The sequence below is a fragment of the Myotis daubentonii genome, chromosome 9 (genome assembly GCF_963259705.1).
Source record: "Myotis daubentonii chromosome 9, mMyoDau2.1, whole genome shotgun sequence".
Classification (NCBI taxonomy): Eukaryota; Metazoa; Chordata; class Mammalia; order Chiroptera; family Vespertilionidae; genus Myotis; species Myotis daubentonii.
This window is the reverse complement of record NC_081848.1, coordinates 2,718,848-2,839,007: the sequence shown is the minus strand read 5'-3', so window position 1 is coordinate 2,839,007 and position 120,160 is coordinate 2,718,848. Positions and strand designations below refer to the sequence as shown.

The window sequence follows — 120,160 nt, the reverse complement described above, 5'->3', positions numbered from 1 at the left end:
GGCACATGCCCAGACTGCAGGCTCAATCCCCAGTGTGAGGTGTGCAGGAGGCAGCTGATCCATGATTCTCTCTCATCCTTGATGTCTCTCCCTCTCCCTCTCTGAAATCAATAAAATTATTAAAATAAAAAAATATGAGCAACAAGGCCATTTCTCAAACAGGATGCTTGTCATAAGGAAGGGTACACCCCATGTATGCGGATCAGTCTCCTGTTACATACATAACAAGCTAGATGGCTTGTCCTGATCCGAGGGCACAAGGCCCAGTTCCTAGTGGGCTCACAGCACAATGTCAGTGGGGTAATAGCTGGGTTGCAAGGGGCATCTGAAATGTGGTCCACTGTCAGTTCAGTGGATTCGGCGTGTCCTGTGGGGCAGCCGCGTAGAGCGCTCCCCAGGCGGGGGCTGTGACTCACTCCCCCGCGTGGGCACTAGGCCGGGGTGTGGAGCTGAGCTTGGGGCAGCCACAAGTTCTGGGTGGGGACCCTGGGGCGCGGGAGGAGAGGTGGGAGAGGCCGCGGCCCGCGGATGGAACGCGCGGCTCCCCCTACCGGCCGACTCGGGAACCACCGCGTTCCTGGGCATCTGAGTCACAGGTGTCAGCGCCCGAGGTGGTGGTGGTGGTGGAAGTGCCGTGCGGGCGGTGGTGGTGTGTGCGGACGCCTGTTTGCGGGGGTGCGGGGAGGGGTGCCAGCGCCACGAGGCCTGTCTCTGGAATCCCAGGGTGTGCACATGCAACCACATGTTGTCAGACGATTTACTTTGGGGCTGGGAGAGGGAGGGGCGGCGCTGGGGCTGCTGACGACCTGGGCTGACTTCCTGCGGGGGCCTGGAGCAAGGACCTTCCCGCCGGGCCCCCCTGGCCTCGCGAAGGGGTGGGACTCGGGGCTGGAAGGGATTCGGTTCGTAGGAAGCGCCTCTATTCCTTAACGGAACTAGGGCCCAAGAAAGGGTTAACTGTGCGCCCCGCCGTGACTTGCATCATTGGCTCGGGGCACTGTCAGTCAGAGTTCGGGGGCAGGGTTTGCGGGGCGTCTGCGGAATGCCTGGGGCCCCGCACTTGCCCCTCAGCCCCCACTTCGCTTCGCTCGGGGATGCACCCACCGCCCCATCGGGATGCAGACCATTTTCCGGGCCTGGAGGAGGACCTTGGGGCGTCCTGGGCCCCGCGCACGCCAGCGACGGATGGTGATGATTATATAACAGCTTCTGGGCAGGGCCGTGCCCGCTCGGAACACTCGCTCCTCCTCGACGCTGCCCAGGGCCTGGCATCCACCGCACAGAGCCCGCTGCCCGGCTCTCCCACCTCCCTCCAGGGCGGGGGACTCCGGGGCCGCCTCCCCCGGCGGCCCTGGGGCCAAGTCCTGGGATGGGGCGGCCCCGGGCGGGGAGCCCGGCTGGCACCCGGCGGGTCTCGGGGTCAGCCTGCAGAGGGTGGCTTTACCAGCGTCTCCAGGACTGCGAGGCCCACCGGGCCTTCCAACCTGTCCTTGGCGTTAGGAGCCCACAGAGGTGGGGGCAGGGGGTGCAGGGGACGGGGTCGCCCAGGGACCGAAGTTGGGAAAGGTCCTGGGGCCGGCGCGGGGAGGCCGGCGAGGGGCAGGGGGAGGGACTCTTATCCTGACAGGGCTCCCGCCTTCCCCACTGAAGGTTTGGAAAAACTGAGCAGGCGGCTGGGGCTCGGCTGCAAAGCCCGCAGCCCACCCTCCCGGGACACAAAGCTGGGGAGCGCGGGGGAGGGGGGCGGGGAGAGCGCGACCCCGGGGGGCGGGGCCTCTGGGGGCCTGGGGGCCTGGAGGCCAGGTCCCCGGGGAGGGGGTTCGCGGCGCTGTCTCCCCGCAGTGTGTCCCCGCCTCCGCCGCCCGCCCTCCGCTTCCTCCTCCCGGCTCAGCCCCGCCGGCTCGGGCCGCCTTCACCCCTTCCGCGCGGCCGGGACGCCGAGGTGGAGACGCCTGGGGGCGGGAGGGGCGGCCCACCCCACGCCCTCCGCAGTGTAACGCCTCGCGGCCCGGACGCGAGCTCAGAATGTGGGGGTTCCGAGCCCTGGAAGGTCGTCTGGGGCCCGATGAGCGACCCACAACACCGGGCGCCTGAGAGCCGCCTCACCCAGTCCTTTCTCCGGCCAACTCGTACCTGTCTGCCCGCCCCGCTCGCGGTCCTTCCCGCTCCCTCTCGGCCACCCTCCCTCTTACGCCCCCTTCCCCGCCCCGCCCCGCCCCCGCATTACGGGGTCCTGGGAGTTAGAGGCAGAGGGGAACCCCGAAGCGTGGGCTCGGTAGCCGCCTCCGCATCCTGCCTGCGAGGCCGGCGCTGGGAAACCACGCCTCTCTCACCTCCGGGGCCTCCTGCACCCACGGGGGGGGCGGGGGGGGCTGGGGGCCGCTACCCTCGGAGGCAGGTATGCCGGCCTCCCCCAGCTCCAGCCCGGACGAGGGCCGCAGTGATCGGAAAGGCTAACTTCTCCACGGCACCCCTCCTCCATCAGGTGCTTTTAATGTTGTACTTTTATTGATTTCAGAGAGGAAAGGAGAGGGAGAGAGAGAGAAACATCAATGATGAGAGAGAACCAGCAATCAGCTGCCTCCTGCACGCCCCACACTGGGGATCAAGCCCGCGACGGAAATCCAACCGCGACCTCCTGGTTCGTAGGCGGATGCTCACCCCTGAGCCACACGGCCGGGCTCCGCCATCAGAGTTGCCCCCCCATGATGCTGTGAATGGCCTCCGCCCCGGCAGGAACGGGTTAACGGAGCTGCCGGCTGCAGGGCCAGGTGAGGCGCCGCCTTTCTGGGTGCCCCGCGCGTGGGTGGGGAACTGGAGGGAGAGTGACCCTCAAGCTGCTTGTTGCCCCCTGGTGGCCAGGCGTGGCTCAGCCGCCTCTGCAGGAGCCAGCTTCTGTGGAGCTGGGAAGGGCTGGCGGACAGCTTCCCGCCTCCCGCGGCCCCTGTCCCTGTCCGGGAGAGTCGCCTCTGGGTGGGCTGATGGATGAGGGAGCCCCAGGCAGCAGGCCGCCTCGGCCACGCCCAGATCCTGGCCTGGCGGACTCACGGGGGTCCCAGGTGCCCAGACCCCTGCAGGCGGGAAGGGAAGAAAGAAGACAGGCCAAACAGAAGTCCTCCCAAGATTTAGACCTAACAGAGGGCTCCATAGAAGGAGGCCGCCCTCACCTCTTCTTTCTGTGCCCTTCCGGCCTCCGCAGCAAACTCACCCCTCTGGCCAGGCTTTCCAGCTCCTGTGGAGACAGGCCCGTCAGCCAGGACAAGTGACATAGGGAAATTGAGACAAATAGGTAAATGGCCAAGCAGTGTACCACCATCCGGTAAATCGAAAAATCCTATCTTCCCTAACCAAGGACCCTTGGGAGTAAATGGTTTTCACTAGTCCCCACCCAGAGGACAAATAGCTTAAATCACCCTATTCAGGGAGACAGAGGGAACTCCAATCAGTGCCACACCAAGGAAAGATGAAGTTCAGGGAATAAATCTCATTTTGTCACATCAGTATAAAACTCATAAATATCCTATTGAGACCTTCCTATAAGGTCTTCCCTAAACTCCCAGCCTTTAAAACCTTTGAGAGCCCTGACTGGTTTGGCTCTGGATAGAGCATCAGCCTGCAGACTGAAGGGCCCCAAGTTCAATTCTGGTCAAGGGCACATGCCTGGGTTTTGGGCTTGACCCCTAGTAGGGGGAGTGCAGGGGGCAACCCATCAATGATTCTCTCTCATCATTGATGTTTCTATCTCTCTCCCCCTACCTTCCTCTCTGAAATCAATAAAGAAAAAATATATATATTTTTAAAAAACACCTCCGAGAGCCAGGCTTGCTCTCCCTCCGCCTATGTCTTTCTTTCCTCTCTGGCCTGAATCTTCTAAACTCTCAGGGTCCCCAGGAGACTTGCAACAAGGGGAGCAATGGGCAGCGGCCCCTGGTCCCCAGCTCCCCCTGAACCTGTCCCCAACGTCCCCTTTCTCTGACTTTCCAAAGAACCAAAGCAGCCGTCCCAGCTCCCTCCTGTTGCCTCTCCTACCCTAAGCCCTTGGTTCACTGGCCCAGCTTTAATGAACACACTCGCACCACCACCTGGACATGTGTTGTGTGAAGTCTTTCCTGCACCGAGTCCCACATCCTCCAGGCTGGCAGAGCAGACCCACTCTAGGCCTGGTTCTTGCTAACCGCCAGCTTCCTCCCCTCCACCCAGACACCCTCTGAGCTTCTCCCCATAACAGGACCCTCCTGAGAGATTCTAGGTGCTTCCAACCACTTCCTCTCACCTGCTCGAGGCTGCGTCCCTTCTCCCTCTGTCCAGAAGCCCTCCTAAGTTAGTGAAGGGTGCCCCGTTTTTAGTGAACTGCCTTACTTTCCTCCATCTCCCCAATTCCCATGATCCTCTCCCTCAGGCTGTCTGTTGCACAGGCAATTCTGGCTCCTTGTGGACTGTGATGTCTGATCTACATGTACCATTTCCTCCAGGAATTCTTCCTCACCAACCCTACCTACTTGTTTATTCAATGACTACTGAATGTGCTGGGCACGGGAGGAGGCAAAGGTGCATGCTGGTAAACAAGACAGACGTGGTCCCTGCCCTCAGAGAGCCCACAGTCTAGTTGGGGACAAACGACACGTGAATGGACACTTTTGGTTCCGTGTCACGGAGGCGTGGGGAGACCTTAGAGAGACGTCTGTCCAGGCTTGGGGGTCTGAGAGAGTTTCCTGCAGGAAACAGCATCTAAGCTGAGGCTGATTCCAGCCTAGGATGAGGTCTGACTGGGCTCAGTGCCTCTCACCTACAGGACCTACAGAACAAGACCCCAGCAAGGGATCTTCTCCAGATGTTATGAGATATCTCTAAGGATGCATTCTCAAACAACCCATTAAAAATTTATTTTAGCCCTAGCCAGTTTGGCTCAGTGGATACAGCGTTGGCCTGCGAACTGAAAGGTCCCAGGTTCGATTCCCGTCAAGGGCACGTGCCCAGGTTGTGGGCTCAATTCCCAGTGGGGTACTTGCAGGAGGCAGCCAATCCATGATTCTCTTTCATCATGGATGTTTCTATCTCTCTGCCCCTCTTCCTTCCTCTCTGAAATCAATAAAAGTATACTTAAAAATTTTTTTAATATATTTTTTTTATTTCAGAGAGAAAAGGAGAGGGGGAGAGAGATAGAAACATCCATGATGAGAGAGAATCATGGATCGGTTGCCTTCTGCATGCACTTTGGAAATGGTACATGGAGATCAGACATCACAGTCCACAAGGAGCCAGAATTGCCTGTGCAACAGACAGCCTGAGGGAGAGGATCATGGGAATTGGGGAGATGGAGGAAAGTAAGGAAGTTCACTAAAAACGGGGAACCCTTCACTAACTTAGGAGGGCTTCTGGACAGAGGGAGAAGGGACGCAGCCTCGAGCAGGTGAGAGGAAGTGGTTGGAAGCACCTGCATCCACACTGGGGATCGAGCCCACAACCCGGGCATGTGCCTTGACAGGGAATTGAGCTGTGACCTGGTTCATAGGTCGATGCTCAACCACAGCCATGCCAGCTGGGCTCAAATAACAACCACCCTCTTTTTTTTTAATCCTCACCTGACGATATTTTCCCATTGATTTTTAGAGAAAGTGGAAGAGACAGGGAAAGACAGAGAGAAATATCAATGTGAGAGAAACACATCGACTGGTTGCCTTCTGCATGCACTTTGACCAGGGGTTGGGCCAGGAAGGAGCCTGCAAATGAGGTATGTGCCCTTGACCAGAATCGAACCCGGACCCTTCGGTCCACAGGCTGGCGCTCTATCCACTGAGCCAAACCGGCCAGGGCAAATAACCCATTTTTAATAAACTCTGAGTCCCAGAAGAAAGAAGACTGGCCTGAGAGTCACAAGTGTGTAACCGTGGCCTATGCACTCCCTGCCTTCGGGTCTTCACAGTTAAGACAAGAGGGTTGGATGAGTTTATCTCCTCTTCTTTCTCAGGAAGATATTAAATAGATGGAGTAAATGGCAGGCTTGATCTGTTGAGAGAACAACGCCCTTAGCTCGGGTCTGCGTGGGGAGGGAGGGCAGAGTTCAGAGGCCAGGAGAGGCTGTCAGAGCATCACCTGCACTGCCTTCCCGCCGTCATGCTGAGGCAGCGCTCACAGGGTCGATGTAGCCACTGCATGACTGTCTTGTATGGAGCACTCTAGGGCAAGCATGTCAAACTCAAAGGCTAACAACAGGCCCAATAAACAAGATTTATGTGGCCGCAAAAATAACAAAAGCTTCCATTTTCATAGAAACGTAGGTTTATTTTGATAGAGACATACTGAATACAAAGGGCTGAAATAAATGAGTGATCGTTAACATAAAATAATAGAACATTTTAATAACAATTAATATTTTTTCTTGAACATTCACTTACCAGACACTGAATAACTGCACAAATTAATAAGCGTAACACAAATAAACCTGTTTTTCTTGTTCTCCGAAAGCGAAATATTTCCTGTTGTGCACACCAAACAAGTCAGTCCAAGGCTAATGACGTGGCCATCGGCTGCTAAAATACTCGCTGCTGGTGTTCGTGGAGAGACATGGTGCGCCTGCGCGTAAGGTGCGTAAGGGAAATGGATGCAGCACAATTGTAGTCATCGGTCATTAGCGAATGTATAACAGGATATTGTAAAAATTAAGTTACAAAATTTTTATTAAAACATTTCTTACACACCGTTATACTGGCTGGGCTGCAGACGTATTCCTTGTGGGCTGCATGCGGCCCACGGGCCACGAGTTTGACATGCTTGCTCGAGGGATTTTATCTTAAGAGATGGATGTTCACAGGTGAGGGCACTGAGGCCGCAGTGGTGGAAGGACTTGCCTGAAATCACCTGGCTGGTGAGTGACAGCTACAAGCGGCGCCAGGGTCTCCTGACTCTGGGTCCGGACTCCAGGACACGCAGCACTTACTTCCGACTTTCCGCTGGCTTTCTCCCTCCCTCTGGCTCCCTTCCCCGTGCAGCCCCGTGACCTGGGCAGGCAGGCCTGGCCTCCTTATCCGAGCAGAGCCGGATGCTCGGACGCCCCCCTGCCCCTGCCCTCTCTCATCCTGACGCTGTCAGGCCCGAACTCAAAAGGCATCCCTGGATGGTGGACAAGGCCCTGGGCCAGACGTCTCCCCAGCCCCGTGGCGGGAAGCGGCTCTGTGACTCGGAGCAGCTGAGGAGCTTCCCGGCCCCCGTGTCTCCATCTGCTCAGACCTGTAACCGGTTCTACTCTCAGGGTATTTATAACTTGAGGTCCCCGATGACCAACTGGTTCTCAGAGGTAGAACCCTGAGGTAAGGAGGAAAGCTCAGTGTTTGGGTCTTTTTGCAGGATCCTACCGCCTCGGCCGCATCTGCTCCATCCCCAGAGACTGGGGTGCTGCTTAATGGGTCACCCACACCCTGGCACCACGATGTATTCTGTGAAAACTACAGGACACGGCCCTGGCTAGTGCTCAGTGGTTAGAGCACCAGCCCACACACCGAGGGGTTGTGGGTCCCTCAGGACAAGTGCAGGAGGCAACCAACCTCTCTCTCTTTCTCTCTCCCTTGCATCGATGTTTCTTTCTCTCTCTCAGAGCCTCCCCCCCTCCGTCCCTCCCTTCCACTCTCTCTGAAAAACAATGGAAAAAATACCCTTGGGTGAGGGTAACCACAACAACAACTTACAGGATCTGTAACCTGAAAATATTCTGGGCCCCACAACCCAAATACCAAATATCGAAATAATTTCAAGAAGGAATCCCAATTTTCGCTGGTATCCCTTGAAGGCAATCCAACTTGTAACCTCCAGCACCACTCCTTCCGATTCCCCTTCCCTCTCCCATCTGCTACACCTTGGGCACGGGAGGTACCCTGCCAGCCCCCACCAGCGGCTCGCCTCTGTCCTGTCACCCGCAGAGCCTTGCCCTGTCCCTGCGCAGTCACCTCCTCGCTCTGTAACTGGCTCATCATTTTCCTTTTCCTTCACTCACTACCCAGACGCTTCCCAACACACAGCACAGCTGCCTCAGCAGCCCGGCTCTCCCCTTCTGTTCCCCCAGTGCTCATTGCGGGAGCCCTGGCACTGAGTCGCCAGACCAGATTTCCAACAACAGGTGAAGGATAAAATTATCTGGGGGTGAGAGGAGGCGGGGCAGAGGGAGGCCTGGAACAGCCCCTGCCCAGTAAGTTTTTATCCTGTAACATCACACGGGTGCCTGCCCTGAAGGCGCTCATGGGTGGGGACCACTGAAGACCAGTAAGAGATGATAAATGATTAAAGGATGTGGGCTTCAGGCGACCAGTGCAGGCTGCGTCCTCAGAGAGCCCTGGTGGAGGACAAAGACACTGACCTCCGTTTGGGGAGCATAGCAGGCTCGGTGAAGGCACAGAGGGAGCAAGAGCAGGAGGAATCTCAGGTTTTGGTGGGAAAGGGTCTCAGAGACCAACGGCCTAGTCCAGCGGTCGGCAAACTCAGCTGGCGAGCCACATGCGGCTCTTTGGCCCCTTGAGTGTGGCTCTTCCACAAAATACCACGTGCGGGTACAGTGCGATGGAAACTTCGTGGCCCAAGCGCAGAAATCGCTATTTTGTGGAAGAGCCACACTCAAGGGGCCAAAGAGCCGCATGTGGCTCGTGAGCCGCAGTTTGCTGACCACTGGCCTAGTCCAAACCCTTTCTGATGCTCCACTCGCTGCCAACATCCCTGTGTGCAAGCGGTGTGCCCACGTCTGAGGCCTCCAGTCACGGGGCAGCAGCTGCCCCCCAGGCAGCACCGCCATTTACGAACACCTGTTTTCCCTTCCCTTAGGCGGAAGTCCGCCTTCCAGTGGTGCCCGCTCATTGTGGACTTGAAAAGGGAGAGCTAGGCCCTGGCTGGTGTGGCTCAGTAAATAGAGCGTCGGCCTGCGGACTGACGGGTCCGGGGTTCTTTTCTGATCAAGGGCACGTGCCTGGGTTGTGGGCTCGATCCCCAGTGGGGCGGGGGGGGGGGGGGTGTGCAGGAGGCAGCCAATCAATGATTCCCTCTCATCATTGATGTTTCTATCTCTCTTCCTCTCCCTTTCTCTCTCTGAAATATATATATATATATATATATATATATATATATATATATATATATTTTTTTTTTTTTTTTTTTTTTTTTTAAGAAAAGAGAGGACAGGAGGAAAGCTGCAGAGAGGTTTGAATGTAAGTGCAGGGACCAATGCGAAGCAAGAAAGAGATGCCGAGAGACGAGTAGAAAGCTGAGCGCAAGGAGTATGTGCGGATGCAGGAGAGAGATGGGGGGGGGTGCAGAAAAAAGATTTGCAGGAGAAACTGATGAAGTGCAACTGAGAAAACTGTTGCCATGGTGATGGGTCCAGAGGAGGGAGGAGAACTAGAAATCCGCTTATGAGCTAGGGAAAAGGGGAAGGGGGTGTGCAAGACCCAGAAGCAGTGCCCCCACACCAGGCCCTCCCCACCAGGCCCTCCCACCAGACCCCCTTCTACCCTCGAGGAATAGCTTTCCCAGAGGCCCCCAAGGCCAGACCAGGGGTGCTGCAGCCTCTGGAACCCCTCCCTCCTCTCCTGGGTGAGAGCAGATCTGCTCCCCACCCCCAACATGCCTCATGGCCCTGGGAGCACTCTCTGCATCAACCCTCTTCCTCTCCTACTTCTTCATCAGAAGCTCAAAGCGAGGAAGGGGAGGGAACTTGTTTTAAGCACCTACTATGTGCCAAACGCTGCACTGGGCCCTTCCTGCCTGCTTTCATTCCGTCCTCACCACAGCCCTGAGGTAGGTTTACCACCTCCACGAATAGACAGGAAACAGATCAAGCTCCCAGGCTGGACAGGAGCAGGCAGAGCTGGGTGTGGCCCTGGCTCACCTGCTCCAGCCGTCCCCCTCCTGGCCCTGCCTCCTGGACAGCCGTGCCCCACCCCTGCTGCCTCCGCGCCCTGCACGGGGGGCGGAGGGGGGCGGGGGGCGCGGGGGACGTGAGCTGCTGGCGATGGGCCAGCTCAAGGCTCTCACTCCACTCCCAGAGATAATCCAGGGCCTTGAGGCAAATATGCCGCAGACAGTGAGACTGGGCTCAATAGGAAGCAGGGGCAGCTCAGGGCTCAGGGCTGGGGTGGGGAGGACCCTGGGGGTGGGAGGCGCAGAGCCCTGGGCATTTCTGGCTGAGCTGAAGGAGCAGGTCCCTGAGCCCTGCGGGCAGCACTCGCTGAGCCTGTGAGCCCAGTGGCTGCAGGGGGAGGCGGCTCCCCCACGCCGCCTGGGGCTTCGGTACAAACAGCGGTTCTGTAAAGGGCACTGCCCCTGATGTGCAGATCAAGCAGGGCCTGGGAGGTGGGAGAAGGCAGGGTTCAAGGGCATGCGTGGTCTTTTTTTTTTTTTTTTTATTGATTTTTTACAGAGAGGAAGGGAGAGAGATAGAGAGTTAGAAACATTGATGGGAGAGAAACATCGATCAGCCGCCTCCTGCACATCTCCCATTGGGGATATGCCCGCAACCCAGGTACATGCCCTTGACCGGAATCGAACCTGGGACCCCTCAGTCCGCAGGCCGACGCCCCATCCACTGAGCCAAACCGGTTTCGGCGGCATGCGTGGTCTTGACTAGCTGTGCCAAGACCACCCCCCGCTGCCCCCCGAGTTTGAGGGAGGGCTCTGAAGGGTCTGGCCCTGGCCCATCATAACCTGCCCTGCTCCCCCTCCTGGTAGAGACCTGTTCTCCCCAGGAACCGGCTAGAACCCCTCCTAACCTGGAAGTTCTGGGGGCGGGGGTCAGAAATGGCTGGACCCCAAGGCTAAAGGTCACAGTTCTATTGGGTCCCTTTTCACTGGACTCCAGAGGTTCTGGGTCCCTGCCCCACGGCCCATAGACGTTAGAGGGGATAGAGCTCCTACAGGGACAGGCCAATCAGCCAGGACAGGGAGACAGGGAGACAGGCAAATAGACAGCAGTTGGCAGCCATCTAGAAAACCCTCTTCTCTAAACCAGGCACACTGAGGAGTAATTGGTTTGGCCCTGGCTGGTGTGGCTCAGTGGATAGAGCTTCAGCCTGTGGACTGAAGGGTCCCAGGTTGGCTTCTGGTCAAAGGGGCATGCAGGAAGCAGCTGATCAGTGATTCTCTCTCATCATTGATGTTTCTTTCTCTCTCTCTCCCTCTCCCTTCCTCTCTGAAATAAATAAAAATATATATTTTTTAAAAAGAGTAAATGGTTTTCACTTCTCCTCCCAGCCAGAGGGTAAAGAGCTTTAATTGCCCTCTTCAGGGAGAGACAGCAGAAACCCAGCTAGTGCCATTTGCCACCTACACCGGGGACAGATGAAGTTAAGAGAATAAACCTCATTCTGGTAAATCTGCATAAAGCTGATGAAGATTCTATTGCACCTCCCCTAAGACCTCCCCTAAACACCCGCCTTTAAAAACCCCTCGAAAGCAAGGTCTAGTTCCAGCACTCCCTCCCAGAGCACCCCACGCCTCCCTCCCTTCTCCCCCGACAGGCATCATCTCCTAGACCAGGGACCCCGCAAGGCTTGCCACCAGGGCAGCAGTGGCACAGCAGCTGGTCCCAGGCAAACCCCCTGAGCCTGCCCCCAGCCCCCTTTCCCTGACTTCTCAGTGCGCCGAAGCAGCCCACCTGGCCCGCTGCCCAGTGGAGCTTTCCTGCCCCAAGTCAAGAACCCACAGACTCGCGGCCGCCGCCGGGGCAGACCCCCAAGGCCAGGCGCCCTTCCCGGGAGACTTCCTCCAGGGCCTGAAGGAAGCGATCCAGACACACTCACTCCTGTTGCCTCCCTTCACATCTCATCACCCCACCAACACCCAGGATGCCTTCCTGGTGCCCAGAGTAGTTCCCACAGACAAGGCAGGAGGGGCCCAGCCCCAGCCCCAAGCCTCCAAAGGACTACAGGGAGGGGGAGAAAGGACACCCCTCCCTCCTCATCCCTCTCACCTGCTGCTTTCAGTGCCTGGGGTGCCACTCCCTGTGGGCTCTTTCCTATTTTCTTTTCTTTTTTAAAACATAGTTTTATTGATTTCAAGGAGGAAGGGAGAGAGAGAGAGAGAGAGAGAGAGAGAGAGAGAGAGAGAGAGAGAGAGAGAGAGAGAAGCATCAATGATGAGAGAGAATCATGGATTGGCTGCCTCCTGCACGCCCCACACTGGGGATCGAGCCCGGGACCTGGGCATGTGCCCTGACCAGGAATCAAAATGTGACCTCCCCCCCAGTGAGGTTGAAATGGCCCCGGTGAGGTCGAAACGACCCCGGTGAGGTCAAGACAGCCCCTGTGAGGTTGGGACGGCCCCTGTGAGGCTGTGACGGTCCCTGGGAAGCTGAGAAAAATACCACATGATCTCACTTATTTGTGGATAATAAAGACCATTATAAACTGATGAACAAAAATAGATACAGAGGCAGAGCAGCATTGAACAGACTGTCAAACTACAGTGGGAAGCCTGGGGAGGGTTGTGGGGGGGCTGGGGGAGGTAAGAGATCAACCGAAGGACTTGTATGCATGCATATAAGCATAACCAATGGACACAAGACACTGGGGGGTAGGAGAGGATGGGGGGATGTCAAGGGGGGGAAAGGGAGACATGCGTAATACTCTTTGTAACAGTTTTAGAAATAAAACAAAATTTTAAAAAAAATGTGACCTCCTGGTTCATAGGTCAACGCTCAGCCCCTGAGCCACGCTGGCCAGGCTCCTATTTCCTTTTAGGGAAGTTTCTCGGCCCCCCTTTGGGCTCCTCCTCTGCGGTGAATGTTGGCGCTCCAGGCTCTGTCTGGGCCTGTCTTGCCCCTGGCATGCCCTCCTCTGCCGGGCTGCAGCCCTCACACCTTCTGAGCCTCAGACCACACCTCCCCTCGGTGTCCTCCAGGCACCAACTCCACACCGTTCCACACCGAGATTTCCTCCTTCGGCCCATCTGCTCCCCCACGCCCCTGCGGCTTCAGCCAGGGAAGGGCGGCTCAAGCCAGGCCCCCAGACATCCTTAACTCCGCTCCACCCTCCACAGCCCGCCCCACAACCACCGCCCAGAGTCTCCTCTGTGACCATCTTTTGCCTAGAATCTCATCTCGGCAGCATGTCAGGAGACACCCAAGATGGCTCTCAGACCCAGCCGGTGTGGCTCCGTGGTTCAGCATGGAGGCAGCGATCAATGATTCTCTCTCATTGATGTTTCTATCTCTTCCTCTCTGAAATCAATAAAAATATATTTTAAAATAAAAAAACAACAACCCAGCGGTCGAGTGGCAACCCATGAACCAAGCGGTCACTGGTTCGATTCCTGGTCAGGGCACATGCCCGGGTTGCGGGCTCGATCCAGTAGGGGCGTGCAGCCCATTCACCAGTGTTTCTATCTATCCCTCTCCCTTCCTCTCTCTAAAATCAATTTTAGAAAAAATATTTTTTAAAAATGTCTCTCAGCTGTTCATCAAACACATTGCAGCAAAAATCATCTTTATAAGACACAAATTTGATCATCACACTCTCCTGTTTAAAACTCTTAAAGAGTTTCTTTTATCCTCAGGATAAAAATTAGAATCCTTGCCTGGCCAGTATGGCTCAGTGGATAGAGCGTTTGCCTGCAGATCAAAGGGTCCCGGTTCAGTTCCAGTCAAAGGCATGTACCTCGGTTGCAGGCCCCTCTCTGGCCGCAGCCCTGATCGGAACTCATGCAGGAGGCAATCAATGGATGTGTTTCTCTCACATCGATGTTTCTCTCTGTCTTCCACTCTCTTTAAAAATCAGTGGGAAAATATCCTTGGGTGAGGATTAACAAACAAATTAGAATTCTTCAAGGGGCTTACAAAGTTCTTCATTGTGCCTCGCCAGCACAGCCAAGGGTGATCCTGTGGGGGCCGGGGCGGGGGGGGGTGGCGGTGGTGAAAGGATTGAGAAAAGACAGACAAGAGAATAATAGCTGGGTCTACTGGGTCTCGGTGGGGGTGGGACGCTGCTCCCTGATGAGGAGACAGCGCCAGCCCCCACAAGCCGTGTCTTTATTTTGTAGCAGATGCCACGAGGCAAAGCAGGGGCGTGATCACGTTGTTTGCAGCATTCTCGTGAGTCTCAACCTCACTCCACTACATGCACCCGAGCTCTATCACAAGGCACGTGGGGCCACGTGTTCGGACCATAGGTTCACGCTCACTACCACAGCTGTTGGCTCTGATTGTGCTGGGAGGCCCTGCCCTCCAGCTGGGACTTGCACGTGGCAATGAGAGGACCCTGTCCTTTCATTAGTCCGAGGCTTGAACCTGGCCAAAACATTGTACCCGCGCCCCACACTTCATCTGGTCCAGTGACTTCCCCCAATACTCCTCTACACCCTCAATGTGTCCATTTTCTAACCTTGAGCCTTTGCCGTTCTCTCAGCCTAGAACAGTCTCCACCCCCTTCTTCTGCCTTCACCCTGCTAACTGCTACTCAACTGTCAGGTCTTCACTTACCACTTCTTCCAGGAAGCCCTCGGGACTCCCCAAGCTCAGGTAAGTGGCCCCTTTGGTGAGGAGCCTCTTTGACAAGTCCTTTAACTTCTCTAACCTAAATTCCGCATTTTATCAATGACAGTCCCCACCCTACAGAGTAGTTATGAGGATTAATCAAGAAAACACATGGAGGACTTAGCACAGTGCATGGCATGGGGTTAGCACTCCATAAATGGCAGCTGTTATTAATTCTACTAAAAACCTGGTGCAGGGTAGTGGCGGATTCTTCAGTACCTCCCACTGGACCATGGTTTCAGGGAGAGCATTTCATTCACCTCTGAATACCCAGCACTTAGTAGTAATTAGTGGAAAGGCATTTAATAAACATTGATTGAATAAAATAATTCATGCTAATTCCGGCCATCATTACTTCTTGTGTGGATTAGCTCTCCTTCAGGTATTAAGAGCCTTAATTATCACACAACCCAGGCCCTACCTCTCTTACCACAATCTTTCTACAACCAAACTGAATTAGGCCCCTCCCCTGCTTAAACCCCGTCATAGGCTCCTCTCTCGATGGGAAACACGATGGGCCAGGTCTTTGCAGGGTAATTGCTCCTTCACATCCACACCCCACTCCCCCCATCCCAATCCCTCCTTCCCAGGGCTCTGCCCCGCTGCGCGACCCCAGGCCGCTTCTACAAACCTCCAGCCCCTTAACCTCAAATATCCTTCCTCTTTGCTCATCTGGCAGAAAAAACATCAGCTCCCAACATCCTGTGCCAGACGGCACAGCCTGAGGTCCCAATGTCAAAGCTGGCCTTGGGGACAGATGTTGTTTGGCTCACAAGCTGCATTTTTATCATGTATATCCATTTAAATTTGAAAATAAGAACATTTTACCTAAAAATTCCGATTTCTGGCTTCTCTAGGAAAAGCAAGAAGGCATGACTCACAAGGTGCCCCTTCGGCAAGGCTATCCCCGGGGCCGCAGGGGGCCCTGACAGAGCCCGGCTGCTGCCTCTCTCCAGCGGCCCCACTGTCACCTGCCCAGTCCTTCAAGACACCAGGGCTGGTCCTGGCCGAGTGTCTCAGTGGTTAGAGCGTCAGCCCTCGGACCGAAGGGTCCCAGGTTCAATTCCAGTCAAGGGCACGGGACCTCAATTGCAGGCTGGATCCCCAGCCCTAGTCGGGGCACAGGTGAAGGCAACCAATCAATGTGTCTCTCTCACATCGATGTTTCTCTGTGTTTCTCTGCCTCCCTTCCACTCTCTCTAAAAATCAATGGAAAAATATATCCTCAGGTGAGGATTAACAACAACAAAAGAAACAAAAAAGAAACATATCCTTGGGTGAGGATTTAAAAAACAAAAGCAAACAAAAAACTATAAGCCAATATCCCTCATAAAGAGAGATGCAAAAATCCTCAACAAAATATTAGCAAACCAACGTTAGCAATATAATTAAAAAATCATACACTCTGATCAAATAGGATTTATTCCTGGTTTAATATCCACAATCAATCAAGGTGATGCACCACATAAGTGAAATGAAGAATAAAAAATAAATAATTAGTTAATTTAAAAAACAACAACCACAACAACAAAACGCCCTAGCCGGTTTTGCTCAGTAGATAGAGCATCGGCCTGCGGATCAAAGGGTCCCCGGTTCGATTCAGGTCAAGGGCCCTGGTTGGGGCTCGTGCAGGAGGCAACCAATCAATCAATGTGTCTCTCTCACATCGATGTTTCTCTCTGTCTTTCCGTCTCTCCTCCACGCTCTCTAAAAATCAATGGAAACTATCCTCGGGTGAGGATTAGCAACAAGACACCAGGGGCTGCCCCCTGTCTGCCCTTCTGTGGAGCACCCAGCTGCCATGACGAGCCTGGCTCTCTCCTCAGCAGCCGTGTAGACACCACCGCTCCCCCTCCTGGCGCCCACAGGCCCCTGCTCTTCCAGGTCTCACCTTTATCCCACCTGACGCCCCTGAGCACCCCTAGTGCTCCCCCATCACCGCTGTCACTCCTCTTCATAACTAGCCTCAATCGCATTTCCATCCACTCTCGCCAATCCCTCAACTTGCAAGCCTTGAAAACCCTAACTCTGAGTCAATACAACCTGACAAAATTATAATTTCTCTATCCAAACTATTGAGTAATTGGAAAAAACTCCCAAATAGCAAGATCAGTTAATCTTATGTGTCAACTGACGGCCACGGTGCCAAGATACTTGGTCAAACATTCTGGGTGTATCTGGAAGGTGTGTTTTGGGTGAGGTTCACCTTAAGTCAGTGGACTTTGAGTAAAGCAGATTGCCCCGTAATGTGGGTGGGTCTCGTCCAATCAGCTGAAGACCCTACTAGAACGCATCCTTCCAGCAGCTTTTGGACGTGAACTGCAACTCCTTGTCACCTGAGGATATTTTTTCCATTGCTTTTTTTTTTAAATATATTTTATTGATTTTTTACAGAGAGAAAGGGAGATAGAGAGTTAGAAACATCGATGAGAGAGAAACATCGATCAGCCGCCTCCTGCACACCTCCTACTGGGGATGTGACCGCAACCCAGGTACATACCCTTGACCAGAATCAAACCTAGGACCTTTCAGTCCGCAGGCCGACGCTCTATCCACTGAGCCAAACCGGTTTCGGCTCCATTGCTTTTTAGAGCGAGTGAAAAGGAGGGAGAGAGACAGAGAGAAACATCGATGTGAGAGAAACACATCAGTCGGTTGCCTCTCCCACACACCCTGACCGGGGTCAGGGATCGAGCCCACAGCCAAGCTATGCGCCCTTGACCGGAATTGAACACTCGACCCTTGAGTCCACAGGCTGATGCTCTAAACATGGAGCCAACACAGACAGGGCCAAACTGCAGCTCTTTCCCTGGGTCTCCAGGCTGCTAGCCTCCCCCATCAGATTTCGGATTTGCCAAGCGGCCACGAGTGCAGGAGCCAATTCCTTAAAATAAATCTCTATAAATACACATCCTGTTGGTCCCAGTTCTCTGGAGAACCCTGACTGATGCAGGAGGGCCCTGAGGACCAGTGATAGTCAAGGCTCCCGGTAGCTGAATCTTCCTCTCCTGCCACAGAGGCTCCAAACTCTTCTCTCACCCGTTTTCAAGCCCCAAACCTTTCTCCCCTGGAGTTTCTGCTTCCCAGAGAAGGCAAAGGCCTTCCAGGGGGAGCGCCATGCACTTACTCCTGCACCCCAGCCTTCCTCCCCCCCCCCAGAAACTGTGCCCTTCTCTGCATCATTGCCCCCTCTTTCTCTGCTAGAAAGTGTTGTTCCTGCCCGGCCGGCGAGGCCCAGTGGTTGAGCATCGACCTAGGAACCAGTAGGTCACGGTTTGAATCCTGGTGATTCCTGGTCAGGGCACATACCCGGGTTTGGGGCTCAGTCCCCAGTGGGGGGCGTGTAGAGGCAGCAGATCAATGACTCTCTCTCATCATTGATATTTCTCTCTCTCTCTCTCTCTCTTTCTCTCTCTCTCCCTCTCCCTTCCTCTCTGAAATAAATACACACACACACACACACACACACACACACTCTGAGTGCAGATTATTATGACCACCTGACATTTGTAGGCAAATTAGCTATAATTTCTCGCTGAAGTTGTAGAGGGCCAGACCATTATAAATAGGGAAGCAGGTTGTTTACCACGACAGTAGAAATGATTTTTTTCTGAAGATATGGGTAAACAACGCGATTTAACAGCCTTTGAACATGGGATATACATATATACACTGAGTGGCCAGATTATTATGACCACCCCCTCAGACTTCCTTTTGCCTTCAATACTGCGGTGATTCTTCTTGGCATTGACTCCACGAGATGTTGAAAGGTGATGCGAGGAATCTGACACCATGCCTGATGAATAGCACTGTCCAGTTCTGTGAGATCTGATGGTTGTGGAACCAGCTGCCTGATGGCTCTTTTAACTTTGTCCCACAAATGCTCAATTGGATTGAGATCTGGTGATTGTGGGGGCCACCTAAGCAAGGTAAAGTCTCCCTCATGTTCTTGAAACCACTCCTGCACAATACGAGCACCGTGGCATGGCGCATTGTCTTGTTGGAAGAAGCCATCTCCATTGGGATACGCCATCAACATGATAGGATGAACTTGATCAGCAATTATACTTAGGTATGTTGTGCTATTCAGACATTGTTCCACACAAATTAAAGGGCCCAAATCATGCCAGGAAAACATGCCCCAAACCATAACACTGCCCCCACCAGCTTGAAGGGTTGTACTCATGCATGTGGGGTGCATGCTTTCATGCTGTTTCCGCCAAATTCTCACTCTGCCATCTGCATGATGCAACTGGAAATGTGATTCATCAGACCACGTGACTTTTCTCCAGTGCTCGACTGTCCAATCCTTGTGTTCCTGTGCGAATTGGAGACGTTTTATCTTGGTAACTGCAGACAGCAAAGGTGTTCGAACAGGCCTTCGGCTTCCATATCCCATATGATGCAGAGTACAGCTAATGTGCCTACAAACATCAGGTGGTCATCATAATCTGGCCACTCCGTGTATAATTTAAAGCGGGTGTGGTTCTTAAGGCAAAGGCTAATGCCTCCACCTCTGATCTGAACCCCATTTTCTTCCTCCTCCAAAAGCCTCTCCATCATTACACACCCCTCTCTCCTGCATCTTTGACTTTGAAAACAGAATGGAGGAGCCTTTCCTGGACCCCCGTTCCTCTCCAGGCATCTCCTTCGCTTCCTGCCCAAGCTTCCTGAAAGCTGCACGGCTCTCCTGGGGCATCCTCACAGGTGGCTCTGGCCTCTGCCTTCCTCCCCAGCAGGGAGCTGCTCCGAAGGCGCTGCATGACCCTCAAGATGCTCAGCCCAGTGGACAGTGCTTAGTCCTTATTTCACGTCACGTGACACTTCCTTTGGGAAACCCTCCATCCACTCCCTCCGTTTTCCTCCTCAGTCTCATCCTCCTTCATCAGCTCCCCTCCCTCCACCCGTCCCACAGACACTGTCCCTGGGGCCCCTGTCCTGCTGTCTCCTCTCCCGCTCTCTGCCAGGACTCGTCCGCACTCAGGGTTCCAGCCGTTGCTCACCTTTCCTCTCTCTTAAAAAACAACAACGCAACTTTATTGATGTCCGAGAGGAAAGGAGAGGGCGAGAGAGGAACATCAGTGATGGCAGAGTCATTGACCGGCTGCCTCCTGCACGCCCCACATCGGGAATGGAACCCACAACCCCGGACCAGAAATCGAACTCGTGACCTCCTGGTTCATAGGTCAACGCTCAACCACTGAGCCACGCTGGCCGGGCTCACCTTTCCTCTCTTCATCCCACACCTCTCTCTGCCCCAGACTCACATATTCAATCATGAGAATGTCCAGAGGATGTGAACAATTCACCCCCAAATGTGGTGGCTTATAAAACAGACACTATTCTGGGCGTCAGGAATCGGGAAGAGGCTTGGCCGGTGCTTCTGGCTCAGGGCGTCTCAGGGAGTTGCAGCAAAGCTGACCACCTGGACCACAGCCGGGAAGGCTTGCAGGGCCTGAAGATACGCTCTGAGCTTGTCCATGCACGTGGCTCCTCTGGGGCGAGACCTCCACCCCTTGCCATGTGGTCCTCCCCGGAGAGGTGCTCCCAGGTCTTCCAGAGGGAGGCATCCAAGCGAGAGCCAGGAGCAAGGTGCAGTGCTTCTTGTGGCCTCGCCGTGACCTCGGCTGTGTGCTCCTGGCCACAGACCAACCCTGGTACCATGTGCCAATCCATCCCTGGCTGCCGTTCCGTTCTCTCCAGCTCCCATAGGGTCTTCACACAATTAAAACGCCTTAAAAGCTTTCTGTTTTGTTTTGTTTTTTGTTTTTCAAGGTGAAAACCAAGCTCCTCGGCACAGCCTGCAAAGCCACCAGCAACCCTGCCACTGGCTGAGCTCTCTCCGGGCCCATCTTTTTATTATCATTACTGGAGGCCCGCTAACGGCTTTGTACACATTGAAAGGAAATTAATTAAAAGAGGTATTTTAGAGGCCGGGGAGGGACCGTGGGAGGGCTCCAGGGTGTGTCCGGCCCTTCTCGCCCAGCCCCTATCAGCTGGACCCCAGCAGCAGGCTAACCTACTGGTTGGAGCGTCTGCCCCCTGGTGGTCAGTGTGCATCATAGCGACTGACCAAACAGTCAAATGAACAGTTGGACACTTAGCATATTAGGCTTTTATTATATAGGATTATTTTTTATTATTATTGATTTCAGAGAGGAAGGGAGGGGGAGAGAGATAGAAACACCATGATGAGAGAGAATCATTGATCAGCTGCCTCCTGCACGACCCACACTGGAAATTGAACTGTGACCTCCTGATTCATAGGTCCACGCTCAAGCCCTCAGCTAAGCCAGCCGGGCCACCATGCCCATCTTTGAATGCTTCTTTTTCACCAAGATGTACAGTTCACAGTTCCAGAAGGTGTCAACATAATTTACATTTCTAAGTCTTATGTTGGCCCCTCTAGGTTCCACCCCCAGGGGAGGTTTTGGGGTGGTTTTTTTTGTTGTTGTTGTTTTTATAGAGAGGAAGGGAGAGGGATAGAGAGTTAGAAACATCAATGAAAGAGAAAAATCGAACAGCCACCTCCTGCACACCCCTGCTGGGGATGTGCCCGCAACCAAGGTACATGCCCTTGACTGGAATCAAACCTGGGACCCTTCAGTCCGCAGGCTGATGCTCTATCCACTGAGCCAAACCGATCAGGGCCCCAGGGTAGTTTTTAAAATGTATTTTTATTGATTTCAGAGAGGAAGGGTGAGGGAGAGAGAAATAGAAACATCAATGATGAGAGAGAATCATTGATCAGCTGCCTCCTGCACGCCCCCACTGGGGACTGAGCCCACAACCCAGGCATGTGCCCCTGACGGGAATCAAACCCAGGACCTTTCAGTCCACAGGCCAACACTCTATCCACTGAGCCAAACCAGCCAGGGCGTGTCCCCAGGGTATTGAGAGAGAAAGAGAGAGAGAGAGAGAGAGAGAGAGAGAGAGAGAGAGAGAGAGAATGAATCATCGGTTTGTTGTTCCACTCATTCCAGCGTTTATTGGTTGCTTCTTGTATGTGCCCTGACTGGGGATCAAACCTGCAACCTTCGTGCATCAGGATGACCTTCTAACCCACTGAGCCACCCGACCAGGGCTGCTCCGCCTTTTCAGACTCTCTTCTTCCATTTTTCAACCAGGCTAACTCTGGTTCACTTTTTAAGACTCAGCAACTTGAAAGCAGCAATGGTGTCTTATCATCTCTGTACCTTACCACCGGCAACCCCACCACAGAGTTACTGTTCAGCAGACGCTCACTGAGCAAGATGTTTCCTGTGCGCCCAGACCCGCGGTGCGCTTGCTGTACAGGGAACCGCACGGCCCATCCCTGGCACCCCTCCAAACCCACTGCCTTTTCTACCCACCCACCTCCCTCTGTACCAGTGACACAGCTGGAGACACAAATTCTAATTTCTTTTTTTCCCCAAAAAATATATTTTTATTGGTTTCAGAGAGCAAGGGAGAGGGAGAGAGAAATAGAAACGTAAATGGTGAGAATCACTGATGGGCTGCCTCCTGCACACCCCACACTGTGCCCTGACCGGGGATTGAATCCTGACCTCCTGGTTCATAGGTCGACGCTCAGTCACTGAGCCACGCGGATTCTAACTTCTATGCCATCTCCTTCCCTACTCACTCTATAACTTTGGGAAAATAATGAGTTGCCTCTGTGTCTTACCTGCACGAAGGGTTAATAAAAAGGAAAGGAGATTAATTATTCAAATTAATATTTATTGAACCAGATCCTGTGCTAGACACTCTCATAAATTAACTGAGTGACAGATGCAGTATCCGAGCAAGACAGACTGTCTACCCTTCCCACAGATGAGGAAACTGCCGCTCAGGCTAGCTACGTGGGTAAATTGGCCAAAGCTGTGAAGCTGGAAGCAGATGTGGGTAACATTAGAAAGAAAATGGAGCATCCGTGTCTTTTCCAACTGAGTGACGGAGATTTGTCATTCTCATGGCCTCTTCCAGCCTCAGGTCTCTAGGACAGAGGCCTTGCCATGTCCCATGGGACCAACTTCTGGTGAGCACTGCGTCTCACCTCCAGGCTCAGCCCAGGGTCTCTCCCAGTGCGTCCTACAGATCAGGGCAATGATCTCCTGCACTTCTCCTGCACCTGTGCGTGTGCGTGTGCGTGTGCGTGTGCGTGTGCGTGTGCGTGTGCGTGTGTGTGTGCGTGTGTGTGTTAACCCTCACCCAAGGATATTTTTTCCTATTGACTTTTAGAGAGAGTGGAAGGGAGAAAGGAGGGCGAGGGAGAAAGAGAGAGAGAGACACATCGACATGAGAGAGAGGCATCGATTGGTTGCCTCCCGCACGTGCCCTGACCAGGCCTGGGGATCAAACCGGAAACTGAGGTACATGCCCTTGAATGGGAATCAAACCCATGACCCTTTAGTCTGGTCTGCAGGCTGACACTCTAACCACTGAGCAACCAGCCAGGGCCTTCACCTTTATTTTTTACACCTGTCATATGTTGCTAGAGGAATGGGAAGGAATGAGTCTTCCCATTTTAGGTGAGAAAATGGAGTTCAGAGTGACTTACCTAAAGCCTATGGCACCACTCATCAGCAAGAGGCCCCTAGGAGAAGCTGACAGGCCCCGGGAGCCCATGGGCCCACTTTCCTAAGGTCCTGGGGGCAGAGGGTGGCTTTAGGGGGAGAAAACCGCAGAGCAGCCCACAGACCTGGGCTCTCAGCTGAGGTCTTACAGCCGCAAAACGACCAGAGTCAAGAAAAAAAAAGTGCTATCCTTCAGAAAGAGCGGGTCTGTGCTGGGAGGAAGCCAGTCCAAGCAGCAGAGGGAGATTGGGCGCTCCCTGGGGGCAGAACTTCTCTGACCTGCCCATTCCTGGTGCCTCGCACAGGGCCAGGGACATATCGGATACTCAGTACATTTTGTTCACTTGAATATGGAACTTCGAAGGAAAGAGGCAGGGAGGGAACTTGAGGGAGTTTAGGATTGAGAACCCGGCGCAGGGAGTCAGCTGAGAGAGCGTGGGTCCAGGCCTGAGACACCAGCCCTTGTGCTTCTAGTTGGCTGACTCCAAGCCCAGAGAAAATTCTCCGGAGAGGCGGGGGGCTGTGGCTTCCGGGGGCCTCCATGTAGCCAAGGAGTCTGCTCAGCTAAGAGGCTAAGAGAGTTATCCTCTCACTCCTGAGCTTGGCCTCCCCTCCTCTCAGCTCCCCAAACCCTTCTCCTCTGCTGTGATGGGATAATTAGATGTGAGAGCTCAGCACAGATGATGCTCCAGTTGCTTAGCAACTAATGGTTTCCATGGAGACCACAAAGCACAGCCTCCAGAGCCACCAGTGAGCAGCTTGGCAGGGCAGGGAGAAGACACAACTCTCAGCTCCTCCAGGAACCTGGGGAAGGCCAGGGTTGGGGGGGGGGGGGCGCGGGGGTTGGAAGGAAAAGGGCGGGTTTAAAGCTACAGGGCCCTCTTATCCCTTTAAATGCTGGTCCAAGCTCTGGCCTCCCCTACCCCACTCTGTCCCACTCATAGTTTCAGATGGGGCTGGGGCTTTGGAGTGGGCCCAACACAGCCCACCCTGCAATAAACCCAACTTCCTCCCCTTTCTGCTCCCTGGTTTGTGACTGACATGGAGACAGACACTTCCCAAGCCTTAGAGTAAGCGTCCTCCTGGCTCAGGGACACCCCGATTTGAAGAGCCCCAGGAAGGTCCCTTCCCCCCTGGAGTCCCGCCTTCTAGTCCAGTGGTTCTCAACCTTCTGGCCCTTTAAATACAGCTCCTCATGTGGTGACCCAACCATAAAGTTATTTTTGTTGCTACTTCATAACTGTCATGTTGCTACTGTTATGAATCATCATGTAAATATCTGAAATGCAGGGTGGTCTTAGACGACCCCTGTGAAAGGGTCGTTCGACTGCCAAAGGGGTCGCGACCCACAGGTTGAGAACTAGTAAGTTCTAGTCGGTTTCCTCACTCTGAAGTTCTACTCGGTACAAAGATCCTCCTTCCGTTTGTATAACGATGGTAGAATCTGATCTAAAAGAGGACAAAGGCCAAGGTGTGAGAAAAACAATTCCATTCCTCAGGAAGGCAGCCTGTCCCAGGAGACGGGGAACTTGCCCTGGTCTCCATCAGAGAGGCCCGGGGCGGGGTGGGGGGTGGGGGGTGGGGGGTGGGGGAGGTGGGTGCCGGGACATAAGCCAACAGAGAGTCTAGCAACTCCGAGGGGGAGCCGCCCAGACCGGCATCACCAGTGTCACCTGGACGCACATTAGAAGTGCAGGACTTCAGGCCGCACCTCAGACCCCTGAGCCAGAGCCTGCATTTTAACAACAGGCCTGCCTGGCCAGTGCGGCTCAGTGGTTGAGCATCGACCTATGAGCCAGGAGGTCACGGTTCGATTCCCAGCCAGAGCACAGGCCCGGGTTGCGGGCTCCATCCCCAGTGTGGGGTGTGTAGGAGGCAGCCGATCAATGATTCTCTCTCATCATTGATGTTTCTCTCTCCCTCCCTCTCCCTTCCTCTGTGAAATCAATAAAAAAAATATATATTTTTTTTAAATGCCTGGAGCAGATGCACATTAAATTTGGAGGAGCACTGGTCTGAGGTCCCCCGACCCACTCTTCACTGTCACCCTTGCTTGCACCCCAGGCTGTGCCCCTCCCCTCCCCACCACAGGAGTAAGGGCACAGCCCACCGTCTCGCTTTCCTGCCAGGATCCTGACCCGTGCTGGGACTGGGAGAGACAGAAGGGTTCATGCAGCAAAAGGACATACAGAAAGCCCTGGCTCCATGGGTTGCAGTGTTGTCCCATAGACCAAAAGGTTGCCGGTTTGATTCCCAGTCAGGACACATGCCCCGGTGGCAGGTTCCATCCCTGGTCAGGGCTAGCAGGGGAGGCAACTGCTCAATGTTTCTCTCTGGCATCGATGTTTCTCCTCCTCTCCCTCTCCCTTTCTCTCTCTAAAACCAATAAGAACATACCCTCAGGCGAGGATAGACAGACACATCAGCGTCTGTGGGTGTCTCCGTCCCCCCGACAGTGTCCACAGTTTCCACATCTACAAAGGGGAGCTAGTGCCCCCCACCGTCCAGGACGCAGGAGGACAAATGTTGGAGCCTGCAGCCCTGCGTCCCCGATGCTCCCCTCTGCTCACCATTCTGTCCCCCTCAGCATCGACCTATGAGCCAGAAGGTCACGGTTTGATTCCCAGCCAGGGCGCATGCCCAAGTTGCGGGCTCCATCCTCAGGGGTCCGGGTGCAGCCAGAGGGGCGACTTGTCATCATTTTCTCTTACCAGGTCCCTTTGTCTTGTTTCTTCTCAAACAGTTCAACAAAGGCTGCTGAGCATGGCTGCCCATGTCCACGCCACCCGTGGGACTGGTCCATGCCCGCCTCCCTGGTCTCTCCGAAGCCTTCCCTGGCACCCCCTGCTCCCCTCCCCGTACACTCCCAGCACCACCTCCCTATACGCTCCCACAGCAGGACCTGGGCGGCAGGGAACACTCAGAATTAGAGCCCCCTGCTTTAGAATATGCTTTTATTGATTTCAGAGAGGAAGGGAGAGGGAGAGGGAGATAGAAACATCAATGATGAGAGAGAATCATGGATCGGTTACCTCCTGCACGCCCCCCACTGGGGATCCAGCCTGCAACCCGGGCCTGTGTCCGACCGGGAGTCCAACTGTGACCTGGTTCATAGGTTGACGCTCAACCCCTGGGCCAGGCTGGCCGGGCCAGAATTAGAGCCCTCGGCGCTGCGGCCCACGACCAGCCTCCATTCTTGCCCAGCCAAGGCCTGCCAGGAGCCCTGGGAGCTGCTCCCCTCTTCCTGAGCCCAGGGCACCCGCAGGGCTCGCTGCCCTCGGGGGCCTCCCACGATGAGGGGAGCCGTCCTCCGCAGGCTGGGCTCCAGACGCACAGGCAGCAAAACCACGGGCGCCCTTCCAGGTGTGGGTCCCAGAAGAAGGGGGGATTTCCACCCCTCCCCCCACCTTAGTTACCACCACCACCCCCTCTGCAGCTGACTAAGCCACCAAGATGCTTACTCTGGGCCTGAGGGCCACTCCCCATCCTGAAAAACCTGTCTGCCCCCCCCCCCGCCCCCCGCACCGCCCCCCAGGCTGGAAAGCCCGAGGGGCAGGTTGGACAAGATTCCTGTCCAGCCCCTCCCGCCCCAGGACAAAACGGCAGCCCCAGGAGCAAGGCATCACTCGCCTCCGGAAGGGAAGCCCCAGCCGCCAGCATCCATTCCAGCTCCCAGCCCAGCTATGGCATCCCTGCTACCCAGCCGGACCTTGCCCTTGACCCTGGTCCTGATGGTTGTCCTGGCCCCGGGGGCTGCAGGTCTCTGCCATTTGGGGGGAGGGGGGCTGGGCCTGGACGGGGTGGTGCCCCCCTGTGCCTTCCAGACTCAGAAAGAGGGGCTCATCTGGCCAGTCGGGGGTGGGGACTGGCGATGGCAGTGACTGGTCATCGGTCATTGAAGCCATCGGCCACTGAGCCCAGTGCACACTCCTGTCCCTGTCCTGGCCCAGGAGGCAGAGCGGCCTCGGGAAGGGTCCGAGCCCGGTAGGGGTGAGGCTGGGCCCGCTGGACCTGCAGGTTTGTAGGGTACCCAGCTTCTGCAGCCCACGCCTGCCACCTGGCGGTCGGACCAGCAAAGGTCCGTGTTCTGCCAATGCCCGCAGGGTGGGAGAGGCAACTGAGGGGGGGGGCAGGTCTGACAGTGGGGGGCCAACTAACTTCCTCCTGGCACCCCAGCAGTCTTCAACATCTCAAGCCTCTCCGGCCTGCTGTCCCCGGCGCTAGCGGAGAGCCTGCTGGTTGCCCTGCCCCCCTGCCACCTCACAGCGGGGAATGCCACCCTGATGGTCCGGAGAGCCAATGACAGCACAGGTCTGCCCCCTGTCCCGGGCGCCCCCGCATGCCTGCTCCCGCGCGCGCCTTCCCTCGACCCACCCGCTGCTGGGCCCACACTGTCACCTGCCCCTTCTCCTCGGGGCCTCCAGAAGCCTGACGCCTTTCACCCCGGTTCCCCCGCAGTGGTGACATCCGGCTTTGTGGTGCCCCCCTGCCGTGGGCGAAGGGAGCTGGTGAGTGTGGTGGACAGCGGGGCTGGCTTCACGGTCACCCGGCTCAGGGCATACCAGGTGACAAACCTGGCGCCAGGAACCAAATACTAGTAGGTGCCAGGTCCAGGCCTGGGCCCTCAGGGGAGTGAGGGGGTGCCGGGTCTGGCAGGTGGCGGTCGTGGTGGGATGTGGTCACCCTGGGGATGTGGTTCATAGCTAAAGGCTCAGGAACGGGCCTCTCCAGCCAATCAGTGATTCTCTCTTATGGATGTTTCTCTCTCCCTCTGCCTTCCTCTCTGAAATCAATAAAAACATATTTAAAGAATAAAAAAGAACAGGCCTCTCCCAGAGGGGGCACCGTGGAGGCAAATGGGGAGACCTGGCTGATGCCCCTCTTCTCCCAAGTCCCAGCCGCTCCCTGAGGATCCTCTCTCCTTTCTCTCCTAACCCTCCCCCCCAAAAGCGTGTCCTACCGGGTGCAGAAGGGGACAGCCACTGAGTCCAGCCGAGAGGTCCCCATGTCCACCCTTCCACGTGAGTAACCCACTCCCTCTCAGCTCCAGCCGCAGACCCCCCTGGGGCTCCCCTAGTGCCTTTGCTCCCCTCTATCCTAGCACCGAGCCCTGGGCATTTTATTTTATTTATTTATTTATTAATTTTTAATTGATTGATGAGAGAGAGAGAGAGAGAGGCATTGATCTGTTGTTCCACTGATTTATGCACTCATTGGTTGCTTCTTGTATGTGCCCTGCCTGGGGATCAAACCCGCACCCTTGGCGTATTGGGGCAGCGCTCTAACCAGCTGAGCCACCCAGCCAGGGCCAGCCCTGGACATTTTCACTGTGTTGACTCATCCTCCTGCTGAACTGAAGGTTCTCTGTGGGGGAGCCGGGTGCGATTGATTTCTGTAGCCTCCCTGAGTGACGTGAGTGACCAGGAGTTGCTCCCTAGACGGTTACTGGGTGGATGTCTGGATCCCTGGGATGGCCGTTGGACGCTGGCTGACCAGGCAGATGAAAGGGCGCCTGGCGGAATGGCTGGAGGAGGCAGCAAGCTGAGTGCCCTCAGACCTCCCGGCTTCCCCCCACAGGACGCAAGGGGGCCTCCATTGGGCTGGGGATGGCCCGCACGGGGGGCATGGTGGTCATCACGGTGCTGCTGTCCGTCGCCATGTTCCTGCTGGTCGTGGGCTTCATCGTGGCCCTGGCCCTGGGCGCCCGGAAGTGAGGAGGCCGTGGGCACAGGGGGCTCGGCCAGTAGGTCAGCACTGGCCAGCTCTCCAGTCCAGAGCTGGGCCTTTGCTCCTGACAAGCCGGCCTGTTCCCGTCCTCATCGCTGGTCTGGCTCCTTGGTGTCTTAGCTCCCCTCGCCCTCCTCCCTTTGCTCCACCCCTTGTCTCCAGGCCTCCCTTTCCCAGCTCTCCCTGTCCTCTTCCTCACCCTGCTCCTGTCAGAATGGAGTTTCCTCCCCTTTCACTTCCTTAATTGCCTCCAACAATTCCGCCCCCACCCAGTGCACTGAGCTCCGACAATAACGTCGCTCAGTTGGTGGGGCATCCTGTGCCCCAAAGTCCCAGTCAGGGCACATGCCCAAGTTACCGGCTTGATCCCCAACAGGGGGTGGACATGAGGCAGCTGATCTGTATTTTGCTCTCACCTCTCTCTCTCTTCCTTTCCCTTTCTCTCTGAAAATCAATAAAAAATATTTTTTTAAAAATAAAGCCCAGCCGGTGTCACTCAGTGGTTGAGCATCGACCTATGAACCAGGAGGTCCTGGTTTGATTCCAGGTCAGGGGCACATGCCTGGGTTGTGGGCTCGATCCCCAGGAGGGCACCTGCAGGAGGCAGCCGATCAATGATTCTCTCTCATCATTGAGTTTTCTATCTCTCTCTCCCTCTCCCTTCCTCTCTGAAATCAATAAAAAATATGTTTAAAAAATAAATTAATTAAGTTGGCTGCTGCCTCTGCTGCACGTGTTTCCCGTCTGCGGCCCCCACTTTGGCCTGAGGCGACAGATTCTGCGTCCAGGCTGCCCCGTCGCTCAGCTCCTGAGGAGACAGGACGGGGCCAGAGGAGGGAACTCAGGAGTCAGAGTCCTCAGACCCACACCTAGCTGTGGGGCTGTGCACCCTCCGCAGCGAGCCCCCAGCCAGGGGCTGGTGCGCCATGAGGGGACCTGTGGGTGGGTGGCACGGGTGCCAGCTGGCAGGGACAGGGGAAGCGATTGGAGGCTCTTACTAGGGAGAGACAGAGGGCCACCAGGAGACCAGTCCTGGAAGTGGGGGAATGGAGAAGAGGCTGGAGTGGCTCTAGAGCAGTGATGGCGAACCTATGACACGTGTGTTAGAGGTGACACGCGAACTCATTTTTTTGGTTGATTTTTCTTTGTTAAATGGCATTTAAATATATAAAATAAATATCAAAAATATCTTTGTTTTACTATGGTTGCAAATATCAAAAAATTTCTATATGTGACACGGCACCAGGGTTAAGTTAGGGTTTTTCAAAATGCTGACACGCCGAGCTCAAAAGGTTCGCCATCACTGCTCGAGAAGGAGGGAGCAGACGTATAACCTGGGGACAGAGACAAGAGCAGGACAGTGTGGTAACTGAGGGAAAAGAGCAGTTGCCTCATTCACTTAAAAACATGTGTTTAATCCTCTCCGGAGGATATTTTCCCATTGATGTTAGAGAGAGTGGAAGAGAGAGGGAGAGACAGAGAGAAACATCGATGTGAGAGAAACACATCCATGGGTTGCCCCCTGTACGCTTGTCGACCAGCGCCAGGGCCGGGGAGGAGCCTACAGCAGAGGTACCTGCCCTTGATCAGAATGGAACCTAACCCTTTGGTCTGCAGGCCAACGCTCTATCCAGTGAGCCACACCTGAAAAGGAAAATGGGGTGGGGGTGGGGGGTGTACCCTAGTTCAGCATCTGGTTAAAACTGTAGCCTTACTCCCCCACTCTGACTGACCTGGGTGGAACTATAGAGCCTAACCCCAGGGCCCGCCACAGCTGACGTGGGTGGAGCTTCGGGGATCCTCAGGGGCCGCCACAGGAGGCGATATATAGCTCAGAGCCTCCCAACGAGTTCAGTTCAGGCTGTGGATCCAGAATTCCCCTGGACCTGCAAAGTAAAGGTTAAACTTTCCTCCCTCAGAGCTGGCTCATCATTGTCCTGTGCATTCTGCCACCACACCCTGACCAGGAATCGAACTGTGGCTTCCTGGTTCATAGGTGAATGCTCAACCACTGAGCTACACCGGCCAGGCCAGAAAACAAATTTCTCAATTGATTTTTATAGAAATAGAGGGAGGGAAGGAAGATGGGAGGGAAGACATAGATTTGTTCATTTATTTATGCAATCAATGGTTGCATTACTGTATGTGCCCTGACCTGGGCTGGAACCTGCAACCTTGGTGCATTGGGAGGACAGTTCAACCAACTGAGCTGCTCGGCCAGAGTCAAAACCAAATTTATATAAAGGATATTATTGGGCCCTGGCTGGCTTGCTCAATGGATAGAGTGTTGGCCTTCGGACCAAAGGGTCCTGGGTTCGATTCCACTCAGGGGCACGTACCTTGGTTGCAAACTCCTCCCTGGCCCGGGCGCTGATCGGGCTCACACAGGAGGCAACCAATTGGTGTGTTTCTCTCACACTGAGTTTTTCTCTCTGTCTTTCCCTCTCTTCCACTCTCTCTAAAAACGAATGGGAAACACCCTCGGGGGGAGGGGGGGGGGCGGGAGGGGGTGGGTAAGAGATCAACCAAAGGGCTTGTATGCATCATACAAGCATAACCAATGGACATAGGACACTGGGGGGTAGGGGAGGCCCGGGGACTGTCAAGGGCGGGGGGGGGGGGGGAGGAGACATATGTAATACTCTTTGTAATACTTTAAGCAATAAAAAAAAATGTAAACAGTAAACTCGTCATTTCAGAGCTGTTTGTACGTTTTTTCAGTGTATTTATGTTGCCCGTTTTGTATTAAGGTTCTATTTACTTGTAATTCAAGTGTTCCATATACATCACAGAACAATTACTGTGTTTATTATTGTGAATTCTTAGAACAAGAACCACATTTACAGAGTGTTCTGAGCTCTATTAACTTATATTCTTAAGTATTCTAAGTAGTTTCTTTAAAAACGCCATCGGATAGATGGGAATTGAGAACATAAACAGTAAACTTGTCATTTCAAAAAACACACACCCTCGGGTGAGGATTAACAACAACAAGAAAAGGATATTGTTGCGACAATGTTCTCATTTCTGATTTCCTAGTTATGTAAGCCAATATCCTTGTTTTTAGGAAATACACACTGAAGTCTTTAATGGCAAAGAGGCATGATATCTACAAATACTCTTTTTTAAAAAAATATATTTTACAGAGAGGAAGGGAGAGAGATAGAGAGCCAGAAACATCAACGAGACAGAAACATCGATCAGCTGCCTCCTGCACACTCCCCGCTGGGGATGTGCCCGCAACCCAGGTACATGCCCTTGACCAGAATCGAACCTGGGACCCTTGAGTCCGCACACCGATGCTCTATCCACTGAGCCAAACCGGTCAGGGCTACAAATACTCTTAAACAGCTCAGAAAAAATACTATATATATATGGAAAGAAAATTAAATGTGAGTAAATGTCAGTAGTGTAATTGCTAAATTACAATATTTAGGTATACAGGAGTTTTTATAGTATTCTTAGGATTTTTCTATAAATTTTAAGTTATTAAAAACAAAATTTAAGCCTGGCCAGCGTGGCTCAGTGGTTGAGTGTGGACCTATGAACCAGGAGGTCAGGGTTCGATTCCGGACAGGGCACAGCCTGGGTTGTGGGCTGGATCCCCAGTGTGGGGCCTGCAGGAGGCAGGCGATCCCTGATTCGCTCTCATCATTGATGTTTCTCTCTCTCTCTCCCTCTCCCTTCCTCTCTGAAATCCATAAATTTAAAAAAGCACCATTTAATCCCATCTCCACGATGTTCTACAGACTCGATCTCGGATAAGCCTTAAAACCAACCGGAACTCGTAGGAAGTTAATACTGTCTCGGAGTCATTCTTAGACGAACTCAGCAGAGGGAGGTTCGTGCGAGCGCAGCGGGAAGGGGCGAGCGCAGAGCCGGAGCGCAGGTGCCGTGGGTCCGGGGGCGCGGGCCGAGGCCGCCGACCCAATCACGCGGGATTGGAGGCAGCTGCGCGGGCCTCGGCCTCTTCCCGCCCACGGCCGGGCTGCTCCGAAGGTGGACCTGCGGCTGCAGCGCCTGGACCTCTGGGCCGGCCTCCACGGCCAGGTCCCGGGGCTGCGGGACTGGGACATGGGCAACGAGTGCTTCCTGGCCGGCACCACCGCGCACCTGCCCCCCGCCGAGCAGAACCGTGAGCCTGGGGGGTCCGGGCGTGGGCGGGGGTGGGGCAGGCCAGGGGGCCCGCTGTGGGTCCGTCGGGCGAGCCCACCACAGCCTGGCGTGGGGGCCGCGCCCTTAGCTGGAGGCCCCCTGCCCGGAGCCGCCCCGGGCGCCTGCGCTCGGCCGCCCGACGGGACCTTCCGGGCCGCCCCCGCCCTGCCCCCGGGCGCACAGGGTTGGCCACCTTCTCCCGTGAGAGACGGTGAGGACGGTCCCGCCGTGGCTGTGTCCCGCCTGGGCCCACGGTCTGGCGCTTAGAGGGCTCCCCACTGGCCGAGGGCAGGCCGGCGTCGGGGTGCAGGGAGTTGAGGCGACCACCTCCCGTCCCGGTGCGCCCTGGCCACCTGTTGGGGACAAGGACTGGGACTCACCGGCTCCCCTCGGTCACCGCCCCACCTGCCCTGCCCGCCCTGTGTTTGCCCAGCCCAGGTGATGGTTTTAGGCCAGCGTCTCTGTAACAGCTGTTTAGCATTCCTTTGTTACCTTCATTTACGTAATGCTCGTCGTCCCCCTTACCACCTTGTGTTCTTGTTTTCTGTGAAGACTCGTCCTGGTCCTCTTCTTGCTGTGTCCTCATGTGGTAGAGAGAGGGGTTTCTTTTTTTTCTTTTTTTTTAATCTATTATGGAGCCCACAACCCGGGCCTGTGCCCTGACGGGGAATTGAACCGTGACCTCCTGGCTCATAGCTGAGCCACGCCAGCCGGGTGATACCACATTTCTTTGGAGAGCTATTCAGGTTGCTAACTAGACCGGGTCCCCTGTGTGTGACTGTTGTGCAGTAGCCTACCCTCTGCAGATGCTCACTCTGCACTTGAGGAAGGAGACCGGATCGCCTCCAACTCTTCGCCACCGTATAGCAGTGCTGACGGCCGTCCCCGTGGTCACTGATTCGAGGAATATTCAGCGAGCGCCTCCGATGTGCTAGGCACAGCTCCTGATCCATAATGAAAGAAACGGACCCGCTGCCGTGGAGCTTCTGTTCCCCTGGAACAGACAAAAAGTTTGCCCACCCCTGGCCTACAGACTGAAGGTTCTGGGTTCAATTCTGGTCAAGGACACATACCTCAGTTACAGGCTAGAGTCCCAGCTCTGGTAGCAACCATTCAATGTGTCTCTCTCACATGATGTTTCTCTCTATCTCTCCCCCTCCTTTCCACTCTCTAAAAATCACTGGAGCCCAGCTGGTGTGGCTCAGTGGTTGACTTTCTACCTATGAACCAGGAGGTAAGGGTTCAATTCTCGGGCAGGGCACATGCCCTGGTTGCAGGCTCTATCCCCAGTGTGGGGCATGCAGGAGGCAGCCAATCAATGATCCTCTCACCATTAATGTTTCTCTCTCCCCCTCTCCCTTCTTTGAAATCATTAAAAATACTTTAAAAAAAAAAACTAAATGGGAACATACCCTCAGGTGAGGATTAACACACACAAAAAGAAAACAAATTATAGGATCGTGGAAACCAGGAGACTAGTTACTGGAAAGCTATTATAGTTATTCAAACAATAGATGGTGCTAGACTGGGCCACCAGGATGGTGGTAGAGGATGTGGTGAGAAGGTAGACCAGCTAGGTCCATGGTAGAGGGGATGTGTGGTGTAAGAGGTTAGAGGGTGATTCCTCCCAGGTGTTTGGCTAAATAAGTGGAAGAATGGAGTTGCTTTCTACTGAGAGAAGCTTCGGTAGAACAGGTTAACTAGGAATTCTGTTCTGGACAGGCTGAGCTGAAATGCTTTTTCCATATCCAAGTAGAAATGTTGAGTAGGCAGGTAACTATATGTCTGGAGTTCTGGAGGCGTGGACGGCAGGTATGGATTTTGAAAGTCTGGTATAGAGGTGAGAAGAGAGAAGGAACAAGGATGAGGCCTGGGGCCATCACATTGTAAAGAGATTGGAGAGAAGAGAGATAACCAGCAAACCCCGAGGAAAGGATCATGGAAAATCCAAACCGGGACTGACCTTGGGAAACCGCCCACACCGGAAGTGAGTGTTCCGAGGAAGGCGTGGCTAGCTGAGAGGAATGCTGCTGGGGCCTGGTGAGCGGTGGGCTGACGATTGGATCTAGCACAACAGAGCCCGGCCCATGTGGTTCGGGGAAGCCCTGGAGAAGCCCGATGGTGTCAACCTGAAAACATTCCAACATGGAAAAAATTTTGTGAGTTTATTTGAGCCAAACTGTCGACAACTGCCAGGAAGCAGGATCAGGCTCCGGAGAAGGCGGGTTACACCGGTATTTACACATTGCAATCCAAGGAGGGAGGAAGGTGGGTGACATGAAATCCATTGGCAATAGACTAGGGAGGCGGGAGAAAGGAAAGTGGGAAACCTCTGTGATTGAATAAAAAGTAAAGGATAGCTAACAGTCAACAATTAACATGATAACAGTGCTGGGCGCCCAGCACATTAGGTTGTGCCCCAAGGGGTCCGGAAAAAGGGAAGTTACAAGTTACCCAGACACTTCAAGGGTATGTTATCATAGAGGCAAAAAGACAGACAGGCTCAGTGAAGGGAAAGGTTGGCCTGGTCAGTGAAGATACTGGCCTAGGAGGTGACGACCCACCATCACTGCTTTTAGTTCAAGTGTAATTTCAGACCATCCTTTGTGGTGACTTTAGGTCTCTGAGTTTTCAAGCCCGCCATGCAGGCCTCCCCTGAGCTGTCAGCTTAGCACGTGGCTCCTTTCGTCCACAATGGCAATGAACCGTGTAAACAGGAAGAAGGAAGAGTGTTTCTGGTTGAAGAAACAGCTTGTAGGAAGGCCTGGGATCGAGAGTGTGGTCTGTGGGAGACGGTGGAGGACCTGGGAAGAATGTTGGACATTCTCAAGGAGTATCTTTAGACTTGGCCCGAAGGCAATGGAAAGCCATTTCAAAGCTTTACCGCAGGCTGACAAGATGGGTTCCCATGTTCGGGCAATCATTCAAACTGTCATACGATCCGTTAAAGAAAAGAGGATAAACTGATAGACGGGCCCTTTGGGTTATGGCCTGGACTAGGATGCTCAGACTTGGCCGTTGATTTGCTGTGGCCGTCCGGGACAGAGAAGAGTCAGAGCGATTTCCAAGTGCCTGGCCTGAAAGGCTGGGTAAGAGGTGGGGGCCACGTGCTGAAACAGGAACCCAGGAGGAAGATGGAGTTTAGTTTTATTTATTTATTTTTAAATTGGAGTTTAGCCCTCACCGGTTTGGCTCAGTGGATAGAGCATTGGCCTGCGGACGGAAGGTCCCAGGTTCGATTCTGGTTAAGGGCATGTACCTTGGTTGTGGGCACATCCCCAGTAGGGAGTGTGCAGGAGGCAGCTGATCGATGTTTCTAACTCTCTATCCCTCTCCCTTCCTCTCTGTAAAATATCAATAAAAAAATTTTTTTTAAAGAAAAACAGCTTCTAAAAAATAAATAAATAAAAAATAAATTGGAGTTTAGTTTTAGAAATGATGTCAGACCTAGCAGCTTTGGCTCAGTGGATTGAGCGTCCACCTGCAGACTGAAGGGTCCTGGGTTTGATTCCAGTCAGGGCATATGCTGGGGTTACGGGGCGGGCTCCATCCCCAGGGGGGCGTGCAGGAGGCAGCCAATCAGTGATTCTCTCTCATCATTGATGTTTCTATCTCTCTCCCTCTCCCTTCCTCTCTGAAATCAATTTTAAAATATTTTTTTAAAACAAAGAGCTAGTAGAGAAGTCTGGATAAAGATTTGAGTTTATAGAAGGTGACTAAAGCCACAGGCGCTCATCAGATCCTTCAGGGACAGTGTACGCGGGGTGAGAAGAGAGGAGCGCAAAGGTGCATGAGGTCCGAGAGGAAAGGAAAAACTAGTAGAATACGGGGTCACATCTCCCCACACAGGGCTACGGCCGCTCCCACAAGCCCCAGCCCAGGGCCCTGGGACCACAGTGGACGTCCTGGGACATTTTGACCCTCTTCTGTCTGTCTTTTGCCAGTTGCCAGATACAGACTCCGTGTGGTTGAGCCACCACGACTGCCTGTGAGGAAAAGCCCCTCCCCTGATGAAGATGGTGAGTGTGGAAGTGAGTGCTCTGGCGTGGTGGCTCCAAGGCCTGGGGTGGACCCCCAACGCCGTGAGCTAAGGCGCCCAAACTGCTTTCTCTCTGCACAGGTCCAGACGCTGAGCCCAACCTGTGGATGTGGGTGAACCCCAACATCGTGTTTCCCCCTGGAAAGCTGGAGGTCTCACAGCCCAGGAAGGGGGAGGGCTTGACCAGCATACTCCCCTCCCCTCCGCCACCCCGGAAAGAGGAAGACTGTGCCCACTGCTCAAAGGTGGATGCCGTGGTGCTGCTGCCTGCGTCCTCCAGGGATCAGTCTCCCCCTCTGCAGCAACTCCCTTCTTCCCCCAGCAGCTCGGAGGTGGGGGTCTCTGGGGTTGCAGGCGGGATGGGCAAAGGGATGATGCATCGCAGAGTTCTGGTGTTCAGGGGCCCCAGGGTTCATGGGCTCAGAAACCAGCTGTGCCCTTGGGTTGGGGACCAGTCCAGATGATGGCCTGCACCACGGCCCCTTCCCGCCAGTGCACCCGAGGACAGGCCATGGAGTCAGGACCAGTTCCTGCTCTGTACTCCTCTAGGTCACAGAAGAGGAGGCTAAGGACCAGCACGACCGCTCCTCTGTGGCTCTCCTGTCCCCGCACAAAAGGGCCCCCCTCCAGAGTCGGAGGCTCCGGCAAGCCACCAGCCAGGAGGGGAGGCCCTGGCCCCGGCCCCCCCTCAATTACTTCCACCTCATAGCACTGGCACTAAGGAACAGTCCCCCCTGCGGCCTCAACGTGCAGCAGATCTACAGTTTCACCCGGTATGTGCCGTGCGGGGCCGTGAGGAGGGGTAGGGGTGGGGCCCCTGGTCTGCAACCTTCCAGTCCACCCAGCCCTTGGCTGCTGCAGACCCAAGAGGACAGGTGTGTTCTCAGCTCCTCCCCCAGGCACTGGTTCTGGGTTGTCCCTAGATGTGTGTCCACATATCACATGTAGGGAAGACATCCACCTCCATCCGCTCTCACATTCGAAAACTCGATTCTTTTTACATCTTAGTTCTTTTTTTTAAAATATATTTTTATTGATTCCCCCTCCGAGCTGCTGGGGGAGAAAGGGAGAGAGAGAGAGAGATAGAAACATCAATGATGAGAGAGAATCATTGACTGGCTGCCTCCTGCACGCCCCACACTGGGGATCGAGCCCACAACCCGGACCTGTACCCTGACCAGGAATCGAACCCTGACCTCCTGGTCGATGCTCAACCACTGAGCCACACTGGCCGGGTTTCATCTTAGTTCTTTAAAACATAAATTCCCCTGGGTGACAAATTCTCCCACCTCCCTCTAAAGATCATCTAGTATAAAGTCTGGGTTCCCCAACAGTCTCCCCCATGCTTTCGCTGTGGACAGTACTGCTGGGACAGCTCCCCGTACCCTGGGGCACATCACTGAGAAGGGACTCACCTAGAGCTTTGGTGGTCATGTACACACGCGTGTGGGGTCTCTCAGACCCCTTCCTAGAGCAGAAGAGCCTCAGAATATTCATCCTCGAGTGGCATCCCTCCTTGACCAGGCTGCCTCCTCCAGGAGTTGGTTGGCCAGTTTACACTCGGTTGCTGTTGCAAGTCAAGGTCCCCAGTTCTCAGAGGGAGGGAGGCTAGGGAGCCTAGGGTCGGGGCAGGAAAAGGCCTCATTGAAAAGACGAGGGTCTGTACCCACCATATACCAGGTGGAGGTTTTGCCACGGGCACAGCCAGCCAAGAGCCTTCCCCTGGAGGGAGGGCTGAGGGTCCTGGCCCCTGGGGAGACATGCTCATGGACAGGGCGGGCCTAGCAAACCGCGCCTGTCCTCACGGGCCCTGTCCTCAGACAGCATTTCCCCTTCTTCCGGACGGCACCTGAGGGCTGGAAGAACACCATCCGCCACAACCTCTGCTTCCGAGCCAGCTTTGAGAAAGTGCGGGCCAGCACGCCGGCCGGGGCCTGCCTCTGGAAGCTGACGGAGGAGGGCCGCCGCCGCTTCCAGGAGGAGGCCGGGGCCCTGTCCTCCGCGCAGCTGGAAAGGATCCAGCAGTGCATGAGCCAGCCAGGTGCGCGGCCCCGCCTCACGGTGTGTGTGGGTGGGGGGGGGGTGGCTGAAGATCCTGGCCCAGGCTGCATGTGCAAGGAAGGAAACACGCCACGGCAGGAAGGGGAGAGGAGAGCAGGTCTGAGATGGGGCGGGGGGCGGGTGCTGCCTTAGGTGGGACCACCCACAAGTGTGGGACTTGGGTCCAGGGGGTTGATGGGGAAACAGCTCAGATGCCATTGGTGCTACTCACAGGCCAGCAGCCTGGGGACATGGTGGCCACAGTGTCAGGGCCTGGCATGAGCAATGGTGTGCAAAAGGGGCTTTTTCTCTGCTGGACACCAGGATGCAGATTCTGAGGCTCTTCTGCTCTAGGAAAAGGTCTGAGGAGCTCCTCACTCAGAGAGAGGCCACCTGTGGGGCGCCGGGCTCGGGGCAGCACCCGCAGGGCGCCGGGCTCCTCTGACTCTTCTCTTACAGGTGTGATGCCCTTCCTCTTTGACCTGTGAGTCCAAGGCGGAGAGGCAGCGTGTGCCGTATTAAAGTTCCCTGCAGCAGCCGTGTGTGTGTGGTCTCTGAGGAGGCGGGAGGGGAAGGGGAGGTGAGCTCTGAGGTTGGGAATGGGGTGTCCTCAGAGCTGATGGATGCCCCAGAGGCAATGGGCCAGTGGTCTGGTGTGCAGCAAAGGGGTCCCATACTCTTCCTCTCCTCAAAGGAAGAAAATACTTACCGTCTTTGGGATCCTGGTGCAATTCCCACTTTTCCTTTCTAAATATATTTTATTAACTTCAGAGAGGAAGGAAAAGGGAGAAATGGAAACATCAGTTATGAGAGTCACTGATCAGCTGCCTCCTGCATGCTCACCACTGGGGATCAAGCTCACAGGGCCCTGAGCGGGTTCATCGGTCGTCACTCAACCACGGAGCCATGCCGGTCGGGCACAATTCCCACGTTTCTGGGGGATGACGGTCGTCGTGGGAGATGCTAGCTCGTAGCAGGCCGCCCCGTAAAAGACCCCCAAAGGCACCACCCCCTCAGGAGCAGCGAGAAAGATGAGAGGAAACACTTTCTTGGAAAAGGGGGTAGTCAGGCTCCTTTCCCCCTTAAACACTGAGGGTCCTCACCACACCCTCAGCAAAAGCCAGAGCACGCGTGGGTTCCAGTCCTTAGCGGCTGCAGACCCAGCCAAGTGTGACTTTCCTGGGCACGGGAGGCCATGCTCAGGGCTGGGCCAGCTACCGGCCTCAGGTCTGAGGGGAATAAGGGGCAAGTAAGACAGGAACGTGGTCAGCCCAGCCACGTGGCTCAGGGGTTGAGTGTCAACCTATGAACCAGGAGGTCACAGTTCCATTCCCGGTCAGGGCACAGGCCCGGGTTGCAGGGTCGACCCCCAGTGTGGGGCGTGCAGGAGGCGGCCGATCCATGACTCGCTCTCATCATTGATGTTTCTGTTCTCTCTTCCTCTCCCTTCTCTGAAATCAATAAAAAATATTTTTAAAAAAGAAAGAAAGGAAAGAGGCTCAGAGCTGTATCTGGACATTAGCACGGTGCCTGAAGGTAATGGGTTTCCCCAGGGCTGAGCTGACCGGTCCCATTCCCTCCTGCTTTCCCCTCGTTGCTGATAGGCCTGCACAGAAACACGGCTCTCCCTCAGACACCCATCCAGGGGCCTGGGCATCTCACCTCCTAGAGGTAGCAGGGGTGGTGCTTGAATTGAGAGAATGGCTCCCCTGGTCAAGGGCCTCCCCGGACCTGCAGGCAGCTGGGGCTGAGGCCGTCTCCCCCTAGTCCCTGTGTGCCGGCCACAGCTCTGGGTCTGTTCGGAAGGACCCACCTCAGGCAGGCACTCCCTCAGTGGGCGACATACCAAGTCCCGCCCTGGCCACCTCTCCTCTACCACCTCCAGCTCCGGTCAGGCAGATGAGCTCACGATGCCTCTTTCTTCGTGCCAGAGTGGAAAACCAGGGGATGGAGCACAGCTTCATGCTGAGCCTGGCTCACAGTGGAAGCGAAAAAAACGGTCCCTACTCTCCGTTTATTGTGTCATCTCGTCAGGACCCTCCCTGTTCCAGGAGGCTGGTGGGCTGATCATGGCCTGGATCGACTCTGAGCATTTGACAGCTCTCAGTGGCCACCTGCACCTCAACATGCTGGCCTCCTACCTGTGACTCCCGGCTCAGCAGGTGGCTGGCCTCCTGCACGGTATCTTCTTCACGTTTTCTCAGTTTTTCTGAACTTTGTATCTGTTTTTAAAAAGAATATATATACTTCGGAAAGAAATGGAAAGGGAGAGAGAGAAACATCCATGATGAGATCCCTACTGGGATGGAGCCTGCAACCCAGGCATGTGCCTGACTGGGAATCGAACTGTGACCTCCTGATTCATAGGTCGATGCTCAAGCCCTGAGCCACGCGGGCCAGACTGAACTTTGGTATCTTTTGTATGCAAAATGAGGATCCTGAAAATGCAGATTTGATTTAAGATCTAAATAGAATAAGGGAAAGTGGAAGTCCTATGTCCAGCATATTAACATCGAGGACTTACAACACACTAGACATCATTGACATACATTTGCAGGTTTAATCCGTAAAGCCGCCTTCAGGAGTATATACAATTTTTCTTGTCATGTCTGTGAGTGTGATAGTCATTATAATCCTATTTAAGGAGTAACCTTCATTTCCTGTCCACTAATTCCCCCCTAATCCTTTGCAGTCTGCCTCACTGTGAAACCTGACTGCCACTCCCTGGTCTCTGAAACGTGGGGTTCCTGGAAAGGCAGGGCCGTGCCCTCCCAGACCAGCATCCCTGCCTTTGAAGAAAGGCCGTTTGCTGGATTTGCACAGTCTGGCGACATACCAAGTCCCACCCTGGCCACCTCCGCCTCTGCGCCAAGCTCCTGTGTTAACTCCCAAACACATACCAGAAGTGGACACGTGCTGGGCCAGGGGCACTTGCTGACTGGGCGGGGGTGGGAGTGGGGGATATGGCTGCCCAGAGGGTTTGGGGGTGTTGTGGACATTGGAAGTTAGACCCAGGAATGTCAGATGGCCTCAGGTAGGAGGCAATTTCTCACCCTGAAGAACTGACCCCCATAACTCAGGCCATTTATACTGACCTGAGCCAAGCACCTAAGCAGAAAGGATTGCATCGTTTTAATATACACGGGATTTCCCGGGAATGCAACTATTGTGTAAAATGAAGACTGTACTGTTTGGTTTGGAATTTTACCAAGAGTTGTCTGCCATGTTGGAAAAATCGCTGATAGCAAAGCTGCCCTCGCATTTAGGTCACAAGCACCACAGGCCTGTGTTGGTGAAGCTGTTTGGGTCTGTGGTACTCAGGGATTCTACATGTATTGTTGAGTGTTTCCCTCCATGTCCCGCGTGGTTCAGGGTTCAGGATCTGGAAGAGGTCCGCACGCAAATGAAAGAGACAAGACAAGAAATACTAATTTGGGAATACTGGGGGGCCAGGCGGGCAGGTCCAACTCAAGGGGAAGGACTTCCCCCGGTGCTCAGGCCTCACCAGCCTTTTATTGATCTGGGATACACCTATAGCCCTTAGGCAGGCAATTTCCAGTAACAGGCAGACTAGCCCATCAGCAAGGATTTCCATAATAATAAATGGGGAAGTTGCTTCAGCTCCCATCATCTGGACTCACAGTGGGTGCACAGCTCTGACCTTTGCCAGGGCTTCAAGGGTCACCAGCCTTCCGGGTTCCTTGTCCACACCTCTCTGGTAGAGAAGACAATGGATGACTTCCCACAATGTATGGATAAAAACATAGTTATTATTTCAAGGTAGCCAGTATAAAGAAAAAGTATTTTCAATAGCCATTTAAAAAAATACCTCTTAAATCTAAGCTATCACTAGAAGTATGTGCCAATTTCCAACTCATGCTTTCAAATCTAGTTTATCCATTGGATATTGTAAGTTTTTCTCCCTTCATTTTTCTGTTCTATTACAATGAGAGCATTATACTGCTCCATTTATTTTACTTTTAAAAAGAATCATCATATTTTCCATTATTTTTTATTTTAAATATATTTTTATTGATTTCAGAGAGGGAGAGGAAGAGGGAGATAAAAACATTAATGCTGCCCTGGCCGGTTTGGCTCACTGGATAGAGCGTCGGCCTGGGTGGGGACTGAAGAGTCTCAGGTTCGGTTCCGGTCAAGGGCATGTACCTTGGTTGCGGGCACATCCCCAGTGGGGGTGTGCAGGAGGCAGCTGATCGCTGCTTCTCTCTCATCGATGTTTCTAACTCTCTATCCCTCTCCCTTCCTCTCTGTAAAAAATAATAAAATATATTAAAAAACACACACACATTAATGCTAACCAAGAATCATTAATTGGCTGCCTCTTCAGGCCCCATGGCATGTGCCCTGATCTGGAATCCAACTGTGACCTCCTGGTTCATAGGTCGAGGCTCAACCACTGAGCCATGCCAGCCAGACTATATTGCTCTTTTTTAAAAATATGTATTTTATTGATTTTTTACAGAGAGGAAGGGAGAGGGATAGAGAGAAACATTGATGAGAGAGAAACATTGATCAGCTGCCTCCTGCACACCCCCTACTGGGGATGTGCCCGCAACCAAGGCACATGCTCTTCACCGGAATCGAACCTGGTACCCCTCAGTCCACAGGCTGACGCTCTATCCACTGAGCCAAACCGGTCAGGGCTATATTGCTCTTGTTAAAATGATATGTGGCCTGGCTGGCATGGCTCAGTGGTTTAGCATCAACCTATGAACCAGGAGGTCACAGTTCAATTCCCGATCAGGGCACATGCCTGGGTTGTAGGCTCAATCCCCAGTGTGGGGTGTGCAGGAGGCAGCAGATTAATGATTCTCTCTCATCATTGATGTTCCTTTCTCTCTCTCCCTTCCTCTCTGAAATCAATAAAAACATATTTAAAATAATAATAAATAAATAAATAAAATAATATGTGTAGGTAGGTTATTTTATCAGTAAGATTCATTTCAGGGGCCGGAACCGGTTTAGCTCAGTGGATAGAGCGTCGGCCTGCGGACTGAGGGGTCCCAGGTTCGATTCCGGTCAAGGGCATGTACCTGGGTTGCGGGCACATCCCCAGTGGGGAGTGTGCAGGAGGCAGCTGATCGATGTTTCTCTCTCATCGATGTTTCTAACTCTCTATCTCTCTCCCTTCCTCTCTGTAAAAAATCAATAAAATATATTTAAAAAAAAAAAAAAAAAAAAAAAAAGATTCATTTCAGGGTGGTAAAGATGGTCTTACAAAATATTGGCTCAGCCTGGCCAGCATGGCTCAGTGATTGAATGTCAACCTATGAACTAGGAGGTCAGGGTTCAATTCCTAATCAGGGCACATGCCTGGATTGCAGGCTTGATCCCCAGTGGGGATGTGCAAGAGGCAGCTGATCAATGATTTTTTTTAAATTTTTTAAAATATATTTTATTGATTTTTTACAGAGAGGAAGGGAGAGGGATAGAGTTAGAAACATCGATGAGAGAAGCATTGATCAGCTGCCTCCCGCACACCTCCCACTGGGGATATGCCTGCAACCAAGATACACGCCCTCGACCGGAATCGAACCCGGGACCCTTCAGTCCCCAAGACAACGCTCTAACCAGTGAGCCAAACCAACTAGGGCTGATCAATGATTCTTATCATTGATGTTTCTCTTTCTCTCTTCCTCTCTGAAATTAATGAGTTTCATGCTAAGTGAAATAAGCCAATCAGAGAAAGACATGTATCACATGATCTCATTCATATGTGGAATCTAAGTAACAAAATAAACTGATGAACAGAGGGGACCCAGAGACATGGGAGCAGGGAACAGAGTGCGGAATTTCAGAGGGAAGGTGGGGGAAGGTGGGTGGGTGGGAGGTGATCAACCAAAGACCTTGTATTAATATATGCATAACCCATGGACACAGACAGTGGGGTGGTGAGGGCCTGGGGTGTGGGTGTGGGTGGATAAAAGAGGACATGTGTAATAATTTCAACACTAAAGTTTTTTTTTTAATATATTTTATTGATTTTTTACAGAGAGGAAGGGAGAGAGATAGAGAGTTAGAAACATCGATGAGAGAGAAACATTGATCAGCCACCTCCTGCACACCTCCTACTGGGGATGTGCCCGCAACCCAGGTACATGCCCTTGGCCGGAATCGAACCTGGGACCTTTCAGTCCGCAGGCCGACGCTCTATCCACTGAGCCAAACCGGTTTCGGCATGTTTTTATTATTTTAGAGAAAGGAAGGGAGAGGGAGAGAGTGATGGAAACATCAACATCCATTGGCTGCCTCCTGCATGCCTCCCCGCCCCCAGGGGGAAATCAAGCCCGTAACCCAATCGTGTGCCCTGACTGGGAATCAAACCAGTGGCCTCCGGGTGCAAGGATCAAACACTGAACGACACTGGCCAGGCAAGACTCAGATTTTTGGTTTGAGTAATGGGGTGAATGATGAGAGAAAACCTGTAAGAGCAGCAGGTTTTTAAGCAGTTTTGTTTAGAATCTGAGAAATCGGGGTGGTTATGTCAAGTAGGTAATTGTTACTAGTATAAGTCAGAGTTGAGACGATACAGCTGAGCTGAAGGTATAAATACATTTGAGAGTCATCAGGATATAGATAGTATTTATAGAAAGATATCCACAATACATTTTTGGAGTAAAAAAACAAACAGCAAACAGTATGCTCGATATGGTTTTAAATGTGACAGAAATTACTGTTCATAGCAACTTAATTCAACAAACATGTACCGAAGACCACTTTATGTTAGTTCTAGGGATTCAGACATGAACAAGGCAGGTTCCCACACTTGAAAAGCTTTTCTCTTTGTTTTAAAGAACTTCTATTGCCCTGGCCAGTTTGGCTCAGTGGAGAGCATTGGACTTTCAGTTCCCGGGTTTGATTCCAGTCAAGGACAGGTACCTTGGTTGCAGGCTCCTCCCTGGCCCAGGCCCTGGTCAGGGCGCGTGCAGGAGGCAAACCAATCTACATGTTTCTCTCACATCGATGTTCCTCTCTGTCTTTCCCTCTCTTCCACTCTCTCTAAAAGATCAATGGAAAAATATCCTCAGGTGAGGATTAACAAAAAAAGAAAGAAAAAGAACTCTTACTGATTTTACTAATAGAAAGGGAGGAAGGGAGAGAGAGACACAGACACATCTATGTGAGAGAGATACATCCATGGGCTGCCTCCTGTATGAGCTGCAGGGATAGAACCCACATTCTAGGTATGTGCCCTGGTTGTTCTAGCACATGGGATGATGCTCGAACCAAACCACACTGGCCAGGGCTAAACAACTTATCGATTTGAAGTGTATAATTCAATATTCTTAGTATATTCACTGGGTTGTACAATCTTCAACTTAAGTTTATTGGATTTTTTCATTTATACTATTTATTATAGAAAACCTAAAAGCCTTGGCGGGATTGCTCAGTTGGTTAGAGCCTCACCCCGATACACCAAGGTTAAGGGTTCCATCTCCAGTCAGGGCACATACAAGAAGCAAGCAATGAAAAGCATAAATAAGTGGAACAACAAGCTGATGATTTTCTCTCTCTCTTTTTCTCTCCCACCACTCTCTAAAATCAATTTAAAAATTTTTAGAAAACACAGAAAGTCTTATTAGAAAAAAATTACAGACAACTATATTAATAAGTTGGTGTATTTTTCCCAATATTTTTTCTTTTGCACAGTCTTTTAAATGAATATTGTTTTTCTGTATACCTTTTTTCTAATACCATAGTTTTATATCCTATTTTCACATTATAAATACTTACCTACATTGCTATAAACATTTTTTATAACTGTTAAAATTTACTGAACACTTTACCAGTCAATGATCTATTACCTAAGTTATACTCTGAATAACCTAAGAGATTATTCTCATTACCAACAAAAATATTGATGCACTAAAAGCTTAAGTAACATGCCCTAGCTGGTGTTGCTCAGTGGATAAAGCATCGGCCTGTGGACTAAAGAGTCCTGAGTTCAATTCTGGTCAAGGGCACATGCCCAGGTTGTGGGCTTGGTCCCCGGTCGGGGGGTGTGCAGGAGGCAACCGATCAATGATTCTCTCTCATCACTGATGTTTCTGTCTCTCTCTCCCCTCTACCTTCCTCTTTGAAATCAATAAAAATATATTTTTAAAAAAAGCTTAAGTAACAGGTCCATGTTCATACAGGTAGTAAGTGGTAGGACAATAAACATTACAGAACCAATTGCATAATATTCCAATATTATGACCCAGTTTTCTCAACCATGTTGCTATTGTTGGACATTCAAGCTATTTCTAATGTTTTGCTATTGTAAATAAAGTTTGATATCTTTTCTCTTTTCTGTCATTTTCTCTTTTAGTATTTTATCCTTAAAATAAATTTCTGAGAATGAGAATCACTCTGTCAAGTGCTGTGAAGCTTTTTAAGGCTCTTGAGGCAACGCTTTCCCCAGAGGCTGAGCTGAGTCTCGGTCATCAGTACTGAGAGTGCCAATTTCACAGCAGCCTCGTGAGCATCATATTTTGTTTTTAAAGTCTTTGTTAACTGTTGCTTTAACTTTACATTTCTCTTATTTCCAGCAATGTTGGGCATTTTGTTATATTTGTGCATCAGTTTTGTTTCTTCTTCTGGGCATAGTCTGACGTCATTAATAGGGGTTTTCTAAAAACAAAGAACCCATTCCAGCTTCTTTTTTTTAAAAAAAAAATTGAATTATGTAAAGTTGACTGCGTATATACCTGCAGACACTGTAGCCCACCAGGTGAGTACTCCGTACTCCTAACAAATCTGAGGGACTTGTGACTCTGGGCCACTTCTGCCTGCTCATCCTTTAAGTCAGGTCTGCGCTAGGCCCCAGGCTTCTGTGGAGGAACTCTGGAGTGGAGGTCAGGACCTGAGGACGTCAGCCTTGAAAAGAAGCAACTCACCTTCGGCCCACCCTAGGGCTTAGGAGCAGGACAGACAGGATGGCTGCTGATGCTAAGAGAAGGGTTTGCAAAGAATGAATAAGAATTTCACTGGACTGACACATGTACAGCTTGAAAATTCTGCTCACCCTCAGGAATGATTTTGTACCCTCTACAGTTTCCCCTTTTCCGCTTCCCAGAGTGATGCTCACAATGCCCTCTGGGCATGGCTGTGATCAAGTCTTAGATCAGCCGTGGGCAAACTATGGCCCGCAGGCCAGATACGCCCGTTTGAAATGAATAAAACTAAAAAAAAAAAGACCGTACCCTTTTATGTAATGATGTTGACTTTGAATTTATATTAGTTCACACAGACACTCCATCCATTGTGGCCCTCGAATCAAAAAGTTTGCCCACCCCTGGCTTAGATGATGGCTGCCCTTAGCTTGTGCTCGGGCTCAAGGTGCTGCCTCCCCTGCTTAGCACCCCTGCAACCTTACTCAGCTCCTTCCTTGCCCGGCCTCAGTTCTCCTGCCTGTAAAATGCCCATAACAATAGTACACTGCAACCCTGGCCCGTAGCTCAGTTGGTTGCGTGTTGATCCCCAGTCAGGGTACACACAGGAAACAACCAATTTCAGTCTCTCTCTCTCTCTCTCTCTAAAATCCTATATTACAAAACCCTAATATGCAAATCAACTGACCAGCTGATGACACGCACTGACCACCAGGGGGCAGACGCTCAAGCAGGAGTTGCCCCTAACCAGCTTGAGTGCCCCCACAATCCCCAGAGGGAGATGACCCTATGGCTGGGATGGGTGTGTGTGTGTGTGTGTGGGGGGGGGGGGGGTCATGGGAGGGAAGGGCCAGCCAGCAGGCGGTGCCAGGCCACCAGGCTGCCAGCCAAGGCGGGTGCCAGCGGGACACCCCCCACCCCATTGCCCTGCCTGCCGGTCACCCCAAAGATGGCCCTGATCACCAGCCAGGCCTAGGGACCCTATCCTATATATTGGAAACAGTCGCTTAGATTTAAAAATCAAACCCTGGTAAGGCTACTCTAACACTGAGAGAAACAGGATGATGCGGCAATGCCATGCATGGACTCTGGCTTGCACATGTTGTGGTCAGCCCTGATTCTGTCGTTTATAACTGTGAGACAAAGCCAGTTACTTAACTTCTCTCTGCTTCAGTCTTTCCACCCATAAGATGGGGGAAATGGTACCACTGCCTCAGAAGGATCATGTTATGTACTACTTTTTATAATCAGGGCAAAAAAATGTAGCTGCCCGTACAACAGCAAGATGTTTCACCTGTATGAAAAGTGTGGTCACGGGTGCGTGCAGCGTCCCGGATTGCGCGAGGGGGACTGCGAGAGGGACGTCCCAGGCCGGTTTAGGCCCCACATCCCCCAGGGGTCCGGGACTGCGAGGGCCTGGCCAGGCTGAGCATCCCACGCACCGGGCCTCTAGTAAGTAAATAGAGCATTCTAAGAAACAGCGGCAGCCACATAGGGTTCCGCGAGGATCACTGAGGCAGTTCGGGCGGAGCGCTGGACCCACGTGAGCACCCTGCGTTACTAGGTCAGGTCTGCTGCCTCGCCCAATAGGGGTGTCAACACCCCGACGCGTGTGTGTGGTTTTCGGCCCGCAGTGCCGCCTGCTGGCGAGCTCCTCCCCGCACCTGCACGCCATCCCCTCTCCCCGCCTTTTGTGGCTCCCTTTTCTGGCGGCTTCCGGGCTGGGCGGCACCAGGGGCTATTGACGGCCACAGCGCATGAGCGGAGGGGAGCCGGGGGGAGGGGCCGCGCAGTCGCAGACGGGCCCGCCCGCCCCTCCCCGCCCCGCCCCCAGGGGTGAGGGGTCACGGGTTGCGTAGGACCCTCAGCGCCTCGCTTTCCCACGCCCCGGGCCGATGGCGCCCGCGCAGCGCTGCCCTCTGTGCCGCCAGACCTTCTTCTGCGGCCGCGGGCACGTCTACAGCCGCAAGCACCGGCGGCAGCTGCAGGCGGCTTTGGACCGGCTCCTGCCCCAGGTGCGGGCGGGCGGGCGGCTTGGGGACGGGCGGGCAGACCAGTGAGGACCCGATGGGATTGGGGGCGTCTCGCTCGGGGGCCCCACTCGGGCTCCCACTTGGCCTCCTCCGGTCATCCCGCCTCTCCCGCAGGTGGAGGCCGCCCGCAAGGCCGTCCGCTCGGCGCAGGTGGAGCGGTACGTGCCCGAGCACGAGCGGCGCTGCTGGTGCCTGTGCTGCGGCTGTGAGGTGCGCACACACCTCAGCCACGGGAGCCTGACGGTGCTGCACGGGGGGCTGCTGGAGCACCTGGCCAGGTGAGGTCCGCCTGCACACGTGGGAGGAGGATCCGACCCCGGGGATGGATGGCCACCCTTAGAGGTAGCCTCCCCTAGGCTAGGGCTGCAGGGTCCCAGCGGTGTGGGGGTCTCGCTGGGAAAGCCAGCAGGGCGCCAGCTCGAAGTCACCCCACCCCACCCCCCGTCACTCACCTCCTCAGGTTCTCGCATTGTTATTTGAGGACGGAGATCGGACATCTAGAAGATGTGACTTTCCCTGCCAGCCTTGCCAGATGTCAGCTGGCATTACTTACCTAGCGCCTGGCTAATATCTGAGCAATAGTCTATAATCTATCATTGAGATTATCCATATTCTCTATTCCCAGCCCAGAGCATAAGAAAGCAACAAACCGATTCTGGTGGGAGAACAAGGCTGAGTTTCAGATGAAAGAGAAGTTTCTCATCTCCCCTCAAGAGTATGCACAGTAAGTCGCTGCTTATGAAGGATGAAGTGGCAGAATGTGAATTCTCTGGGTCTGTGCCAAGTACTAGAGCTTCCTCTTAGTAGGAAAGTTTAGTAAAGAATGTCTAAGTGTCTGTTGTCTTCAAAGGACTCATTACTCTAGGTACTATATTGGACACAGAAGAAATAAGACACGTCTTTGAGAGGTGTATAATCTAGTTGGGGATGGGATTTAGCAAATAGAGAACAATAGGTAGTAAAGGTTGCCTCTAATCAATTACTTAAGTGTGGCACAGTGAATACAAGTGCCCACCCAGTACCCACTCTTTTTTTTTTTTATATTTTCTTATTGATTTCAGACCCAGTACCCACTCTTAATAGTTTTAGACTCTCTCGGCCTCTGGAGGGCCCTTAGAAACGGAGGTGTGGGAAACTGGTCAGCCCAGAGGGAGCGTGAGTGCTGGCTGCCTCCAGGAAAGGTCACAGGCAGCCGCACCACACCACTTGTATTGGGACCATATTGAGATTATGGATATGGAGTCCTTACAGAAAAACTCATGATATCTCTTGGTATCTATTATTCTTTTCTACTCAGTGTGGAGGATAATGAGGGAATGATCAGAAATGCTTAAATCCACCCTAGCTGGTTTGGCTCTGTGGATAGAGCATCTGCCTGAAGGGTCCTGGGTTCAATTCCAGTCAGGGGCACATGCCCAGGTTTTGGGCAGGATGCCCAGTAGGGGATGTGCAGGAGACAGCCAATCAATGATTCTGTCTAATCATTGATGTTTCTCTCTCTCTCCCTCTCCCTTCCTCTCTGAAATCAATTAAAAATATATATTAAATAAATAAATAAATAAAGACCCAACACTTAAAAAAAAAAAAGAAATGCTTAAATCCCACTACCTGCTTTCACACCTGTGGTTCGGACTAGGCGATGGGAATCTGAGGCCAAAAAGCACTCACGTCTCATTACCCAGCCACATAGGGTTTTTGAAGGATAGTTAAGCAGAAAAGTTTATGATTGAGAATTATGAGGACAGACTCTTGGAATTTATTTAAATACTAGAGGCCTGGTGTGCCGGGGTCCAACCCCAGCGGGTCCAGGGGTCCCCAAAGGCGTGGACGGAGTCGGCGAAGAAGGAATGACATGGAGACAGCGTTCAGTTGATCAGCAACCTAGCCAGGATCTCTAGCCCGGATCTCCAGAGAGGTTCTGTAGCCATGTTCCCTCGCTAGGTTCTCCAGCCAGGTTCTGTCCAGGCTTTCCAGTCAGGTTCAGTGTCCAGGTTCCAGTCAGGTTCTCCTGCCAATCTCTGTAGTCAGGTTCAGTCCAGGATCCCTTGCCATGTTCTCCCGCTAGGCTCTGTCTCTAGGCTCCATGTAGGTTTTGTCTTCTTGATTCTGTTCTAAGTTCTGAGTGTTTCTGTCTTGTTACAACTGTATTTATACCAGTTGATTCAATCCTATCAATCTCTATTACAAAGGTTAGGGCGTTTCTTATCTCCATTCCAGGGAGAAAAGATTATGTAGTTTAAGCATGATTGTTCGTAGTTAAAGGGATTAATTACCCGCCTGGCACTTAGTTGAGGGGTTTTATTCCCTCCCTAACTTCAGGGGAAAATCCCTACCTGGGGATTCAACCTTTCTCGGAGAGGTGACTTTGGTTAAAACACAGCGCCAAGAAGGTGAGCAAACATATTAAGAACCGTATGCCATATATGCCAGGTCCCTTGAAACAGCAAGGATGGACCGGCTCCCGGCAAATTCCCCCTTTTTTATTTTTTAAAAGCAAGCATTAAAAAGAAAAACCGGAAACGCTCTCTTGTATCCATTTTAAGAGTAGGATTGGCGCTTTCTGCTATTACCTGAGTCCTGATCTATCACCCCAGGGAGAGCTTGCCAATCCTGCACTTTCCCGGGGTGGAAAGGCTGCAGTGGGGTTAAGGATAAGGCTCCTTGGGCCTACCTTCTCCCATGCCTCTACATTTACCTTTCCGGCACCTTTCCTTCCTCAGAAAAGCATGGACGTATTTCTTGTATAAAATGTTCTGTCTGACTGGGAGTAACCTTAATTCCTCTGCTAACAAGGAGTCTTTTTTCTTTAGACTCAGTATGGCACATCTTCTTAATCTAAAGATCAATACAGAGTCTTCTTTCTTTGGACTCAGTATGGCACATCTTCTCAATCTAAGAATCAATACAGAGTCTTCTTTCTTTGGACTCAGTATGGCACATCTTCTCAATCTAAGTTCTGTACTATCCACCTTCTTACCCTACTTATCCTCTATAGGGGGGTCTGTAGCACCCTGGTGGAGTCCTATCCGTCCCGAGTGTGGGGTTCTCAATGGGGGGGGGCTTACCTAAGGGAATCCTGTTCCAGGGGTTCCCAAAGGTGTGGACGGATTCGGCGAAGACTATCCACCTTCTTCCTACGGTGGAGTCCGATCCGTCCCGAGTGCGGGGCGCTTACCTAGGGGTCCCTGTTCGGGCGCCATATGCCGGGGTCCAACCCCAGCAGGTCCAGGGGTCCCCAAAGGTGTGGACGGAGTCGGCGAAGAAGGAATGACACGGAGACAGCGTTCAGTTGATCAGCAGCCTAGCCAGGATCTCCAGCCAAGTTCTGGTCTCGATCTCCAGAGAGGTTCAGCTTAGGATCTCCAGCCAGGTTCTGTCCAGGTTCTCCAGGCAGGTCCAGTCACCAGGTTCTAGTCAGGCTCTCCTGCCAATCTCCGCAGTCAGGTTCAGTCCAGGATCCCCTGCCATGCTCTCTCGCTAGGCTCTGTCTCTAGGCTCCGAGGCCAGTCCCTCTCCAGGATCCTCTGGCATGTTCTCTCCAGCAAAGTTCTTCTGTCTCTAGGCTCCGTGTAGATTCTGTCTTCTTGATTCTGTTCTAAGTTCTGAGTGTTTCTGTCTTGTTACAACTGTATTTATACCAGTTGATTCAATCCTATCAATCTCTATTACAAAGGTTAGGGCGTTTCTTATCTCCATTCCAGGGAGAAAAGATTATGTAGTTTAAGCATGATTGTTCGTAGTTAAAGGGATTAATTACCCGCCTGGCACTTAGTTGAGGGGTTTTATTCCCTCCCTAACTTCAGGGGAAAATCCCTACCTGGGGATTCAACCTTTCTCGGAGAGGTGACCTTGGTTAAAACACAGCGCCAAGAAGGTGAGCAAACATATTAAGAAAAGTATGCCATATATGCCAGGTCCCTTGAAACAGCAAGGATGGACCGGCTCCCGGCACTGGTGCACAGGATTCATGCACTGGTGAGGGGCATGGCCTGCAGGGATTGGGCACTGTGGGAGCACACTGACCTCCAGGAGGCAGCCCCTGCATTAAGCGCCTGCCCACTGGTGGTCAGTGCATCATAGCAACTGGTCAACTGGTCATTCTGCCATTCAGTAGCTGGGCTTTTATTATATAGGAGGATAGTTTTGACTTTTAACTGTATAAATTTTGTTGTTAATCCTCACTTGATATTTTTTGCATTGCTTTTCAAAGAGGGTGGGAGGGAGGGAGAGAGAAACATGGATGGCATATCAACTGTTGCCTCCCGCACGTGCTCCACCAGAGGGCAGGGCGTGAACCCCCAACCCAGACACATGCCCTTGACTGGGAATACAACCTGCAACTCCAGTGCATGGGCCGATGCTTCAACACTGTACCACACCAGCCAGGGCTAATCTTATACATTTTAAGACCACACAAGACTAGACAAGGCCGAGCCTGACTGACCAGTAATGATAAAATGAGCCACTTTTAGGTTTAGACAGTTTATTACTTACATAGAGAGCAAAGGGAGTAAGCCCAAAGTGCCAGCCTCCCAGGTCCTTGTCCAGCTTGCCAGAAAGGACCACGCTGAAACAGAAAGGGCTGGGGGACCTCAGCATGAATGTGGGGAGTGGCTGGGAGCCAGGTGTCAGCTGAAGCTGCAGCTGCATGGCTCTCAGGTTGCAGCTCTGCTCTGAGAGGGCAGGGCAGAAAGCCTGGATCTCATCAGAACCTCATCGGAACCTGGGGGTTGGTGAGAAACTGTCTCATGGCAGCCTCCCAGGGAAGAGAGGCTGGAGATGGCCTCAGTGCCTTCCAGGCCTCCTGAACTCTTGTGTTCTGGGATCACACAGGCATTCAGTCAAGGCTGACAAACTGCAGTTCAAGGCTTTGCCTATGCGGCTACATGCAGAGCTGCTAGGGCCCCGTGGGAGAGCTGTTCCCCCACAAATTAAAATTTCATTTAGAGCCCTGGCCTGTTTTCTCAGTGGTTAGAGCGTTGGCCCGCACACCAAAGAGTCACAGGTTCGATTTTTGGTCAAGGGCACGTACCTTGGTTGCATGTTCCTGAGCCCCAGTGGGATATGTTGCGGGGGAGGCAGTCTGTTAATGTGTCTCTCTCATGTTGATGTTTTTGTCTCCCTCCTCCCTCCCTTCCACTCTCTAGAAATCAATGGAAAAAATATACTTGGGTGAGGATTTAAAATTTTTTTTTCCAGTTAGAAAACAGATCCTAAAATTGATTGCAAAGACAAATTTCCCTAATTATAAATCAAATTGATATCACAAAAGAATAAGAATTCAAGTAACTTTTTAAAAAAATACATATTTTTATTGATTTCAGAGAGAAAGGGAGAGGGATAGATAGAAACATTAATGATGAGAATCATTGATTGGCTCCTCCTGCACACCCCCTACTGAGGATTGAGCCCACAACCTGGGCATATGCCCTTGCTCGGAATCGAACCTGGGACCCTTCAGTCCACAGGTGGGACTATCCACTGAAACAAACTGACGAGTGCTCAAGTAACTTTTGTACACAACTTTCTGACTGTACATCTTAGAAGGATATTTTCTAAGGACTAAAGAACTGAAAAGAAATCTTGAGCTGTGCTTAGTAGTTTCACTGTTAATAGTAATGTTGGTGTTCTGATACTTTTGTTTGTGTGTTGTAGGATAAAGTAACTTTAAATACAGTTTACCCTTGAACATGGGTTTAGACTGCATGGGTCCACTTAACACACGTTTTCAGTGGACCAGTGCAGATCAAACCCATGTTGTTCAAGAGCCAGCTCCCCAGTTGCGAGTGCGTATGCTGAGGGCCAACTGTAGTCAGACCTGGATTTCAACTGTGCAGGAGTTGGTGCCCTAACCCCCATGTTGTTCAATAGTAAACTGTCCATTGATGTTGTTGGGAGAGGGATTTCAGTATGGCAGAAGGAAGAGACCAGTAGGATGGAGGGATTTGGTTGGGAGGTATCAGTATGAATTTTTATTTAAGGAAATCGGAGCTCTGCCCTCTGAAAGAGCTGACACCTGTGGAGCAGTAAGAACTTGACTAACACTCAGCTCTTTGTTTCTAAATACGACTTTCCACTGCAAGAAACCAGCTCCCATTGGAGAACAGCTGATTTCAGGCTGGAGCAGGGAAAGTACACGGTGAGCCATGGCGTGGTCCAGAGGACAAGAGCTGGATTGAAGAGGGTCTCAATAGCCACATATGGGATAATTTCAATATCAAAGAGTAATTGATTTTCATGAATGTGGGAATGGTTTCATGGTTCCATAGGTGCCCTCAGGAGATGAATGCTGAAGTATGTAGAGTTGTCTCATGATGTCTAAAATCCGTTTTTGCTTTGGCAAAAAAGAAATGTGTGTATAAAAGAGAAGTGGAGCCAGTATGAAAAAATGTTAACAGTGAGTCTGGATGAGAAGTGCATAGGTGTTCATTGTACTATTTTCTTTCTGTGAGTTTGAAATTACTAAAAATTTAAAGAAAACATTATCTACTGAGGATCTTTTCACAATTGGCAGGGCCTGAGGTTCTGGGCTGACTTGCCCTTTTTCCTTTTAGATTCAAGAAATCCATGGTAAAAAGTCTGGATTCCTATGAGGAAAAAGAGGACGAGGTGATCAAAGAGGTAAGTTAAAGGGACCCAGCCCCATGGTCTTGTACCCATCTAAGCAACCTTTCTCCCACAGATGGCAGCTCATATTCGAGAGGTGGAGCACAGCCGGCAGGAGGTGGTTCGGTCCATCTTAGAGGTTGGTTTCCCTTGGAGAAGCCAGAGCAGTATCCAAATCCACTGATTCCTGGTTCTCCCAGGTCCAGCATTTCACCTATCAGCTCTAAAACTCATGGACTCCATGCTTCACCTGCTCTGGTTGAATTCCCTTACCTGGGGGGCAGGCCTTATCAGTGGAGAAGATGTGGGCAGGGCTGGGAGATGGAGGGGGAGTTTGCAAGATGGGCAGTACCCTCCATATGCCAATTTGTTTCCTGCTGGAGGGTGGGAGCATGGCCTAGGTAGACTCTTAAGCATCCTAGACACATTTATTTTTCCTGAATCAAACTCAGTCTCAGGCAGTGCCAGACCCAGAAGAGGGCTCTTCGGCACCTGGAAGCTGGAAAGGGACAACCAGGTAAGACTGGAGGGGAATCTTGTTGAGAGTTTGACCTGTTAGACTCTCTATACTTTTGTATATATACACGTACGAAATTCGTGTGGGGGGTTGGGGGGGCAAGGGGGGAGATTGGGGGGGGGCAGATCACTCAGCCCAACCTGCACCCTCTGTCATGTTCCGGGACCTCGGCTGCTCCAGGCCTAGGCGCAGGCCTACAGGCTTGGGGTGGCCTGGCTCCTGAGGCCCCATTTTTATCAAGAGAATAAAATTGGCGTTAGTTACAGCCCTCACCGAACCCAGTACAGTGCGTCTGTGCGTACAACTGCCTTGTTCATGTGCCTGCTTCGCCCTACTGAATCACTAACATCTTGAGGACATAGCTCTGTCTTATCCTGTTTTACCTTCAGTGCCTGGCCTGGTGCCAGGGACCTGGGAGTGTTTGCTGAATGAGTGAATAAATAAGTGAATGAGTGAATGAATGAGCGAGTAAGTGAATGAGCAAGCGGCTATGGAGTGGAAACTTCTGGCAGTTCCTGCCCCGCTCCCTGTGATCCAGGCCACCAACCACTCCTTAAGCAGAGGCCAGGGCAGGCAGGAAGCTTGGCTTCCTCCGTCGGTCACCTGGGGCAACCCAAGCCTCCAGCTCCATGGCCGCCACCATCATTGTCGGGTTAATTTGCATATTGCTCCAATTGGCTGGTGGGCATGGCTTGAGTGTAGCGAAGAGATGACTAATTTGCATGTTTCTCTTTTATTATATAGGATTATTGATTTCAGAGAGGGAGAGGGAGAAAGAGGTAGAAACATCAATGATGAGAGAATCAGTGATTGGTTGCCTCCTGCACGATCCCTTCTGCGGATCAAGCCTGCAACCTGGGCATGTGCCCTTGATTTGGATCAAACCTGGGACCCTTCAGCCCACAAGCTGATGCTCTATCATCGAGCCAAACCAGCTAGGGCAGCATTCTGTAACTTCTGGCTGGGATATGGGAACAAATTGCATCTTTGCTGTCCTCATGATCAAGGACCTCATTTGCCAGCCTGGCTCCTGTTTGTCTTTTTCAGTCAAATAACCTCCACCTCACAGTGGCCCTCATACTTGGACCTGCCACCTGCCCCAGAACTTGACTGGATGGAGACAGGACAACCTCTGACATTCATTGGTCATCAGGTACAATGGACAAGCAAGCCAGGAAAGCACAGATCCCCTCAGCTCCCAAGACACCCATCTCTCCCAGGTTTCCTACCCAGTCTGCACTGCAGGGTTTTCTTGCCGCATTGTTTTCTAGTAGTGTTTCTCACCCTCCATCCACACCTGTTGTCCCCACCACCACTTAGGCGTACCAACACCCAACTTATATCATCTGGAGAAGCCACTGGTCCAGTTTATTACCTTCCCAGGTGTCCCACAGGCATCTGTAATTAACCCCCTCCTGCATTTCCAATAGGCTTAGATGCAGATCCTCTCCCCTCCATCTTCCAATCCTATCAAGTATGTCCATTTGACCTCAGTACATTGGTCTCCTGAAATAGTTCCTAGCCCTCCCCCCTGCATTCCTGTTCCGGACACACAAAAAATCATCGCATCACCTGCTGTCTTGTCTTTTATTCTAATTTCAGAGAGGAAGGGAGAGGCACAGAGATAGAAACATCAATGATGAGAGGGAATCATGGATCGGCTGCCTCCTGCACACCCCACACTGGGGATGGAGCCCACAACCCAAGCATGTGCCCTGACTGGGAATCAAACCAGTGACCTGGTCAATGCTCAACCTCTGAGCCACACCAGCCAGGCCTGTCTTTAGTCTTACTCCAGCTGTACTGTGCTCTTCCTTTTGTGCACATGCAGTTGCTGTTGCCTTAAACATGCTTTCTTTTCCTCATTACCTAGTTACCTCCAGGTTTTAGCTCAAATGTCACACTTCCTGGAAGGCTTATCTGAAATCATCTCTTATAAATGGATGTAGTACCATGTAAAAGTCTGTGAATGTAACTTGTGCTTATTCTCTTTCCCAACATGTATGTTGTGAGAAAAGGGTTTTGTTTACCTGGCATATAGCAGGCACATCTTCTCTACGAAGACCATGAGTCTCTTGTGGACTGGGCTTGCAACAGTTTACTGTGCTCTTAGGAATTAGCATCAGCAGGGCACAGAATTAGCATTGTGGCACTGGTTCCACCCACCCACCCACCTCCTACAAAGTTTGCCCTTTCTCTAGCTGTGAGTATCCTATTATCTCTTGGCTTTCTATATCTAGGGTGTGTTTTTTTTCCCACTTCCAACTACAGGACACACCAGGACTTGGTAACATCCACTCAGGTAAGTTTCTCAAACTGTAAGAGGTAATTTTTAAAAAAAGCAAAGTTGAGTGGCTTCTTGGCCTTCTGGCTAAGATCAAGTTCATTTGTTGATTCTTATATGTGCCCCAACCGGGATGGAATCCGCAACCTAACCAACTGAGCTACCCTGCCAGGGCATAGTATCTATTGTCGACCAGTTTAATAGAGATACATCCTTTATCCTCTATCCGAGGACAATATATCAGATGGACTTTTGGAGCAGGGAGATGGAATAGGAACTTGCTCCATCCACTCCATGCATCAGCCTGGTATTGCACCAGAAACGGTCCACCAGGAGAAATAAAGTTGATTAAGATAAAGGACTAACTGCAATCTAGCTCTCCATCAATAGATAAAGGGAGAAAGATGTAATGTGTGTAGCAGCAATAAAAAAACCCGAAAGCTTGCCATTTGGACCTAGAGAATATTATGCTGAGTGAAGTAAATCAGAAAATGACAAAGACCATACAATCTCATTTATATGTGGAACCTGAAAAAAAACAAGACAGAAGCAGACCCACATAGAAAACAAGCTGATGATTTCCAAAGGGTAGGGGGTCAGGATAGGAATGAAAAGAAAAAGAAAACCATCTGCTGAAGGGCTTGGATCCTGAATATATCTAGAACTCAAAACTCAGTAAAGGCATAGAAAAAGGCGTTCTTCAGAATGGCTACATGAAAGACTGGGCATGTACTGGAAGAACTTACTCATTGCTGGTGCAATGTAAAATGGCACAGCCACTTTGGAAAACAGTCAAGTAATTTCTTAAACATACGTTATGATCCAGCCATTCCAAAAGTAAAGAAAGGCTTATACACAAATGGTCATAGTAGCCCCAAATTGAAAACAATATGCCTCAACAACAACAAAAGGAACTGTTGGTACATGCAGCACAGGTCATTCTCAAAGTAACTAACAGGTCTTTTCCAGGTGCCACACCGCCCTGGATGGCCCAAGATGAGGAACACAGCTCTGGGAACCAACAAATAGGGCCTTCCTATGAAGAATTTCTTAAAGAAAGTGAGCAAACTAACTCAAGAATGGCAGTGGGGGCTCTTTAAATCTTCCTACTCAAATAAAATCATGTCCTTATCATTGTAGAGGAAAAACAGAAATTGAAGAAACTCCCTCCAGACAGAGTTGGGGCCAACTTTGACCACAGCTCCAGCACCAGTGCAGGCTGGCTGCCCTCTTTTGGCAGGGTCTGGAACAATGGACGCCGCTGGCAATCCAGGTATGGGTCCAGGGTCAGGACCCCAACCCACCACCGCCCCTTTGGAAATGTCATCCTTTTGCCCTGTTAACCCTTCATTTCCTTTCAGGCATCAATTCAAAACTGAAGCTGCAACAAGGAACAAACAGCAGTCAAAGAAAATGGTTTCATAAGGCTTAGAAGCCATGTCAGCAAGTCCAGCCCCCCTACTACCTTTTGTGACTGCCTCGCTTAGGAAAAAGACATACCCACTTACTGATTTAATAAAGGTTTATTTTTCAAAATGTACAGCCGGTGAGATCTGTAAAAAAAATAAAATAAAAAAATAAAAAGCATCAGTCTACAGCCTTATAAAGAGGATACGTACTTCCTGTACCGTGAGCCCCTGGATTCTTGCTCACCTGTTGTTCATGCATCTTCTCCAGCAGCCGGGGCGTCCCCACCTTTGGTGTTTCTGGTGTAAATCACTTGAGCTCTGTGCTTTGAGACTAGTTTAATAAGCCCTAAGGAGAAAGAACAAGACTTTCATATAGCGGTGCTGTTATACCCCTTCCTAAAACAGAATTGCTGAATTTGAGCATGAATTTAGTAACAGACATGCCTACATTCTGGGTGATAACCTAATTAGGGACCCACCATCTGCTCAAGATGGCCACCCTCACAGCACTTCTTCCACATTAGGCACTACACATAGTGCCACCAAACTGCCTCGAGGGCCAGAGCACAAAAATGACATGTCAGAATCATACTACCACCACTGCTTAGCCTAAGCCTTTTTTTTTTTTTTTTTTTTAACAAATTCCAGTTGGAAGATTTAAGGTGGCTAATATGGTCATGACAATTTACTGCGCAACCCAGCTGCTATGGTTGAGCATCGACCTATAAACCAGGTCACGTTTTAATTCTGGTCAGGGCACCTACCTGGGTTGTGGGCTCCATCCCTAGTGTGGGGTGTGCAGGAGGCAGCCCACCAATGATTATCATTGACGTTTCTATCTCTCCTCTCAAATCAATAAAAATATATTTTAAAATAATGTGCAAAACCACTCCAGTGCAGTATTCCCCTCTCACCTTTACTAAGGAGCTCCTGAAGGGCTGCCCTGGCCAAGGAGCCGCGAATCTTCAGCCTCTCGGAGACCACAGCTGGGGTTATGAGCTTGTAGTTGGGAACCTCCTTACAGAGCTTGTCGTATGTGGCTTTGTCAAACAAGACCAGGTTATTGAGCTTGTCCCGAACTTTGCCTTTGGACCACTTCTGCTCACAAAAACAAAAAGGAAGGAAGGGTAAGTGCTCCTCATAGAATCCCCCTCGCTTTCCCAGACAACCCCATCAGAAGTCTCTGTACTGGCAGGGCTGAGCGGGTGACAGGACTGAGGTTCCTGGGCCTGGAAATTCACAACATGCAGAAACTCTACAAAGTAAGATTCAAATAATTAGCCAGGATATAAGGTAAAAGAGACCCTGGTAACCTTTAATGGCATCACATAAATTAGACTTTGGGGTATAGGTTGAGTCCCACCGGACTCTTCAGAATGTTACACGGGAGGCACCAGAACAAATGCCTTTAAGCACATTTGTTGAATTTCCAAGTAGCATGCACCACACCCCGTTCTTCAAATGAGGAGGAAAAGCGAGGATGGCGGCAGGCGCCTCAGCTCCAGCAGTCTGACTCTCCACCCCACAATGCTAAAATCCATCTGGGACGGGCGCCTGCTTCCCTTACTCTTAAGAGGGCTCACTCCTACCTTCTTTTTGGCCTTGCCCCCCGACTTGTTCACGGGGTCCTTGTCTTTCTTGGCCGACTTTCCAGCATCTTTCTTCTTCTTGTCGTCCTTGGGCGGCTGTTGAAAAAAAATGGGGATACCGCCGGCTCCTAGCGCGGCCCAGACCCCCACTACCGCACCCGATCCGGCCCGGCCCGGTCCCCAGCGGAGCACGTGGTGAGCGGGGCCGCCCGCCCCAGGCTGCAGACCGCAGTCCCAGGGGTCCCTCCCGCGGAGCCTCCACCGCGCGGACACAGCGCCGCCGGCGTCCGGGCCGCAGCGCCGGACTCACCATCGCGGGACTCGGAGAGCAGGGATGCGCTGCTGCCTCGCCAAGATGTCGGCCCGAGAGGAAGCGCCGCTCCCCACCAGGCGCAGAAGCCGTCCCCGCCGGCGAGCGCTTCCGGGGCAAGGGGCAAGGGGCGGGGCCCACGGAGGGCGCCGGAGGCCCCGCCCCTCAGTGGAGCCGGAAGCAGAAGCGGGCTGAGCCGCTGGGCTCTGATTCCCGTGCGTGAACCCGGCCAGCCTCGTCGAGCTGTGCCGCTGGCTAGGAAGCAGCCGCTGCTCAGCCCTGGCACTAAGAGCCGGAAGGAGCCGGGAAAGCCGCTAATTTGCGGGCAACTAATTTCCAGGCAACTAATTTCCGGCGTCGCGCCCCCGCGCGTAGCCTTAAGTGCGCAAGCGCAGCCGGCGGGGCGGGGACGTGAGGGCGGGCGGGTCCAGTGACTGCGGTCCCGCCAGGCCGCCCATTGCCCGGCTTGCCGCCGCGGCCCAGCGATGGCCATTTTCAGTGTGTACGTGGTGAACAAAGCCGGCGGCCTGATTTACCATCTGGACAGTTACGCGCCACGAGCCGAGGCTGAGAAAACGTTCAGTTACCCGCTTGATCTGCTGCTCAAGCTACACGACGAGCGAGTGCTAGTTGCCTTCGGCCAGCGCGACGGCATCCGGGGTGATCTGGGCTCAGGAGGGTGGGAGGGTCCCGCGGCGGTGGCCTGGGCTTGGGAGGGGTCCCGCGGCGGTGGCCTGGGCTTGGGAGGGGTCCCGCGGCGGTGGCCTGGGGCTGGGCTCGGGAGGGGTCCCGCGGCGGTGGCCTGAGGCTGGGCTCGGGAGGGGTCCCGCGGCGGTGGCCTGGGGCTGGGCTCGGGAGGGGTCCCGCGGCGGTGGCCTGGGGCTGGGCTTGGGAGGGGTCCCGCGGCGGTGGCCTGGGCTCGGGAGGGTCCCGCGGCGGTGGCCTGGGCTCGGGAGGGTCCCGCGGCGGTGGCCTGGGCTCGGGAGGGTCCCGCGGCGGTGGCCTGGGCTCGGGAGGGTCCCGCGGCGGTGGCCTGGGCTCGGGAGGGTCCCGCGGCGGTGGCCTGGGCTCAGGAGGGGTCCCGCGGCGGTGGCCTGGGCTCGGGAGGGTCCCGCGGCGGTGGCCTGGGCTCGGGAGGGGTCCCGCGGCGGTGGCCTGGGCTCGGGAGGGGTCCCGCGGCGGTGGCCTGGGCTCGGGAGGGGTCCCGCGGCGGTGGCCTGAGGCTGGGCTCGGGAGGGGTCCCGCGGTGGTGGCCTGGGGCTGGGCTCGGGAGGGGTCCCGCGGTGGTGGCCTGGGGCTGGGCTCGGGAGGGTCCCGCGGCGGTGGCCTGGGCTCAGGAGGGGTCCCGCGGCGGTGGCCTGGGCTCGGGAGGGTCCCGCGGCGGTGGCCTGGGCTCGGGAGGGGTCCCTCGGCGGTGGCCTGGGCTCGGGAGGGTCCCGCGGCGGTGGCCTGGGCTCGGGAGGGGTCCCGCGGCGGTGGCCTGAGGCTGGGCTCGGGAGGGGTCCCGCGGTGGTGGCCTGGGGCTGGGCTCGGGAGGGGTCCCGCGGTGGTGGCCTGGGGCTGGGCTCGGGAGGGGTCCCGCGGTGGTGGCCTGAGGCTGGGCTCGGGAGGGTCCCGCGGCGGTGGCCTGGGCTCGGGAGGGTCCCGCGGCGGTGGCCTGGGCTCAGGAGGGGTCCCGCGGCGGTGGCCTGGGCTCGGGAGGGGTCCCGCGGTGGTGGCCTGAGGCTGGGCTCGGGAGGGGTCCCGCGGCGGTGGCCTGGGCTCGGGAGGGGTCCCGCGGTGGTGGCCTGAGGCTGGGCTCGGGAGGGGTCCCGCGGTGGTGGCCTGAGGCTGGGCTCGGGAGGGGTCCCGCGGCGGTGGCCCGGGGCTGGGGTCGCGTCCCTGTTCCCTTGGCGGAACCCACGGGATGGGGCTTCGTTGACCCTCGCCGCTCCTCTGCAGTGGGCCACGCAGTGCTGGCCATCAATGGCAAGGACGTGAACGGCAAGTACACGGCCGATGGCAAAGAGGTGCTGGAGTACCTCGGCAACCCTGCCAACTACCCCGTGTCCGTGCGATTCGGCCGGCCCCGCCTCACCTCCAATGAGAAGCTCATGTTGGCCTCCATGTTCCATTCGTAAGTCCTCCAACCCTGCCTACTGCCTCCTGCCTGCCCTGGGCTCTTTGGCTGGCGGGTTGGTGTTGCTCCGTGGGCAGGCGGTCTCCTGAGCGGCAGTGCTTACCTTTCTCTACTTTTAAGTCGTTGATTCTTGTGTTAGGAAAAGAACAACTGGCTCAGTTCGGCCAGGTTTTAGGTAGTACTGGCATTGGTGTCTGTTGCTTAAGTCAGCTTCTCTGAACCTCAATTTCGCCATGTTCATAGTAAGGCAGTTGATCTAAAAGATTTTTAGGATCTTTTTCTGTTCTCAACCACAGTATGAGCTATGGTGGGTATGCTAGCCTCGGGTAAGTAACATTCCCATTGTTAAGTTTAATTGATTTCAGAGAGGAAGGGAGGGAGAGAGAGTGATACTAGTAGAAACATCAATGATGAGAGAGAATCACTGATGGGCTGTCTCCTGCACGCCTCCTACTGGGGATGGAACCCACAACCCCCGCATGTGCTTTGACCTGGAATCGAACCCTGACCTCCTGGTTCATAGGTCCACGCTCAACCACTGAGTCACATGGTGGGCCCCAGTGTTAACTCTACCCAAAGTTCTTAATGTAAAATGTTGTATAGCAAGGTATGGATATACAATAAGTCCTCACATAACCTCCTCAGTGGGTTCTGCAGCCCTAAGCAAAAGGAGGTACAGTTGACCTTGAACCACAGGGGTTTAGGGGTGTGAGCACGACACAAATAACTTTTGACTTCCAAAACAACTACTGTCATCCCTTGGTGTCTGCAGGGGATTGGTCCAGGGCCCCTGCAGACACCAAAATCTGTGAATTCTCTAGTCCCTTGTATAAAATTGGGTAGAACAGGCCCTGGCTGGGTAGCTCACTTGGTTAGAGCATCGCCCAGATGCCAAGATTGAAGGTTCAATCCCCATCAGGGCACATACAAGAATCAACCAGTGATTGCATAAATAACTGGAACAAATCAATGTTTCTTTCTCCATCCCTCCCTCTCTCTAAAAATAAATCAATAAATAAAACAGCATACAACAATACAGACAGTTGGCCCTCTACATCCAGGAATCCCCTGCTATGGATTGAAAATACTATTTTTGATCCAGAGGTGGTTGAATCCTTGTATTTGAAACCCTGGGATAGGAAGGCCGACTATATATTTTTTGGGAAAAATTGTGTATAAGTGGATCTGCACAGTTCAAACCCATGTTGTTTAAGTGTCAATTGTATCATGAAACCTGTTTTGCCACAGGTCAATTGATATGAACAAAAGTTCCTACAGCATCTCATCAGTTAAAATAAACGATGTTGAGGACTTGCTGTAAAATCCTTGCAGAATTCGCGTGAACTTTAAAGAAATTTTGTTCCCGCTGCCCGTTCTGCCTGCCTCCAGCTGTAATGTGAACTCCTCAGCAGAGAGGGTCACTTCAGTGGGAGGTTTGGGGAAGCACTCCTCCCTGACAGCGGTGGGTGCATCCCCAGCTTTGCCTCCTTTGCAAATAGGCTGTTCGCAATCGGCTCCCAGCTGTCTCCTGAACAGGGCAGCTCAGGCATTGAGATGCTGGAGACAGACACATTCAAGCTGCACTGCTTCCAGACCCTGACAGGTATGCGTCTCCAGATAGGCCAAGGGGATGCAGTGGGATGGGTTGGGGAAGGGATTGACCAAAGCTTTGGGAAGCAGTTGGATGGGGGTGGCTTTTCCTCGGGCAGTGGCATGGACACATCTGTTTGTTTTGTGAATCCAAAGCTAGTTAATATTTAATCTGACGCTGATTTTGTCCACACCACCCAGTATACTCAGCCCTGGTTATCTTGTGCACATGTAAAACTCACCTTAATGTTATCTCATGTTGCACACATTTTGGAAGGTGTAAGTGTTGTTTCTAAATGAAATTTGAATGCCAAGTGGTGACCTTTGGATCATGAGTTCCATTGCTTCGCTCCCTTTTAATGCAGATAATTGAAAATTGCCTGAGTTTGTCCCCTGCCTGGCACTTTCTGCTGAGGGACCCCCAATTCCAGAAGTAAGTGATAGAGCTAAAACTCAAAGCCTCATCTCAGTCAGCTGAGTGATGTGATAAAGTCACTTCAACTCTTGGTCTCACTTATGGATTTAAAATCTTGCCTTTCTGCTCTGTGGAGCAATTAGGGATAAAACGAAAATGGGCTGATGAAAGTGCTTTGCAAAACTGAAGTGCTGTACAAACACAGGATGACGTTTGTGCCTTCTCTACCCTTTGGTAACCATTCCTGGCCCCTCTCCAGGAATCAAGTTTGTGGTGCTGGCAGACCCTAGGCAAGCTGGAATAGACTCTCTACTCCGAAAGATTTATGAGATTTATTCAGACTTTGCCCTCAAGAATCCATTCTACTCCCTGGAAATGCCCATCAGGTAGGTAGTCCCACTCCCCAGATCAAGTTCTTGCCCCAACCTGTGTGCTCTTCTCCAAAGTCACTTTGAAGTATAATAGGGCTTTTTAAAAATAAAACGAGCGAGTAGCCTTTTACTTATTTAAGAAACCAATGACTTTTCCTTGGAAAGTATGTCCTTCAAGCAGGCACTTCACTGGCTCTGCCTCTGCACCCCAAGTGGGGGGAGAGCCTTCGCCTCGCACTGTGTCCTTACATGTGCCTCCTGGGCCTGGTGTAGGTGTGAGCTGTTTGAACAGAACCTGAAGTTAGCCCTGGAGGTGGCAGAGAAGGCTGGAACTTTTGGACCTGGGTCATAGGCTGAACCTGCAACAATCCCCCACCCCGCCGCTGCCTTCCTAAATTCTGAGATCCTGTAGCAGGGGTCTTACTGCATCCTCTCCAGTGGGAGTCCCAGGCACCTTGTTAGTACACCTGAAAGGGAGTGGGGGAGGGGGGCTGAGTTCGATGAGGGTACTCATCCCTGAGCCTTCCTACTATTCTCTTTCCCGTATCTGTCATGGTCCTACTTTCCACTACAGATTTTACTTATGGAGGAGGTAGGCCCATAAGTGCTGTAATAAACATTCCTTTGATCTCAGTGTTTGCAATCCTAATTGATGGTTTTGGGGGAAAGGCCCAGGAGGGGAGACAGAAATGAAATGGGAATTCTGGGGAGATATTCTAATAAAAAACAAATGTGTTCATTAAATGAATGAACATGGGGCCTTGGATCTAGTTTCATAATTGCTACTGACTTCCTAGGGTGATGATAGTGGTGATGATGATGATGGAACATTTTCAAGTGTTTACAGCCAGGCTTTACTGCATTGCTGCTTTCTCATTTAATCCTCACTCAAGCCACAGGGGCTCGGCTCTGTTACAGACCAGAGGTTCAGCAGGTGCTCTGTGCTGGAGTCTCAGAGCTAGTCACCGACAGCTGAGGCTTTCTGACTGCACTCAGCCACTGCCTCCCTCCACTCACTTCTTTAATCTGCGTGAAACCCAGTAGCTCCACCTCTGAAGTGGTCGCAGAATTAAATATACAATGTTAAACTGAGGCTAAGGAGACATAAACTCACAGGAGTCCGTGTCCGCTTTCCCATTCCAGGGAATTAGGTCTCACTTCTGGGTGGAAAGAGCAGGCCCCAGAAGGGTATTTCCAGAGAAAGCTGCCTGGTTTACATATTCCTTTTTTTTTTAGAGAGAGAGGAAGGGAGAGGGAGAGACAGAGAGAAACATCAATGTGAGAGAGACACATAGATTGGTTGCCTCCTGCATGTACCCCAACCAGGGCCAGGGAACCTGCAAGCAAGGTATGTGCCCTTGACTGGAATCGAACTTGAGACCCTTCAGTCCGCAGACCGACGCTCTATCCACTGAGCCAAGCCGGCTAGGGCTACATATTCCTTTTGAAAGAAGGACAGACTCACTGTCAGTGTTTAGTATCAAATCTAGCTTTAATCTTTTGGACCTGGGTCATTGGCTGAACCTATAACAAGTCTTCCTACCCTCCCACCCATACAGAGGGCGGGGGCGGAGGGGTGGTTCCCAGGATAATGGTGAGAGTGAGGGTCTCTCTTCCCCTGGACCCTGAGGAGCTGGCAGTAGCAGTTACCCCTGCTGAGAGGCCTTAGGGTAGAAGGCAGGGTCATGGTGGCCTGCAGGTGCAGGAGAGCCTCACCCCTGGTGGGGACGGACGGGACAGGATGGGGGCAAGGCAGGGCCCAGGAGAGAAGAGTGTAGGAGACTCCCTGGCTATAGGCGTTTCCTGTTTGAAGGCAGAAAATAGAAGCTAATGGAGTCCTAGAACAAAGGTTATCTTTTAAATTAGAGCAGAGGACAGGGAGCTGGAATCTCATTAGCCATTGATCATTTCCAGTGCCACCTGGGCCAGGGGAAAGGAGCAGAAGGAAGTCAGAGGTGCAGTGCCGGCCAGAGCAGGCCCCTCCCCTCCAGCCGGTGGGGCGCAGAGCCAGTTGCGAGAGGGTGCTCTGGAACCTGCCCTCTCACTCGGCCTTCTTGGGCACTCGGCCCATCTTGGTGCGGATGTTTCGCAGGACGAAGAAGGCAGCTGTGCTGGCTGTGCAGATCACTTCCGCCACCCAGAAGGCTGTGCTCCAGCTGTAGTGCTTGGCAATGGTGCTGAAGGGCAACCCGGCCAGAAAGCCACCCACTGCCAGGGCGGAGGAGCGAAGAGCAGAGTCATTTGTGAAACCAGTCAGTGGGGCGCCCCCAGCCTCTAACTGGCCCATGTGGGGGTGAGGTAGAAACTAGAGGGTATCGCTTACCATTGGCCATGAGTCCCACAATGGCATGGGAGGTGCCACACAAGTTGGGAGGAGCACTCTCATTGGCAATGACTCCAAACAAGGCAATGGGACCATAAGAGGAGAAACCAAACAGGGCTCCCAACACCAGGATCCAGAGCTGTGAGGGAGTGCAGGGCAGCATTGAGAGGCTGGGCACACCCACCTTCCTCACCAGAGCACAGGCGGTGACCCCTCACCCCACTCCCAACACACGGACAGTGCAGAGCCAGAGGAGTGGCTGCCGCGCTGAGTGGCCCTGGGGCCGGGTGGGTGGGTGAAGGAGGTACAGGAGCCATGCCTCTGAATGAGACCTGGCTCCTGCGCGCTGGACTGGCTGGGCAAGGCAGAGTGGGTAGAACAAAGGTGAGAAACAGAAAGATAAGGCACCTCGTGCTCCTTAAAGCCTGTGAGCGCAGCGAGAGGGTGAAGAGCCAGAGTCCAGAAAGCGACATCCTGAGGAGCAGAGGGAGGAGGGAGGGCACCAAAGTGAGGAGGAGAGGAGCTGAGGCACAGACAACCAGAAGGGAAACGGCCAGAGAGTCCGAGGCCCTTGCTTCCTCCTCATTCCGTGCCTGCCCTGGCCCAGCCCCTTACTTACCTTGGGGGAGTCACTGGTCACGGTTACCCGGAAGAGGTACATGGACACTGTCATGCCCGCCATCATCAACAGCAGCAGGCCATGGCGTGGGTTCCCATGGGTGGACGGCCCTGCCTGTGGAGACAGCCCCAGACCCTGGACTCTGACACAGGCCTCTGCTGACAGGTCTTTGGCAATCCCTTCACTGGGACCTCCGACGTTCTGAGGCCAAACTCCACAAGTCCCTTCCTCCACTCAGGCCAGCTCGGGACATGTGCTGGCAAACAGCACCACCCTCCCTAGCCCATTGCTGGGGCTCTAAGAAGCTCACTGCTAGGCTGAGAGAAATTCTGACTCACTTTGACATAAGTTAAAACCCTTTCCCATCTGGCTGGTGTGGCTAAGTGGTTGAGCATCGACTAGGAGGTCACGGTTCAATTCCTAGTCAGGGCACATGCCTGGGTTGTGGGCTTGATCCCCAGTAGGGGGAGTGCAGGAGGCAGCCAGTCAGTGATTCTCATTGATGTTTCTATTTCTCCCTCTCCCATCCTCTCTGAAATAAAAAATATATATATATTTTTATTTTTAAATATATTTTAATTGATTTTTTTTTTTACAGAGAAGAAGGGAGAGGGAAAGAAGAGGGATAGAGAGTTAGAAACATCGATGAGAGAGAAACATCAATCAGCTGCCTCCTGCACACTCCCCACTGGGTATGTGCCTGCAACCAAGGTACATGCTCTTGACCAGAATCAAACCTGGGACCTTTCAGTCTGCAGGCCGACGCTCTATCCACTGAGCCAAACCGGTCAGGGCAAATATATATATTTTTAAAAACCCTTTCCCCATGGGCCTGATTTCCACATCAGCCTAAACCAGCACATGCCAACCTGACTGTGCCCCAGGGCTCCCACCTCTGGTGTCTGTCCCATTCTGGCTGGGAAGATTATTGATTTCAGAGAGGAAGGGAGAAACAGAAACATCAATGATGAGAGAGAGTCAGTGATTGGCTGCCTCCTGCACGCCCCCTACTGGGGATCGAGCCTGCAACCTGGGCATGTGCCCTTGACCGGAATTGAACCCAGGGCCCTTGAGTCCACAGGCCACTGCTCTATCCACTGAGCCAAACCAGCTAAGGCTCTGGCTGGGAAGATTTAGAGGGATCCTCCTCCTGTCCCTTCTGCCCACTCACCTTCGCCATGGCCCGGTCCGACAGGTAGCCAGCGGCAATGCTGCCAACAAGGCCCCCGACCTCCAGGGCACTCATGTAGGAGCTACCTGCAGTGGGGTTGTGGGGAGAGGGAAAGGGTGGGTGTTGCACATTGGGGTTGTCCCAGAGGGTCCCCAAGGGTGACTGGTCACAGCTGCCTGCATAATGCCCAGCCTCAGGGGAAGAAGAAAAGGAGGTGAAGGGAAGCCGGGCCTGCATTGCCCACCCCCTGCATTGGTTTCTGCTCTATGCCCACCACTGTCCCAACACTCCTCTTACCCACAAGGGCTGACTGTCCTTTCTCCTGGATAAGGAAGAACTGGCCCCAGTCAGTGCAGCAAGTCTTGACTCCAAACACCACCAGGTAGCCAGTGGAGAGCACCCACAGGTAGGGGGACAGCAGCAGCTCCTGTAAGGTGCTCTCCTCCTTCATGGAGCCTGCAGGAGGAGGCCAGGCCTCAGGCTCTGCTTCTGCTGCCCTCCCCCAGGAGCGCCCACCACTCATTAACCAGCCACAGGAACAGAGTCCATCCAGAGCCCAGGGCCAGCAGAGGCCCCCTCACCCCTGCTCTGCCTTCCCCTCACTGCAAGCCTCAGCCAGTGAACGACACAGGATCAGGGCGGAGGGAGGAAAGCACCCCGGCCACTTCAGCTTAGGCTGCTGCCCAGGGCAGAGAAGCCTGGCTCTGTTGTGAGGAAGGGTCAGGATATAATATGAATCCTCGCATTCATGGGTTCTGCCATTTATCTGATAATTGTGTTTAGAATGGAGTTTTATCTACTGAATCCCTACCTCTCCATCACCATTCCAACTCCTACAACCATTAGCTAGCACAGGCCAGGCGTACAGCCAATCCTCAATGAAGTCTGCCAAATTAGGACAAGGGTTGGCCTAGGTGGGTGCTCACCCTTTTTGCCCTTGGAGGGGGTGGGGTCCAGGTTGCGGAGTCCAACATCAGCAGGTTCATTGTGGATGAGCAGGAGACAGAGGAAGGAGACAGCCACACACAGCGCCCCCGACAGGGCCAGCGTGCTGCGCCAGCTGTAGCTCTGGGCCAGAATGGTTGCCAGGATGGGGCCCAGCCCTCCAGCCAGGTTCATGCTGGTTGACAAGATGGCCCACCAAGTGCCAAACTGAGATGGCTCAAACCACTGTGGGGCAGAGGGGGACAGAGTAGGTGCCCAGCCTACAGTCCACGCAGAACGAGGGGATCAAGTGGGACAGACCCAGAAGCTCACGTTACAGGAATGAGGGAGAGGGTGCTTCTACTTGGCAGGGCCATTTCCCTCCTCTGCCACCTGATCTCACCATGTCAGGCTCCTAAAATACCTTGACAAGCGATAGGAGCCAGACTGACACTCCTGAGAAATGCCGTGGGTGGAGGTGGAGGTGCCGCTCCCCAGGCTCCTCGGATCCTCAGGGCCAACTGAGACAGGCTCCTTGGAAGGAGACACTCACCTTCCTGAGGACCTTCCCACACGGGGGCCAGCCCAGGCCCTGCGCCAGGCCATTGAGGAACCAGAGGGCAGCGAAGGCAGACACTGTGGAGCTCCATGAAAAGGCCACGTTGACCAGGCCGACCAGGAGCAGCCCAGACGAGAAGAGCCAGCGAGCGCTCATCTGGTCAGACAGCACTCCACTCACAAACTTGCTGATGGCGTAGGCTGCCGACTGGCTGCTGGTGATGAGCCCTGCAGGGGAGGGGCAGGGAACAGGAGAGGTGGGAGAAGCTGGGGTCAGGTGGGCAGAGGTGCTGGGCAGGGTGAGACAGCTTCATTCCAGGAGCACGAGGAGGACCTGTGCCGGGACCCTGACCTGTGCTGGGGACCCGCCACTCCCCCTGCCTCCTGTCAGCGCTACCCCGGCTGACCCATGACCTTTCAGCCTCTTGGAGAGTTCCAGCGACAGCTGTCTGGAAGCAAGAAGGGGCAGGACAGGCGCACCCTCCCTGGGATTCACATCCGCTTGATTCCCCCTCACCCTGGGTGCCAACCCACGGCCTCCAGCCACTCTGCTGCCCCACCTTTGAACATGGGGCGAAGGCTTTAGAATGGAGCCAGGGACCATCTTCCTCCCGAAAGGTAACCTGCTGGGCTACACGAGGCCATGGTGCCGACTCCCAGTTCCCTGCTCACAGCGCCGAGGCCAGATGGGCAACCAGACTCAAAATCCCCTGAACACATTCAGCATGAACAGTGCCTCTGGGGGTACACGTGGGTCACAGGCACACAGACACCTTAGGTTAGCAGCCTGCCTCAGACATGTGTGGATCATACTCAGTCCTTCACCCACACCGTGTACGTGGCTCTCCGCCTCCATCCGGCACATGGAGACTGTGCCCTCACCTCTGCTGTGCCGATGCTCCACACACATCACAGGCCTGTACACACCACACTGCCACACACACTCATCTGGTCCTGCGGGCCCTATGGCCCTGGCCCACCACCTGCTCTGAGGGCTCACCCAGGTCATCCTTGTCCAGAGGGACCTCCTCCACCAGCGAGGGCATGACGAAGGAGAAGGTCTTGCGGTTGAAGTAGTACAGGCTGTAGCCTCCGAACATGGCCGAGAAGATCACAGTGCGATAGTAGCCATAGCCCTGGGCTGCCATGGTGGAAGCCAGCGAGCCCTGCTGGCCAGGACAGGGAGCCTCTGACCACGGCTCCTGCCTGCAGCTCCCTCCGGGCCCAGATCTGCTGAGCTGGGCTTTTTCTGCTCCCTCCTCCACCTAGACTCCCAGGCTCTCTTTATAGCCACCTTCTGGACAATCATTAAGCCTGGGGCTGCTCCTAGAGAACCCAGTGTCCTGAGGGAGACAAGAAAACAGATTGACGGCCAAGCTGTGGGGGCCCGAGGCAGTGCCCGTGAGCCAGGCCAGCACCCTGTGTCCCCAGGATGTCTCCTGTTCCCTGCGCTTCCTTGTTCCTCTGCCTGTGCAATCAGCGGTGATTAAAGGCTCGCCCTAATTACTTCTGCCTGCAAGCGCCCAGGGAGGCGGTGAGAGGAAGCGAGCAAGCAGAGCAGCCCTCTCCTGCCTGCTCCCATTCATTCAGCAAAGGGTTACTTAGGGTCTCCTGGGTGCTGGGCCCTGCCCTGGGCGCTGGGTGAGTTTCTACACACTCCATCGGACACGCACCCCAACAACGCCACTTCCAAGGCTTACAGAACTGACCTCAAGCCCTGTCACTCGCAAAGCTTAGCCGCGGGGCAGAACTTGGACAGTTGCAGAGCTGTAAGGAGGACTTCCTAGTGCAGGACTCACAGTGTCGCCCCGCAGGCCTCACTAGGGGCTGGAGTGGTAGGATCACTCAGCGGCCTCCGGTCCCCTTGACCCTGTGACGCCGGTAGGTACGGGTGCGGTTCCCGTCGGGCTGGCTGGGGGCTGCAGCGGGGTGCGCACCCACGGACTTCCAGCGTCAGTGCCGAGCTGCCCCGGAGCCACGCAGCCTGCCCCCCGCCCCCCTCCGCTTTTCCGCGCGGCTGAAAAGCAACTGGAGCAGAAGGCGTAGAGCCAGCGGAGCAGAAGACCTCACGGAGGCCCCGCGTGGGCGCCCGGCGGGCTTCCGGGAGGGAGAGGCGGGCGCTCGCACCTGCCCAGCCCATGATCTCAGGCTGCGCCGCACCCCGACACCGGCTGCGGTGGGATCGGACCGGGTGTGGTAGCCGCGGAGGTGCGGAGGCTCAGCCTGATGCACGTAAAGGAGTCGGCGCGTGCCGGTCCCGGGCGGCGCCTCCTTGGTCCCCAGTATCAAGAATTGTCCCCCCACCTCCCCAGCCGCAGGAACAACTCGGGTTATAGCGGAAACCGGGGCAACCTTTGTTGGGGCTCCAGCAAAGGAGCCGAGGCCCTGAGATTCCCTCTCCAGCTCCGCCTGCGGGAGCCGCCGCACCCCCGCGCACCACCACCTACCAGAGCGCGGCGGGAGTCGCCTTAGGACCCAGCGGGCGGAGTGTGCGCCTGCGCCCTGGCGAGGCGGGGCCTCGGAGAGCCAAGTCCAGTCCCCAAGGCCCAGACTTACCCCCGCCACTCACAGTCCTTGAGCGAGGACGCGCTCCTTAGGGCTGGACAATTCTGTTTTCTTTTCTTTAAACGTATTTTTATTGACTTCAGAGAGGAAGAGAGAGGTAGAGAGAGAAACATCAATGATGAAGAGAATCATTGGTTCTGCCTCCTGCCCTGGGGAGCCCGCCTGCAACCCGGGCATGTGCCCTGACTGGGAATCCAACCCTCCTGGTTGTTAGGCCCACGCTCAACCACTGAGCCACGCCAGCCGAATTTGCATTTTTATGCACCAATAATGAACTCTCAGAAAGAGAAACCAAGAATACAATCGCATTTACCATTGTAACAAAACAAAAAAATAAGGTACCTAGCCCGGCCCACGTGGCTCAGTGGTTGAGCATCCACCAAGAGGTCACCAGATGGATTTCCAGTCAGAGCATATGCTGGTGTTGCAGGCACCATCCCCAGTGTGGGAGCATGCAGAAGGCAGCCAGTTGATATATCTCTCTCATCGATGTTTCTATCTCTCTATCCCCCTCCCCTCCCTCAATTATATATATACTAGAGGCCCAGTGCACAAAAATTTGTGCACTCGGGGGGTGGGGGGACGGGTACCTCAGCCCGGCCTGTGCCCTCTCACAGTCTGGGACCCCTCGGGAGATAATGACCTGCTGGCTTAGGCCTGCTCCCGGGTGGCAGAGGGCAGGCCCAATCCCTAGGTGCAGCCCCTGGTCAGGCTCAGAGCAGGGCTGATTGGGGAGTTGGGGCGCCGCCCCCTGTCATGCACAGAGCAGGGCGGATCGGGAGGTTGTGATGCCACCCTCAGTCATGCTCAGGGTAGGGCCGATTGGGGGGTTGGGGCACCGCCCCCTGTCACACTCAAGGCAGGGTCGATGGGGAGGTTGTGGCGCCACCCCCTGTCATGCACAGAGCAGGGCCAATCAGGGGGTTGGGGCACTGCCCCCTGTCATGCACAGAGCAGGGCCCATCAGGGGGTTGGGGCGCCGCACCCTGTCACACACAGAGCCGCAGGGCGATCAGGGGGTTGGGGAGCTCCCCCCATCAGGCACAGAGCAGGGCTGATCAAGGGGTTGGGGCACCTTCCCCTGTCACGAACAGAGCAGGGTGGATAGGGAGGTTGTGGCCCCGCCCTCTGTCACACACAGAGCCGCAGGGTGATCAGGGGGTTTGGGTGCTGCCCCCTGTCACACTGATCCCGGTGCTGGGAGACCTCGCGGGTCCGCTGATCCCGGTGCTGGGAGGCATATTACCCTTTTACTATATAGGGTAGAGGCCTGGTGCATGGGTGGGTGCCGGCTGGTTTGCCCTGAAGGGTGTCCTGGATCAGGGTGGGGGTCCCCACTGGGGTGCCTGGCCAGCCTGGGTGAGGGGATGATGGCTGTTTGCAGCTGGTCACACACCCTTCAGGGTGGCGGTCCCCACTGGGGTGCCTGGCCAGTCTGGGTGAGGGGCTGAGGGCTGTTTTCAGGCTGGGGGTGACTGAAGCTCCCAACCGCTCCTTTTTTTCTTTTTTCTTTTTTTTATTCTGGGCCAGCTTTAGCTTTGAGGATTGGCTCCAGCTCTTAGGCCTCCACCGCTGAAAGTAGGTTTCTGGCCCTTGCTTACAATATTGCAATCCTGCTGGCTGAAGCCCGGCAGACTAAAGCAGGTTTCTGGGGTTTTGTTTAGCTTCTATATTTGTTACATAGTTGCTTAGAGTTGCAGCTCAGAGGCCTGCAGTGGCAGGCGGGGAAAGTTGGAGTCCTCCGTCACTGAAGCAAGCAAGCCTCATGTTAGTTTCAAGCTGCCTGGCTGCCAGCCGCCATCTTGGCTGGCAGTTAATTTGCATATTGTCCTGATTAGCCAATGGGAAGGGTAGCGGTCGTACACCAATTACCATGTTTCTCTTTTATTAGATAGGATATATATATATATATATATATATATATATATATATATATACTAGTAGAGGCCCGGTGCACAAAAATTTGTGCACTTGGGGGGATGGGGGGGTCCCTCAGCACGGCCTGTGCCCTCTCGCAGTCTGGGACCCCTCAGGGGATGACCACCTGCTGGCTTAGGCCCACTCCCCAAGGGATTGGGCCTAAGATGGCAATCAGACATCCCTCTGGCAGCCCGGCAGCCCTCGGGGGATGTCCACTTGCCAGCGGGGAGCCGGCCTAAACTGCAGTCGGACATCCTTAGAGCTGCTGAGGAGGCAGGAGAGGCTCCCACCACCACCACTGTACTGGCAGCCATCAGCCTGGCTTGTGGCTGAGCAGAGCTCCTCCCATGTGAGAGCACCCTGACCACCAGAGGGCAGCTTCTGCATTGAGTGTCTGCCCCCTGGTGGTCAGTGTGTGTCATAGTGACCAGTCATTCCAAGTCATTCTGCTGTTAGGGTCAGTTTCCATATTACCCGTTTACTATATAGGATAGAGGCCTGGTGCACGGGTGGGGGCCGACTGGTTTGCCCTGAAGGGTGTCCCAGATCAGGGTGGGGGTCCTGCTTGGGTGCCTGGATGATGGGATGATGGTTGGTTGCAGCTGGTCACACCCCCTTCAGGGTGGGGGTCCCCACTGGGGTGCCTGGCCAGCCTGGATGATGGGATGATGGCTGTTTGCAGCTGGTCACACCCCCTTCAGGGTGGGGGTCCCCACTGGGGTGCCTGGTCAGCCTGGATGATGGGATGATGGCTGTTTGCAGCTGGTCACACCCCCTTCAGGTGGGGGTCCCCACTGGGGTGCCTGGCCAGTCTGGGTGAGGGGCTGAGGGCTGTTTTCAGGCTGGTGGGCAACTGAAGCTCCCAGCCTCTCCTTTTTTCTTTTTTTATTCTGGGATTAATTTACTTTCTATAGCTGTCACTGGAGCTGAGAGCAGGCTCCAGCTCTGAGGCCGTTGCTGGCTGAAAGCAGGTACCTGGGTTTGTTTAGATTCTATAATTGAAACTCTGTTGCCATCACTGGCCACTCTAAGCTCTGAGGCCAAGCTGGCTGAAAGCAGGTTTCTGGGGTTTGTTTAGGTTCTATAATTGCAACATTGTTTCATCCGGAGCTCAGAGCTGAGCTGCAACAGGCGGGGAAGGTTGACTTCCTCCATCACTGGAGTAAGCAAGCCTCATGTTCATGTTCGCTTCAGCTGCCTGGCTGCCGGCCGCCATCTTGGCTGGCAGTTTATTTGCATATCTCGCTGATTAGCCAATGGGAAGGGTAGCGAAGTTATGGTTAATTACCATGTTTCTCTATTATTAGATAGGAGATATATATATACTGAGTGGCCAGATTATTATGACCACCTGACGTTTGTAGGCAAATTAGCTATAATTTTGTGCTGAAGTTGCTAGAGGGCCAGATCATTATAAATGTCTGAATAGCACAACATACCAAAGTATCGTTGTTGATCAAGTTCATCCTATCATGTTGACGGCGTATCCCAATGGAGATGGCTTCTTCCAACAAGACAGTGCGCCAAGCCACGGTGCTCGTATTGTGCAGGAGTGGTTTTAAGAACATGAGGGAGACTTTACCTTGCTTAGGTGGCCCCCACAATCACCAGGTCTCAATCCAATTGAGCGTTTGTGGGACGAAGTTAAGAGAGCCATCAGGGCCCTAACCAGTTTGGCTCAGTGGCTAGAGTGTCGGCCTGCAGACTGAAGGGTCCCAGGTTCGATTCTGGTCAAGGGCATGTACCTTGGTTGCGGGCACACACCCAGTAGGGAGTGTGCAGGAGGCAGTTGATCGATGTTTCTAACTCACTATCCCTCTCCCTTCCTCTCTGTAAAAAATCAATAAAATACATTTTTTTTAAAAAAAAGAGCCATCAGGCAGCACGTTCCACAACCATCAAATCTCACAGAACTGGACAGTGCTATTCATCAGGCATGGTGTCAGATTCCTCGCGTCACCTTTCAACATCTCGTGGAGTCAATGCCGAGAAGAATCGCCGCAGTATTGAAGGCAAAAGCTGGCCCAAGGAAGTACCGATGGGATGGTCATAATAATCTGGCCACTCAGTGTGTGTATGTATATAAATATATCCTATCTAATAAAAGAGAAAAATGGTAATTGGCGTACGACGATACCCTTTTCATTGGCTAATCAGGGCTATATGCAAATTAACTGCCAACTATGATTGGCAGTTAACTGCCAACTATGATTGGCAGTTAACTGACAACTAAGATTGGCAGTTAACTGACAACAAGATGGCGGTTAATTTGCATATGTAGGCACAATGCAGGGAGGCGAAAGGGAAAGCAGGAAGAAGCCCCCTGCCACTGACAGTGATCAGAAACCCAGGGGGGAGCTAAGAGCTGGGGGGCAGGGCAAAGGCGGCCCCGGGGCCGCCTTTGCCCTGCCCCCCAGCCATGATCGGAGAATCAGGCGCCTTTGCCGCCCTGGCCAGTGATAGCAGGAAGTAGGGGTGGAGCCAGCGATGGGAGCTGGGCACGGTCGAAGCTGGCAGTCCCGGGAGCTAGGGGTCCCTTGCCTGGGCCTAAAGCGGAGCCCACGATCGCGGGGCCACTGCAGCTGCGGGTCCCCGCTGCCCGGGCCGGACACCTCTGCCGGAGGCCTCAGGCCTGGTCAAGGGGCCGATCCGGTGATTGGTGATTGGAGGGTGATGAGGGTCAACTCCTCTGGCCGAGGCATCAGGCCTGGGCGGGGGGCGGAGCCGGGGATTGGGGGGATATGATGGTCCCCTTGCCCAGGCCTGAAGCCTGGGTCAGAGGCGTCAGGCTTGGGCGGGGGGTGGAGCAAGCGATCAGAGGGAGATGGGGGTCCCCTGCCCAGGCATGATTCCTGGGCCAGAGGCCTCAGGCCTGGGCGGGGGTCAGAGCCAGTGATCGGGGGGAGATGGGGGTCCCCTGTCCAAGCCTGACACCTCTGGCGGAGGCGTCAGGCCTGGGCAAGGGGCCGATCAGGCGATCGGAGGGTGATGGGGGTCTATGCCTCTGGCGGAGGCGTCAGGCCTGGGCAAGGGGCCGATCCTGCGATTGGAGGGTGATGGGGGTCAACGCCTGAGGGCTCCCAGTATGTGAGAGGGGGCAGGCTGGGCTGAGGGACACTCCCCCCCACACACACCCAGTGCACGAATTTCGTGCACCGGGCCCCTAGTATATATATATATATATATATATATATATATGATCTTATATAATTCAACACTAGGAAAACAAACAATCTGATTTTAAAATGGGCAAAGGAGCCCTAGCCGGTGTGGCTCAGTTGGTTGGAAGCATTGTCCCATACAGCAAAAGTTGGTGGGTTTGATTCCAGGTCCAGACCCAGGCAAGAGGCAACCAATCAATGTTTCTCTCTCTCTCTCTCTCTCTCTCTCTCTCTCTCTCTCCTTTCTATCTCTAAAATCAATTTTAAAACAATAGTAAAATAAAAAATGGTCAAAGGACCTGAATAGGCACTTCTCCAAAGAGGACGTGCAGGTGGCCTATAGACATATGAAAAAAAGCTCAATGTCACTAATCATCAGAGAGATGCAAATTAAAGCTACAATGAGGTATCACCTCATACCTGTCATAATGAATACCATCAATAAATCAACAAACAACAAGTGCTGTCGAGGATGTGGAGAAAAGGGAACCCTAGTACACTGCTGGTGAGAATGCAGACTGGTGCAGCCATTATGGAAAATAGTATGGAGTTTCCTTATGACCCAGCAATCCCACTTCTGGGAATATATCCTAAGAAATCTGAAACACCAATCAGAAAGGATATATGCACCTCTATGTTCATAGCCAGTATCTAGAAACAGCTCAAATGCCCATCAGTAGATGAGTGGATAAAAAAAGATGTAGTACATTGCCCAGCTGGCATGGCTCAATGGTTGAGTGTCAACCTATGGACCAGGAGGTCATGGTTCGATTCTTGGTCAGGGCACATGCCCTGGTTTCCGGCTGGATCACCAGTAGGGGGCATGCAGGAGGCAGCCTATTAATGATTCTCATTATTGATATTTCTATCTCTCACTCTCCCGTCTTCTCTGAAATAAATAAAAACATAAAATTTGTTTGTTGTTGCCGAAACCGGTTTGGCTCAGTGGATAGAGCGTCGACCTGCGGACTGGAAGGTCCCAGGTTCGATTCCGGTCAGGGGCATGTGCCTGGGTTGCGGGCATATCCCCAGTGGGAGATGTGCAGGAGGCGGCTGATCGATGTTTCTCTCTCATCGATGTTTCTGACTCTCTATCTCTCTCCCTTCCTCTCTGTAAAAAATCAATAAAATATATTTTAAAAAAAAATTTGTTTGTTGTCCCGGTGCACAGGACAACACCCAATCAACTGAGCCACAGCAGCCAGAGCTTAATTTGGCCAGTTTTTACAGAAGAAATTATGCCTCTGATCATTGGATCCTATCTATGTAAAACTAGATTTTTTAAAAAGGTAATATGTGATCAAAGTGAATTTTCTCCCTAAGGCTTAAATAAAGAAAAAGCAGTTTCCCATTTAAAAAAGAAAAAAAGCCCGGCCAGTGTGGCTCAGTGGCTGAGCATCAACTGATGAACCAAGAGGTCACGGTTCCATTTCCGGTCAGGACACACGCCCAGGTTTCATCACTAGTTTCACCATGGTTAATTGGAAATGGTTTCCGTCCATCTAATTCATAGAGATGCCTAGCTACATGAACTAATGCAATAAAATGAAGGTCTACTTTTTCATCTATATTTGGTGCCTCAGTCTGACCTTCATGGGCACTGGTCTCCTGAGTAACTTGAATAGCGTCATAGTTCTCCAGGTATCTGGCTCGTTCTTCAGGGCTCATTGACACAGACTCCTCTAGGAATTTCTTCAAGGTTGATCCAGATTCAAAATGCATCTTGTCTTTATTGTTGGCAATAGCGTGGATCAGTCCAATTGTTCCACAGGCATTGCTGATTGTTTGCTTCATGAAATATACTGACGATTTAACATCTTGTCCCTGAGATTTTATTTTTTCCTCCTCTTCTGTTCTGAATACTTCATACTTTTCTGTAATAGGGAAGAGAAGTAATACTGCACACACTGGTCTTGGTACCATGCTAAGGAGTTCAGGATCCATTCCATATACATCAACAAATTGCCATTTAGGATGCAGACCTAATTGTTTGAGAAACTGGTTGGTGACCTCGGGGTTGGCCTCCAGCGGAAGCCAGCGGTGTTGCTCCATGGCAGCTCCGCCTGGCCACTCACCAGCTCTGACAGCCTTCGCGGTCACCCTGAATCCATTTATTAATATGGTGGTTGCAAATGGGGATTTTTCTCAACATATTATTCCTTCTATATTCATGAGTTGATAATCTTCTGTAAAGAGCTTGTCTCCCTCCCCCTCCTCTCTTTAAAAAGACTAGTATTGCCCAGCTGGGTATGGCTTAGTGATTGAGTGTTGACCCAGGAATCAAGAGATCACCGGTTCGATTCCCGGTCAGGGCATATGCCCGGGTTGCAGGTATGGGCGAGAGGCAGCCAATCAATGATTCTCTCTCATCATTGATGTTTCCATTTCCCTCTCCCTCTCCCTTCCTCTCTGAAATCAATAAAAATACTTTTAAACAAAAAGAGCAACTGGACTTAAAAGAAAATTCTTTTTTTTTAAAAAAAAAAAAAAAGAAAGATTCGTATTGTCCTAGCCATTTTGTCCCAAGAGTTGGAGCGTTGTCCCCCAGACTGAAGGTTCCTGGGTTCAATTCCAGTCCAGGGCGCATACCTCAGTTGCAGGCTCAATCCCTGGCCCTGGTTGGGGCATGTGCCAGAGGCCAATCTATGTGTCTCTCTCACATTAATGTTTCTAACTCTCGCTGTCTCTCCCCCTCCATTTCACTCTCTCTAAACAATGAAAAAAATGTCCTCAAGTGTGGATTAACAACAACAAAAGATTAGTATCATTGTATTTGATGTATTATAATCTGTGGCCACTATAATCTACATTATTGATCAAATCTATACTAATAAAAGGGTAGAGCCAGCAGTCCTGGATTGCAAGAGGTATGTCTGACTGCCAGTACTCGGACATCCCCCGAGGGGACCCGGATTGGAGAGGGTGCAGACTGGGCTGAGGGACCCCCCACACCCGTGCACAAATTTTGTGCACCAGGCTTCTAGTTGTCTCACATTTGGTCAGTGGGAGTCCTTATATGTTTAACTTTTATTTATTTTAAAATATTTTATTGATTTCAGAGAGGGAGAGAGAGACAGAAACATTAATGATGAGAAATAATCCTTGATCAGCTGCCTTCTGCACATCCCCTACTGGGAATCGAGCCCACACGTCCAACATGTGCCCTGACTGGGAATTGAACCATGATCTTCTGGTTCATAGGTCACCACTCAACCACTGAGCCACACCAGCTGGGCTTTTAAATGTTTTCTATCATTTATGTTATACATTATTATTAGCGTAAACTTGGAAAAGACCAAAAAGAAGTTTTAAATGCCAGTTGAAGATTGCCACTTATAATAGAGCATTTCTGATTTTATTCTTTTGTGTATACATATGTGTGTACATATATATCTTAGAATATATAAATATAATCTTTCCCATTGACTTGAAGTTTTCCATTTATTTGTCAGCCTCTCCAACTACATAAATTCCATGAGGATAGACTATGGTCCCTTTACCACTCTACATAGGTAGTGTTTGGTTCAGAACAAATACTCTGTAAATTAGTAGATGAGCAATCACTCAGATCATATAAACATTTTATATATTGATTTTTTTCTGTTATTACATAAACATTTCTAAAAATATATTTTTATTGATTTCAGAGAGGAAGGGAGAGGGAGAGAGAGAGAGATAGAAACATCAATGATGAGAGAGAATCATTGACCGGCTGCCTCCTACAAGTCCCACACTGGGGATCAAACCCACATGTGCCCTGACTGGGAATTGAACCATGACCTCCTGGTTCATATGCTCAACTACTGAGCCATGCTAGCTGGGCTACACAAACATTTTTACAGAGTTAAGGACTTTGAGCTGAGGAAAGTAAAACAATCAAAATGCTGTTTGCTACAAATTAGTTTGCCATTGAGGAGCAATAGATGGAAGAAAGAGCAGAAAGTGGACAGAGCTATAGTTTCAGTGAACTTTCTAATAGAGAGAGACAATGGGAATATAGAATCTTGCCTCAGCCACTGCTGATGTTACTAGTTGGCTAGAGGGGAAGGGAGTGGATCCCAGAGTTGACATCAACCAGATCTAGAAAGTCTGGAGGAGTTTCCCTCAGCCACAGTTTAAGGGCAGAGACACCTGACAAGGGCCCTGAAAATTGCCCAGAAACAGAGTTTAACAGTGCTTCACACCTGCAGTACCAACTTAGGTACAATCAAACCTCCTCTTAGCCACAGCTTATGTTGTTATTTGCCTATCTTCTCTCATTTAAGTTCCCTAAAATAAAATATGAATTATATAACCCACTTTAGCATAGCTATGAAAATGAAGTAAAAAAGGTGAAGAGGAGGAGGAGGAGGAGGAGGAGGAGGAGGAGGAGGAGGAGGAGGAGGAGGAGGAGGAGAAGGAGAAGAAGAAGAAGAAGAAGAAGAAGAAGAAGAAGAAGAAGAAGAAGAAGAAGAAGAAGAAGAAGAAGAAGAAGAAGAAGAAGAAGAAAAACCAAGATGGCGGCATAGGTTAACGCTGGAGGTCGCTGCCTCGAACAACCACTTCAGAGATATAACTAAAGGACAGAACGGACATCATCCAAAACCACAGGAAGGCTGGCTGAGTGGAAATTCTACAACTAGGAGGAAAGAGAATATCATACCCAGACTCAGAGGAGGCGCAGTGCTGAAGTGAAATACTCAGGTGCGGAGTGCGTGCGCAGAGCGGGCTGGCGGAGGAGGGCGCTGTTGTTGTTTTCAATCGGGAGGGAGTTTCAGACTCTGAGCTCCAGATCCGGGCGAGTCTCTGGGGACCAAGACTCAAACGGGAGAATCGGGACTGTCTGGCTTCGGTCGGAACTCGAAGGCAGCTTTCTCTCCGAGGTTTGCAGCCATTGCTGGGACTCTGAGAGGCAGAGCCCCTGGGGAAGGAACTGAGAGCAGCCATAACTGCTCGCTCCGGCCGCCCTGTAGATCCCCGGGGAACCGCCCCGCCCAAGCCCTGCACAGAACCATTTGCCGGATAGCCTCAGGCAAATGCTAGATTAGCACCGCCCTAGAGATCCAGCACAGAAGCCCTCCCACTGCAGACACAGCGGACTCTCATAGCCAGTTAGCCTGGAGGTCAAATCACCCCCAGGGTATTGCCGACATCAATCAAGGCTTAAAGGCAACAAGACTGCACACAAAGACCACTAGGGGGTGTACCAAGAAAGCATAAAAAATGCGGAGACAAAGAAACAGGACAAAACTGTCAATGGAGGATATTGAGTTCAGGACCACACTTTTAAGGTCTCTTAAGAATTGTCTAGAAGCTGCCGATAAACTTAGTAAGGCCCTCGAAAAGACTGGTGAGACCGCCGATAAATGTAGTGAGATCCTCAAGAAATCTAATGAGACCCTCGATGTTGTGATAAAGAACCAACTAGAAATTAAGCATACACTGACTGAAATAAAGAATATTATACAGACACCCAACAGCAGACCAGAGGAGCACAAGAATCAAGTCAAAGATTCGAAATGCGAAGAAGCAAAAAACACCCAACTGGAAAAGCAAAATGAAAAAAGAATCCGAAAATACGAAGATAGTGTAAGGAGCTTCTGGGACAGCTTCAAGCGCACCAACATCAGAAATATAGGGGTGCCAGAAGATGAGAGAGAGCAAGATATGGAAAACCTATTTAAAGAAATAATGACAGAAAACTTCCCCTACCTGGTGAAAGAAATAGACCTACAGGTCCAGGAAGCGCAGAGAACCCCAAACAAAAGGAATCCAAAGAGGACCACACCAAGACACATCATAATTAAAATGCCAAGAGCAAAAGACAAAGAGAGAATCTTAAAAGCAGCAAGAGAAAGAAACCCAGTTACCTACAAGGGAATACCCATACGACTGTCAGCTGATTTCTCAACAGAAACTTTGCAGGCCAGAAGGGAATGGCAAGAAATATTCAAAGTGATGAATACCAAGAACCTACAACCAAGATTACTTTATCCAGCAAAGCTATCATTCAGAACTGAAGGTCAGATAAAGAGCTTCACAGATAAGGAAAAGCTAAAGGAGTTCATCACCACCAAACCAGTATTATATGAAATGCTGAAAGGTATCCTTTAAGAAGAGGAAGAAGAAAAAAAAAAGGTAAAGATACAAATTATGAACAACAAATTATGCACCTATCAACAAGTGAATCTAAGAATCAAATGAATAAATAATCTGGTGATCATAATAGAATCAGGGACATAGAAAGGGAATGGACTGACTATTCTTGGGGGGGAAAGGGGTGTGGGAGATGCGGAAAGAGACTGGACAAAAATCGTGCACCTATGGAAGAGGACAGTGGGTGGGGAGTGAGGGCGGAGGGTGGGGAGGGAACTGGGAGGAGGGGAGTTATGGGGGGGGGAAGAGGAACAAATGTAATAATCTGAACAATAAAGATTTAATTAAAAAAAATAAAAATAAAAAAAGAAGAAGAAGAAGAAGAAGAAGGGAAGGGGGAGGGGGAGTGGGAGGGGGAGGGGAAGGGAAAGGGAAGAAGAAGGAGAAGAAGGAGAAGGAGAAGGAGAAGGAGGAGAAGGAGAAGGAGAAGGAGAAGGAGGAGAAGGAGAAGGAGAAGGAGAAGGAGAAGGAGAAGGAGAAGGAGAAGGAGAAGGAGAAGGAGAAGGAGAAGGAGAAGAAGAAGAAGAAGAAGAAGAAGAAGAAGAAGAGGAAGAAGAAGAAGAAAACATTGTAAAACATCTTAATGATCAAGTCATAGTAGGGACTCATATGCTAGTTTTCTCACTCTCTATTTCCCAAGATATGGAGAAATAAGGAAAGAAAATGAGATGACATCACAAAAAAGCAAGACAGACTTTACTAAGAGATAATAAAAGCTAATGTGAATAAATGTAAATCAACCCAGCTGGTGTGGCTCAGTGGGTGAGCATTGATCCATGAACCAGGAAGTCATGGTTCAATTCCTGTCAGGACATATGCTTGGGTTTTGGGAGTTGCGGGCTCAATCCCCAGTAGGGGCCATGCAGGAGGCAGCTGATCGATGGATGATTGTCTCTCATCGATGTTTCTATCTCTCACTCTCCCTTCCACTCTGAAATCAATAAAAACATTTTTTAAAAAATATATTTTATTGATTTTTTACAGAGAGGAAGGGAGAGGGATAGAGAGTTAGAAACACTGATCAGCTGCCTCCTGCACACTCCCTACTGGGGATGTGCCCGCAACCAAGATACATGCCCTTGACCAGAATCAAACCTGGGACCTTTCAGTCCGCAGGCCGACGCTCTATCCACCGAGCCAAACCGGTGCTGGCAATAAAAACATTTTTTTAAAAATAGAAATAAATAAATGTAAGTCATACTGGATGCCTGAAAAAAAAGCTATCATTTTGATACTGTCAAAATGTCAATCTTTTCCAAGTTCTTTTGGAGTTTTAGAACAGTTCCAATCAAAATTTCAATAGTATTTCTTGAAAACTGGACAAAATTATTTTAAAGATCATCTGGAGGAAAAAATAATCATCAGAATGAGAAGCTTGACAAAAAAAAAAAAGTAAAGGGGAGCATTTCCATTGTCAAATATAACAATTCTAAGGTTATGGTAATTGTATGGTTTGCAGTGGTTCTCAACCTTCCCAATGCCGCGACCCTTTAATACAGTTCCTCATGTAGTGGTGACCCCCAATTTCATTGTTACAAATTGAACATAATTAAAGCATAGTGATTAATCACAAAAACAATATGTAATGATATATGTGTTTTTTCCGATGGTCTTAGGCGACCCCTGTGAAAGGGTCGTTCGACCCCCAAAGGGGTCGCGACCCACAAGTTGAGAATCACTGGTTTAGAGTATAGACAGTCATTAAAGGAACAAGATGTACTAGAAACAGACCCTTGCATAAATGATTTTTACTAGGATAAAGAAGATATGCTAGCCAGCATGACTCAGTGGTTGAGCATCGATCTATGAACCAGGAGATCATGGTTTGATTCCTGGTCAGGGTATATGCCCAGGTTGTGGGTTCCATCCTCAGTGTGGGTGTGCAAGAGGCAGCCAATCAATGATTCTCTTTCATCATTGATCTATCTATCTCTTCCTTCCTCTCTGAAATCAATGAAAAAATATTTTTTAAAAATAAACTATATTAAAAAAAATTAACAGTGGAACACGGGGAAATTCCTGGAAAATGGATGATAGATTCCTAGTGTGTGTTTGGAGTATGAGTGGAGGGTGGTGGAAGGAGCACAGAGTGACAGAGGACCATAAACCAGTGATGGCAAACCTATGACACGTGTCAGAGGTGACACGCGAACTCATTTTATTGGTTGATTTTTCTTTGTTAAATGGCATTTAAATATCCTATATAATAAAAGGGTAATATGCAAATTGACCCTAACAGCAGAACGACTGGGAATGACTGGTCACTATGACACACACTGACCACCAGGGGGCAGACGCTCAGTGCAGGAGATGTCCCCTGGTGGTCAGTGCGCTCTGCTCACCCAAAAACTAGGCTGATGGCTGCCAGCATAGCGGTGGTGGCGGGAGCCTCTCCCGCCTCAGCAGCGCTAAGGATGTCTGACTGCAGCTTAGGCCTGCTTCCCGCCAGCAAGTGGACATCCCCCAAGGGCTCCCGGGCTGCCAGAGGAATGTCTGACTGTCAGCTTAGGCCCAATCCCCCCTGGGGAGCAGGCCTAAGCCAGCAGGTGGACATCCCCCGAGGGGTCCCAGACTGTGAGAGGGCACAGGCCGGGCTGAGGGACCCTCCCCCCCAGTGCACAAATTTTGTGTGCCAGGCCTCTAGTATAAAATAAATATCAAAAAATATAAGTCTTGCCCTAACCGGTTTGGCTCAGTGGATAGAGCATCAGCCTGCAGACTCAAGGGTCCCAGGTTCAATTCCGGTCAAGGGCATGTACCTTGGTTGCAGGCACATCCCCAGTAGGGAGTGTGCAGGAGGCGGCTGATTGATGTTTCTCTCTCATCGATGTTTCTCTCAATCCCTCTCCCTTCCTCTCTGTAAAAAATTAATAAAATATATTATATATATATATATATATATATCTTGCCGAAACCGGTTTGGCTCAGTGGATAGAGCATCGGCCTGCGGACTGAAAGGTCCCCGGTTCTATTCTGGTCAAGAGCATGTACCTGGGTTGCGGGCAAATCCCCAGTGGTAGATGTGCAGGAGGTGGCTGATCGATGTTTCTCTCTCATCGATGTTTCTAACTCTCTATCTCTCTCCCTTCCTCTCTGTAAAAAAAATCAATAAAATATTTAAAAAATATATAAGTCTTTGTTTTACTATGGTTGCAAATATCAAAAAATTTCTATATGTGACACGGCACCAGAGTTAAGTTAGGGTTTTTTCAAAATGCTGACACGCTGAGCTCAAAAGGTTCGCCATCACTGCCATAAACTGTGGATAGGAAATAGGGAAGGGGAGAGTTTTTAGGTCTGTAACTCGCTCTCCCTCAATATTACATCATTACGTGAGACAGTTCATTGCTTGCCCTTATTACTGCTTAAGGGCAGAAAACAGCAACCAGTTGAATGTCAACAGGTTGGGGCATCAACTTTCAACATAGGTACAGGCAGACGGCCTGGATCCTAGCATTTACTCTGCCACTTCAAAATCTGAAAGGCAAAATGCTTCTAAGCTAGCAAGAGAGCTCTCCAAAAGGGAGTTGTACCGCTGTGGATGATTTTAACATTGGAAAAATCTTTGATCTATATCTCATACAGAAGCCCAATTCTTCAGCGGGGCATATGCTAGGACCTGAGCATTAGCCCTTCCTCACAAGTCTGCCAGCCAAGATGGCAAATATCCCAGGGGAATATGAGCTCAAGGGGGAAAGTCTAGACAACTTAAGGAAGAAATCATTATAAGAATGAATTAAACAAATTGAACAGCCTATAATAGACAAGGTACATTGGTGGGACAAGGAGTTAAAATCAACATATTAAAATAACCCCAAAATATTTTTTTAAATATTAATGAAAATATTAGAAAAAACAAGGTTATCAAGGATGTTTTGCTTCTAGTAATTTTTCAGGTCAATCCTCCTGCCAGTAACAATAAAACTGCTGATCAAATTGTGAAATAAGTGCTGGAAGATATCAAACAGCAACCAAAGCACCAAGTTATCAACTGACTTTTGCTGTTAACTGTTATACAGCAAAATTGTAACCCAACTGAGCAAGTGGGCTCATTGACCACCACTCAACACAAAGACCAAGTTCTGATGCAATGGTCTTTTGCAGAGAAAAGGATTTAATTATAAGGTAGTCAGATAAGGAGACAGGAGACAAAGTTCAGATCTTTCTCCCCAAACAAAGGCTTGAGATGAGTTTTAAGAGGTGAGAGTAAGAGGTGTTATACATATTTTAAGTTCTGATTTTTTAAAATTTTACTACAAAGATTTAATTTATTTTTTTAATATATTTTATTGATTTTTTGACAGAGAGGAAAGAAGAGGGATAGACAGTTAGAAACATCGATGAGAGAGAAACATCGATCAGCTGCCTCCTACACACCCCCTACTGGGGATGTGCCCGCAACCAAGGTACATGCCCTTGACCGGAATCGAACCTGGGACCCTTCAGTCCGCAGGCTGATGCTCTATCCACTGAGCCAAACCGGTTATGGCCAAAGATTTAATTTAAAATCACAGTGTCTCAGCCAGGATACCCACCATTAGGGGTACCTCCAAGTCCAAAGGCTTCAAGGGGCTCCTCCAGGCTCAGCAGCAAGGAGCTGACTGGGTAGCAGCTATAGTTCTGGCCCCTCAACTTTCCTCCTGAGGGTGATGTCCACTCAAGTGCTCACTGGGGCAGGTTCTGGTGCTGTCGCGGTCACAGGCTCCTTCTGCACTAGTTCAGGCTCATCCTCACCATCATGAGGTGGGAGCACCAGAGCCTTGTCTAAGATGCCAAACTCCTAGGGCACCATGGGGCTCATGTAACGGTCTTTGTCCATGGCTGACTCAATCGCCTGCAGGCTCTGTTTGGTGTGCTTGGCATAGATGCTGTAGAGCTGCTTCTTGAATTTATGATCTCTTCTACCTGAATGGTGATGTCTGTGACTTGGCCCCGGGCACCCCCAGAAGGCTTGTGGATCATGATGTGTGAGTTGTGGAGTGAGTGGCGCATGCCTAGGGTGCCCACAGCGAGATGCAGGGAGCCCATGCTGGTGGCCTGGCCAACGCACCACGTGAAGATGGGGTTCAGGATGCACTGCATCCTGTCGTAGATGGCCAAGCCCAAGGTCACTATGCTGCCAGGTCTGTTGATGTACATGTGGATGGGCTTCTTGTTGCTCTCAGACTGCAGGAACAGCAGTTGCGCTATAACCAGGCTGGCCACACTGTCACCGATCGAACCCATAACACACACACATGATGCGCTCTCTCAGCAGCTGTGAGTAGATGTCATAGGCACTCTCGCTGCAACTCTGCTCCACCACGATGAGAATGAGTGTAATAGCTCCACTGCACGGCCAGACCCAACTTGGGTTCCGCTGTGTGGGGATGAGGGTGGCGAGATGAGGCCACAACGCTGATGTCTCTGAGTCAGCAGGTGCGTTGGCTGGTGGTTGGCTGATCTAAGATGGGCTCACGTAGTCTGGCATGTTCCAGCAGAATAGCTTAGTTTTAGTCCCATGGCAGTTCCCAAGGAAAGGGTCTGAGACAGAATCAAAGCATGCAAGCCTCCTGAGGCCTAGTTCCAGAAATGGTATATTATTGCTTCTGTGTCTTCTATTGGGCAAAACAAGATATAAGACCACCAAGATTCAAGGGATGGAGAAACAGACTCCAGCTCTATTGGGAAGAGCTAAAAAATCACATTGCAAATGTTGTAGATGAAAAATTGCAGTCTTTATTTTTATTTTTATTTATTTTTTAAAATATATTTTATTGATTTTTTACAGGGAGGAAGGGAGAGAGATAGAGAGTTAGAAACATCGATGAGAGAGAAACATCAACCAGCTGCCTCTTGCACACTCCCCACTGGGGATGTGCCTGCAACCAAGTTACATGCCCTTGACCGGAATCAAACCCGGGACCTTTCAATCCGCAGGCCGAAACTCTATCCACTGAGCCAAACTGGCCATGGCTATTTTTTATTTTTTATAAACCTGCCATACACAGCAAGATCCCAGAGTGAAGAGAAGCACAGAGAAGTGAGCCTACTATTTGGTGCTGTTTGCATCACCAAGGCATTTACCAGTTCAGAAGGAGCTGCTGGGAGGAAGAGAAGTTCAGCACAGCTTTCAAAGGTCTGCTAGGACTGGGGTAACAAAAATTGGAGTTCAAGGCCCACCAAGGAGAAGGCACTCTGAGAAATAGCCCAGGTATTGAGGGCCTCTGCAGGACTGTATTTTAGAAATGAGGATAAGCATTAAATATACAATCTTCACAAAGACTACAATCCAATCAAATCAGCTGAAACCCTGGTTGGATTAAGGCAGCAGTTCTCAAAGTGTAATCTTCAGACGCCTGAGGTTTTTTTAGGGGGTCAGGGAGGTTAAAACTATCTTTATGATAATACTGAGCTCTAATTTGATTTTTTTTTTTTTAGCATATTAACATCTGCACCGATGATGTAAAAGCAAATGGAATATTCAGTTATTGGCCCCCTGGTGTGAATCAAGACATTGACATGAAGCCACACTTTGCTTTCTTCACTACCACACACTCAGAGTTTAAAAAGGAAAAGGAAAAAGCCAGTTTCACTTAAGACTCTCCTTTATTAAGCAGGAAAAATAATTGACTTTATTAATTTTGAACTTGAGCACATATCTTTTTAATATTTTTAAAATATATTTTATTGATTTTTTACAGAGAGGAAGGGAGAGGGATGGAGAGTTAGAAACATCGATGAGAGAGAAACATCGATCAGCTGCCTCCTGCACATTCCCTACTGTGGATGTGCCTGCAACCAAGATACATGCCCTTGACCAGAATCGAACCTGGGATCCTTCAGTCTACAGGCCAACGCTCTATCCACTGAGCCAAACCGGTTAGGGCACTTTTTAATATTTTGTGTGATAAAATGTGAAGTATGCCAAGCACTTCTGCTGCTTATATATAGAAGTACAATGGCTGTCTGAGAAAAAGCACTCATGCAATTGAGTTGTGAGCTGAGCACAGCCTCTCCTTTCATGGAACATTGTTTTTACTTGAAAGAACAACTGAGAGACAAGCTATGGTTCCCAGCTATGGGTATTTGGCAGACATTTTCTCCAAAATGAACAAAGTAATCCTGTCATGTCAAGGAAAATAACTGATAGTATTTGTTGCCAACATTTTTAAATTTCAGCTTGACATCTTTCCACTATTTTTGGTTGTTTGTTTGTTAATCCTTATTGAGGATATTCTTCCACTTAGAGACAGTGGAAGGGAGAGGGAGAGACAGAGAGAGAAACATCAATGTGAGAGAGACACATGGATTGGCTGCCTCCCGCACGCACCCTGACCAGGGCCTAGGATCGAGCCTGCAACCAAAGTATGTGTCCTTGACCAGAATCGAACCCAGGACTCTTCAGTCCATTGTCCAACACTCTAGCCACTTAGACAAGCCAGCCAGGGACAGCTTTCCATTCTTTTATCATATTTCCAACAAGATCAGTGGTGATATTAACCAAATATCATTTTTTGGTTTTGTGTAATGGAACGTGTTAACATTTGGAAGATCTGCATAATTCAGTGAACCAACATTTTCCAAATGACCAATGCATGAAGTTAAAAAAGCATGCATTTCCCTGGCTGGTGGGCACGTGTGGGAAGCAACCAATGCTAGATGATTCTCTCTCTCTTCCCCTCCCTCCCTCCCACTCTTTCTAAAAAATCAATGGAAAAAATATCCTTGGGTGAGGATTAACAACAAAAAAAGCACGCATAGGTAAGAGATCCAAAGTGCAAGATAGACCAATAGATTTACTTTTTACTTATTAATTTGGAGAGAGAAAGAGAGAGACATCGATTTGTTGTTCCACTTATTTATGCATTCCTTAGATGTTTTCCTGTATGTGCCTGACCAGGGATGGAACCCAAAACCTTGGTTTATCCAGGCAACACTCTAACCAACTGAGTACCTGGCCAGGGCTAATGGTCTTTTTTTAAGCCAGGCATTATAGAAATTTCCAAACAGAATAAACAATCCTAATGCTCTCAAAACTTTTAAAAAACAATTATCTTTGGTCTAGCGTCAGCACCCATGCCGGCCATTTCCCGCCTCACAGCCAGGGTCTCCTCACAGCCGGGGTCTCCTCACAGCTAGAGTCTCCTCAGCCGGGGTCTCCTCACAGCCGGGGTCCCTCACAGCCGGGGTCTCCTCACAGCCGGGGTCTCCTCACAGCCGGGGTCCCCTCACAGCCGGGGTCTCCTCACAGCCGGGGTCTCCTCACAGTTAGGGTCCCTCACAGCCGGGGTCCCCTCACAGCCGGGGTCTCCTCACAGCCGGGGTCTCCTCACAGCCGGGGTCCCCTCACAGCCGGGGTCTCCTCACAGCCAGTGTCTCCTCACAGCAGGGGTCCCCTCACAACCGGGGTCTCCTCACAGCCGGGGTCTCCTCACAGCCGGGGTCTCCTCACAGCCAGTGTCTCCTCACAGCCGGGTCTCCTCACAGCCGGGGTCTCCTCACAGCCGGGGTCTCCTCACAGCCGGGGTCCCCTCACAGCCGGGGTCTCCTCACAGCCAGTGTCTCCTCACAGCTGGGGTCCCCTCACAGCTGGGGTTTCCTCACAGCCGGGGTCTCCTCACAGTTAGGGTCCCTCACAGCCGGGGTCTACTCACAGCCAGTGTCTCCTCACAGCCGGGGTCCCCTCACAGACGGGGTCCCCTCACAGCCAGTGTCTCCTCACAGCCGGGGTCTCCTCACAGTTAGTGTCTCCTCACAGCCGGGTCTCCTCACAGCTGGGGTCTCCTCACAGCCGGGATTTCCTCACAGTTGGGGTCCCCTCACAGCCAGTGTCTCCTCACAGCCGGGGTCTCCTCACAGCCGGGGTCTCCTCACAGCCAGTGTCTCCTCACAGCCGGGGTCTCCTCACAGTTAGGGTCCCTCACAGCCGGGGTCTCCTCACAGCCAGTGTCTCCTCACAGCCGGGGTCCCCTCACAGCCAGTGTCTCCTCACAGCCGGGGTCTCCTCACAGCCGGGGTCTCCTCACAGCCGGGGTCTCCTCACAGCCAGTGTCTCCTCACAGCCAGTGTCTCCTCACAGCCGGGGTCTCCTCACAGCCAGTGTCTCCTCACAGCCGGGGTCCCCACACAGCCAGTGTCTCCTCACAGCCGGGGTCTCCTCACAGCCAGTGTCTCCTCACAGCCGGGGTCTCCTCACAGCCGGGGTCCCTCACAGCCAGGGTCTCCTCACAGCCGGGGTCCCCTCACAGCCGGGATTTCCTCACAGCCGGGGTCTCCTCACAGCCGGGGTCTCCTCACAGCCAGTTCTCCTCACAGCCAGTGTCTCCTCACAGCCGGGGTCTCCTCACAGCCAGTGTCTCCTCACAGCCGGTGTCTCCTCACAGCCGGGGTCTCCTCACAGCCAGTGTCTCCTCACAGCCGGGGTCTCCTCACAGCCAGTGTCTCCTCACAGCCAGTGTCTCCTCACAGCCGGGGTCTCCTCACAGCCAGTGTCTCCTCACAGCCGGGGTCCCCACACAGCCAGTGTCTCCTCACAGCCGGGGTCTCCTCACAGCCAGTGTCTCCTCACAGCCGGGGTCTCCTCACAGCCGGGGTCCCTCACAGCCAGGGTCTCCTCACAGCCGGGGTCCCCTCACAGCCGGGATTTCCTCACAGCCGGGGTCTCCTCACAGCCGGGGTCTCCTCACAGCCAGTTCTCCTCACAGCCAGTGTCTCCTCACAGCCGGGGTCTCCTCACAGCCAGTGTCTCCTCACAGCCGGGGTCTCCTCACAGCTGGGGTCTCCTCACAGCCGGGGTCCCCTCACAACCGGGGTCTCCTCACAGCCGGTGTCTCCTCACAGCCGGGGTCTCCTCACAGCCGGGGTCCCTCACAGCCGGGGTCTCCTCACAGCCGGGGTCCCTCACAGCCGGGGTCCCCTCACAGCCGGGATTTCCTCACAGCCAGTGTCTCCTCACAGCCGGGGTCTCCTCACAGCCGGGGTCCCTCACAGCCGGGGTCCCCTCACAGCCGGGATTTCCTCACAGCCAGTGTCTCCTCACAGCCGGGGTCCCCTCACAGCCAGTGTCTCCTCACAGCCAGTGTCTCCTCACAGCCGGGGTCTCCTCACAGCCGGGGTCTCCTCACAGCCGGGGTCTCCTCACAGCCGGGGTCCCCTCACAGCCAGTGTCTCCTCACAGCCAGTGTCTCCTCACAGCCGGGGTCCCTCACAGCCGGGGTCTCCTCACAGCCGGGGTCTCCTCACAGCCGGGGTCTCCTCACAGCCGGGGTCCCTCACAGCCGGGGTCTCCTCACAGCCGGGGTCCCTCACAGCCGGGGTCCCCTCACAGCCGGGATTTCCTCACAGCCAGTGTCTCCTCACAGCCGGGGTCTCCTCACAGCCGGGGTCCCTCACAGCCGGGGTCCCCTCACAGCCGGGATTTCCTCACAGCCAGTGTCTCCTCACAGCCGGGGTCCCCTCACAGCCGGGGTCTCCTCACAGCCAGTGTCTCCTCACAGCCGGGGTCTCCTCACAGCCGGGGTCTCCTCACAGCCGGGGTCTCCTCACAGCCGGGGTCCCCTCACAGCCAGTGTCTCCTCACAGCCAGTGTCTCCTCACAGCCGGGGTCTCCTCACAGCCGGGGTCTCCTCACAGCCGGTGTCCCCTCACAGCCGGGGTCTCCTCAGGGCTAAGAGCCGCCTGGTGCTCAGGGGCCGCCTGACGCTGTGGCCATGACGCTCGCTCCAGGGCGCTTCCTATGGGGCCTCCTGAGCGCGTGGCATTGGCCCGGACACCACCGTGGATGAGCGGACCTGGGTCTGAGCGGAGCGCACCGCCCATGGGCTCAGGTAGGCCAAGCGGCCTGGCAGGTCCGCAGACGCCGGGAGCGCCTGGGGCGGCGGAGAGGAAGGGCCAGAGCTGCCTGGGGCCTACCCCGCGCCTCAGGCCTCCATCTGGAGGGCAGAAGCGCCCACCTGCAGGTGCCAGCGGCTGTGGCAACTGGTCTGGTCCGCGTGTTGGGCGGTCGGCGCCATTAGCAGTGTCGGAGGGATGGCGTGTGCGCTCTGGGGCGGTGACAGGGCCTGGCCCTGCTTTCATCTTGCATTCAGGCGTCTGAGGAAGTGAGTGTCAGGTTTCCTTGGGTTTGTTATTGTGGCGACGGCGACAGCGACCGGTGACGGAGAGGACAGAGGGACCAGGCATCCTCGTCCTCAGGGAGGCGCCGTCGCCAGTGTTGTGGGTTTGTTGGATGTCCTGGCTTTGTCTGTGGTGACCTTTCTCTCGATTACCTTTTTTTTCTTCTTCAAATGGCTTGTTGGTTTACATGAATTTTTTATATGGTCTGGAAATGAACCTTGTTAGAAATATTATTTTCGAGCGATGTGATCTCTATGTTGACATATTTTACCAAATGTTTTCTGTTTGTATGGGATTAGCCAAAGTGCCCTTGTGTTTTTTGGACTTTTTGTTCTTGTTCAGGAAGGTGACATTAACTATGGTATATGTGGTCTTCTGTAAAACAGCTTTGTTTCACTTGAGCCTTTTATACAGTTGAAATTTATTTTTGCCTATGATTATGGGATAAAAAAATTTTTTTTAAATTATTTCACATAGGTAACCAGTTTGGCCAGCATAATTTATTAAATGGTCCAGTTCAAAGCCAAAAAGAACCACACAATACCACGTGGCAGTGAAAAGAAGCAAAACTATTGATACATATCACAAGTGGGATGAATTTCTGGAGAACTGGTCTGAGTGAAAAAAAGATAAAGCGAATCCCCAAACTTTACATACTGTATAATTCCATATATATAACATTCTAGAGTGTGAGTCTAAAATGCAACATTATTTTGTTCTGTATCCTGACAGTATCAATGTCAATACCCTGGTTGTGATCATGTACCATAGTTTTGCAAGACATTTATTGGGGGACACTAGGTAAAGGGTAAATGGATCTCTTTGTATTATTACCTAAAATCCATGTAAATCTATGGTTATCTCAAACTAAAAAGGTTAATTTAAACAACAACAAAAAACATTTTTAAAATATATTTTTTATTTATTTCAGATAGGAAGGGAGAGGGAGAGAGATAGAAACATCAATGATGAAAGAGAATCATTGATCCACTGCTTCCTGCACACTCTCTGAGAATGTTCCCTTGACCAGAATCGAACCAGGGACCATTCAGTCCACAGGCCGATGCTCTAGCCACTGAGCCAAACCAGCCGGGGCTGCAAAAAGCTTTATTGTTTCTACTTGGTCCATGGCTTGGGAGACAGCTCCAGAGTGGTTAAAAAACCGGCTCAGCCTGGCTGGCATGGCTCAGTGATTGAGTGTCAACCTATGAACCAGGAGGTCAAGGTTGAAATCCCGGTCAGGACACATGCCAGGATTGCGGGCTCCATCTCCAGTGTGGGGCGTGCAGGAGGCAGCCTATCAATGATTCTCTCTCATCATTGATATTTCCACCTCTTACTCTCTGAAATCAATAAAAATACATACATTTTTAAAAGCTGCCTCATAGCTGCTGGGAGAGGCTGAGAGAGAAGTCCCAACACAGGGGATGCCGATGGGCCCCTCAAAGGCTGGTGGGCTTTGGAGGCTCCTTGTAGTACTTGAGAGTAAGCCTTTTTGAAGAGACACTCGCCCATCCCAGAGTGAGGGACAACCAGCCTGGGGAGTTTAGGCAGGTAGTTGACCATCCTCTTGACTTTCACCTCCTCATCTAGGAAGTGGCTCTCCAGGAAGCCATAAAGATGGGGTCTATGAGGGCAGAATCCAGGGCATGCAGACCCAAAGGGCCTGGTTCAGGTTGTCCTGTAGAGCCATGGCAGCTCCCATGGCCTGGTGGATTCTACCCCATTCATCTTGGGACAGCTTCTGTAAGCCCTAGAAGAAAGCATGGCCACCAGGCTGGTTCTGCTTCTTCTAGAGATGCTCAGCGCCCTTTTACTTCTTTTTGTTCAACTCGCAGAAGTGGCCCAAATCCTCCAAAGTCACACTGCTGCCATGGAAATAGAAGCCAAGAGAAAGAAGGAGGCCTTGGAGGCCAGGGGATGCAGGTTGCCCAGGCAATTGACAACATTCTTCATCTCAGGGGAATAACTGTGATGAATCTGAGGACTCACGGTTGGTCAGCAATAAGGGGCTAAACACACAACACAAAATGGATTTGTCTCGTCCCAGAGTAAGGGATAGCTGAGAAGAGTTCCAGGAGGTTGCAATTGGAGAGAAAGTTGGAAGATGGAGAGTCCCCAGGTCTTCTCTGTCCAAACACTGTTGAAGCATGAAGCAAGAGACAGACCTGCCAGGACCACTAGGCAGGCTGTGAAAAAGAAATTAAGAAAATAATCTCTTTTACAATAACCAAGTAGGTGAAAGGTCTGTACACTAAAAACTACAAAACACTGATGAAACAAATTGAAGGGTAGGGTCAGGGTGGAGCGAGTCAATGAGGGGAGGGGAAGGGCACATCGGAATTACTACTTTCTTTCTTTTTTTTTTGGTATTACCACTTTCAACAATAAAGATAATTTTTTTAAAAAGAAAAACAGCTCTAGCTGGTTTGGCTCAGTGGATAGAACGTCAGCTTGGGAACTGAAGGGTCCCGGGTTTGACTCCAGTCAAGGGCACATGCCTGGGTTGCAGGCTTGATTCCCAGTAGGGGGCGGGCAGGAAGCAGCTGATCAATGATTCTCATCATTGATGTTTCTATCTCTCCCTCTCCCTTCTTCTCTGAAATCAATAAAAATATATTTAAAATAATAATAATAATAATAATAATAATAATAATAAATATCTTGCCCTGGCCAGTTTTTTTAAAATAAATCTTTATTGTTCGGATTATTACAGATGTTCCTCTTTTTTCCCCCCATAGCTCCCCTCCACCTGGTTCCCACCCCACCCCATGCCCTTACCTCCCCCCCCCCACTGTCCTCATCCATAGGTCTAAGATTTTTGTCCAATCTCTTCCCGCACCCCCCCCACCCCCTTCCCCCCAAGAATTGTCAGTCCATTCCCTTTCTATGCCCCTGCTTCTATTATATTCACCAGTTGATTCTGACTTAATTTTTAGGTTCACTTGTTGATGGATATTTATTTGTTGTCACTTTGTTGTTCATAATTTTTTTAAATTAAATCTTTATTGTTCAGATTATTACAGTTGTTCCTCTTTTTTCCCCCCATAACTCCCCTCCACCCGGTTCCCCTCCCACCCTCCGACCTCACCCCCGCCCCACTGTCCTCATTCATAGGTGCATGATTTTTGTCCAGTCTCTTCCCGCATCTCCCACACCCCTTTCCCCCACAAGAATAGTCAGTCCACTCCCTTTCTATGCCCCTGATTCTATTATAATCACCAGTTTATTCTGTTCATCAGATTATTTATTCACTTGATTTTTAGATTCACTTGTTGATGTGTATTTGTTGTTCATAATTTGTATCTTTACCTTTTTCTTCTTCTTCCTCTTCTTAAAGGATACCTTTCAGCATTTCATATAATACTGGTTTGGTGGTGATGAACCCCTTTAGCTTTTCCTTATCTGTGAAGCTCTTTATCTGACCTTCAATTCTAAATAATAGCTTTGCTGGATAAAGTAATCTTGACTGTAGGTTCTTGGCATTCATCACTTTGAATATTTCTTGCCACTCCTTCTGGCCTGCAAAGTTTCTGTTGAGAAATCAGCTGACAGTCGTATGGGTACTCCCTTGTAGGTAACTGACTGTCTTTCTCTTGCTGCTTTTAAGATTCTCTCTTTGTCTTTTGCTCTTGGCATTTTAATTATGATGTGTCTTGGTGTGGTCCTCTTTGGATTCCTTTTGTTTGGGGTTCTCTGCACTTCCTGGACTTGTAAGTCTATTTCTTTCATCAGGTAGGGGAAGTTTTCTGTCATTATTTCTTCAAATAGGTTTTCAATATCTTGCTCTCTCTCTTCTTCTGGCACCCCTATAATTCTGATGTTGGTATGCTTGAAGCTGTCCCAGAGGCTCCTTACACTATCCTCGTATTTTTGGATTCTTTTTTCATTTTGCTTTTCCGGTTGGGTGTTTTTTGCTTCTTCGTATTTCAAATCTTTGACTTGATTCTTGCGATTCTCTGGTCTGCTGTTGGGAGTCTGTATAATATTCTTTATTTCAGTCAGTGTATGCTTAATTTCTAGTTGGTCCTTTATCACAACATCAAGGGTGTCACTAGATTTCTTGAGGGTCTCATTAAGTTTATTGGCAGTTTCTAGAAAATTCTTGAAAAACCTTAAAAGTGTGGTTTTGAACTCTATATCCAGTAGTTTGCTTTCCTCCATTTCTGTCATTTGTGTCCTATTCTTTGTCTCTGCATTTTTTATGCTTCGCTGTGTCAATAGAGTGGCTTTCTGTGCTAAGGGTTCTATAGGGCCCAGTGGCTCAGCCTCCCCAATTACCTGAGGTGGACACTCTTGGTGCACCCTCTTGTGGGCTTTGTGCACAGTCTTGTTGTAGTTAAGCCTTGATTGTTGTAGGTAACACTGGGAGGAATTGACCTCCAGGCCAATTGGCTGTGAGAATCAGCTATGTCTGCAGTGGGAGAACTTCTGTGCTAGAGACACCCCTCTGGGACAAGACTTGCTTTAGTGGGGCTTTGGTGCTCACTGAGTCTGCCCCCTGAGTGTGTCCTTTATAGATCCGAGGAGCTGCAATCTGGATGGTCCCACTCTGACCACGGGGCACACTGGCTCCTGGATCTCTAAGGAGGTGCTAATCTAGCCTCTGTCTGAGGCTACCCAGCAGAATCCAGCTGTGAAGCAATGCAAGATGCTGTCGGGCCTTGGGCCAGCTGCAGTTTGTTAAGTGATTTTCAGATTGCAAAGAGCCGGACCTTTTATATGCAAAAGCCTCTGTGCATGGCTTGGGCGGGGCAGGGTCCCAGGGGATCAACAGGGCGGAGCGAGCAGTTATGGCTGCTCTCAGTCCTGCCCTCAGAGGCCCTGCTTCTCGGTGTCCCAGAAATCGCTGTGAGCACCTCTGAGAGAAAGTTGCTCTCGAGTTCCGACTGATGCCAGACAGTTCCGTTTCTCCCATATGAGTCTGGGTCCCCAGAGACTCACCCGGAACTGGAGCTCAGAGCTTGAGACTCCCTCCCGATTGAAAAAGACAACCATGTCCTCAGCCACCAGCCCGCTCCGCATGCACCTCCGCACCTTTGTATTCTACTTCTGCACCACACCTCCTCTGAGTCTCAGTATGCTTTTCTCTTCTAGTTGTAGAATTTCCACTCAGCCAGCCCTCCTGTGGTTCGGATGATGTCCGTTCCTTCTTTTAGTTGTCCTGTTCATAATTTTTATCTTTACCTTTTTCTCCTTCTTCCTCTTCTTAAAGAATATCCTTCAGCATTTCATATAATTCTGGTTTGGTGGTGATGAAGTCCTTTAGCTTTTCTTGTCTGTGAAGCTCTTTCTCTGACCTTCAATTCTACATGATAGCTTTGCTGGGTAGAGTAATCTTGGCTGTAGGTTCTTGCTATTCATCACTTTGAATATTTCTTGCCACTGCCTTCTGGCCTGCATGGTTTCTGTTGAGAAATCAGCTGACAGTCATATGGGTACTCCCTTGTAGGTAACTGACTGTTTTTCTCTTGCTGCTTTTAAGATTCTCTCTTTGTCTTTTGCTCTTGGCATTTTAATTATGATGTGTCTTGGTGTGGTCCTCTTTGGATTCCTCTTATTTGGGGTTCTCTTCGCTTCCTGGACTTGTAAGTCTATTTCTTTCATCAGGTAGGGGAAGTTTTCTGTCATGATTTCTTCTAATAGGCTTTCATTATCTTGCTCTCTCTCTTCTTCTGGCACTCCCATAATTCGGATGTTGGTACGTTTGAAGTTGTCCCAGAGGCTCCTTACACTATCTTCGTATTTTTGGATTCTTTTTTCGTTTTTCTTTTCAGGATGGGTGTTTTTTGCTTCTTCGTATTTCAAATCTTTGACTTGATTCTTGGGATCCTCTAGTCTGCTGTTGGATCTCTGTGTAATAGTCTTAATTTCAGTCACATGTTTAATTTTTGACTGGTCCTTTTCCATTTTTTTGGCATTCATATTAAGATCCTTGAAGGTCTCACTAAGTTCTTTGGAGGTTTGTAGAAGATTCTTGAGTAACCTTATCACTGTGGTTTTGAACTCTATGTCCAGTAGTTTGCTTTCCTTCATTTCTTTCATTTGTAACATGTTTCTTTGTCTCTGCATTTTGGCTGACTGCGAGGACTCACTGTGTCTATAGTGGAAGAACTGCTGTGCTGGAGACACCCCTATGGGGTAGGACTTGCTTCAGTGGGGCTTTGGTGCTCACTGACTCTGCCTCTTGAGTGTGTCCCTTGTGGTTGTGAGGAGCTGAAATCTGGTATCTGACCACTGGGTACCCTGGCTCCTGGATCTCCAAGTCAACCACTGTATGAATCCACCCAGCAGGAGCTACAGCGATATCAGCAGATTTCTCCTCTTTGTTTGGGGTTTGGAAGTTTTCGAGCTCTCTGACCCAGCTGCAGTTTTATAGGTTAGGCTGCAAAAGGGTGGGCGTTTCCTTTGCCCTGCTTGGGTGGGGATGTAAATTGAGTGGGGCGCGGTCTCAGAGAATCACCAGGGTGGAGCAAACAGCAATGGCTGTCGTCAGCCATCTCCACAACTCCTCGCGCGTCTCTGTGTCCCCCAGTGCCTCTGCGTCCCCGAGTCCCATGCCCCCATAGCAACAATGATCCCTGCAAGCAGCTCTGCGAGAAAGCCACCCTTGCTTTCTGGCCCGCTGCAAGACAGTCCTGTTTCTCCCTGTAGGAGTCTGGGTCCCCAGAGTCTCACAGTAAATGAGTTCAGTGCATTCGAGAGTTTGTATCCCCTTCCGATTGAAAAAAACTGCGCACCCAGGTGCAGCCCACCTCGCTCACGCCTCCATACCTCTGCTCTTGGTGCCTCTGCACCTCCTACCCAGTCTCAATGCACTTTTTTCTTTCCTTCTAGTTGTAGAACTTCCACTCGGCCAGCTTTCCCATGGTTCTAGATGATAGCTGTTTTGTCTTTTAGTTGTATTTTTAATGTGGTTGTGGGGGGCAGCATGTACAGGTTTATACTTTATGCCGCCATCTTGGTTCCTCATCCTGGCCAGTTTTGCTCAGTGGATAAAGCACCAGACTGTGGACTGAAGGGTTCTGGGTTTGATTTTGGTCAAGGGCACGTGCCTTGGTTACAGACTCCATTCCCAGCCTAGGTCGGGGTGCCTGCAGGAGGCAACCAATCCATGTGTCTCTCTCACATCAGTGTTTCTCTCTGTCTTTCCCCCTCCATTCCACTCCCTCTAAAAATCAATGGGGGGAAAATATTGGGTGAGGAGTAACAACAATAAAAAAAAAACAAAAAAACAAGGTATCACCTCACACCTCTCAGTATGTCTGTTATCAAAAAATATCAGTGGACACAGAACCTGGCTATGATGATCACCTGAACACTGCCTCCATGTCATTCCTTCTTCGCCGACTCTGTCCACACCTTTGGGAACCCCTGGACCCCAACATCTGGCGCCTGAACAGAGACCCTTAGTTCTTTACAGGACCCCTCACCAGCTCTGTTAATGTCCGTAATTTACAAACAAATTATCTATACCAAAAATAGGGATATGTCTTCTGGCACTACTGTTAAATCCTTATTAAGAAGTAGATGAGGAGAAACCAAGATGGCGGCATAGGTTAACGTCGGAGATTGCTGCCTCGAACAACCACTTCAAAAAACAACTAAAAGACGGAACGGACATCATCCAGAACCACAGGAAGGCTGGCTGAGTGGAAATTCTACAACTAGGAGGAAAGAGAATATCATACCCAGACTCAGAGGAGGCGCAGTGCTGAAGTGAAATACTAAGGTGTGGAGTGCACGCGGAGCAGGCTGGAGGCGGAGGGCGCAGTTGTTGTTTTCAATCGGGATGGAGTTTCAGACTTTGAGCTCCAGATCCAGGCGAGTCTCTAGGGATACAGACTCAAACGGGAGAAGCGGGACTGTCTGGCTTCGGTCTTTGGTCGGAACTCGAAGGCAGCTTTCTCTCCGAGGTTTGCAGTGGTTGCTGGAACTCTGTGAGGCAGAGCCCCTAGGGATGGAACTGAGAGCAGCCATAACTGCTCGCTCCGGCTGCCCTGTAGATCCCCGGGGACCCGCCCCGCCCAAGCCCTGCACAGAGCTATTTGCCGGATAGCCTCAGGCAAATGCTAGATTAGCACCGCCCTAGAGATCCAGCACAGAAGCTCTCCCACTGCAGACACAGCGGACTCTCATAGCCAGTTAGCCTGGAGGTCAAATCACCCCCGGTATTGCCGACAACAATCAAGGCTTAACTACAACAAGACTGCGCACAAAGACCACTAGGGGGTGCACCAAGAAAGCATAAAAAATGCGGAGACAAAGAAACAGGACAAAACTGTCAATGGAGGATATTGAGTTCAGAACCACACTTTTAAGGTCTCTTAAGAACTGTCTAGAAGCCGCCGATAAATGTAGTGAGATCCTCAAGAAATCTAATGAGACCCTCGATGTTGTGATAAAGAACCAACTAGAAATTAAGCATACACGGACTGAAATAACGAATACTATACAGACTCCCAACAGCAGACCAGAGGAGCGCAAGAATCAAGGCAAAGATTTGAAATACGAAGAAGCAAAAAACACCCAACCAGAAAAGCAAAATGAAAAAAGAATCCAAAAATACGAAGATAGTGTAAGGAGCCTCTGGGACAGCTTCAAGTGTACCAACATCAGAATTATAGGGGTGCCAGAAGATGAGAGAGAGAAAGATATTGAAAACCTATTTGAAGAAATAATGACAGAAAACTTCCCCCACCTGGTGAAAGAAATGGACTTACAGGTCCAGGAAGCGCAGAAACCCCAAACAAAAGGAATCCAAAGAGGACCACACCAAGACACATCATAATTAAAATGCCAAGAGCAAAAGACAAAGAGAGAATCTTAAAAGCAGCAAGAGAAAGAAACTCAGTTACCTACAAGGGAATACCCATACGACTGTCAGCTGATTTCTCAACAGAAACTTTGCAGGCCGGAAGGAGTGGCAAGAAATATTCAAAGTGATGAATGCCAAGAACCTACAACCAAGATTACTTTATCCAGCAAAGCTATCATTCAGAATTGAAGGTCAGATAAAGAGCTTCACAGATAAGGAAAAGCTAAAGGAGTTCATCACCACCAAACCAGTATTATATGAAATGCTGAAAGGTATCCTTTAAGAAGAGGAAGAAGAAGAAAAAGGTAAAGATACAAATTATGAACAAACATGCATCTATCAACAAGTGAATCTAAGAATCAAGTGAATAAATAATCTGGTGATCATAATAGAATCAGGGACATAGAAAGGGAATGGACTGACTATTCTTGGGGGGGAAAGGGGTGTGAGAGATGCGGGAAGAGACTGGACAAAAATCGTGCACCTATGGATGAGGACAGTAGGTGGGGAGTGAGGGCAGAGGGTGGGGCGGGAACTGGGAGGAGGGGAGTTATGGGGGGAAAAAAGAGGAACAAATGTAATAATCTGAACAATAAAGATTTAATTTAAAAAAATATATCAGTGAATCCCAACCTGTCTGGCTCAGTAGTTAAGCATTGACCTGTGAACCAGGAGATCACATTTGATTCCTGGTCAGGCTACATGCCCAGGTTGCAGGCTCAAATTGGCTGATCAATGATTCTCTCATTAATGTTTCTATCTCTCCCTCTCACTTCCTCAATGAAATCAATAAAAATATATTAAAATATATATATTGATGAGGATGTGGAGCAAAGGGAATGCTTGCACATTTACATGACAGTGGAAATATAGATCGGTACAGCCATTATGAAAAACACTAGAGTCCCGGTGCATGAAATTCGTGCACGGGGGGGGGGGTGTCCCTCAACCCAGCCTGCACCCTCTCCAATCTGAGCCATCCCTCTCACAATTCAGGACTACTGCCTCCCAACCGCTCACCTGCCTGCCTGCCTGATTGCCCCTAACTGCTTTTGCCTGCCAGCCTGATCACTCCCTAACCACTCCCCTGCCAGCCTGATCGACGCCTAACTGCTCCCCTGCCAGCCCGATTTCCCTTACCTGACCTTCCCTGCCAGCCTGGTCGCCCCCAACTGCTCTCCCCTGCAGGCCTGGTTGCCCCCAACTTCCCTCCCCTGCAGGCCTGGTCACCCCTACCTGCCCTCCCCTGCCAGCCTGGTTGCCCCTAACTGCCCTCCCCTGCAGGCCTGGTTCCCCACAACTGCCCTCCCTGCTGGCCATCTTGTGGTGGCCATCTTGTGTCCACATGGGAACGGTCATCTTTGACCACATCTTGTGTGTTGGAGTGATGGTCAATTTGCATATTACCTCTTTATTAGATAGGATTATGGAGGTTTCTCAAAAAATAAAACTAACCTGGCCAGTGTGCTGGGGCTGACCAACAGACGCTGAGTGACAGATGAATGTATTATTCTGATAAAACATTTGCTGTGAAAGAGAGGGCTAAGGGATTGCCTGGCTAAATGAATCAGACAGCCCCAATTGCCCTCTCGATAGGCTTTTATTGTAGCAGCAGTTTGAGATAAAGTTCATCTTTTAGATACAATCAGTAAGGTAAGTAATATTGGGAGGACACATGTATTTGTAGGGTCCTTTAAGCAAGGACATTCAAAGATTAAGCATATGCATTCCAGTAAACACCCAGGGGTCTGCACATGCACAGACTTGTTTGGAAAGGTCAAGGAATAATTAGGGGCATTGTTTTTGGCACTCCCCTAATTCAGAATGCTGATAAACAAACTTTCTACCCAAGTCTCATGTGCTTCCCAACATATCCCCCTTTTTTGTTTTGCTTAATGTAGAAGACAGAGGGAGGTGATGAAATTTTTGCTTTGGAATGTCAGGGTCCACAAAGTGCATTTACTGCACCAGTTCCAATTTTACAGACTATAAGAAAAACAAAAAGAGCAATGGTTAATTATTTGAGATGTGTGGAGTGTGAGTAGGCTCCAATAATTGCTCAGCCACTGTCATCAGCTTCATCATTCCCCAGGTTATTCCGGGGACCATCTGGGTCTGGCGAAGACACAGTGTTTGGTGCTGCAGATACCCCAGGCTCAGATTATTCATTTCTGGAAGAGGATTGGTCCCATGCCATCCCATGATGCAAATTGGTGTCACTCCACTTCGCCCACCAGCCAATCAGATGAGCATGCAAATTAACCCAACAAAGATGGTGGTTAATTTGCATACATAGGCGCCCAGCACCCTGGGTCCCAGGAACATCATCGGCACCCATGTCACTTCGAGGTAGGCCCCGTGTGGGCCCTGAGCAGCGTAGGAAGGGCCTGAGCCAGGGGGCTCCTGGTCAGGGCTGAGACTGCGATCAGAGCTGAGGGGGCCCAAGCCTAAAGCCTGGGCAGGGGCTGAGTCGGTGACCGGTGTGAATTACAGAGTAAACACCTTTTCTGACTGCTCATTGGCTAAGCTCCCTGTATGCCACTGGTAATATTCTTAGTAACTTGGGTAATAAGAATCCAAAAAGGTGATCTAGGGTTTTTCCACCACACTCCTGGAGAAAAAAACCAAGGTCCGCTGTTGGAGGGCTAAGAAATGTCATATCCTGCCCTAGCTGGTTTGGCTCAGTGGATAATGCCTTGGCCTGCTGACCGCAGGGTCTGGGTTCAATTCTGACCAAGGGCATGTACCTAGGTTGCAGGCTCATCCCTGGCTGGGGCCCAGGTCAGGGCTCATGCAGGAGGCAATCAATCAAAGTGTTCCTCTCACTTTGATGTTTCTCTCTGTCTTTCCCTTTCTCTTCCACATTCTCTAAAAATCAATGGAAACATATCCTCAGGTGAGGTTAAAAAAAAGAAAGAAATGTCATATCCTATGAAAGAAAGACACATCTTGAAAATGCCTAAAGAAAATTGTCATTTTTTCATGGTGAAGGGACTGGAGTCCGTGTTGATGAAAACACCTTGGTGGCTGCAGTGACTGGCAGTGGCTGCAGCAGTGGGGTGATGGGGCTGGTGCCTTCCCCTGATCAGCCCGGTCTCCTCCCACAAAGGGAGGCCAGACTGCAGCTTAGGCCCACTCCCCAAGGGACATCCCCTGAGGACTCCCAGTATGTGAGAGGGGGCAGGCTGGGCTGAGGGACCCCCCTCCAGTGCACAAATTTTGTGCACCAGGCCCCTAGTCTATATATATAAAAGGCTAAGTGACTGACCATATGTCCATCTGACCATATGACCATCTGACCAACCATCCAGTACATATGCCGTGCACTGGCAATTTAAAAATAAACGTTGACGCACATGCACGATACATATAAAGCTCTTGCTGGCACCCCTTTTGAAAGGGACTTGTTCATTCATTGTAAACCAGATCTCAATAATCTGAATGCCACTAAAATGAAACAAATCAGTATCCTGTTTCCAACATTAGATGCAATGATGTATCCTATTCTTTTTCCACATGGTGAAAAAGGCTGGGGAATGGATATTGCATTAAGACTCAGAGACGACAGTGTAATTGACAATAATACCAGACGAAATGTAAGTATGCGAGTCACACAAATGCAGTATTATGGATTTCATCTAATCCATCTAGGATACGTTCAATCCTATTTTAAATGAGGAAAATTAACTCAATAGTATATTGTTGATTCATATTCAAAAATGAAAGCCAAATCAGATAAATTTTATTAAAGCAAAGCAATCTAAGTTGATAGTTGAAAAATATAGTGGTTTGATGGATTATCTTACATCTAGATCTGAAAATGACAATGTGTCAGTTGGTAAAATGATAATACTTCTGTCATCTTTTGAGATTAGTCCCAGAAATATGCACCAGTGATATCAGGATGCTATGGCAATTGTAACGAAGTATGGCAAGCCCGATTTATTTGTAACCATGATGTGTGATTCTTTGTCCTAAAAATGAGCATGTTCATAAACTAAATGAAGAAATTTTGGATATACTCGATGGAAATTTTCACACCTATTTGAGTGATGATTCCATCTATTCAACAGATGATGCCAAAAAGGAAAATTTTCCCATAGAATTTCCTAATAGTATTACTCCTTTGGGAATGACATGTCATAAATTAAAATTGAAAGTAGGTGCAATCATCATGCAGCTGAGAAATCTTAATAGTAAATGGGGTCTTTGTAATGGTACTAGATTTATTATCAAAAGGTTGCGACCTAGCATTATCAAAGCTGAAGTATTAACAGGACTTGCAGAAAGAGAAGTTGTTCTGATTCCAAGAATTGATTTGTCCCCATCTGACACTGGCATCCCATTTAAATTAATTCGAAGACAGTTTCCCATGATGCCAGCATTTGTAATGACTATTAATAAATCACAAGGACAAACTCTAGACCAGCGTTCTCAACCTGTGGGTCACAACCCCTTTGGGGGTCGAACGACTCTTTCACAGGGGTCACCTAAGACCATCAGAAAACACATATATAATCACATATTGTTTTTGTGATTAATCACTATGCTTTAATTATGTTCAATTTGTAACAATGAAATTGGGGGTCACCACAACATGAGGAACTGTATTAAAGGATCGCGCGGCACTAGGAAGGTTGAGAACCACTGCTCTAGACAGAATAGGAATATTCCTACCTGAACCCGTTTTCAGACATGGTCAGTTATATGTTGCTTTCTCTCGAGTTCGAACAGCGTGTGATGTTAAAGTTAAAGTTGTAAATGCTTCAACTGGAAAGCATTATGCTAAGTGAAATTAGCCAGTCAGAGAAAGATAGATAATCTCACTCATTTGTGGAATATAGAGAACTACATAGACTGATGAACAGGGACAGATCCAAAGACAGAGAAACAGCAATCAGACTATCAATTCCCAGAGGGAAAGTAGGGGAGGGAGGGGGAAGGGGAAGAGATCAACCAAAGGACCTGTATGCAAGCATATAAGCCAAACCAATGGACTTGGACAACAGGGGGATGAGAACATGAGGAGGTGGGGAGGTTTGGGGTTAATGGGGGGATGAGGACACATTTGTAATACCTTAACCAATAAAGAAATTTTAAAAAAAGTTGTAAATACTTCATCACAAGGGAAATTAGTCAAGCACTCTGAAAGTGTTTTTACTCGTAATGTGGTATACAGGGAGATATTAGAATAATGTTAATCAATTTATCAGTCATTGTTTTAATCAGTGTTTTTTTATAACATGTTTTTGTTGTTATATGTCTTTGTTGTTATATCATGTTGTTATTGTTTATTTATTAATCAATTTATATATTATTTTCATATATATTTTACTAATTTTCTTTCATCTCTGACACTTCTATTATAGAGAAAGGGCGAATAGCGATATTAAAATATTTCTTCTAGTTAATTTCCTTTCAATGTGCATGAATCCCTGCACCAGGCCACTAGAATAATAATTCAGAAGGAAAATTATAGATGATATTCTTCCTCTTTCTAAAATCAGTAAATCAAAATTTAAAAAAGACCTTAGTCTTTTTAGCTTATGGAGATAATTCAATGAAATATAAACAAACTACAACACAGTGTATCAAAGACAGACTGAAAAGCTACAGCACTGCCATCCCTCTCTAACACCAGCACTACTCATTGCTCTTCAAGTTCATCCCCCAAGGAGAAGGTGGATAACTAAAAAGATCTTCATTTTTTAAATATATTTTTATTGATTTCAGAGAGGAAGGGAGAGGGAGAGAGAGATAGAAACATCAATGATTCGAGAGAATCATTGATTGGCTGCCTCTTGCACATCCCGCACCAGGGATTGAGCACCACAATGTGCTCTGACCGGGAATGGAACCTGGGACCCTTCAGTCCACAGGCCAACACTTTACCCACTGAGCCAAACCAGCTAGGGCTAAAGAAATCTTTATACCATGGCTCTGAGAAAGCAGATTTCTGACAAATCAACTGGTGGTACAAAGCCGCTCCCAGAATGCGCCCTCTAATGGAGGGGTGAAGAAACCTCATGTTTACAGGCCTGGAACCTCAGCACTCCCTGAAATTAGACGTTATCAGAAGTCCATTGGAGCCAAGAAGGCGAGGAGCAAAGAAGTGTTTTACAAAAAATATTTGAAGAAAGAATGGATGAAAATTACGAAATTCAGTAAAAAAAAAATATTCATCTAAACTTCCAGGAAACTAAAATTAAAATTAAAATAAAATAAAATAAAACCCTGGATAACTACAAAGAGATTCTCTCATAGATATATCATAAGTAAAAAGTTGAAAGCAAAAAAAACAAAGAAAATTTTTTGAAGTCCTCAAGAGAAAAACAAAAGACTAATGTTCAAGGAACCCACATTAAAATTAACATCTGACTTCTTATCAGAAACAAGAATACCAGAAATTAGTGGAATGAAAAATTGAAACTAGTGTAAGAAGGGGCCGGGAGTCAACCAAATAGTCTATATCCAGCCAAACTATCCTTCAAAAATAATGATATTTCCCAAACCAAAAAAAAAAAAAGAAGTCCACTAAACTTCTGATTTGCAAACTTCCCTTCCAGCACCTGGTGTGATAAATCGCTCAGGACTTCAAACAGATCTGTGCTTCCAGAGGGCAGCTTTTCGCAGGAGCAGGAGGCCTATCTCGGTAGCCTTTTTGAAGACACCAGCCTGTGTTGTGCCAAACGTCTAACAGTTATGCCACATGGCATCCAGCTGGCACACCTCATATGTGGAGACCATGCGTAAGAATCCACTATGATGCCTTAGCCAATTTGGCTCAGTGGATAGTGTCAGCCTGTGGACCAAAGGGTCCCGGGGTTCGATTCTGGTCAAGGACATGTACCTCGGTTGCAGGCTCTTCCCTGACCCAGGTCGTAAAAAATCAATGGAAAAATAGCCTCAGGTGAGGATTAAAAAAAAAGAAAAAAAAGAATCCACTATGATGCCCAGTTGTGTGACTCAGTGGTGGAGCATTAACCCATGAACCAAGAGGTCACTGGTTCAATTCCTGATGAGAGTACATGCCTGGGTTTGGGGCTGGATCCCCAGTAGGGGGCATGCAGGAGGCAACTGATCAATGATTCTCTCTCATCATTGATGTTTCTATCCCACTCTCTCTCTCCCTCTCACTCTAAAAAAACCCATTTAAAACATATTTAGAGAAACCAAGATGGCGGCATAGGTAAACACCGGAGTTTGCTGCCTCGAACAAACACTTCAAAAATACAACTAAAAGACAGAACAGACATCATCCAGAATCACAGGAAGGCTGGCTGAGTGGAAATTCTACAAGTAGAAGGAAAGAGAGAAGCATACCGAGACTCAGAGGAGGTGCAGTGTGGAAGTAAAATACTAAGGTGCGGAGGTGCATGCTGAGCGTGCTGGCGGCTGAGGACAAGGTTGTCTTTTTCAATCGGGAGGGAGTCTCAGGCTCTGAGCTCCAGTTCCGGGCGAGTCTCTGGGGACCCAGACTCAAATGGGAGAAGCGGGACTGTCTGGCATCGGTTGGAACTCGAGGGCAGCTTTCTCTCCAAGGGGCTTGCAGCGATTACCGGGACACTGAGAAGCAGAGCCTCTGAGGGCAGGACTGAGAGCAGCCATAACTGCTAGCCTCGCCCTGTTGATCCGTGGGACCTGCCTCGCCCAAGCCCTGCAGGGAGACTTTTGCTGGATAGCCTCAGGCAAAGGCTAGATTAGCACCTCCCTAGAGATCCAGGAGCCAGGAAACCCAGAGGTCAGAGTGGTACCATCCAGTTTGCAGCTCCGTGGAACCATAAAGGACACACTCAGGGGGCAGACTCAGTGAGCACCAAAGCCCCACTAAAGCAAGTCTTGCCCCAGAGGGGTGTCTCCAGCATAGAAGTTCTCCCACTGCAGACACAGCTGATTCTCACAGCCAATTGGCCTGGAGGTCAATTCCTCCCAGTGATAACTACAACAATCAAGGCTTAACTACAACAAGACTGTGCACAAAGCCCACAAGGGGGTGCACCAAGAGTGTCCACCTCAGGTAATTGGGGAGGCTGAACCACTGGGCCCTAGAGGACACTCAGCACAGAAAACCACTTTATCAACACAGGGAAGCATAAAAAATGCGGAGACAAAGAAACAAGTCACAAATGACAGAAATGGAGGAAAGCAAACTACTGGATATAGAGTTCAAAACCACACTTTTAAGGTTTTTCAAGAATTTTCTAGAAACTGCCAATAAACTTAATGAGACCCTCAAGAAATCTAGTGACACCCTTGATGTTGTGATAAAGGACCAACTAGAAATTAAGTATACACTGACTGAAATAAAGAATATTATACAGACTCCCAACAGCAGACCAGAGAAGCGCAAGAATCAAGTCAAAGATTTGAAATACGAAGAAGCAAAAAACACCCAACCGGAAAAGCAAAATGAAAAATGAATCCAAAAATACGAAGATAGTGTAAGGAGCCTTTGGGACAGCTTCAAGCATACCAACATCCGAATTATAGGGGTGCCAGAAGAAGAGAGAGAGAAAGATATTGAAAACCTATTTGAAGAAATAATGACAGAAAACTTCCCCTACCTGATGAAAGAAATAGACTTACAAGTCCAGGAAGCGCAGAGAACCCCAAACAAAAGGAATCCAAAGAGGACCACACCAAGACACATCATAATTAAAATGCCAAGAGCAAAAGACAAAGAGAGAATCTTAAAAGCAGCAAGAGAAAGACAGTCAGTTACCTACAAGGGAATACCCATATGACTGTCAGCTGATTTCTCAACAGAAACTTTGCAGGCCAGAAGGTAGTGGCAAGAAATATTCAAAGTGATGAATGCCAAGAACCTACAGCCAAGATTACTTTATCCAGCAAAGCTATCATTCAGAATTGAAGGTCAGATAAAGAGCTTCACAGATAAGGAAAAGCTAAAGGGGTTCATCACCACCAAACCAGTATTATATGAGATGCTGAAAGGTATCCTTTAAGAAGAGGAAGAAGAAGAAAAAGGTAAAGATACAAATTATGAACAACAAATACACATCTATCAACAAGTGAATCTGAAAATCAAGTGAATAATCTGATTAACAGAATGAACTGGTGATTATAATAGAATCAGGGGCATAGAAAGGGAATGGACTGACTATTCTTGTGGGGGAAAGGGGTGTGGGGGATGCGGGAAGAGACTGGACAAAAATCGTGCACCTATGGTTGAGGACAGTGGATGGGGAGTGAGGGAGGAGGGTGGGGTGGGAACTGGATGGAGGGGAGTTATGGGGGGAAAAAAGAGGAACAAATTTAGTAATCTGAACAATAAAGATTTAATTAATTTTAAGAAAACCCACATATTTAAAAATGAAATTTACTATGATTATTGCCCTGGCTGATGTGGATTGGTGGTTGGCATCCCCCAGTAGACCTAGGAGTTCCTGGTTTGATTCCCAGTCAGGGCACATGCCCAGGTTGCAGCTTGGTCCCCAGTAGGGGGCGTGCAGGAGGCAGCTGATCAATGATTCATCATTGATGTTTCTATCCCTCTCTTCCTTCCCTTCTCTGAAATCAATTTAAAAAACGTAAATACAATAAATAATATAAGAACAAACTCTTGTGCTTGCAACTGTAAACCTTTTCCCAACTCTGTACATGCAAACTCTCTGTACTATCTGCTCAATTTAGCTGTGAACCTAAAAAATAGTCTATTAAAAAGATTTGTAGGCCCTACTCAGTTTGGCTCAGTGGATAGAGTGTTGGCCTGAGGACTGAAAGGTCCTGGGTTTGATTCTGGTCAAGGGCACATGCCCGGGTTCTGGGCTCAACGCCCTATAGGGGGCATGCGGAAGGCAGCCAATCAATGACTCCCTCTCATCATTTATGCTTCTCTCTCTCCCTCTCCCTTCTTCTCTGAAATAAAAATATATATTAAAAAAAATTTTTTAGGTTCAAAACTTTTCTGACCTGTTCAACCTTTAGAGAAAATTATAACCTTAATAGTCATTATTCAACTGCTTAAACATGCAAATGACTGACTGGAGTGATCTTCCGTTGGTAAAATAGGCTCCATCACAACTGATGGACAGTCCAAATTAATTGTGCTGTGAATGGGAAATCTTGTGTCAACATTCTGTGTCAGAGTAGTAACAGCAAGAACTAATAGCTCAGAATTAAGTTCAAACCTAGGTGAGGCACTAACACCCCTAATTCCTTGGACAAATTACTGAATCGCTATGAATTCTTGATTTGTAAAATGCAGGTATTTTTAAAATGGAAGTTACCTAACAAATAAAAGTGACCCTTGCCGGTTTGGCTCAGTTGGTAAGAGCTTTGGCTTTTGGACTGAAGGGTTCTGGGTTTGATTCTAATCAACGGCACATACCTGAGTGTGGGCTCGATCCCCAGTAGGGGGCATGCAGGAGGCAGCCAATCAATGATTCCCATCATTGATGTTCCTATCTCCCGCTCCCTTCCTCTCTGAAATCAATAAATATATATATTAAAAATAAATAAAATAGTGGTCCAGAGAGAACCAAGATGCCTCCCACAACAACACTGAAACTACCAACTATAAGACAAACAGCTATCATTCAGAACCATGGGAAAGCTGGCCCAGTGGAAGTTCTACAACTGGAAGGAAAGAAAGAAGAGCATTGAGACTGAGTAGAATATGCAGAGGCGCCAAGAACAGAGGTACGGAGTCGCACGCCAGGCGGACTGCAACTGGATGTGCGGTTTTTTTCAATCAGAAGGGGTTACAAACTCTCGAATCCACTGAGCTTGTTTGGGGCGGGATCCTGAGGTCCCAGACCCCTACGGGGAGAGGCAGGACGGCCTTGCAGCGGATCGGAGAGCGAGGGTGGCTTTCTCGAAAGCTGCTCTCTGGCACTTGGGGTCGTGGAGACGCCATTGCTGTTTGCTCTGCCCTGGTGATTACCTGAGACCACGCCCTCCTCAATTTACATCCCCACCCAAGCTGTGCCTGTGGCACAAAAGGAACCACCTGCACTTTTGCAACCCAACCCAACAAACTGCAGATTTCAACTCCTCGCATCCATAAGGGGCACACTCAAAAAACAGAATCAGGTTTGGAGGAAGCCGGAGCCAGACCCGGCTGGGCCGGCGACATGGAACCGCTGTACCAGCAAACGCACAGGCAGGTCCACCAGATCCAGTCTCACATGGGACGCCGGGAGACGGCAGACAGGCAGTCTGTGCACTTGGTAGAAAACGAAATCCAAGCAAGCATACCAGATATTCAGCCAGCTGGAAGGCCTGGAGATTTTGTCCAGCAAAGAGCCACCCAACAAAAGACAGAATGCCGAACTTCATGTTGACCTGTTAAAGTATGATGTCCAGCACCTGTAGACTGGTCTTAGAAACTTCCAGCACCGGCGATACGCAAGGGAGCATCAGGAGAGAGCGAGAGGAGCTTCTGTCTCTCACCTTTACCCCCAACGTGGGATGCGGCGCCCCCTGCGAGGCTGTGACGGCCCCCACGAGGCTCCGACGGTCCCTGGGACGCCAGCGGAACCGAGCGAGCCGCCCAGACGGCTTCATCGATGGCCCACGAACCAGCACGCAGCCCCATGCACAACTATCACCTGAAGGGCGAGAGGGGCGAGAGCAGCTGCAGTGTTGCTTTCTCCTCACTTTTGGTAGCGAAATCCTCATTTTAAACATAAGAGGACACATTATTTTAAAAAGCCGTTTCGTGGCTCCGTACCCTTTCTGAGTAGAGCGTGAACAAGTCGTGAGAGACCTTTCCAAACACAGGTACACGTGGCGGATGGAAATAGCTACATTTTCCATGTGTATGACCTTTGACCCCACAACAAAAAGCGTACACCTATGGATGAGGACAGTGGGGGGGGGGGGGTAAGGGCAGAGGGTGGGGTGGGAACTGGGTTGAGGGGAGCTATGGGGAAAAAGGGGGAACTGTAATAATCTGAACAATAAAGATTTATTTTAAAAAAAATAGTGGTCCAAATGTCAGGAGACAAATAAAACCCCAATTTTGTCTTCCAAAAAAGAACATATATGGGAGAACCAAGATGGCGGCATAGGTTAACGCCGGAGTTTGCTGCTTTGAACAACTACTTCAAAAGTGAAATCAAAAAACGGAAGGGACATCACCCAGAACCACAGGAGCGCTGGCTGAGTGGAAGTCCTACAACTAGGAGGAAAGAGAAACGCACGCGGACACTCAGAGGAGGCGCAGTGCTGAAGTCAGATTCTGAGGTGCAGAGTGCGCGGAGCAGGCTGGCGGCGGAGGGCGCGGTTGTTGTTTTCAATCGGGAGGGAGTCGCAGACTCTGAGCACCAGATCCGGGCGAGTCTTTGGGGACCCAGACTCAGGCGGGAGAGGCGGGACTGTCTGGCTTCGGTCAGAGCGAGTGCAGCTTTCTCTCCGAGCTTTGCAGCGGGTGCTGGGACTCAGAGAGGCAGAGCCCCTGGGGACAGGACTGAGAGCCGCCATAACTGCTCTCTCCGGCCTACCCTGTTGATCCTGTGTGACCCGCCCCGCCCAAGCCCTGCACAGAGGCATTTGCTGGATAGCCTCAGGCAAAGGCTAGATTAGCACCTCCCTAGAGGACAGAAGTTCTCTCACTGCTGACACAGCTGATTCTCATAGCCACTTTGCCTGGAGGTCAAACCCTCCCTGGAATTAGCTACAACAATCAAGGTTTAACTATAAGACTGCGAGCAAAGACCACTAGGGGGTGCACCAAGGAAGCATAACAAAATGCGGAGACAAAGAAACAGGACAAAATTGTCAAAGGAAGATATAGAGTTCAGAACCACACTTTTGAGGTCTCTCAAGAACTGTTTAGAAGCTGCCGATAAACTTAATGAGATCTACACGAAAACTAATAAGACCCTCGATCTTATATTGGGGAACCAACTAGAAATTAAGCATACACGGACTGAAATAACGAATATTATACAGACGCCCGACAGCAGACCAGAGGAGCGCAAGAATCAAGTCAATGATTTGAAATGCAAGGAAGCAAAAAACATCCAACCGGAAAAGCAAAATGAAAAAAGAATCCAAAAATGCGAGGATAGTGTAAGGAGCCTCTGGGACAGCTTCAAGCGTACCAACATCAGAATTATAGGGGTGCCAGAAGATGAGAGAGACCAAGATATTGAAAACCTATTTAAAGAAATGACAGAAAACTTCCCCCACCTGGTGAAAGAAATGGACTTAGAGGCCCAAGAAGCGCGGAGAACCCCAAACAAAAGGAATCCAAAGAGGACCACACCAAGACACATCATAATTAAAATACCAAGAGCAAAAGACAAAGAGAGAATCTTAAAAGCAGCAAGAGAAAGAAACCGAGTTACCTACAAGGGAATACCCATACGACTGTCAGCTGATTTCTCAACAGAAACTTTGCAGGCCAGAAGGGAATGGCAAGAAATATTCAAAGTGATGAATACCAAGAACCTACAACCAAGATTACTTTATCCAGCAAAGCTATCATTCAGAATTGAAGGTCAGATAAAGAGCTTCACAGATAAGGAAAAGCTAAAGGAGTTCATCACCACCAAACCAGGATTATATGAAATGCTGAAAGGTATCCTTTAAGAAGAGGAAGAGGAAGAAAAAGGTAAAGATACAAATTATGAACAACAAATATGCATCTATCAACAAGTGAATCTAAGAATCAAGTGAATAAATAATCTGATGAACAGAATGAACTGTTGATTATAATAGAATCAGGGACATAGAAAGGGAATG

General features: G+C 50.9%; 7 protein-coding genes and 2 pseudogenes across 11 annotated transcripts; 5 read left to right on the top strand and 4 right to left on the bottom strand.

Annotated features, from left to right (window-relative positions):
• The first annotated feature begins 26,703 nt into the window (after positions 1–26,703).
• On the top strand, positions 26,704–29,221 carry UPK2 (uroplakin 2). 2 transcript variants are annotated; one of them, XM_059710934.1, is made up of 5 exons: positions 26,704–26,817; positions 27,238–27,369; positions 27,517–27,655; positions 28,009–28,079; positions 28,636–29,221. In XM_059710934.1, exons 1-5 carry the CDS (start codon positions 26,742–26,744, stop codon positions 28,770–28,772), a joined length of 555 nt encoding a protein of 184 aa, XP_059566917.1. In that variant the 5' UTR covers positions 26,704–26,741; the 3' UTR covers positions 28,773–29,221. The 2 variants fall into 2 exon arrangements, with proteins under 2 accessions (XP_059566917.1, XP_059566916.1); XM_059710933.1 differs by having other exon boundaries at positions 27,235–27,369.
• A 3,638-nt stretch (positions 29,222–32,859) lies between these two features.
• Positions 32,860–39,507, top strand: FOXR1 (forkhead box R1). The gene is made up of 6 exons (XM_059710932.1): positions 32,860–32,920; positions 36,885–36,959; positions 37,061–37,311; positions 37,529–37,752; positions 38,800–39,020; positions 39,479–39,507. Exons 1-6 carry the CDS (start codon positions 32,860–32,862, stop codon positions 39,505–39,507), a joined length of 861 nt encoding a protein of 286 aa, XP_059566915.1.
• Positions 39,508–49,732: 10,225 nt separating this feature from the next.
• On the top strand, positions 49,733–60,893 carry CENATAC (centrosomal AT-AC splicing factor). 2 transcript variants are annotated; one of them, XM_059707746.1, is made up of 11 exons: positions 49,733–49,928; positions 50,061–50,224; positions 50,572–50,670; positions 56,501–56,567; positions 56,629–56,691; positions 57,005–57,069; positions 58,117–58,222; positions 59,341–59,371; positions 60,323–60,412; positions 60,494–60,626; positions 60,715–60,893. In XM_059707746.1, the coding sequence occupies exons 1-11, from the start codon at positions 49,809–49,811 to the stop codon at positions 60,776–60,778; spliced, it is 1,002 nt and encodes a 333-aa protein (XP_059563729.1). In that variant the 5' UTR covers positions 49,733–49,808; the 3' UTR covers positions 60,779–60,893. The 2 variants fall into 2 exon arrangements, with proteins under 2 accessions (XP_059563729.1, XP_059563730.1); XM_059707747.1 differs by lacking the exon at positions 56,629–56,691.
• LOC132242488 (U2 spliceosomal RNA) lies at positions 59,421–59,688 on the top strand (annotated as a pseudogene).
• On the bottom strand, positions 60,858–62,814 carry RPS25 (ribosomal protein S25). Its single transcript, XM_059707751.1, has 5 exons — positions 62,662–62,814; positions 62,352–62,447; positions 61,677–61,860; positions 61,007–61,108; positions 60,858–60,906 (listed from the first exon to the last, which is right to left on the bottom strand). Exons 1-4 carry the CDS (start codon positions 62,662–62,664, stop codon positions 61,014–61,016), a joined length of 378 nt encoding a protein of 125 aa, XP_059563734.1. The 5' UTR covers positions 62,665–62,814; the 3' UTR covers positions 60,858–60,906; positions 61,007–61,013.
• A 42-nt stretch (positions 62,815–62,856) lies between these two features.
• On the top strand, positions 62,857–67,789 carry TRAPPC4 (trafficking protein particle complex subunit 4). The gene is made up of 5 exons (XM_059707748.1): positions 62,857–63,321; positions 64,603–64,777; positions 66,280–66,383; positions 67,045–67,171; positions 67,430–67,789. Exons 1-5 carry the CDS (start codon positions 63,147–63,149, stop codon positions 67,506–67,508), a joined length of 660 nt encoding a protein of 219 aa, XP_059563731.1. The 5' UTR covers positions 62,857–63,146; the 3' UTR covers positions 67,509–67,789.
• An 840-nt stretch (positions 67,790–68,629) lies between these two features.
• On the bottom strand, positions 68,630–75,122 carry SLC37A4 (solute carrier family 37 member 4). Of its 3 annotated transcripts, none has more exons than XM_059707743.1 (10): positions 75,104–75,122; positions 73,752–74,094; positions 72,747–72,979; positions 72,196–72,439; positions 71,567–71,725; positions 71,270–71,355; positions 70,099–70,212; positions 69,888–69,953; positions 69,480–69,618; positions 68,630–69,364 (listed from the first exon to the last, which is right to left on the bottom strand). In XM_059707743.1, exons 2-10 carry the CDS (start codon positions 73,897–73,899, stop codon positions 69,198–69,200), a joined length of 1,356 nt encoding a protein of 451 aa, XP_059563726.1. In that variant the 5' UTR covers positions 73,900–74,094; positions 75,104–75,122; the 3' UTR covers positions 68,630–69,197. The 3 variants fall into 3 exon arrangements, with proteins under 3 accessions (XP_059563726.1, XP_059563725.1, XP_059563727.1); XM_059707742.1 differs by lacking the exon at positions 75,104–75,122 and adding an exon at positions 74,551–74,778; XM_059707744.1 differs by lacking the exons at positions 69,888–69,953; positions 75,104–75,122 and having other exon boundaries at positions 73,752–74,221.
• On the bottom strand, positions 74,017–82,492 carry LOC132241703 (ubiquitin carboxyl-terminal hydrolase isozyme L3-like). The gene is made up of 2 exons (XM_059710630.1): positions 81,847–82,492; positions 74,017–74,094 (listed from the first exon to the last, which is right to left on the bottom strand). Exons 1-2 carry the CDS (start codon positions 82,447–82,449, stop codon positions 74,017–74,019), a joined length of 681 nt encoding a protein of 226 aa, XP_059566613.1. The 5' UTR covers positions 82,450–82,492.
• An 8,603-nt stretch (positions 82,493–91,095) lies between these two features.
• On the bottom strand, positions 91,096–92,002 carry LOC132241702 (ATP-dependent Clp protease proteolytic subunit, mitochondrial-like; annotated as a pseudogene).
• Between the last annotated feature and the right edge of the window lie 28,158 nt (positions 92,003–120,160).

Bases quoted from the DNA above. Each gene is read 5' to 3' on its own strand.
- UPK2 (XM_059710933.1), top strand. From the start codon at position 26,742: ATGGCATCCCTGCTACCCAGCCGGACCTTGCCCTTGACCCTGGTCCTG. The intron at 27,370-27,516 runs GTCTGCCCCCTG...GTTCCCCCGCAG, and splicing joins GAGAGCCAATGACAGCACAG to TGGTGACATCCGGCTTTGTG. The intron at 27,656-28,008 runs GTAGGTGCCAGG...CCCCCCCAAAAG, and splicing joins GCGCCAGGAACCAAATACTA to CGTGTCCTACCGGGTGCAGA.
- FOXR1 (XM_059710932.1), top strand. From the start codon at position 32,860: ATGGGCAACGAGTGCTTCCTGGCCGGCACCACCGCGCACCTGCCCCCC. The intron at 36,960-37,060 runs GTGAGTGTGGAA...CTCTCTGCACAG, and splicing joins CCCCTCCCCTGATGAAGATG to GTCCAGACGCTGAGCCCAAC. The intron at 37,753-38,799 runs GTATGTGCCGTG...CCCTGTCCTCAG, and splicing joins CAGATCTACAGTTTCACCCG to ACAGCATTTCCCCTTCTTCC.
- CENATAC (XM_059707746.1), top strand. From the start codon at position 49,809: ATGGCGCCCGCGCAGCGCTGCCCTCTGTGCCGCCAGACCTTCTTCTGC. The intron at 57,070-58,116 runs GTAAGACTGGAG...TGTCTTTTTCAG, and splicing joins AGCTGGAAAGGGACAACCAG to TCAAATAACCTCCACCTCAC. The intron at 58,223-59,340 runs GTACAATGGACA...TTCCAACTACAG, and splicing joins TGACATTCATTGGTCATCAG to GACACACCAGGACTTGGTAA.
- RPS25 (XM_059707751.1), bottom strand. The intron at 61,861-62,351 runs GTAGGAGTGAGC...TTTTGTGAGCAG, and splicing joins GGGGCAAGGCCAAAAAGAAG to AAGTGGTCCAAAGGCAAAGT. The intron at 61,109-61,676 runs GTGAGAGGGGAA...CTTTCTCCTTAG, and splicing joins TCAGGAGCTCCTTAGTAAAG to GGCTTATTAAACTAGTCTCA.
- TRAPPC4 (XM_059707748.1), top strand. From the start codon at position 63,147: ATGGCCATTTTCAGTGTGTACGTGGTGAACAAAGCCGGCGGCCTGATT. The intron at 64,778-66,279 runs GTAAGTCCTCCA...CTTTGCAAATAG, and splicing joins TTGGCCTCCATGTTCCATTC to GCTGTTCGCAATCGGCTCCC. The intron at 67,172-67,429 runs GTAGGTAGTCCC...GGCCTGGTGTAG, and splicing joins TCCCTGGAAATGCCCATCAG to GTGTGAGCTGTTTGAACAGA.
- SLC37A4 (XM_059707743.1), bottom strand. From the start codon at position 73,899: ATGGCAGCCCAGGGCTATGGCTACTATCGCACTGTGATCTTCTCGGCC. The intron at 72,980-73,751 runs GTGAGCCCTCAG...CCTCCCCTGCAG, and splicing joins TCTGGACAAGGATGACCTGG to GGCTCATCACCAGCAGCCAG. The intron at 69,954-70,098 runs GTAAGTAAGGGG...TCTGCTCCTCAG, and splicing joins TGACCAGTGACTCCCCCAAG to GATGTCGCTTTCTGGACTCT.
- LOC132241703 (XM_059710630.1), bottom strand. From the start codon at position 82,449: ATGGAGCAACACCGCTGGCTTCCGCTGGAGGCCAACCCCGAGGTCACC. The intron at 74,095-81,846 runs GCGTGTGTCCTG...TGTCTCCCTCAG, and splicing joins AAACTAGTGATGAAACCTGG to GACACTGGGTTCTCTAGGAG.